This window comes from Parasteatoda tepidariorum, chromosome 1, assembly GCF_982258835.1.
Source record: "Parasteatoda tepidariorum strain Cologne lab strain chromosome 1, Ptep-v5.0, whole genome shotgun sequence".
In the NCBI taxonomy this organism is placed as follows: domain Eukaryota; kingdom Metazoa; phylum Arthropoda; class Arachnida; order Araneae; family Theridiidae; genus Parasteatoda; species Parasteatoda tepidariorum.
In genome coordinates, this window is record NC_141755.1 from 122,183,324 (window position 1) to 122,327,502 (window position 144,179).

Consider the following 144,179-nt stretch of genomic DNA (forward strand, 5'->3'; position numbering starts at 1 on the left):
ATTAAATAGAACAGAATTATTAAATAGAATAAAAAGTTTTTCAAAAATAATAATTTTTTTAAGGTATTAAGAAACTATGCCCTAATAGCATTTTTTTATTTGCCTATTTTTTCAAACAATTTTGTTTAGAGTGAAGTTTTTAGTATAGTTTTTTATTTAATTATAAAAATTCAAAGGCATTTTTTTTAAAGAAATAAATTACTTTAAAGTATAATTTATCATATGCAATATTTCTAAAAAATATAGGTCTGATATTTGAAACAAACTTTAAAATTTATGAAGTTACAAAATGTTATACTTGGAAATGTAAATTTTAAATTTAATCATTTGATGTCAATATTAAACAATATAAAGCAAAGACTTGAATAAATGAAGGGAATAATTAGCTTAAATGAATAAAATAGTACCTTATTTAAAAATGCAACCAGGTTTAAATGTTTCAAATACAACGTAAAATGTTTGTTAATTTATCGTCTTGGTGCTTTTAATTTTAATCAAAGAATAATCAACGAAGCTTATAATAATATGGTTTAACAACATAATTTATTAACAAATAAGTATTTATTCTGTGAAAATTATTTTTCTTGAATTTTACAGGTTTTTAACTAAGAAATATTAGTCTTTTTTTAATAAAGGTTTGATATATTAATGGTGTATTGTTGTGGAGTTATATGAAAAAGGTCAACAAACATTTAATTAATAATTCTATAATTAATTTAATTTAGCAAATTAAACCTAAAAAGATTTAACCAAAAATTACATATCCTAAAATAAAATTTAATTTAGCAATTAACATAAAATTTCCATATTTATATAATATACATAGTAAATATGTACATAACATAATAAAAAGTTATATACATAATAAAAAACCGGCTCTATATAGCTAATAGGGCTGTCTATGGGCTGAGAAGATTTTTTGTTTTTCTTTCTAGAAAAACAAAATTCTTAATTTACAAAACTCTTGTCAGATTGATTTTGGCCATATGCTTCTGAAGATTGGACAATGACAAAACTGGAAGAAAATTGTATCACAATATTTGAGAAAAATATTTTGCATAGTATATTAGATGGTGTAAATATGAAAACAATAACTGGAGATTTAACTTTAAACTGTTCACGATTTACAAACAACCTGATATTATTAAATACACAAAAATAAATAGAATGAATTGGATGGCCCATGTGATTCGAATGAGTGATGACAATACAATAAATAAGATATTGCTCTTTAGACGCTCTGGGACAAGAAAGTGGGGAAGTCGCAGTTGAGATGGGCTGATTCAGTGGAGTCTGATTTTATTGCAATTAATGAAAAGAATTCGTGATCAAAGATAAATCAGAAGTCGTGAAGGAGAAATCTGCAGAGGAAGCCATTGGGCTATCTGGCCAACTATGATGATGATAACTTATATTAATGTGCAAGTCATATAATTCGCACTCAGCAGAAGCTAAATTTTTACGGTTCTCTCTATAGTAAAAATTAAAAAGAATTTTATCAAATTTGTAGTTGGAGAAAAAAAATATGTTTTTAAGAATATGAATTAAGGATAAGATTTCCTGCGCCTACAATGATTTAAGAAATTAAAGTGATTTTGATTTAAGAGAGTTTGATAATATTAAGTTCATACTAAATGCTGTCAAACTAATTTTTCTTTTTGGATGATACAATATGCAGGATATGTTTAAAAGAATTTTTCTTAAATTAAAAAAGAGAGAGAGAGAGAAAGCGCTGTTACACCTAAACGCGATTAGATGTGCATTATTTTATTACCATCAGGGAAGGGAACACCATCAAGAAGAGCTCAGTATTTTAATTATACATTTACACATACATTTTTACAATAATGAGTAACAACATAACATTGACTAAAATAGAAAGTAACTTAAAGTTTTACCCATTAAACTGATTGGGGTAAAACGGGAACCAGGGAAGGCTTGGGTTTCTCTATCTTGCGTCATCTCACTAGGTAAGAGTCAGAACAAAGACTATTGTTATTGTTTTTGCGGATAGAGAGGTAGCGCCATCTATTCTACGAATTAACTATCCGTTACACAATTGTAATTATTCATGATATGATTAGGTAGCTATCGCACCCTGCTATCTATCGCTCTACAATCCCCAAATTGCTTTCGTAGATCTTTTCAAAATTCTTCAGGCATTCCGTCAGCACTCTTATAGCTAACTTTTATCTACTTAATTATTGAAAGAAATACTAGGCACAATAGCGAATAGATAAATAACTATTTTTCAAACAACAATATATGTAGCAAAATTAAATAGTTTAAAACTGAAAATAGTTTAAAACTGAAAATAGTTTAAAACTGAAATATATTCACATTTCAAATACTTATTAAATTTCTAGTTTTGTAGATGCATAAATTGAAGAAGAAAAAAAAAAGGCTATAAAATGAGATAGCCTTTAAAATTTATTTACATGTTGTATGTGTTTGATGTGCACAAAAAGTATGCTTTTGTTTATAACACGCAAAGCTGTATTTATGGAATAAATTTCCCTCTTGAAGATACATAGATGTAAAAGTCAATGAAGGATGATCCCATATTAATAGTCATCTCAAGCAAACTTGTCACATCTCAAGCTCAACTGTTGCATTTAACGAAATAATATTATCTCTGAAGAAGTGACTCAAAACAAACTGTCATCCCCTAAGTCATGAAGGAATGCTGCCACGCAGAAGAGTGGCTGGAGAGAGTTTCGTTGCCAACCAACACTTGAAAATTTAATTACTTTTAAAAAGCAGGGGAAACATTCCCCCTAAAATTCCTAAAACTATGTGCAAACCCTAAAATTCATAAAAATCTGATAAATTTTGTTGGTGTTCCTAAAAAACTAGAGTTATAGGCTAAATATAAATAAAAAAGCAATAATCTAAAATATAAGAATTTAACTACATAAATTAAAACTGTTTTAATTTTGCCACATGGGAATTCCGATCCTGAGAGAGGTTTTTCGATAAATAAAGCAATGCTTAATGTAAGTCACCATGAGAATACTATTATGTCTCTTAGACTAATCAAAGATACCATTCGAAATTATGGAGGAGTGTTGAAGATCACTACAACACTATTGAGGGCAGTAAAAGAATCTCACAAATCATATCAAGAATATATTAGAAAAATGATCATGATTAATTTGTTTTTCTCTAACTTCTAATATAAATTGCTGATTTGAAATCTAATAATATCACACAATAGTTTTTCTTAATAAGGTAAGGTAATAATAAAGTTTTGATTAAGAAGCTAAAAATTAAATAAAAATCCAAGTTGGTGCCAATTTATTTTTTCTTTTGATTTATTCTCACTTTTGCCTGTTCCTGAATTATGCACTTAATTTCTGATAGGTAATATGTAAAGTAGAAATTTCATTTTTACACTTCAGAGATTTCATTCTTGACTTAATAAATTTCAGAGCTTTATTTTATGGCTTGCAATTATTTATGATATGTGTGGATGAATTGTAATAATCTTCTGTTATGTAATAAGCTACCGTGTGATCTGTTTTTATCCTAGCAAAATCATATATTACCCCTAAAATTTACCTAAAATTTTTTGAAAAAAGTTCCTAAAATTACCCTAAAATTTTAAAAAACTTTGCTGCTACCCCTGAAAAAGGCACGAGCAAGAAACATTTGCAGCTAAACCTAAAAGGTCTAAATATAATGTGTCAAGAAAATGACATCAAATTGTAAATTCAGATTCTGCAATTGGAAGAAAAAAAAGTTCTTAAATAGCCCATTACAATCTTTGGATGAATGCAATGCACCACTGAACATAAATGAATTAAAACCAGCCTTAGAGTGATGCAAAAACAATTCTCTTGGAGATGACGATATTCACTTTATTATGTTCAAACACCAATCTGAACCAGACCTCTGAAATAGTCCTCTGGCTTTTGCTTAAAACTCCTGACATATAATCGGCAAAATAGTGTGGTGTCCGTAAATTATTAAGGCCTGTCTAAATTATTAGAAAAAATAATAAATGCCTGACTAAACTATTTGATTGAGAGTGGTAGAGACTGTCTATTAGAGTTTTTTCTGATAGACAGTGAAAATGTCGTAAGCCACTTAGATGATATTTTATTACTAGAAACAGAAATAAAAGTGAGAGAATTAAAATTAACCAGATTTTTATCAGTTTTACCAAACACATCAATTAATGGAGAAGTTATTCGTTGATAATTTTCGATTATAACTCTAGGGCCACACATATCAGAACTATCGAAGCACAACTGTAATCAATGAAGTGCTAAAATGGGCAATTATAAACGGTTTTACGTTTTCTGATGCGTACATTTTAGCAGGAAACGAAATTTTTATCCTGATTCTGAGATATTCAGGGTCGGATCATCAAAGGGTCAACATGATATACAATAATGTGAAAAAGTGGATGAATAAAAGAAATTTGATAAAAACCCTAATAATCCATTTTGTGGCTTTTTATGATAAAAATGTCTTAGTTTAACGTTTGTTTACTTAGAACATTTTGTTAGTGTTTACCAGGGACTAATATAGGGGATCTATATATCTATGGTGTTTACTAAGGAGTGAGAGAGATCGAAAAAAAAAAAAAGACAATTCATTTCAATGTCGAATCAATTTTTGCCTGAGAGAGAAAAAAAAATCTGGTACCTAGCCCCCACCCCATGTTAAGTAATATGCATTTCATTGCAGTTATTAGTTTTTGGATAGATGCGTTAAGGTCTTTAATGCAACTTTATCACCAATGCTTTATAAAGTTATTTTACTAGAAAAATCTTAATTTCGATTTAAAAACTTTACTGATACATAGTGCGTAGCGTTTTTAAAAATTGCTTATTTTCGTTATTTAAAAGCCCTTAAAGGTGCTTTTTTCATTGAGTGTTTTTAAAAAGTACTTTTCCCTTTTCAAAAATTAGATTTTTTTTTCGTTCGTTTTTCGTCACATATTATGCAAAATCGTGCTTTTCTCATTGTTCCATTCAACGTTTTCACAATCCATTTCAGCGTACAGTCGGTCAGCTCGAGGAATATTCCTTGTTGATCAAGGCATCCCCGGCACCAGGTAAGTACTATCGTTTAAAATTAATAAAAAATAATAAGATACATTTGTGCATACAGAATATTAACATGACATGTCTAGTAAAATTAAAGACATTTGATAATGCACGTGCAGGAGCTGCGATGGCTCAGGGAATCAGTGGCGTATCTACGGGTACGGCAAGCATGGCGAATGCCATATGTGCACTATTTCAAAAAGGCGGCGGAAAATCGATCAGAATCAACCCTTTTTTTTAATTCAAGAATTTTATAATTTTTTTTTCTTAAATCCGTCGTTGAACAGCCGACCCAATTATTGGGTTTACAACTACTAATGTTCAGCTATGTAACCTTGTCATTTTGAAACGAACTCCTGGATCAATACTCCCAGAGGTATTGATTTGTTATGGGAACATGGAGGACTTCGCGAGTCGACTGATTTCACGTGCATCAGTCACCATTTACTACACGGGGAGTCTTCGACCGGCGGGGACCGAACCCACGTATTCTTGGACATGAGCCCGGCACCCCACTGACCAGGCTGTCCCGGCCTACTAAAACATAACATGAAGGGCTTGGGCGGGATTTGAACCCGGAACCTCACGCACCCTAAGCGAGAATATTATCCCTAGAACAGTGTTTCCCAAACTTATGACTTTTGTGTACCCTTTCTAAATCTTTCGTAACGCTGTGTACCATTAATGCAAAATGAATGTATTTTTTACTGCAAAAAGATTGCTCAAAAGTTAAAAAAAACTGGCTGTTGATACCCCTAATTATTAACTCTGCAAAAAATAGCCAATAGAAAAATACGTAATCTTACATTTCCCTGGCTAGCTTTGTTCTTGTCTATTTTGCATAAGAACGCGTACCCCGCTAAAATGTTCCCGTACTCCTGGGGGTACGTGTACCACACTTTGGGAAACACTGCCCTAGACCAACGAGCCACTTTTTGATGAAACTAACCCGCATTTGCGTTACATGGAGAGGAAGACCACGAGAACTACCCACGATTTGCCAAACGGAAAGGGCAATTTTTTAAACAAAATAATGCAGAATTTAAAAAAAAAAAGAGTCCAGAATGCAGAGAATCCATAAATCTCGAATAAATCCTTAATTTATTTATTTTTCCACAAGCAAAGAGACAAGATAAACAATTTGTTCCTCCTCTTCATATCAAATTGCAATTTTCCGGGGAGGAAATGGATGGAACCCCTTCAGGCACAGACAGATCTTTGGTGATGACTAGAGAACAGAGAAATGGGAAAACCATGGGGTGTTCCACACTAAGCCTAGACTAATTATTATGTGATAGTAAAATGTATGTCAGTAGTAAAAGGCTTGTAAATCTTCAATTTTTATCAGGGGTTAAAATCTCTTTGAAAAAACGTTTTCGGAACCTGTTGAATTGATTTCAAATCCTTCCATAACAGGATATATTCGCCTCCACAAAAGTCACAGAAATATGATATTTTAATGCTTTAAGTATAAGTTCCAATGATCCTTCTACTTACAATTTGAAATCAAAAAAAAAAAAAATATTAATTTTTTTTTTAATTTATTAAAAAAAATTTTGCTTAGTATTTTTAGATTACATTTATTTAATCAGGGGTAATTTTGAGTCCAACTCGAAAATCCTGAAAATTTCTCGAATAAAATCATTAATGACGCATTTCAAAAAATTAAGGTCTTTATAAATTTAAATCATTGATATTTTCACAACATGAAATTCTAAATAAATTATGTGCAGCATCATTTAAATTAATAATTATGCAGAAGTTTACTTATATCTCTGATCACATTTATTATTCTACCAGAAAAAATATTTACAAATGAAAGAGATGCCAAGTATATATTCTAGTTCTACTATTTCTAGACATAAATTTGTTCGATGATTTTTTGAAACTTCTGCAGGACCTTGGATTTCAGGATCGCGGTCAACGAATAATCCGGATTTTTTCCTTAGCACAATCATCTCTGTTTAATATTTCTCATTGACTTATGGAACACGCTTCCATAATATCTCGAGCACAAAGTTTTGTAATCTTTCTCCTATATCTTTTCTTTTATTTCTGGTTGCCATTTTCTTTCTTTTTTTCGAAAAAAAAATTCGATCAAGTGATGACTATTTTTTAAATTTTATAAATCTTTTACTATCTGTATCACTTACATTTATATCATTACATATCATATTACTTGAAAAAAAATGTTTTACTGATATATTATATTTGTTTCTTATACTCAAAGTAAAATGAAAATAAAATAATATTAAGGCTGTAATATGTAGTTTATAACCAACCATTATAACAGTTTAGTTTCTGAAAAAAAAGTAGCATCATTGAAGGAACAATAACAGTAATTTTTTATATTAAATATTTAACTTCATTTTAAAAAATATAAAGAAAAAACAATAAGCATCTTATGCATAGAAAAAATAGAGCTTATTTAAATAAGAAGCATATATATTCTTATAATGTATTTTGTTAAAAAATAAACTTGTTATGCATCTAAATTCATTAAATCAGGTTGGTCTAAATTCATAGTTCGAATACGGAGTTCGGATTCCTGCAAAATCGAATTTTAAAAAGTCGTATATTTTAAAATTTGATATCTCAGGACATTTGATTCGATCAATTTCGTTCAAATTTTGTATTTTTTACCTTGTTAAATTACCTTCTTTTATAACGATGTAAAAAATGGTATACCCCACAATTCTATTTTTTCCCCCCATTATTATATATAATAATGAATATTTACTAAAAGTTATTTTTAGACAATTTGCACAATTATAAACGATCTTTATAATTGTGCGCAAAAATTTTTCAATTCGCTTGAAAAGCTCTCGAATTATTTCTCAGATTACGACTAATCCCTATATTTTGGGGTTTAGAAATCCGAATCCGTCGGGGAAAAAAGGCATGTTCATTCAGAGAAACTACGTTTTAGTGTCTGATTTCGTAAAGTAAAATATCACTCCTGCACTTACTCATTAGCACATTTGAAGTCACCCCACCCCCACTCCTCAAGAATGAGTCCTAGAACGTGGAGATCTCTTCATTTGATCAAAAGTTATCAGGGTTGTCCGTTTTATTCTATTTAATATTTTTTGGCGCACTGAAAGTCTAAAATTTTATAATTCAAATCTCTTTAATATTCTTGCTTTATCTGTTATTTGTTCCACTTTGATGCGAAGAGGATTATTCATAATTTCTCTCTTCGTATGCCTGTTAAGGCTGAGTGGCGCCATCTATGGCCAAGAATTCGATTTCTGTCGCACCCATAAGTCATACCCGTTTATAAGGCGGACCCATTCAGTCATCCACAGATCGTAAAATAGACATGAATCAGAGAACGATTCATCTCCGATCCAGTACCCCCAGAGGTTTTGATTTGTTTTGGGAACATGGAAGACTTTGCGACTCAACAGATTTAAAGTGCATCAGTCACCAGTTTACTATACTGGGAGTTTTCGGCCGGCGGGGTTCGAACCCACGAACATGGACCCGGCGTACATTCATAATTTGATTTTATTAAATAGATCTGAATGTATTCTGATTTCTTTATTTTTCTCTGGATACTCTTAAAATAAAACGTCAACTTCATCTAATTTATTTCTCAATAAAGTTTTTTATCATCACTATTTAGTTCACGGGATGGATGTCGAACATCTCCGAGGGTCTAATGAGAGCAGAGCTTTCTTTCGTGGCATTAACTTTGGTCGTCAAGAGTTCAAACCTAGAACTAACCTTTGCAGAAATAAAGATGGAGATATTTTAAGCGATAAAACAGACATTCTCAATAGGTGGAATGAACACTTCGACAACCTACTTAATGTAGAGTGCGTTCAGACAGAGTCCTGTTCACCAAACGTTAACCAAGAGTGTATAGCACCTCTTTCAATGATTGAGGTTGAAGAAGCAGTTCAAAAACTTAAGAACAACAAGGCTCCTGGCCCAGATTTGATATCACCAGAATTCTTAAAAAACTCAGGACCAGATGGGTTAAAGGCCATACATAATATTCTAACATCAGTATGGGAAAAAGAGATACTCCCGGAAGAATGGAAACACAGCACTGTTTGTCTTATACACAAAAAAGGAGACATTCTTGAATGTTCAAACTACCGGGGTATCAGCATGCTCTGCACTGCATATAAAGTCTTTTCAAAAATTCTATTTAACAGACTTAGCCCCTATGTAGAAAACATCATTGGTGAATACCAGTGCGGCTTTAGGAGGGGCAGGTCTACAACTGACCAAATATTTTGCATAAGACAGATTCTGGAAAAGACCAGGGAATTTGGAATTGGTACCCACCACCTATTTGTGGATTTCAAAACTGCTTACGACAGTGTAAACCGGAAGCGACTCATTGAAGCTATGCGAGAATTCAATATCCCGGACAAGCTTGTACGACTCACCACACTTACACTGTGTAAGACCATGCAGAAAGTTAAAATCCAAAATGACTTCTCGGAACCAATGGAGGTAAAAAATGGTGTAAGGCAAGGCGATGCTTTGGCATGCCTACTCTTCAATTTGGCATTAGAAAAAATTATCAGAGATTCAGGAATCAATACCAGAGGACATATCTTTCATAAGTCTGTCCAAATTTTCGCTTTTGCCGATGACATTGACATCATAGCTCGAACACAATCTGACTTAAAGCAAGCCTTTCTATCCATGGAAAAAGAGGCAGAAAAAATGCATCTCACTATTAACCAGGAGAAAACCAAGTACATGCAATGCACCAAAATAACTGATTCTACAACTCACTTGCAAATTGGTGAATACAAGTTTGAAAAAGTAAACAGTTTTGTTTATCTTGGTTCTGAAGTCAACGTTAATGGCAATATCGCACCCGAAATACAAAGAAGAATCAATAGTGCAAGTAAATGTTTCTATGGATTAAAAAAATATTTAAACTCAAACCTACTAAAAAGAGATACTAAACTGTTAATTTATAAATGCTTGATCAGACCTATCCTAACATATGCCTCAGAAACTTGGACAACAACACAGAAAGATGAGAATTCCTTGGGAATCTTCGAACGTCGGATCCTAAGATCCATTTTTGGGGGCAAACAAGTTGATGGTACTTGGTACAGACGTTCAAACTCACAACTCTATCGGGCCCTTAGAGAGCCTGAAGTTGTCAAGTACGTAAAAATTCAAAGAATTAAATGGGCTGGTCACATCATTCGGATGAACAGAGAGCGTCCGACAAACATAATCTTTTCGGCTCAGCCCATCGGATCAAGGCCCAGAGGTCGACCAAAGCTGAGATGGGCCGACTGCGTGGAAAGAGACTTTTCAGTCTTAAAAGTCTCAAACTGGAAGACAACTGCCAGGCAGAGACAGGCCTGGAGGAAGTTGATTGAGAAGGCCAGGGCCCACCCGGGGCTGTCGTGCCATTGAGGAAGGAAGGAAGGAAGGATTTAGTTCACAGTTTTGTATGTAATTATGTGTATATTTTTTCTTATTATCTGTTTGTAAAACTTAATTATACTAAGAGCATCGGGTTTTTTTTTTATTGAACAGTAAATAAACTAACCAAAATATATCATTTAACTGTAACTATTCTACTTGTGATTGTCATAACTAATCGTAATTATTTACACTGCGATCTTTAAAGATTTTTATTACATCGTGATGATTTTATTGGCTTACCTGTGATTTCTTGCTGCCAAAAAATAAATAAATAAAAAGACTTATCTGAAAATATAAATTATAAATACCAAGAAATGAGACATTATAGATAACAAAACAAGGAAATTGACTAGAACCTAAAATAGCTGTAAAATCCCCCTCCCTCCAATGGTCAGACAAAAAATCGTTTCGTCCATTTTATTGATTGACAATTCCATGTCCATCATGTCGAATGCAGTTTTTTTTATTGTCATCTAGCTGTGAAAAATTCATATCCTTGCTGATACTAGGACAGAATTCAGCAAAATTTTCGCAATTGCGATGGCTCAATAGTGCCAATTAAAATCCCGTATTTTTGCAAGGATATCGCATTTTGCGATACGTAAAAATACAAGCTTTTGATAGGCTAAATTTATCCCTCGTAATTGCGAAAATTTAGCTGAATTACGCCCTAGGAAGCCATGGATTTACGAAAAATAGATTTTTTGTGTTCATATGATAGATTAATGAACGCAAGACTGACGGATTTTGCATTATACTGATATTTTGTTTAAAAAAAAGTTCATTAAAGAAGGAAACGTAAAATAAAATTTCTACTCGATTTGGTGGCCCGAGGCAACTACCCCCCCCTTATGTCCCTGCCAACGTCAGGCTCTGGATAGAGCTTCCGCCTTCCAATGAGGTGAACCGTGTTCAAATTCCGCATCCTGCTCGCACCGACCACAGTGCTGACGTAAAATATCCTCATTGGTAGACGGATCATAGGTTAGAGTTCCCCTACCCAGAGTGCGTAGCCAAATCTTTCAACAAAAAATAAGCACATTTTAAGCACTATATACGATAACGAAATGCAAAATAATTTTCAAAGACTTTACATGATCATGATAAAATAACTAGTTTCAGAAGGTGATCTTAATTATGTAAGTCACCATAAAAATATTTTTTGGTTCGACTTAATGACATAAACTATGGCTGGTGCGAAAAAATGTGAAGTTGGTAAGGTTGCACGGATGATTACTTGTATGATTAGTTTGCTCCGAGCTATGCTTATATCAGGGGATACAGCGCTCGCGTATGAGTTGATGGTAATGAGTTGACCCAGGTTCGAATCAAAGGGATGGCTAACAGTCTACTCCCAGCTCGCACTGACGCATCCTCAGTGGTAGGCAGCTCATGAGTAAGAATCCCCTTGCCGTAAGGCTAACCGTTGATGATTTCCGATTTATTCCTCTTCATATAACGCAAATGCGGCTAAAATTACGCCATGAAGGCTGATTTATCCAAATACTTGATCCAAGAGTTCTCTTGCCTTCTGCGTTGGATTCAAAATTACAATGCTAAGGAGTTAGGGCCGGGGTAGCCTGGTTGGTAGGTTCGATCCCCTCCGACCGAAGACTCCCCGTGTAGTAACTGGTGACTGATGCACGTTAAATCTGTCGAATCTCAGAGTCCTTCATGTTCCCGCAACAAATCATACCTCTGGGGGTGCTGATTCAAGAGTTTCCTTGTCTTCTGGATTGGGTTAAAAATTATAAGGCTACAGAGTTGATCATTGGTAGTCGTAAACCCAAAACTTGGGTCGGCTGTTCAACGGCCGTTATAAAATAAAATTAAAATGCAAAGGCTAAAATTAAAATTCCAATGTTCAACTACGTAGCTTTGTCATTTTGAACCCAATCCAGGAGACAATGGAACGAACTCCTGGATTAAGTATTGGGAGAAATTTGTCTTCGTAGAGGACTTTCTTATGGAACTAACCCGCATTTGCGTTACATGGAAAGGAAGACCACGAGAACCACCCACGGTTAGCCTGACGGCAAAGGGACTCTAACCCATGATCCGTCTACCACTGAGGATATTTCACGTCAGCACTGAGGTCGGTGCAAGCCGGATGCAGAACTCGTATCGACTAGACATCGCTGGGATTGGACTAATTTTAGGCCTTCTATACAATGCCGGATTTCATACTTTGCCGGTAACATATATATCATGAATCCACCATGAAGTCCTCGATTAATTGTCATCAAATTTTGCAAGTTGAATTGTAAATTTTTTCTCAGGATTACGTCAAAGAATGATTGTTTGTAGGAATGATAAGTCTTTCAGATAAACAATGAAAACAAGACATTCTTTTGAAGGGGGTGAATAGAATGTTATAAACAGCCACCACCGACGAAATGCGAAGCATTTGAGTGAAATATTGACCTCAGAAAGTCATTTGAATGTTAGATCATTGGAACAAAAATAAATATTTTATTTTATGCGTTGAACAGCCGACCCAATTTTTTTGAGCTTACGGCCACTAATAACAACCTGAAGCCCTTCCCGCCTCCGTAAGGGGGCATACGGGGGCACTCCGAAAGTTCGAAGTGAGCATAACAGTTCAATTACATAAGCAAACATATTCAAAATTTTCAAATTAGAGTTTTAACAAATAGGTAGAATATTAATTATGAAATCCAGAAAACAGTGCTACTTAGAAATAAACTAAATGCAAACAAACATTACAAAGAAAATAAACAGTAACAATCAGAAGAGATATTGATGTCACATCTTCAGTAGGGGTGCAAAGTTAATAAAAGGAAACAATTTCACATGGAAAATATAGGATGTTTGTAACTCAGAATATAATTACGGCTGACACAACAGTACTAAAAGTATCAAATTCTAGGAGTTTTTTTTAACAAAAAAGACATATATATATATATATATATATATATATATATATATATATATATATATATATATATATATATATATATATAAAACTCTAGGAACACAAGTGATTAAAATTTTCAAAATGAGGAATCACATAAGGGCAGAGATTGACAAAAGCATGAAACTAAAGCACAAAAAAACATTTTAAGAGAAAATTCAAGTAAAAATCAAATTATAACAGGTAAATTAATAGGCCGTGATTTAAAGTGTATCTTTCCTAACAAGAGGCAGCAAAAGGCCATCAGGATTCAAGGAGCTGCCTTGTTACTAAACAATTTTCTTATTATTTCCTCAATTCTCTTTTTTATTTTAGGGTTTGACCAATGCTGCTTTATAAACTCATAGGTAGTTTTTGAATGAAAAAATTTCTCTCTAATGTGCTTAAAATTTGTACACTGGATTAAAATATGTTCCCAATCCTCAACAAGCTGACAGGTACTGCACAGCTGAGCTCCCCCAAAAAACCTGGCCATGACAGCCGTGATTAGCTGGGAATTGATTTAAAAAGAAATTCCCCATGATCTTCGTCGTTTGAACTTTCGGGAGGAGCTCGAATGTGTGCCTTCCCTTTGTAAAGCTGTCACTCCATCTCTCCTGCCATTCAATCAATTTTTCGCATTCCAAAGTTTTTCTTGCAGTCCGCCTGCTAGGATCTTCAAGCTATCATATTGTTTGTGAATTCTTGTTTAATTAAGTGGATTAAATACTCTATTTTTCAAAGCTTGCAGGCTAGACAAGGAATCCGTATAAATTGAGATATTGTTTGTAATTCTTTGTTCTTTAATCCAACGAATCGACTGGAGAATGGCTCATAATTCAGCCTTAAACACGGAAACGTGATCAGAGATGCGAAAGGTTTTTCTTTCAACAGGTTCTCCCTCCAGATAGGCCACGAAAGCGCATCCTGTCTTAAATTCATTGTTAACTAAAATTTTCGATCCATCTGTGAATAATTTTAGTCCTTTATAAGTAGGTAAGTTTAGTTGATATTTTTAAGTAAAACTTCTTCAGCCGGATGATAAATATAAGGTGTAGGTATTGGTTTATAGATTATATGTTCTTCTCCATGTTGAAAAATATTATTTAACTGAGCTTCTACCTGCCATATCTAGAGGAATTGTCCCAGCAAGTACTTGGAGAGTGTCAGTAGATGCAGTCTTGTATGCCTTAGTGATAGATAGTAAAGAAGTTCTTTCAATTTTTTCCCCCAATCTATTAATGATTCTTACCTGTTGGGAAAACAAAATTTCTGCTCCATAGAAGATAAGTTTGTGAGTGCTGCTTAGGTAGATGAATTTCCGAACATCAGGGTTAATCCCCCAGTCGACTCCAGAGATTCTATTTAGTTTAGCTTGAAATTTAGTAACTTTGCTATAGATAAAGTAAAGGTGAGGCAACCAGGAAAGCTAATAATGCAATCTAAATCCGAGATAATCTATAGCTACCCTCATTGCAATGTTAGCCCCACAGAGTTTTATAGGTTACGGCCACTAATGTTCAACTCCGTAGCCTTGTTATTTTGAACCCAATCCAGAAGACAAGAGAACTCCTGGATCAAATATTGGGAGAAATTTGCCTTCGTTGAAGATTTTTTGGTGGAACTAACCCTCATTTGCGTTACATGGAGAGGAAGAGCACGAGAACCTCTCACGGTTAGCCTGAAGGCAAGGGGACTCTAACCCATGATCTACTGAGGATGTTTCACGTCAGCACTGTGGTCGGCACGAGCCTAACATTTTAGCATAAAATTTGAAATCATTTACATGGTTGCTAAATGTTTTCATATTATTAAAATTTATTATTTCTCATACTTTCTTTTCCGCCAAAGCATTTGAAAGCTTAAAGCCAAGAAAAAGAGTCGGAAACAAAGAGAGGGCGATTAAAATAAATAAAAATATCCGCACATACAATGTTTTTAATCCCTCCTTTGCTCTATTTGATCTCTAGCGAGTTCTTCGTGCTGGAAAAAGTTTCATACTTTCTCAGATATAATTTTGAGACTCGAAATATGTGTAATATTGTAACTTTTCACTCACAAATATTTAAAAATATGTTAATGGCAGTCAATACGGAACAACTTGTGTGGAATATAATATCTGATAGAGTTCTAATTCAGTTTTTATGTTCCCTTAAGCTTGTTTTGTTTCATATCACGCAATAAAAAAGTTTTCTAAATATTTTTCCTCTTTTAACTTGTTAAGTAGCTAAATGTTTGAAGCATGTTTATCAAAAGCCTGTGGGGATATAGCAGTAATCTACGATTTCAACCTTCATCTATGAAAAGGTACCCCATTACATGCCTTATATGAATTGGAATTATATTTTGTAGTGGTTGATACACTACAGTACTACCCCACCAGAATTATATTTGTGATAGAATTTGACGAACGAATACGACTAGTTGTTTCATAGCTATTTTATGAGAAGCCGGGAGAGCTGTATTAAGATCACCCTACTTTTGAGTGCTAATAGTGAAAGCTATATTAAGTTCACTGTCGTGGTTGCCATGAGCAGTCGAGTGTATACAGGACAACGCTCTGTGTGATCGAGACTGAGCAGTAACATCACAAGGAGGACAACGTCGTAATCACAAGTAGCGAGTCAATTGATCAATGTGGACTGTCTATCGAAGTAGGCGTGTTCACATCGTAGTGGACGTTTCTGCCAACGTAGGCGTGTTTCGAACACGTCCAATGAACCGAAAGTCGCCAATGAGGGGTAGAGTTATCGACAATCCCCACATCACGTCTGGATCACCAATGTGCCGCGTGGAGTTGTAATCGACAATATCAACCTTCATCTATGAAAAAGTACTCCATTACAGAATCGAGTTAACATGTCTTATATACTAGTGAATTGAAATAATATTTTTGTAGTGGTACACTACAAGCCAAAGCATATTTTATATGTTAAGAGCACTTGTGATCATGTATTTTAATCTACTTTAAAACATCCATAAGACATCCCAGGGAAAAAAATAGGAACATGTCACGCGGTCGCGACATTAAAGTTTACTTCTTTACACTAAATGTTTGTATAATTGTAACTGTATAAGATTTAATGTAACAATTATTATTGATTATTATACATATCAACTGACAAGATTTCTGATAATTATTCTTATTCAACAAACTAATTAAACAGAAATGATAGCTGATTTTAGTAATTTAAAACATATTTAAAAACAAAATATTTTATTATTACTCAAACATATGTGACAATAAACACATATAAAAAAAATAATCAATTATTCTTGTTAAGTGCTACAGTTGTAGCAGATTTGGCTGATTTTAAAAACTTTTCATCAAACACTTGTCTATAACAAGGCTGAATCATTTGGGACTTGGCAATCAAAATTGCCTGCAAAGTAGACGCATTCATGCTACCCCTAAACTCAGTCTTATATTTTCGCACTAGACTAAAAAGTCTTTCACGGGCTGCATTACTGTGAGGAAATGTTAAAATTCCTAACATCACCCGTGATAATCTCGCATATTTTGGTTTTCCTAGAGGACCTTTCTCTTTAGAGAGTTCTGCCCACTGCTTATCAGCTCTTTCATTATTTATAGTAGATTCAGGACATTTTTCAAGCTGATAGGATAAAAACTCTGACTCGAGAGTATCAACTGCATCAAAATACAATTTATAATTTTCCTTAAGTAGCATAGAGGGATATAAGTCAATAAAATATTTCACAGATGAAAATATCTTCTCAGTTTTTTTTAGACATATCAGCAACTTCAGCATGTTCTAATAATGGCAAATTATGAGGGAAATTAGCAATTATATAATCACAAGATGCACAGAAGTATTTTCTCACATGAGAAAAAAACTCTGTTCTCTCTTTGCTAGAGAGTTCTTTAATGGAGTCCTTGCATTCAGAGCCAACAACTAACTCATCATCTTTTTTTTGGTTCTCAAATATGTTATACCTAAGATCAAATACAGAGTTTGAACTGCTAATAACACTTACCTTTACAAATCTACTTAATAATTCAGTGAAAAAATTTGCAAGTTCACGTTTTGTTTTGTGAACCTGAGGTTCTTCATATTGAAACAATATGTTGAATTTTTCAAAAACGATAATGACATTTTCTAGAAAGAAAGCTAAAGAATGATGCAAATTAGAACTAAGGACAAGAAATATTCTTTCATCTCTACCTAAAAATTTCTCTTGAGAAACTTTTGCTTTTAAACCTTGCTTAAACCCATCATTTGACTTCATTTTCTGTTTAGATTTCATCTTTTTTGAACAGACTGGGACAGTATCGGAAACCTTGCACTTAGTATTTATTATTTTAGACCCCTCACCTTCTGTTTGAACATCTTCATTTGTTTGTTGCTTCTGTAATTTTGGTATTACATACGCCGAGATTTTTGGTGAGAAATCTGTAGTTACTTTGCTCTCAGAACACACTTCTTTGAAATATAAGAGAAGACTTCTCCATTGTTCAAGTAAGCGAGTGATACATTTACCAAGGGATTGTCGCACAATGTTTCAGAATTTTTTTACCACCTTCTTTGTCAAGCATTAAAATTTTTTAAATTCTAATTTTTGTTTCCCACTTCTATGAAAATAATAATAAATATCTATAAGTAGGTCCTCAAATGAAATGGGCAAAGTCTTTGCTCCTTTTTCAGCCGCCATGTTGATCAGATGACAAAGGCAGTCAAAAACTAACAAATTAGAATGATTTTCCTTGAGATATGCACCATTTGTGTTTCCCCATCATATTCCTTGCATTATCACAGGAAAACGATAAACAATTTTCCCATGGTATGCTGTGTTCAGAAAAAAAGGCACAAATTAGATTGGCAATATTTTGACCTGTACTCGAATCATTTAAAACTGGCAAAGATATAAGAGTGCAGCTCAATAACTCCAACACATCATCGAAAAATCAGGGTTGCCACTCAAATCTGGAGAAAAAGTTCCCTGTGTTTTCCCTGTACATATTATACACAATATGTTAAGAAGAAACAACAATTACTGCACTCTTGTGTGAGCTATATTGGGCTAACTATATTTATTAGTTTCAATTGCTGGAAAAACAGCGGAACATACTTAAATAATGCTATAGTAAATGAAATAGTTTATTATAGCTGAAATATCATGGTTAAATATCCCATAGATTAGCCCATTCCCAGTTTGTAAAGAAAAAATCAAAATTCCCTGCATTTTCCCTGTTATTTAAGGTGATTTTTAAATTCCCTGTATTTTCCAGGTTTTTCCCTGTTCTCCCTGAGGAGTGGCAACCCTGAAAATGTGACCACAATTTGATACATTTGATTGTCCGACGAGTCATTGCTCCCATCTGTCGCTATGTTAAACACTTTAGTCTTCAGCTTTTTTATAATTTGCTCGTAAGTGTTATTTGCGATTTCTTGAACCAAATAACTAGTTTTCGTTCTCCCGCACGAGTATTTTTTTACCTCCGGAGAATTTGGAAACATCGCACAAAACAACTGTGATGCATGGTCCGCAGCAGCTAACGGAATATTGTGTTCAAGGAGAAATCCTGTGAACAATAGTTCGCTTCCAATTGACTGTAGATCAATAGTGGACGACACAAAATCGGATATTTTTGCCAACTTTTTCATATTTGTAAACGCGGTAGCATGCTTGGCTGTTTTCCCGTGTGAAATTATATATCACACTTTCGGCCATGTGCTGTACTAATGTCTGTATTGCAAGCAATACATAACGTGTACGATATCCCCTTTCTTGATTTTTTGATGAAATCAAATTCTTCACTATAACTGTCACGAAAACACTGACTTTGGCGAGTTTTTGACATTTTTTTCAGATTACCACGTGGAAAAACATTCAAAGCTAAACTCAAATCGAAGAGATGCGTTCCGAGTAAACATTCAACACCAGTACAGTTGCAAGTAGAAGACAAAGAGTCAGGAAGCTAAAATTTCCTCTTGGTGTCTGTGAAGCGACCCATACACACGTCATCAAATATACGAATGGAGCTAGAGGCGGAGCTAAGTGATAACGCGGCTTTATAAAGTAAAAGAAAAAACTATGCTATGATGAAAAATCGGAACATTTTGACCCAAAATCGTATTATCGGAACAAGGCATAAAAATCGGAACCGCTCCGATAAAATCTGTACACTTGGCAGCTATGTTACCTCAGCTATGCAGCTATGTTACATATGTATAAGATGTTACATCTTATAATTTTTAGTAATGTTTTAGCAGTGTTTATAAACAAATAAAAAATGCATATTTGAAAGTAAAGTTGCCGGAATTCTGATATTTCTTTACAAATTAACTTCATGAGGTGGCCAAAAATGTGAGAAATCATGAAAGTTTGACTCTTTTTTCATTTCGTTATTCTATCACTCGGGAACCCAATAAATAATGTCTGGTTTTAATTTTTTCATTATTCTAAAATTGGAAAGTATTATATATTCTAATGGACATTGTATATCAAGAACTACACATTTTATAATGAAAAACAGTGAAAACATGTAATGTTTTATCGTAAAGAACATCATATTTTTAAAATTTCATCAATTTTAAAGATGGAAAACTTTCATTTTTATGCAATAATTTCTTTCTTGTATCAAATTTATAGGTAAATAATGAGTACATCTTATCTCTATTATAGTAAATAAACTGAAATAAAATATTTACCATTCTACTTAAAATGGCGTGAAAATTGGTGGGTATCAGCTTAAATTTTAAAAGCAAGTAATGTCTTAGATCCCAAGTCAAAATTCTTGATGGTCCCATGGTTTATGTTGGTTTCAGTGTGATTAATGATGGTCCAACATTTTCCATTACGTGTTCATGTTTTTTGATATGTCAACAAACTTCCTTCATTCCATGATGGAAAATGCTACTTTAATACTATGATGGTTAACCATCAAGAGAAGTTTGACTCTTATGGACCAACAATCCGTGATGGTTCCAACTATGCATTTCATGATGGTTTAAAGGAAATTCTTGTTGGCTCTCAGGAATATGCCATTAAAACAATTTGGATTTTTTTTATGTTGGACCATGAGCCCGAATTCCTACATTAGGAGGATGGTTGTTCATGATCGTTCCAGCATTGGATTTCTTAGACACTGTGATGAAATTCGTGATGGTTCAAGATTAAGAAACCATCAAAACATGTTGCTACTCATAATCACCATCATAAATCAGTCAGATCCATTCCATGATGGAAAATGGTACTATAACGGTTAACCATCAAGAGAAGTTTAACTCTCATGGACCCACTACGATCCGGGATGGTCCATGATGGTAAAAACTATGCATTTCCATGATGGTTTAATGGGAATTCTTATTGATTCACAGCAATATATCATCAAAACAATTGTTTTTTTTAAACGGTAGACCATCATAACTCAGTCCAAATTCCTACATTAGGATGGTTGTTGTTCATGATCATCTTAACATTGGAAGACACTATGAACCGAAAAATCTCTCGATCATTTTATAAAGAGTTCTTTGTCAGGAACTAGTTATTATATGATCATCTGAAGTGTTTGAAAATTATTTTGCATTTGTTAATGTATATAGTGCTTAAAAATATTTTTTAAGTGCTTAAAAAGTACTTAAGAGGAGCTTATTATTTTTTGTTGAAAGATTTGGCTACGCATCCTGTGATAGGAACTTTAAGTAAAAAAATTAGTTTTATTGCTGTTAGTAATATGAATAGAAAATATATGAGAAGTTTTTTAAAATTGCTTTCATACTTAAGAAATTCCCAAGGGATTATATGTCTCGTAATAGACAAATAACTTTTTAACAGTACATTTATTTATGATGCAATATTTTGAAAACATTGCAGAAGTGAGTAGATGGCTGAATAAATGCTAATAAAAGTAATAACTCAATGAAAAAGAACTAATAAAGCAAATTATTTGTGATTTAAAATATTGACGTGAGTTGTTGAAAAAAAATGGTGTTGTCCATGAATGTTAGAGTAAAAAGAGGACTTGCTTTCAGCGACTTGATCCGCATGCATTCATGACAGTTAGGACAATAAATGCCGAGATGTAAAATTAAATATCTCATTGTCAGGGTTGAAAAATTTTGTCGCCTGAACCAGTAAAAGAAAATTTTTAATCTAGATTATTAATGTAGATGAAAAATGTAGATTTAGAAATAATGAACTCATGATACAAGTCATGAAATTTAAAAATTAGCGATCATAAATGTTAATAGTGACAACAAAATTATTTACTAAAATTTCTAGTGAGAGACAAAATTAGAAACAAAAATTAGAATTACCAGAAAATATAACAAAATAAAATTTTTTGGCTGAGATATGCTAAATACATGCTAAACAAAGTTCCATATTACGTTAGTTATAATTTTTACTTCTATATAGTTCTATGATGGTATAAAAGTTGAGTTATTTATTTGTGTATGGGCTTAAAAAACAGTAAGATTAAAACAGTGTGGAAAAGTAAATCCGTAACTTAAAACGGCTTTTTACCATATGCGTACAAGTTTTTTCCGTAAAAGTTACAAAGTAAATCCATAGTCACAACGGTATTTACCCAAACAAAACATGTTTTCGACGTAAAAATTATGATAGAAGTCCGTACCTTCAACAGCTTTTGACCATAACAGAACAAGTTTTTCACATAAAATTTACAAAGAAAATCCGCAGTCACAAAGCTGTTTTACCAATCAGGGATAAGTTTTTCCGCAAAAGCAAACAAGAAAATCCATAGCCAATATGAAAACAAGTTTTTTTTAAAATGAACACAAGTTTTATCTGCATGTTTTGAGCTATTTATATGAATGCATTTAATCAGTGAATCAAATCACTTGAACCATTCTTTTTAACAATATCAAAACAAGTTTATTATGTATGTCTTATAGTTTTAAACTATTTGCATAAAAATATTTAATCAGTGAATTTTCCATAGTATAAATTTAATAAAGTTTTTATTTTTAAACTATGTGGAATTATGGATGTTACAATCTGTTTTTTTTTTCTTTTTTTTAAAAAAACAACAAAACACCATATGTTTGCAAAGATCAAGTTGTCATGTTTAAATTGTTTACAAAATTATATGAAATAACTGAAGTTACTAGGTATTGTTTTAAAAAAAGAAAAGATACATGTATAATACACATAATGCAAAGTAAACTGAATGATGAAACACAATTGATAAAATAAATCGTACAAGTTTTTAAGAAAACCATAAATTTACACAAATGTCAATGAAATCATTTAAAATTTATACACACTTATATTTTTACCTAAATGATTTATTTACCACTATTTTGATTCACACATTAAAAACAAATAATGGCATATATAATTAGACACAAAGCAAAGTTAACTAAATGATAATACATAATTTATAAAATAAATCATTTAAGAGTTTTTAAGAAAACCAAAAATATCAATAAAATCGCTTAAAAGTTACACATTTATATTTTTACTTAAATGGTTTGTTTACCGCTATTTCGATTCACACATTAAAGTCTAATGAACCATTAATTCATCTTATCTCAGAACAATAATTTTATTTAATTCAGAATAAAGCAATTTAAACATTATTTCAAACAAATTAGTGCCCTACTTTTTAAGTAAATGGAACTATTTTGCAGTTTTTTGATCAGTGGAGTTGTGTAATGCTAGAAGATGATATCGCGCAGCTCACTCTCTTAAATTTTAATCAATAACAGTTGAATATTTTTTTAACATTTGATAATAAATTTTGACTTTCACCTCTTCCTTTGAAGATCAGAGTGGTCTGTTCAAAATCTTTTAACAGAAACTTATTAATTATTAGGTACTTTTCAATTTAAAAAAAAAGCGGTTTATCTCACATTGATTAAAAGTAGTATATAGGGGGGGCTACAGGACACTTTTGCCCTTCCCTATATACTACTATTAATTTCCTATTTTTTATTTTAAAAAAATTTAAAATAGACCTATATTTTACATTTTTATACGAAATATCAGTATATTTAAAAATTCTTATTTTTATATTAATAATTTTTATTTTATTAATAATCCTATATTTTATATACCTTATTTAAAATATCGTTTTTTATTTTACATGTAATTCATAATCGTAATATTTATTTTTACCTTTAAAATCAAAAATATATTTTCCACTATTAATTTTTCTTATAGCTTTATCAGATAATTCACCATGACATTTCGAGAGATAAAAATCTTTCTCATCATTGTCTACTTCTAATCTAGCTATAATAGAGTCACCGTATTTTGTATTTATTTTTCTCAGTGATATTAAATTATATTTACCTATCTCGAGTTCATTTAATTTGTATGTTTCAGGAAATCGTTTGAGGTCATTAAATTCTTCCATTTATTTAAGAACATTTTACTACCTATAAATGGAAAGTATTGAAAAAGAGAGAAATAAAAAGTTGTTAGAGCAATTAAAAAATGATCTAAGATTAGATAAACTACAATCAGAAATTAGGAAAAATAATGAAATAAAATTAGAAGAAGATATAGGGATACAAAAATCATTGGCCGATTTTCACGAACCTGTACTTCATCAAATGGAAAAACTAGAAACTTCTAGACAACAAAACTTGCTAGGCATAAAAGATGCTGTTGATAATTTATCTTTCACTATGAATGAGACCTATAGATCTTTACCTCAGATAGAGAATCAGTCAGAGGAAGATTATACTGAAGATGTAGGAAGTATGTTTTTAAAAATAGATATAGACAAAAATTTAGATAAAGAATTACTAGAAGAATTAGAATTTGAATTACCTTCAATAATGTGGAATAAAACTGATGAAGATATTGAAGAAGTTATTAAAAGGGCAAAAGCAAAAAGAGATCAATTTAAAAGAGAGAAAGGAAATGAAACCAAAAATAGAAATTTAACAAACAACAAAGATGAGTATCAGAAAAGGATTGATAATGCTGATTATAAAATGAATATGATGAAAAGATATTTAGAAGCTTTATCAGCTATTAAACAAGGTAGACATTACACAGGAAAAGGTTTAGAAGATAAACTGAATATCTTAGTTGATTTGACAGATAAAATTTGTAAAGGTTCTAAAAGTAAAAAATTATATAATCAAATCGTTATTTTGTTGGATGAACTTTTAAGAGAGAAAACTTTAACGAATGAACAGGTAAAGGAATATTATACAAAATTTCTTCTTTAAATAAATGTATATTGTGAAAAAGGTACACTTGAGCGACAGTCAGATTTCTAAATTGAAATCAGCTTATAAAAATGGTGAAGAACTTAGTTTACAAATAGATAAAAGTAAAACACCCAATTTTGATTTACATTTAACAGCTACACAAATTAACCAAATTGATAAAGGTAAAAGAATTAAAATATCAAAGACTCAACTGAAAAAGAATGGAGGGTTTTTACCATTTTTAGTACCTTTACTTTCTACTTTAGCATTAGGAGCCGCTAGCGGAGCAGCTGGTTGGGGTACTAAAAAAGTATTGGACAAAATTTCTGGATCAGGTAAAAAAAAAAAACCTTGTGGAAAGGGAGTCTATCAGCCATGGGAATATCCAACAAAATGATTGAAAACAATATGAAAAATGAAAAAGGATTTAGAGGTATATTTACTATAGATATGTTACCTAAAAAGATAAGAAAATTTGAAAACGGAATTATAAATTTAGATGTATCTACAGGTCCTGGAACTCATTGGGTTTGTTATTATAATGATCCAAAATATAATTTTGTTGAATATTTTGATCCTTTTGGAGAATATAAATATAACAATATAAAAATAAAAAATGATTTTCTTCCTCAAAACATACTAAGTTATTTAAATACTTCTGGAAAAGAAATTAGATATAACGATAGTTTTTTACAAAGTCCGAGTTCTGTAAGATGTGGTTTCTATTGTATGAAATATATAACTGAAAGAAATAAAAATAAATCTCCTATTGAAGTTTTATATTCATTTACTCAAGAACCTAGTAATTTAAATGAAAAAATTGTTCTTTATAAATGAAGTATATTATATTAGATTCGAAAAACGTAGATAAATCTGAAGATTTCACCATTGAGTATTTGAGACCTTTTCATTTTACAGAGATAGCTCTTCAGTCTTTTTCAATGTATATTTCATGGAATAATATTACGGAGAAAAATAATAAATTTTCATATTTTGATGGAGTCAAATGGACAGATTTCATTATTCCTCATGGTCATTACAATATAAGAGGTTTGAATCGTTATATGGTAAAATATTTTGGAAATGATTCACCTATATTATTTGGAATAATTGAAGAAAGACAAAGGTTTAGTATTAAACTCGAGAAGAATTATAAAATTGATTTATCTAAAAGTGAATTGTACAAAATTTTAGGATTCGAACCCAAAATATATGAAGAGGAAGAGCAAGAAGGTAAATTTATTGCTGATATAGCTAATGGTAATGATAATATTTATATTCACTGTGATATAGTGGATGGTGCTTATATAAATCAGTTTCAATCTCAAGTTATTTATTCTTTTACATCATCAAATCCTCCTGGAAGTTTATATGCTAAAGAATTTGATAAACTAATATTTTTTCCGGTTAAATCTGATTCTATTAATCGAATTAGAATGAGAATTACAAATCATAGAGGTGAACTAATTGATTTAAATAAACAAGAAGTACAGTACAAATTTATTGCTAAATAAATGAATAAACATAGGTTGTACAGAAAGAGTAAAAAAATACAAGGAAGAGGCTTCTTTTCAGACTTTATAAGTCCAATTGTAGAAGAAGATCTTGTAAGAGAAAAATTGAATGAAATATTTTCTAAAAATAAAAAACATGGTACTGGATTGAAATTTTTTATTCCTAAATAAATGGATAAAATTTACGATTTGAAAGACACTAGTTATTATTATAATAACGACGTTGAAAGTTTTGAATATAGAGAATTAAAAAGTGAAAATAGAAATAATATTCATGAGAATGCTACATATAATTTCTTTATCAATGATACAAATGCTAATATTTTATATTCTGCAGGATATCTGCAACAAGAATTAAAAATTGTAAAAGGAGATGGAGGTGTAATAAGTAATGAAAATGTTACTCTAGTGAATGGAGGAGGTCTCATAAATTCAAACAGGTTGACTATAGGAAATACTGAAGTTGAATCCACTATAAATTATAAAGCCATTATGAATCAAGTATTAGGGATGATACACTTCACCCCTGATTATTCAACATCGGGAGCTACTAACATGTTCTTTTATGTAGATACAACTGATTCTGTAGATAGAAACAATTTCAAATATAATGGAAATCTGATAGATACTACCAAAATAACTGATTTTTTTAAAAACCTTAAACTAAATGAAAGTTTTAATGAAGGATTTTCAAAAAGATGTAAATTTACTAAAAATAGTCAAACAGTAAAAATATGGATTCCTTTAAAGTATATATTTGATTTCTTTAATGAATATGAAAAAGTAATGACAGGTTTCCAAGTTAAAATAGAAATTCAAAGAAATGATAGTAAAAATATGTTGTATACAGATATTCAAAATCCAGATTTTAAGGTTCTTGTTGAAGATTTATCACTTTGGTTACCTTATGTTAGATTTAAAAATTCAGCATCTGTAAAATTCAATGAATTAAAATTATCAAATACTCCTATAGAAATAAATTGGGATCATTATAACATTATCAAATCAAATGTATTTTATAAAAATTCCAGTGGATCCTATTCTATTCCTGCTACATCTGATGAAGTTTTGAGTTTATATGTCATTCCACAATATGAAGAAAGAAATGAAAATATGAATCAAAATAACATAATGTTTGATCACTTGGATATGATAGAATGTTGGTTAATGATTAATAACATTAAAGTTCCCACTGTAAGTTATATGATGGACTTTAATAAAAATGATTATAATCGATTATATTATGCTCTTTTAGAATCAAGAATGAATAATATAAATTCTGAAACAGGTTGTATGATAAACTATTCAAATTTCAGTAAGTATCCTATAATTTGTTTCAACTTGGCAAACCATGAAAATTATACGAACTTAAGTAATTTAATGATTGAATTCAATTGGAGATTGAGAAATAATACTACTAAAAATTATGTTTTTTACTTTATTTTGAAAGAAAGAAACAAATGCTCCTTGAATATGTCAACTCAAGATATAAAAATGATTAAAACTCTGAAAACATAAAGGATTTTTTCTATTTTAATAAATGGCTGCTTATTATCCACTTTACGACGATGAAATAAAAGAAGGACTGTTAGGACCACCAGGTGTAGGATTTAAATTAACGAATGATGGTAATTATGATATGGAAAGTAAACTTTTAAAAAATGTTTTACATCCTCAGGAAGATAATGATTCTTCAACTAAAAAATATGTAGATGATTTAAAAAATAAGTGTTTGATTCGTAATAACGGTTATTTTAATGCTAAAAATAAATGTATTAGAAATATAGCTACTCCTCTAGAGGACAATGATGTTTCAACTAAAAAATATGTCGATGAATTAAAAGACAAAAGTTTAATACATGATGGAAATAATTTTGATGCTAAAAATAAAATCATATCAAATGTAAAAGAACCTGAAAAAGGCGATGTTGTTACCAAAAAACATCTTGATTATTATTGTATACTGTGGGATAAAATTAATAGAAGTTATTATGCTCACAACGAAAGAATATCGAGTGTAAAATGGCCCATAAATGATACTGACGTTGTCAATAAATATTATGTTGATAATAAAACTTTTTGCGCTACCACAGATAGACTTGTTCAGTTTACAGGTGTGGGTTACAAGACTTTTGAATTCAACGAAACTACTTCAAAACTTTTAGATTCAAACTTAAAATTATCACAAAACATGTATATGAAAATTACCATCTTTTTAGCCTGTGACAAAATGAATGAAAAGCCTAAAATACGTTTAGAAAAAGTGAAAGAAGTACTTCTTGATAAATGTTAATGAAGATGCAATAACTATGTTTGCGTATGGAAAGTTAAATGAAGTTTTAACATTATCAGTGCTAACAGGAGGAGGCTGTAAATTAAAGCCTTATTTACATATTGAAAAGATAAATTTTTCTTCTTAATAAATGGCCAATGAAATTAATTGGAACGACTTTTCTAGAAAGAAACTTTCAGAAGATGTAATTATAAGTTTAGCAGATTATTTAAAATGGGAATATGTGTTTCAATTTTCTGAATTATCTGAAGTTTTAATCGAACGATATGTACAGCCAAATGATTGGTATATTATTTCTCAATATCAAAAACTCAATGAACCTTTTATTGAAAAACATGCCTCTGATGTAGATTGGGAAAAAATATGTAGATACCAAACCTTATCTATCCGTTTTATTGAGAGACATTTAGATAAAGTGACTTGGTATGAAATATCAAGATTCCAAAGATTGGATTTAAGATTTATAGAAAATTATTCTGACCGTTTAAATATGAATGTTGTATCTAGATATCAAAAATTATCAATGGACCTTATAAGAAAATTTCAAGATTATGTAAATTGGGATTATATTATACAATATCAAGATATTGATAAAGACTTTGTAATAGAATTTGTTTCTAAAATAGATTTCTGTCTTTTAATAAAAAATAAAAGTAATATATTACCAGAAGAATTTTATAATTCAAACAAAGAAACGATAGTTTGTATACTTCTTGCTGAAATTTGTCATAATACACGAGTACCGCTATATGAACCATTAAAAGAATAAATTATTTAAAAAAAATATTTTTATTTTAATAATAGTTTTTACTCGCAGTAGATTATTTTTTACTCGTAGTAGATTATTTTTTACTCGCAGTAGATTATTTTTTACTCGCAGTAGATTATTTTTTAATTAATAAATGTATTCTAAAATTGTAATTAAAGACTATAATGAACCGGATGAATTTAAAGATCCAAATCAACATCCTCTATTGCCTATACATCCCTTTAGATTAATCATAAATGGTGCTTCCAACAGTGGAAAATCGAACTTATTAATCAATTTAATTTATGACTATTTACACTTTGATAGACTTTACATGTGTGCAAAAGACATATTTGAATCTAAGTATGTAAAATTACAAGAAAAATACATTCAATTTACAGATGTAGAGTTAGAAGATATTCAAAAATGTAAAGGTTTAAAGAATAAAAAAGAAGTTTTGAAAGAATATAAAATATTTAAAAAAGATCAAGTTTTGTTTTCTTCCAAACTAGAGGATTTTATTACCGTAGATGACTTGGATCCTTCCTATATGAATTTAGTTGTATTTGATGATTGTATATGTGAAAAAGATCAACAATCTATAGAAGAATTTTTTATACGAGGAAGAAAGAAAAATACATCCCTGATCTATATAAGTCAGTACTATTATAAAATACCTATAACCATCAGAAGTAACAGCTTATTTTATATTTTTCGATATGAAACAAAAAGAAATTAAACAAATAATACGAGAAATAGATGGCCAATTAACAAAAGAAGAATTTAATAAAATGTATAAGAACTGTATCAAAAAACCATATGATTTTTTAGTTTTAGATTTAGTCAATCCTAATATGAGGTACCGAAATAAAGAATTTGTGCATATATAAATGGAAGAATATTTAGAGAAAAGAATTTTTATTCACAGAAAAAGTTATAATTACTATCAAAAGATTAGTATCGCACTATCTATGAGTAAGTTTTTATTTAGTGCGTCTGGCTTATCTGGTTTTATTTTAATCCCTTTATCAGCTTTGAGTTTAGGAGCTGGTGTGATTGAAGTGGTTGACAGATCTTTAAATATATCCGAAAGAAAAGAAGAATATAAATATACTTACAAATTTTATAAACAACTACTGAATTTGTTTAAAGCTAATACATTAACTGAAGAAGAAATTCATAAAAAAGAGGCTGAATTTATTCAAAGTTTGAAATATTTTCCTTTAGAGAAATACGTTAAAAAAACTCAATTGAATGGCTACAAATACATATAATTTTTTATTGCCCATAAATGACGTGTAAAAGTAATATATTCAAAGTTGGAAAATTAAGTAAAGACGGAAAGTTCAAGTTTTGTTGTAAAGAATGTGGTCAAAAAGGATCTGGCTTTATCAATTCAGCAATTAATAATTTACCCTTTGAAATGCATTTACCAGGACATCAATTTACAGGACCTGGAACACAATTATTACATGGAAAGAAAAGATTAAACGATGATTTAACATATAAAGAATGGAGTAAGCCCATTAACAGAGTAGATGAAATAGCATATAAACATGATGTTTGTTACCTTAAAAATAAAGATACTAAAACTAGAAATGATGTATGTGATAAAAATATGATAGAAGAGTTAAATACAATTCCAAATCCTACAATCAGGGAAAGAATAGAAAGAGGAATTGTTAAACCTATTATCAAAGCCAAAAGAACATTTGGTATGGGTATGATTTATTGTTTAAAATGTAAAAATTTTACTAATACTAAAGATGTTTATGAAGAAACTTCTAAAAATGGAAGATTGACGAGGAAAGGTATATGTGAAGTTTGTGGATCTAAAAAAAGTACTTTTTTAAAGAAAACGGGGTCATAAAAGCAGTTTATTATGATCCCGAAAAAGGTTATTGTCGTATCAATGAATTAAAAAGAAAAACAGGTTTATCTCAAAAACAAATTACAGATTTTTTACATGAACAAGATGTTTATACTAGACATAAACCAATTATTCGTAAATTTAGAAGAAGGAGATGTTACGTTTCACATATTGATGATCAATGGCAAGCCGATTTATTATTTATAAAACCATTTAGTAAATATAATAGTGGAGTTAATTATATTTTAACAGTTATTGATATGTTTAGTAAATATGCTTGGTGTGTTCCTATTAAAAGAAAAACAGGTGAGGAAGTAACAAAAGCTTTTAAACTCATTTTTAAAGAAAGAATTCCAGAGAAACTACAAACGGATAAAGGTACGGAATTTATTAATAAAGATACTCAAAAATTATTCAAAGATAATAATATTCATTGGTTTACTACTGAAAATGTTGAAATAAAATGTTCTATTGTTGAAAGATTTAATCGAACAATTAATGGAAAAATAAGAAAATATATGGCAGCAAATAATACAAATAAATACTTAGAAGTACTAGATAAATTAGTTTATAATTATAATAATTCTTATCATCGATCTATTAAAATGACACCCTCACAAGCCAGTCGAACAGAAAATGAAAGTATCGTATACAATAATTTATTTTCTAATAAAGAAATAAAGAAACCAAAGTTTAAAATAGGCGATAAAGTTAGAATTTCAAAATATAAAGAAACATTTACCAGAGGTTATCATCCTACATTTAAAGAAGAAATTTTTATAATATCTGAAATATTGAAAACAGATCCTATAACTTATAGAGTGAAAGATTTAAATGGTGAAGAAATTAAAGGAACTTATTATGAAAAAGAATTAGTAAAATATAATAAGAAAAATGAAACATATAAGATTGAAAAAATAATAAAAAGAAAAGATAATAAGTTATTCGTAAAATGGCTAGGTTACCCTGAAGAATTTAATAGTTGGATAGATGAAAAAAATATTATTCTAATTTAGGAATCAATTGAATTATATCATTTTTAAATCTCTCCATATCATAATCTTTTAATTTTAAATGATTAAATTTAGTTTCTATATAAGAAATATTTTCTTTTATTCTGTTAAAAAAATTAATAGCATTCGGATTATATTGAATTTCATGAGCTATTTTTAAATTAGGATATCTAAATTTTAAATCTCGTATAGTTTTATTATATAAACCTCTTTGACATCTAATAACATAATAATGATAATCAGAATCATTTTTATTCTTTTCTATTATTGTAAACATGTTTAATTTTCTAGGTTGAGATGTTTTAGGTGTTACGTCTTCTTTATATTTTTCATTTTTTATTTTTAAGTCATTCATTTTAATTTTTATTATATCTAATTTCTTTTGAAGTTTATCATTATCATTTTTATATTTTTCATTAAATTTATTAGCATAATAATTAATTACAACATCGTTTACTTTTTTAGAAAATTCAGGTGAAATCCAACAAGCTATATTTGTAATTAAATCCTTAGAAACATAAGTCCCATTATATTTTAATTCAGTTGCATTTCTACCTTTAATTTCATAAAATAATGAATTTTCTAGAGGGCCCGAATTCGGGCCTTCTAGGATTTTAGTTAAATATAAAATTAACTCTTTAGATTCTTTATTTTCTAACCACTTTTTAAATCTTTTACCTCCTGATTTACATAACTTAGAAGCATTGAAATATCCAGTATTTTTATCTATTATTAATTTAAAATCTCCAAACAATCCATAATAATAACTATCTTTAATTTGCTCATAACAAACATCTTTTAAAGAAGCCATTTTATTACGAAACATTTCTATAAATGCTTTTATTTCAAATCATAAAAAAATATCTTTACTTATTCAGTCGAGCAACAAATGATTCATCGAAATGACGTCGTGTCCTTCTAGAAGTTTCTACACTTTTCGATATCATTTACTTCCGTGTTCGTTCATTTGCTCATCTGATTTTGAAGGAGGCGGTTCAAATGGTTTCAGCGATAAATGATTTCAATACTACTATAAAGAATTATATAACGGAATGTATTAAGGTAGGAGAATTGGTTGAATGTTATGAAGAAGCATATTGTTTGACTGAAGAAAAAGTTATAAAGATATACAATTTACTTCAAAAAGAGAAAAAAATGGATAAAACTTCTACAGATATGAAAAAGCTTTTAGAGGATTTGAAAAAGAAATATGAAGTTTGTAGCTGGACTGGCACATTAAATTTAATATCGTCTTGGGAAGAAGCAATTGATTACGCAAAGGTAACTCTTTCTAATTTGAAATACTGTAAACAACAATCTTTGAGAGAATATTACAATTTAGGATGGATATTGAATGAATTATTTATGAAATACCAGTCTGAAAAAATTTATGAAGAAAAAAAGACATGGACCGTTAAAAGAGCATAATTTCGCATTGGGAGTTAGTGCTGAAAAAAATGTTAGAAAATTTAGTAAAGATATTGGACCTTACCGTAATTTATTATACCTAAAAATGTCCTACTCTGAATTAGGAAGGAAATTACCGATCATAAGAAAAGCTCTGGAGAAATATCCGTCAGAGAAAGAATTTTGGATTCCAAAGAAGTTTGATAACATCAGCCAGACAGAAATGGATGTGGATTCTCAAAAAGTACAATAACACCAGTCGGACAGAAATGGATTTGGAATGAAAAAAATAGATAAAAATGGAGTTGACCATCTTTAATTTAAAAAAAGAAAAAAAATCTTCTAAAGCTGCCTTTAGGTGGTCCCAAGCCCACATGCAAAAAGCTGAGGGGAAGATATTACGAAAGAGAGCCATCTAGATGGCTGTAATGATTACGCAATAAGGCCTGTGTCTGTGACGTAAGAGAGACATCTAGATGGCTGTAATGATTACGCAATAAGGCATGTGTCTGTGACGTAAGAGAGCTATCCATTTGGCTCTCATAGGAATTGAGCAATAAAAGCCATCTCGGTGGCTGTGATTGCGCAATAGAAAAGAAAGAACACGTTACACCTGAAAACACATATTTAAATATTTTTTTAAATAAATGGAAAATGTTTATACAGAGATATTTGAACAAATTAAGAATAAAAAAATAAGTTACGATTCAGAAGAAGATGTATATTTTTATGATACAAAAGACTTTGACCAATATTTAAAACAGAGATACAATTCGAGAATTAGTTTTTTTAAAAAGTTAAAAAGAAAATTTAACTTGATTTTTACAGTTGAAGCAGATGAAATGTTTTTAAAATTTTTAGATTATATGTATTTTAAAAAGAGTTTAAATTATAAATATTTTATGAAAAAGATATGTGAATATTATAATATTTCTAACAATATTAAGTTAGGTAGTCCTAAAAAACAAAACATTTATGATGAAATTTGGAATTTGTTTCTTAAAGAGATTTAACTACAGAAAAGTATTTATAAAAACTCCATTTAATAAATGGAAGATAAATTTTGTTGCGATTGTAAGACTTTGAAATTAGCTGACGAATTTTACAAATTTAGAAAATATTTATTTAAAAGATGTATAGATTGTGATCTTAAAAGAAAATATACATATTATGAATGCGAATGTGGCAAAAATTATACTTATTCGCATAAACAAAGCCATTTTAGAAGTAATTTTCATATAAAGCGTATGAACTCCTTTTTATAAAAAGTATTTATAAATTTTCTTCCTTATAAATGAGTAACATGACAAAGGAGTTCAAACACTTGAGTAATGTACTCTCAACTTTCTGTATTAAAAAACTAAGAGAATTGATAACTAAACTTAAAATTCCTGCCCTGACTGATAAGAGATTAAAATCAAATATTATTGAATCAGTAGTTTCTTATATCAAAAGTACAGGAAATTATAAATCTGTTTTATCAGATTATTTAGGATTAGATACTTCTTATTATATGAAACTATTTAATAAATATCCTAAGCAAAGAAATGAATTAAAAAAAGTTTTTGATTCTTATAATTTAAAATATAAAGATGGTCAATTTATACCAAAAGTAGAAAAAAATATTTTAACTGAAACTAATTTAAATGCTTTGTATAGGCCTCAAAAAATAAAAGATAAGGTAAAAGTAGAGGTTAATCTTAAAAATTTCTTTAAACCAGATTATAAAATTATTGAATTCAGAGGTCAATATATTGAAAAATATAAAGTTTATAGAAAACAATATAGAGTGGTAGGATCTAAAATTTTACCTGAACAATACTATAATATTTTAAGAAATATATTTAAAAGGGCTATTGGAAATATTATAGGAAAAGTAGATGTAATTATACATAATCCTAAATTAAATGTACCTTTTCATGATAAAATGATGTCAACTAAAACTGCTTTTAATGAATACATTGATAAATTATCCAACCAAATTGAATATAAAGAACTCGATATAACAGAGTGTATATTTGATTTTAATGTCATCGAATTACCTCATGGTGGTAGACACAAGGCTTTAAAAATGTATTCTGAAACAGATCCAGCAAAAAAGAAAAGTATTTGTCAAATAAAAAATGATGATAATATATGATCAATTGTAACAGATTTAGCTATCCAAAATCCTGAACTGTTAAGTGATAAATTATGTACTGAAAAATTATCAAGTAATGAAATAATTTATATTAAAAAAGGTCGTGTTTTACAAAAAACATTAACTATAAAATTACATGATATATGTAAAATTCCTTTAGAAGTGTGTAGTTTAGAAGAAGTTAAAATATTTGAAAAATTTTTAGACATTCAGATCAATATAGTTTGTAGAGAAAATGGTAATGAAATTATATATAATGGTGATTATAAATCAACATGTATTTTTATATATAAGAATAGAAATCATTTCGATGTCATTACATCAATGACAGGATTTTTAGGTAAGAATAATTATTGTAATTATTGTAAAGTGGGTTATAAACGTTCAAATCGACATAAATGCCCTTTAAAATGTGATAGGTGTTTTGTTAAAGAATCTAATTGTGAAGGAGAGGAAATATTTTGTAAAAAATGTAACCGTAAATTTAAAGGAAAAGGTTGTTATAATAATCATAACAAATTTTCAAAGAAAAAACCTAGTGTTTGTAAAGTTTTATGGAAATGTTTAAAATGTAAAAGAAATATTAATAGAGAGGACAGAGACCCTGATGAACATATATGTGGTGAATATCGTTGTAATAATTGTTGGAAATGGGTTATAAAAGGTCATGAGTGTTTCATGAAAAATGAAAAAAGTAAAGGAGGTGTATGTGAAGATAATTGTGTAAAAAATGAATGTAATAAAAAAAAATGGTGTGTAAAATGTAAAGATGATTATACAGAAAAATACTTATTTTTTGATGTTGAAACCCAACAAGATACAGGAATTCATGAAGTGAATCTAGTTATATGTCATGATTTTCATGGAAACGAAACAGAATTTAAAAATGAAAACGATTTTTGTGAGTGGTTATTTGATGGATATACAGTTATAAACGTTGGATATACAGTTATAGCTCATTATGGAAAAGGATTTGATTTTCAATTTTTAGCTAAGTATTGTTTTAAAAAACATATAAAAATATTCACAATTTATCAAGGAAATAAGTTAATATATATGAAAGCTGATGAGTATAATATAAGGTTTATTGATTCTATCAATTTTACAATGTGTCCACTTAAAAAATTTCCTAAAACATTTGGTTTAAATGAACTGGCCAAGGGTTATTTTCCTCATTTATTCAACAAACAAAAGAATCAAAATTATATTGGTAAATATCCAGATAAATATTACTATGGATATAATTATATGGTTAATGAAGACAGGAAAAAATTTGATAAATGGTATGATTCCATTAAACATGAAACCTTTGATTTCCAAAAGGAATTTATAAAATACTGTAGATCTGATGTAGATATTTTAAGAAAAGGTTGTTTAGAATTAAGAAGATTATTCTTAGAAACTGTGAATGTAGATCCATTTAAATATGTAACTTTAGCTGGTTTATGTATGGCCATTTACAGAGATAAATTCTTGAAAGAAAACACAATAGCTATTGATGAAATTGTCATTCAAAAAGATCAGTACAGTAAAAAATCAATAGCTTGGTTAGATTACATATCAAAAAAGGAAAATATTAATATACGTCATGCTTTGAATGGAGGAGAGAAAAAATTACAATTAGGTGAAAAATGTTATAAGGTAGATGGATTTTATAAAAATACAGTATTTCAATTTAATGGATGTTTCTGGCATGGATGTAACAAATGTTTCACTAGAACACAAGTAAACACTGTTAATCAAATGCTCATGGAAGATTTATATAAACGAACTAAGAAGATCAATAAAAATATAATTGAAGCAGGTTATGAATTGATAAATATCTGGGAGTGTGATTTTGATAATAATAAGGATATGAAAAATTACATGAAAAAAGAATGGAAGAGAGATTTTATAGAACCTTTAAATCCTAGAGATGCTTTTTATGGTGGAAGATGTGAACCTACCAAATTAAAATATGAAATGAAAAGTAATGAAAAAGGCAGATATATTGACGTATGTTCTTTATATCCTACTGTAAATTATTTTGATAACTATCCAGAAGGTCATCCAATCAAAATATTTAATCCTAAAAAATACGATGAAAATTGGTATGGATTAATAAAATGTAAAGTACTTCCACATAGAAAATTATATCATCCAGTATTACCTTATAAAGCAGAAAAATTTATATTTTCATTATGTAGAACTTGTTCTGAAACAATAAAATGTAATCATTTCAAAACCACTTTAGAAAAAAAGAAATGTGAAATTTGTCACGAGATAAGAAATTCAGAATGTAAACACGATGATAGCGATAGATGTATAATCGGAACTTGGACTACTGAAGAGATCAGATTAGCTATTAAAAAAGGATATAAAATATTGAATATTTATGAAGTGTGGCATTTCGAAAATAAAACGAATGAACTGTTTAAAGAATACGTCAAGACGTTTTTAAAAATAAAATTAGAAACATGTGACAAGTGGAAAAATAATTTCAAAAATGAAGAGTATAGAAAAGTAGTTATGGAAAAATTAAATATTAAATTAGATAAAATTGAAGAAAATCCAGGTTTGAGATTCATAGCTAAAATATGTTTAAATTCTTTATGGGGTAAGTTTGGTCAAAGAAATAATATGAAACAAACTGAATATGTGATGGAAATTGAAGATTTTTATAGAATTATTCTAAATGATACTATTAAAGATTTGAATATGAATTTTTTAAATGACGATTGTGTGGAAATGAGTTATAAAATGAAAGATAAATTTGAAAAAAATAACTTCAATACTAATGTATACATAGCTGCTTTTACAACTAGTTCTGCCAGAATTAGATTATATGAAATGTTAGATAAATTAGGAGATAAAGTACTTTATTATGATACAGATAGTATAGTATATATAGACGACGGAACCAATAAAATTGAAACGGGATGTATGTTAGGAGAATGGACTGATGAATTGGGAAATGATAAATATATTACATCTTGGATAGCTGGAGCCTCTAAAGATTATGGGTATAAATTAAATGATAAATCGGTACATGGAAAAGTAAAAGGATTTAAAATGTCTTATCAGAGTGAAACCATATTAGACTTTGATAATAGGACTAAAATAATAACAGGTGAAACAGATTGTTTAGATGTAGAAATCAATCAGTTTAAAATCGAAAAAGATAGAAATATTTCAAGTATTAAAACAAATAAACGTTATACCTTTGGATACGATAAACATAGACTTTTAGATAATTATGATACTGTACCTTTTGGCTTTTAAAAAAATTTTTCTTAATAAATGGATAAGATAACAGTCATCCTAAACATTCAGGGATTTATTTTTCCCAATCGTAAGATTGTAAGAGAGATAGGATGGGTTCATTTAAATTTACCAATCGGTGAATATATTGGCGTATTTACACCTAATTGTGAATTGAATGATCAAGAATTGAAGATTGTACGTAAATGTACTTCAGAAGTACACGGATTAAGATTTAATAGAAATAAGAATAGTTTATGGATAAATCATCAAGATGTAAAAAATTATATAAATAACCTATATCAACTATATGGTGGTACATTTGCTTATAAAGGAGGTATTTTAGAAAAAGAGATATTAGATGAATTGAATATACCATCTATTGACATTGATGTACCTAAATGTACTAAAATTTTAGGATCTGGATGTTCGTTATACAAGTGTATGTATTACAGAAATTATATTACAAAAATTGTTCTTAAATAAATGGAAGAATTTAATGACCTCAAACGATTTCCTGAAACATATAAATTAAATGAACTCGAGATAGGTAAATATAATTTAATATCACTGAGAAAAATAAATACAAAATACGGTGACTCTATTATAGCTAGATTAGAAGTAGACAATGATGAGAAAGATTTTTATCTCTCGAAATGTCATGGTGAATTATCTGATAAAGCTATAAGAAAAATTAATAGTGGAAAATATATTTTTGATTTTAAAGGTAAAAATAAATATTACGATTATGAATTACATGTAAAATAAAAAACGATATTTTAAATAAGGTATATAAAATACAGGATTATTAATAAAATAAAAATTATTAATATAAAAATAAGAATTTTTAAATATGCTGATATTTCGTATAAAAATGTAAAATATAGGTCTATTTTAAATTTTTTTAATATAAAAAATAGGAAATTAATAGTAGTATATAGGGAAGGGCAAAAGTGTCCTGTAGCCCCCCCTATATACTACTATTAAAGCCTCATTTGTTTCTATTTCTATGTAAAAATGATCAATAAACTTAAACTTTCTTTTTTTTTACTTCTTCCGTAAAACATAAAAGGAAGAATAGAATTAAAAGAAAAAAATGATTTCATTTCATTATTGCTTTATTTTGCTCTTACCATTTTACACTACTTAAGAAAGGTAACAATAAAAATCACTAATTTGCATGTATTTTTAAAGTAGGTACAGGAATTTATAAAATTTGTCAAATGATAAAAGTACACCCCTTTTTTTTTTACTGATTTCATTACATAAATTATTCCTTTTTCCCCCGGTTTGTTGTAATTTTATGCAGCTTTATACTAACAATCAATTTACAAATGCTACCAATCATTTTAGCAAAACTATAAACGCTTATAACTTTTAAACCCTTTTACTGATTCCAGTATAACTGATACTTTTGAAATTAGTATTAAAAATAGAATTACGAGGAAATAAGAAAAGATAAAGAAGATTAAAATAAAAATACAAATAAATACAGTATAAAATCACGATTAACACCATTTAAAGTCCATTAGCTTTTTTAACAACTATAAAACTTATGGATATACGGTTCTTTTTTTTCGTTTTTACGTTCTTTACTATCCATTAAAGCCTTCGATCCTTTATCGGGGTTCACCTTTAGGAAACACCTGCACATTAAATGAATATTCATTTTGTTAATTAAGTTCAGATTAAAAATTATTAATAAAAAAGTCAAGAACTTTTATTATTTGCTTGGTAGTATGCTTTTTGGAATTTTTTTATCCCTACAAAATTTAGCAATTTCAGTCTTTAGACAAACTAAAATAATTTTTATTTTAATTTCCTTCAGTATATAATGTTTCATCCACTACTACTATGCTTTCAATAAATAAAAAAGTTACTCAAAGTAAATATAATAATTTAAAAAGATTTACATTGAGGAAAATATACCTGTGTATTTCTACGAATAACACTATCCTTTATAAAAACAGAAAAATGAATATATTTTATTTTTTACCTTTGAATAAACTCCAGGGTTCCACAAGCCATCTCAGCATACTCAATGCTTAAAATGTAGTATGCAGCAAACATTTTTGCCACTTTGAATTTCCTCATTTATGACATTATTGTCGACTGCAACCATGTAGGAGTTCGCAAAAAAATCATCGCCTGAAAGTTGAGCAGAAATTAATAATGCAATTATATTATCAAAAATGACTATTTTAAAGCTAAAAATGAAATATATATTTTAGAAAATAATTGTAATAAACTCGTATAATAATACATAGTTCAATTATTTATTGCTGAGTGACGGCGAAAAAATTGCATTTATATTAAGCATTCTGCTTTTAATTTGAACCAATTGCTTAACCTATATATAAAATTTTTTAATTAATGCCGTAACTAACTTACCGTTTTTAATTAATTCCGTAAAACTGTTACAACTACAAGGTGCATCCAGAAAGTAAGTTTCCTGAATTTTTTAAAAAAAAATAGCTCAGACTTTCAAGAACATATTCATTGGCAACAAGTACAGCAATGTTTCAGCTATTTTTCAACATAGACGCCAATACAATTGAGACACTTGTCGTATCGTGGGATCAACTTTTGTATCCCTCTGTCGCAGCATTCTGCCACCTGTGAATGGAACCAGCGTGTGACAGACGTCTACCGTTACTGTGAAACACTCCGGAAATTGTGACGTGCCGTTCAAAACAAGAGTCGTGGAATGCCTACTGCAGGTGTTGCACTCCTCCATGACAATGCTTGCCCACATACGACACGAGACTCAGCAGCTGTTTTGACGGAATTTGGCTGGGAGTTGTTTGATCATCCATCCTACAGCTCTGATATTGCTTCCAGCGATTTTCACGTTTTCTTACACCTCAAGAAATTCCTGTCCTCCTGTGAGCATTTCGGCAACGACGAAAAGCTGAAGACGCCTGTCACACGCTGGTTCCATTCACAGGCAGCAGAGTTCTGCGACAGAGAGATACAAAAGTTGATCCCACGATACGGCAGACGTCTCGATTCTTGTGATGGATATGTTGAAAAATAGCTGAAACATTGCTTTACTTTTTGCCAATAAATATGTTCCTGAAAATGTGAGTTCTTTTTTTTATAAATTAGGGAAACTTACTTTCTGGATGTGCCTTGTATATTATTTGCAATAAAATTATGTTGGCATTGTGTTTCTGTGAAAACTAATGAGCCTCTAACATAGATGCAAGATATATCCTTTTATATTAGTAAGAAATACCTTCACTATAAGTAGAGGTAAGCAGAATAAGCCTGACAATTACAATAATCCTGATGCTTTGATTTTAGCTGCCTTTTCTGCATTATTTAGAAGTTATATGTAATTAAGACTTTACTTGCATACTCTTTCTGATAATACTATCAAGCTATATGTCAATGTGGTGTCGACCATTGAAACTTTATTGGTGCTATTATATGGTACCCTAATATATCTTAATAGTTTAAGCTAGTCTTATTAATCATTGATTTAAAAAAATAAGCAGTTCAATAAGAATAATTAAGAACCTCCAATCATGAAATTTAACCAACATATTTTCTTGACAAACTACATAAATTTTGCTTTCGTTAAGAAACAGCTAGGTTGTTATGAATTTTATGAAGCTCTTTCATTTTAAAACTAAGGAAAATGCAGATCAGATAACTTTAACTGATTTATATAATTATTTCATCACAGTTAAACACACTTATCAACAAGCATGTTATAATATTTGAGATATAATTAAAAATTCAGTTTCATTTAGAATAAGATAGTTCAAATTTTAAATGATTAACTTAATTTTTCGAAACTTATTTCAGTATATATATTTTTTAAATTAAACGTACTACACGTTAAAATTTTATTATACTTACTAGAAGAAATTGGACATGGAGTACTAGGCATTATGCCTAGATTTTTGACCTTTATGGCAGGTAAGGAGCTCTTAAAATAACAAATGGCTATATTTTAATTGAAGAATTTTGATAACAGTATGGATTTGATGAAATTTTAAATTTTCAGAAAATGTAGAATTCTTAGAACCCAGACTTAAAAGTATAATAATTAAAAGATTAATTTAACAAAAAATGTCATTATCTTGCAAGGAAGTTAAATTTAATTAAACATAGAATTTCATAATTTTGGTTATGTTTCATAAATTTTATTTATTCTCTAGTTTATAAATTCTATATTTAACCTACAATCAGTGTTAAAAAAATCAAATTTATAAGATATTAAAAAGCTGAAAGTGTAATTTCTGGAAGTCACATGTAGATGCAGTCTGAAACCATTTTTTAAAATAGGTAAGTGTTTTAAAACGACCAAAAGTATCTTTATGGGAAAGTGATAAATCAGTTATAAATAGTACTACTTAGAACCTTCATACTACCTCTAATCACTTACTGCTGTGAACAATTTATGACGGCAACAATTTGACAAACCATAAATCTATTACAGCTACTGTTGAAGAAAAAGCATTGCTTTTACATGAGAAGCTGATTAGAATGGGTGATCCTTATTGGATGAATTACACAAATTGCATCAGAAATTTGAAAATTCAGCTTTTTTTCAATTTGTTCAAATTATCCGTAAAGAATATGAGTTATCTGATGATATTCAGGAAATAACAAAGCCAGTAAATCCTCTGAAGATTGTAGAGATTGAATCAAGTTTATATCTTAGAGACACTTTGCACAAGAAAAATACTTCTCCAGCTGTGCTGAGATGTTATGCCCTTGAAACAATTTACATGACACATCCGGATTCTCAGATTTACACAAAAATAATTAAAAAATTACATTTACACAATATGAATTACAAAATTACATACACACAATATGAATTACAAAATTACATACACACAAAATAAACTACAAAATTACATACACACAATATGAATTACAAAATTACATACACACAAAATAAACTACAAAATTACATTCAAACAAAAGAGTTACAAAAATACACTCAAACAAAATAAATTACAAAATTACATTCATACAAAATTAGTTATAAAGTTACATGCACACAAAATGTATTACAATTAAAAATAAATTATTGATAGTAACACAAAATTACAAAGTTACATTCAAAAAATTAGTTACAAAATTACGTTCACACAATATGTGTTACAAAGTTGCATCAGCAAAAAATGAGTAAAAGTTACATTCACACAAAATGAATTACAAAATTACATACACACAAAATGAGTTATAAAACTATATTCACACAAAATGAGTAACTAAATTACATTGACGCAAAATAAGTTACAGAATTATATTCACGAAAAATGAATCACAAAATTACATTCAAATGAATTACAAAATTACGTTCTAACAAAAGGAATTACAAAATTACATTCTCACAAAATTAATTACAAAATTACAGTCACACAAAAGTTGCTGTGTACAGCACATTTATTGAATTTCGAGTGACTATGAATATAAAACATCCCTTACATCCCAAATCAAGAAATTCTCTTTAATTCACAACTCAAGAAGTATTTATGGGATTTCTCTGGTCCCATATCTCAAAACTAAACTCATCCACTTAATGCAAAGTTAAAAGTGAAAAAAAAAATAAAAGAATTCTAAAGTAAATTATCAAACAGCAGTCGTCTCCATGGCACCGCATGCAATGACGACGCATGCGCAGTGTTTACTATTGCTCTTGAACACAGTTGAAAAGTGTGATGACGTGCAAATAAGGTCCTCAATCCCAAAACACCCATTTTGCTAATGGGTAATAAAACATTTTAAAATTTAGTGGCAAATAGTAAATAGCATAGGATGGCTGAAATGTAAAAAAAAAAACAACAAAGGAACAGAAAGAAAGCACAAAAAAAAGCTCAGTAAAAACTCATTTAAAGAATCAGTTAATAAAAGTTACTAAGTAAAAATGCAGCCTCGTTAAAAGTAAAAAGCAGTAGTAGGAGCAGGAATTTACAATAACATTTAAAAATAAAAAGGGGATACCTGCAAGTGACGTTGTGTGCTTGGTTGTTGAATCGTGCCATTTGTTTACGTTAGCAACTGTCTCATTTTATTTCGAGTAAGCAAAGTCATATTCTAAATGACTATAGTCATATGACTATAGTCATATGACATATTCTAAATGTTATCACAAAGATTCTGGCCCAAATATTCCAATTCTTTCACTATATATTTACACAGAGACAAAACACGACATCTGCGACATAAACAAATTAATTATACATCATAGTTGCCAGGTACATAAAACAAAAATATATTACGGTTGCAATAAAATACATAAACAAGTAATAAATCTAAGTTAAGTAAAAGAAGTAGACGAGAAAGAATGATTTTTCAATGAATTCGATGTGCGATACTGCTCTATATTTAATTAACATTCTAACTCATGTAGAGAAACTTAGCTTGACTTTCATATGCCATTTTGATGATAAAGATTAGCTGGCGATGAGGTCATGTGCGACTTCTTGAAGTACAAATACCCACTTAAAGATTAAAAGAAAAAGGTAAAACGAACGAATTTATGAATGTGATCATATTTAGGTCCACATAAGAATAAGATTGAGTTCTGCTCATTTTTCAATGTCAGCTTCAAAACTATGTCGAACTCAAAAACTAATGGGAAATCGAGAACACAGCTTGAGTTCCTAAGTATTTAAGAAATATCCATGAGGACATTGAAAAAATATAAAAACGTTGACCATAAATCAAAAATAAATATGACACAGATGCATACACACAGAAACAGGTACGTATAAATTAGAAACACAACACCGATATGTATGCGACACCGTAAACTAATTCACCGTAATACATATGACAGCAATACACATGAATTGTCAATACTTTTCTGCTATAGGATTTATGAATCCAAAATCACCATCTCGTAGAAATAACGCTTGTTTCTGTTTCTCACTGATTACTCGAAATATACACAGGTGCATCAACTACAATAATATCGCGATCATTAATGATAATGATACACATTGAATACAAAAGTGTTTCGAACATAATTTATAAAAATCATGTATCCAAATCCTAGTGTTCAATCGTAGTCTAGATTAAGCTTTCTGTTACTTTAATAGGGGGATACGTTAAACCTTATTGGTGTTGTTATAGTTTATTTATGGGCTATTGGCGACGGTCTGGGAAACATCTCTGAGAATGATCAGCAAGACATGCCTTCACAATTTTGATTCTCTGCAGAGGGGATGGTACCTTCGCTTCGTTAACCCGACGGCCTAAGCCCGAAGTCGAGCAATTTACAGTAGAACAGTTTAACGAGGAATGATATCGCTCATCCTCGGTCTCTAAGCAGGCTGATGAGTGTTCTACTCGGAACTGTGTCTGTCCAACCAGTCCACTGCGGGACACCTTATGGTCGGTAAGTATCAACTTTGCATGCATGATGTTCCAATTCTCGAGAAGATAATTTTCATCATTGGAAAAGGTATTATGTGGTATTATTGGAAAGGTATTATGTCATTGGAAAGGTAATATGTTTAAATAAAAGATCTTACCTTTTTTTCTTGGATGAGTGTTTTCTTTCCAATATCAGGGATTGTGCTATTTTCTTAGAGAATTTTTATAAATCACAAGCACCTAAATCTCTCATAAGAAACTTTATTCGATTTTATAAATTAAAAAAGATATTTTTATTAATAACATTGAAATGCGAAGCACATAGACGAACAAAATTATAAGAAAACAAACAGAGCAAACCTCTCACATCGTTGTAAAGCTAGCTGAAATCGCTCACGAGTAAAAGTGTTCTTTTAAGTTACTATTTATTCTCGGTTTTCCGACACATGATATTAAGGTTGGACTAGAACTTTGAGAGCCTCTGAATCTTCAAATCGGCTTCAAATGATTTTCTAATTTAATAGTGGACGCCACTTCAGATCGATCCACTTTACAACCCCCGAGATTGCTTGTCTCTAATGACTTTATTACCATTAAAAGTCGATATTTTTCATAAAAAACAACAATCATTTTGCTTTATAAAATATGCAAGTTTTATACTTCTAGAGAGGAACTTTTAGTTAATATGTTAATAGTAGCAAAATGAAAGATTAACATAGGATGCTTGAAGGATAGGATTTATATGTTTGAGGATAAATCAGCAATACTTGAAATATTTAAACTTATAAATACAAGACATTTAATTCAATAAGAAGAAATAATATATGAGATAAGACTTGTTAATGATAAAAAACAATAGATCAATGTAACGGATACTTTTTTTATTTCATTACTAGGCAGACTTATTAATTCACTGTCGCCTCTAATCGAAAACAAAAATCTATTTATAACTTTTTAGTCTAAATTTCCAACGGCTAAATGTTTCGGTTGCATGGTTGTAATAATTCTCATAAATTTGTTGGCGACTCGTGATCGCCAAGGTATTCTTTTAAACCCATATTGATATGCTGGTTGGCTTTGTTTTGGCTATGATATATTATGATAAATCGCCAAATTATGGATCTCCTATCCATACTTTCTATGTCCGTTGAGAATAATTATATTCACTTGGAATTCAAAATTTGTGGTGACTAGGAGTCCCCTTTGGGGCGCTCATGTCTCAGTCATCCTAACGGTTTAAAAAGATATGCAATCGTAGTGAAATGCTAACAAACAAAAACTTCTTGATGTGGAAGTTATATTTACTTGATCCCTTCAAGGGATTTATTTTTGATAATTGGTAATTATTATGATGATTTGTATTGATGGCCATTCTCTATAATCTTCAATAAATATTGTTTAATAAACTGGATCTTCATATTCACGATTCATATTAATTTCCTGGAGACTTTCATTTTGTTTCATCCATTTACTTTTGTTAACGGCCAATACGAACAATAATGAATTAAGATGAATTTCACTATACGAATATTGGCGGCTAATGGCGGAGGACCAAACCTCCCCCACAACATTGAACGTTGCGCTTGATCGAAACTGAGTAGCAACAGCACGACGAGGTGGTTAATGTCGCAGTCACAAATAGCAAGTAAACTGTTCAGTGTGAGCCATCCATCGAAGTAGGCATGTTCAAATCGTAGTGGGCGTTTCTGCCAAGGTAGGCGTGTTCACATCGCATCGGAAGGTCACAAATGCGAGGAGAGTTGTTACCGACCATGTCAACCGTCATCTATGAAAAGGTCCCCCAACATAGAATCAAGTTAACATGTCTTATATACTAGCGAATTGGAATTATATTTTTGTAGTGGTAAATACATTACAAGGACATTGAAAAGATATAAAAACGTTGATCATAAATTAAAAATAAATATGACACAGATGCAAGCACACAAAAACAGGTAGAAATTACAGGTAGAAAACACAAATTAGAAACACAACACCGATATTTATGTAACACTGTAAAATAATTCATCGCAATACATATGACACCGTGAGTTACATATATGGGGCAAAGGACGCCTAAAAATTTACCGGTAATTCAAAGAACCTTTTAATGACGAACAGAATTAGAAAAAATGAAGGTTTTACAGCGTTCTATTCAGCGCAAAAGAAAATAAACCACATAAAATTTGAAGCAAAATTCGTCAATCTATGTGTAGGAATTTATTTTTTCTAAGCCACCATCATTTCTATGCAACGGGGCCATCATTTCTACGCAACAACGACGCAGCTAAGTCCGCGAGATCAAAATTAACACTACGAAACAAACATCACATGCAGCAAAAATACGGGGAAGTTTGAGAAAAAAAATTAACACAACGCTTGTACAAATATTTTATTTAGAATTTTCTGATATACAACAGAAAACATTGTTCTTAAGTTTTTTTTTTGCTAGCTTAGCTGTTTATTGATGAACTCTCTAACAAATTTCAAAATTTAATATAAAAATATTTTTTTGTTTCCCTAAGCAGAACATAGCAGCCTTAAATTCATATCTCTTTTTATGTTCCTATAACTGGTCTTTCAAATCAGTTAGGAGAGCCATCTGTTGACGAACTTTGTAAAGAAATTTTAAATTTGATGAAAAATACTAATTCGAAATAATTCTCTATTCGCACAACTGAATTAGCATTAAATTTTACTCAAAATTGTTTCAGTATTTATACATCTTCGAGTCGCAAACGAGAAATATCCTACGGGATTCAATCTTAGAGACATTTTTAAGTAAAAATATTAGACAGTTTATTTAATTGATCTAAAGTTCGGAAGCTGTTACCATGCATAGCAAATTGGCAAATTTTTTATGTTGATCCGTTTGAATACGTAATCAAGTGCTCTTCGCATGGATAACAGGACAGATTAAAAGTTGTAATATTGTTAAGTTCAAAACTGTGTTTCTATCAATTTTTTATTTGTTTTTACTTCAGATATTAAAAAAATAATATTAAGCTAGTCCCTTTAAATATAATATTTTAAAACTTATAAATTCTTTGCATTATATTTTTCTAAATTATGATTGATTCATGTGTTGGACAGTAGAATTTGGTACTGATTCAATGGTTCGAATTAGTGATTCATATCACCAATTTGCAATTGATTTGAATCAACAGTTGTTTCTATCAAAATAAATTAAAATTATAATGGATAATTGTTTTCAAATTTCAGTTTGTTTTGTTTCACTATGATATGCCATAAGTTAAACATTTCTTGTAAAACCTAACGCATTCATTACTAAGGAAGTAAGATTATCCAATTGATGAAAACATTTCTTTTGGAGTTTCTTAAAATTTACCATAGTTTAAAGTATCTACAGCAATTAAAAATGTATGCAATGTAATTATACGAAAGCTATAATAAGTTTAATTATTTACTTATTATAACTTTCGTATAGTTCATTAATGAGAAAGAATAATAAATTTTTCTCCATCCCATTCATAAGATAAAAGAAAAATAGTGGTAGTTAAGCAAACTTTTTGTTCGAATTTTTTGAAATTTCAAATTCATTTGATGCATTTGATTCGAGTCACATGATTTGCAATTAAGTCGTTTAAGTCATGGTATTAAGATCGATGATCCAAATTACTAGATTTGCATAATTTGAATCATTGATCCGTTGATCTGAATCTCTCGATTCGAATAGTTTATCTGAATAACATGATTCGAATGAGTAATTTGATTCGAGTAACTGATTATAATCAAGACGGGATTCAGAATGAAGATTCAAATTAACCCCTTACTTGCCGTGTAAAATTTACGTGATTCTCTCCCCAGTGCCACCGTTTTTCGCTCAAGTGCGCTTTGTTACGTGGTGTTTTGGTAGGTAAAAAAGATGCACGCTTTGCAATTTAAAAACAGTTTACTTTCACAAGAGAAGAAAAAAAGAGAATTTATAAAACTATGATGCGTCAAAATGTCCCCACTTTTATCCGAAGCATTTCATTGCAGTTACTACGAATCAAGAAGAAAAGTTTGTAAAATAAAGATGACCAGTGTGGATGGATGTTTATTTGTTGCCTTGAGGGATTCTTTGATCTGACCAAGAGACGAGTAAAATAATGGATACAGTATGTCTGAAAGAGAGAGATGGATGAAGAAACTTGTATCTCAAAGACATTCTCTGCTTCATCTACTCAGAAGCGTATCCTTTAAGAACGAAAATCATACTAATGGAGCTTTAGTTAAAACATGTGTCTAATACACATCTAAACATTTCATAGCTTGTTCAATTGTAGCCTAGATTAAATTTAATGTTGCTTTAATAGGGGAAATTTTATTGGTGTTGTTGTAGTTAATTTATGGGCTATTGGCGACGGATCTGGGAAACATCTCTGAGAATGATCAGCAAGACATGCCTGCAGAGGGGATGGCACCTCCCCTTCGGTAACCAGACGACCTGCACCCAAAGTAGAGCACTTTACGGTAGAACAGCTTAACGAAGACTGATACTGCGCATCCTTGGTCTCTAAGCAGGCTGATCAAGGTGGTCACCCTACCCGCAGCCAGTGATGCTTGACTTCGGTGTTCTACTCGGAACAGTGTCTGTAAAACCAGTCCACTGTGGGACACCTTATTGTCGGAAAGCATCAACTTTGAATGCATGATGTTCCAACTTCACGAGAAGGTAATTTTCACCATTAGAAAAGGTAAATAAAAGACCTTACCTTTATTTGGATGAGTGTCTTCTTTCCGATATCAGGGATTAGGCTGTGTTCTTATAGAGAATTTCTATAAATCACAAGCACCTAAATCTTTCATAAGAAACTCTACTCGATTTTATAAATGAAAAAAGATATTTTAATTAATAACATTTAAATGTAAAACACATAGACGAACAAAACTATAAGAAAACAAACAGAGCAATTCAAAATAACGTCCTTGCTTTCACATCGTTGTAAAGCTAGCTGAAATCATTTATGAGTAACACTGTTCTTTTAAGTTACTTTTTATTCTCGGTTTTCTGACGCATGATATTAAGGTTCAACTTGAACGGTGAGAGTCTCAACCTTTAAAATTGGCTTCATATGATTTTCTAATGTAATAGTGGACACCACTTCAGATCGATCCGCTCTACAACCCCCGAGATCGCTTGTCTCTAATGATTTTTTTTAATATTAAAAGTCTATTTTTTTCATAAAAAACTACAATCATTTTGTTCATAAAATGTGCAAGTTTTATATTTCTAGAGAGGAACATTTTGTTAATATGTTAATCGTTGCAAAATAAAAGATTAACATAGGATTTATATGTTTGAAGGATAGGGCTTATATGCCCTTATATGTCTGAGGATAAAATTTAAACTTAGAAATACAAAACATGTTGATTCAATAAGAAATAATATATGAAAAGACATTTTACTTGTTAATGATGAAAAACGATAATCCTACATCACTCTAACAGCTCAAATTGGAAGCTGTTTTATTATCCAGGGTTTTATTTTTCTACAGGCAGCATTATTAGAGTTTCGATGTATATGTTAGCATTTATAACTAGTAACATCTAATCTTATTTATTCATTTTTTTCTTCATATTTACATTTCTTCATATTTACATTTATTCATATTCACTTTAGACATGAAGTAAAGCACGAGTTTATAAAATGAAAATCGCACAAGAGATGAATTAAGTTTTCTACAACTATAGATAAGCAATCATTATTTGAAGCAAGAAAGGTGAAAAATCGCGATTAAAGTGATTAGAATTGCTACAACTTGCTACAAATGAATTGGACAAAACAAGAAGAATAAAATTCGGGATTATTAAAGACTGCTTTCCTTTCCACGTGATTTTTAAAAACTTATTTATCGTAATTCGTTTAAAAATTTCTTTATTGTTTTCGTTAATATTTATTATTTACAATGTGTTATGATTTTAAAAAACAAGAAGAATAAAATTCGGGATATTTAAATAGCTTTCTTTTACATGCTATTATTTTTAAATATTTCTTTAATGTAATTAAAATATCAATATTGTAGATTTATTTCGTAATATTTTAAATCCCTTTTGCTCTCAGCACTTTATAAACATAAAGTAAATTAAATATAGAATTCCTTTAGAAATTTTTTTAGTGTGCGTCGACGTTCAGGTATATATGAACTCGCTCAATAAACAGAAATAGCGGACTGTATAATTATGCACAATATTTATTTATTATTATTTGGAAGAGAGCTTTTTTGTAGCTCGTTACAACTCTCCTTCCACACACACACTCTCTCTCTCTAAGTGTTACAAGTTATACTAGGTGGCGCTACAAATCCGTGCGGATACAGTGTGTTTAGTATTAAAATTTATTTATTGATTATTTGCAGCCAAATTAGTAAATTAGTGTGATTTAATGCAGCCTGCAGCCACATGCTAGAAACTGACAAAGACGAAGAACAGCATTCTTTTTGTCACTCATTTTTTAATATTAATTTATTAGCAATTTAATTGCAAATTGGTTGTTTCATAATTGCGAGATCTACAATTTTTTTTTTTTTTTTTTTTTTTTTGAATTCTTGACAATGTAGAGAAACTACACATAGGTAGTCTTAAAGTACCATTTTAAAAAACAAACTTGTTAAAAATTGACGCAAACCTTTAATTACAGTAAATGTAGCATAAAAATATTTAAAAGCAAACTTTTTAATACATTTTAAAAGTGTTCGCTTTTCGTTCCATACCATTTTTCACTTGCAATAATAAAATTGTATATTAATTATAACAATAAATTTATTAACTCAAAAGACACTTATTTTTTGTAAGAATTGCATAAAATTTCGTAAGCTTAGCTCACATATAATGAAAATACGGAAAATCGTGTAATAAAAACTTTTGTTACACGATTTTTTTCCTAAAACATCAAACATATTCAATAAAATAAAAGTTTTAGGAGCAATTTTTCATTAACAACAAGCACGTTAAAAATAGACAACAACAAAAATCCATTAAACTTGAAGAAAACATACGTTTTTAAAGTAGTTCTTTCCAGTGCCGTAACTTCACCCTTCGGGGCCCTGGGGCTCAAATTTTTGCCGGGGCCTTTTCTAAAACTCTTTGTACTCCATCTCTAATCGTCATTTTAGCTATTTATGTATCATGTTGATTAATATATTTATGAAAATAAGCCACTTGTTCACATAGATATGGGATTACAAAATATTGTAGGTTGTAAAATTAACACTAGAATGTAAAATGTTATATTTAAAAAAATTAATTTTTAATTACAAAAGACAAATAAGTGTTTAAGACTTCAAGACACCAAAAAATAATTACAAAACACATACTAAATACAGATTTTAAATGTATTTAATGGTTCTAATTTGGTAGATAGATTTATACACTTAAGTTTGCTGAGAATGATTATAATACATCAGTTTGCATTAAAATAAATGTCTAGAAAAAAGATTTAATATTTAAAATTTTAGATTAGTTTCAGTTTTTGAAAAATATTTAAAGTAAATTGTAAAATAGATTTCATAGTAATAAAATTTTTTAAAAAAGGTGAAAAGAAAAAAAAATTAATATAAAATAAAAAAAAAAGTCATAAAATTAATATTTATAATTATTAGTACAAAATATAAATCCATCCATAATTTGAAACACAGTCCACTAAATTTGCTAATCTATTTTTAATTAATAAAAATTAAATAATAAATTATAACAATTTTAAAATTGCTGAACATAAATCTCTCTAAAATCAGAAATAAAAAATTTCAAAACTTAAAATTAATTTCTCCTGGCCTCTGTTGCCGTAAATTCATCAATTATATCGCTGAAATCAATGTTTCGTGCTCTTTCGTTTTCAATAGACAGTAGAGCAAGTCCATTCAATCGATCCTGTCTCATCGAACTTCTCAAATATATTTTTATAAGTTTCAATTTTGAGAAAGTATAACAACAAGTATAATCTCTACACACTGTCACACATACATCCTTAATCCATTATAGTGATTTTTGTTAGTAACTGACAATTTTTAATGTTTTTTCTTTTCTTATTTCAAATTTTATTGTAGTAATCTAAATGTAAATACTCGAAGTCATTAACTTCTCTGTTAATTTCTTAATTCAATGAGATTTTCATACAAATATTTCTTTCAATTTTAGTTCAAATGGGCGAACAATTAATTATCTCATACACATTTTATAGCTAAGCAATTGCATTTAAAAGAGATGTTTAACAACTACTTATATTTTAGACTTTCCTTTCCTCCTAAACCAGTCGTTTATCATCATATAGGTCAGTCATTTTAGATATAAAATAAAGTTTCAGAATTTCCAAGTGTAAAAGTCATTTTTTTTTCATGTGTTACATTAGAATACTAGGAATAAGCATAACAAGAAATTTTTATGATATAGTATAGTATAGTTACGTTAGAATTTTCTTTCAAATGTTAAAGGGTAGGATATATTAATTTTAAGACATTATTGATGTTTGTGGTCACTCTAATCGATAGCTCAAAATGTCTTTTTCGTAAATAACAACACTGGTTTGGACTGTAGGACACTTTATTTTAAATACTCACGGACTACGTCCGCCATTTATGAAGTTCTCAAGGTATATAAAAAAAGTCTCTCACAAAGGGGTGGCGCGGCAGTCGCACATGCGCGAACATGCAATGTTTCAACATTCAATTAATATGTAATTTAACAAAGCACAATTTGCATTATTTAAAAAATCTTTACAAAGCATTTAGATGATAATTAGTAACACTGATACAAATAAGAAAAAACAAATTAATGATACTTTACACTGCAACCGATCTTATCATACAACAAATATTCAATTCAAAATAAAATTAAACATGAGAATATTTTTATGATACAGGTAACAAGCATATTTTAGAAATAGACCTCTTAAGGGTCCCGTGCTGGGTTTTCACTTCTACAACTCTGATTTTCTTATCAGTGCCGTAAACCACTTTAATTATTCTCCCCATTAACCATTTATTAGCTGGTAAATTATCCTCAATAATTAAGACTAGACTACAGATTTTGACATTGTCCTTTTCGAATCTCCATTTACCACGTTGCTGCAGTTCACTTAGGTAGCTTCGTTGCCACTTTCTCCAAATTAATTGTACTAATTTGGTTATTCTTTGCCACCTGGATAACCTATTTTCCTTTAAATTTGTCAAGTCCGGTTCAATTATGGCGTTCATTGTTCTCCCTATCAGGAAATGCGCAGGAGTTAAAACTTCTAAGTCGGTTTCATCCGCGGATAGTGGAGTTATCGGTCTACTATTAAAAATGCTTTCAATTTGAGTGCTATAGTATGCAATTCTTCGTAAGTTAAAGAGGCATTACCTACAGCTCTTTTAAAATGGTATTTAAACGACTTAATTGCTGCCTCCCAGAGACCACCAAAGTTGGGGGCTCTAGGCGGGATAAAGCTCCACTCTATTCCTTCAGCGGATAGATAGTTAGCCAATTTTTCATCAGGATTTTTGAATAAATTTAAACATTTTTTTAACTCCTTGTTAGCGCCAACGAAATTCGTTGCGTTGTCTGAAAACAGTTTCGCACATTTGCCTCTACGCGCGATGAATCTCTTCAACGTGGCAATTAGACTCGGATGTCAAATCAGAAACTATCTCTATATGCACTGCTTTAGATACAAAACATATGAATAAGCAAATATACACCTTTAGAGAAATTGCTTTTCTTTGATGTTTACATTTAATGGAAAACGGACCAGTTAGGTCAACACCAGAGCAATTGAATGCGAAATCTGGCACAACTTTTTCTCTAGGTAGATTCCCCATTATTTGCGTAGCAGCAATGGGTTTATTTTTAACACAAACAACACAATTATGAGTAATTCTTCTACATAGAGAACGGCCACATAAGGGCCAAAATTTTTCTCTTACACAGTTTAATAAACCATTTGGACCAATATGCAAATATTTAAGATGATATGTCGAAATAATAACAGAAGTTAAAGGACTATTTTTAGGGAGTATTGCAGGATGTTTTTTAAGAAAATTCAATTCAGTGTTACCTAATCGTCCTCCAACTCTTAAAACTCCATTTGAATCTAAAAGAGGGTTCAAATTTCTTATCTTACTCGTAGGAGACACCTTCCCGTGCAGTTTGAGACTCCGAATTTCTGATCCAAATTCCTCGTTCTGTATTACTCTCAACAGGAACTGCTCGGAGGCGTTGATCTCCTCATTGCTCAGAGGTCCTGAAGCTCCTTCAGTAGGATTTCTGCAATTCTTGGAAAACCTAAAAATATAACTTAATACACGCACTATAGTAAAATAATTATTACTCAAGCCAATTAGTTCATGCAAAAAATTGTTGGACGTTAATGTAAAGGCTTTTAAGGGACCTTCAATGTCTAAGCTTGAAAGCTTTTTAAGTTCACTTTGGAAGACACTCAGTTCTTGCGACACAGGAAAGTTTTGGTTAGGATACTCGTTGTCATAAAGGAAATTAGGGCCTTTCCACCATAATTTTGTCTCTAAAAGTTTCACAGGGTCCAATCCTCGGGATATCAAGTCCGCGGGATTCATCTCGGATGGCACATGATTCCATTGGGACTTAAGCGTCAGTTCTTGTATGAGTGCAATTCTATTTTTCACGAATGTCTTAAGACTCGTTGGCTCCTTTTGAATCCATGCTAGTACAATCATGGAATCAGACCAAAGGTAAACTTTGTCTGTTTGCAATTTTAATGCGGAAAGTATCTTTTTCATTAACTTGGACAACAAGACTGCAGCACAAAGTTCCAGTCTGGGGATACTTAGGGCTTTAAGTGGGGCAACTCTAGATTTGCTAGCAACTAATTTCACATTTATGTCACCTGCAGAGTTGAAAGACTTGCAATAAACAACCGCTCCATAGCAACTCTCCGATGCATCAGCAAATCCATGAAATTCGATTGTTTTAGACTGTTCTATTGTAATGCACCTATCAACTTTAATGTTGTTCACACCTTTCAACGTGGAAATAAATTCGCTCCACTCCTGAAATTCTGCAGCAGGAAGTGGATCACCCCAGTCAATGTTCGATTTCCACAATTTCTGCATAAATATTTTGGCCTTAGCTATGACAGGGCCGGCTATCCCTAGGGGTTCAAAAAGTTTTGCAATGGTGGACAGAACTGACCGCTTGGTAAAGGTGTTGTTCTCATCCACTGATATTTTGAAGGTATAGCAGTCCTCTGATGGTCGCCAAATGACTCCTAAAGTTTTTGTTTCATCGGCGCTCGAAAAGTCATAATCGTTTTTACTTGGCGAAAGCTCCGGATGGCTAGCAGACCATTTATGTAGACTCAAACCGGCTTTATCGAGAATTGAAATCAGTTGCCGCCGTGTCTCCTTCGCTTCATCCAGAGAGGGTGCTGAATACAACACATCATCCATATAGAAGTTGTCACGTAGAAGAGGAGCTGCCAAAGGAAAATTTATCCCCTCGTCAAGAGATAGCTGATTCAAACACCTTGTTGCTAAAAAACTAGCACTCACTGTGTCGTACGTGATAGTTCTCAATTCATAAGCTTTTGTTGGGCCATTCGCATGATCCTTCCAAAGGATTCTTTGAAGACAATGCTGCTTAGGGTTCACCAAAATCATTCTGTACATCATCTTTATATCCGCTTGAAACGCGTATGTGTGCCTTCGAAAGCTAGTCATTATGCTAAATAAGTGTTCCTGAATCACCCCACCATTATATTGGATAGCGTTAAATGAGGTAGCATTATGCGTCAAGCTAGAAGCGTTGAATACTACGCGAAGCTTCGTAGTACTCTTCTCAGGACGATACACGCCATGGTGCGGCATATAATAGGAACTTTCCGGTTCTCCTTCATCTTTAACTTCACTCATGTGACCAAGCCTCTCGTATTCAGCAAGAAAGTTTTTGTAAAGTCTCAAATGTGCTTGGTCCTTTGATAACCGATACCACAGAGAATTCAGCCGTTTAAGAGCAATATCCCTTGACTCGCCTAAACACGAGGGTTCTTCCTTAAGGGGTATAGTTACTACGTATCTACCTTCTTTATTACGGAAATGTGTTTGCTCAAAATGTTCCTCGCAAGAGGTCGTTTCTTTACTTTTCGTTAACCCTACGTCTAAATTTTCAACTTCCCAAAAACTCTTTAATGTCTTGTTTAAATCATCCTCTAAAATTAATCCGCAATGCATGTTGGTTGTACGCGAATCAATTAAACTACCACTCGCTATGTATCCGAAAACGGTATTTTATAGAATTAATTTTGATTCATGTAAACATATTTGTCCCGACCGTAATAATTCATAGAATATCTCCGCGCCTAACAATACGTCAATTTTATCAGGAATGAAAAAGGTTTCGTCAGCTAATCTAACATTAACAGGAACCTTAACTGCTGCATTAAGAAATTTCGACGGCGTAAAATCAATTATTTTTTCAACTACTAAAAAGGTTCATTCCTTTTCAAAACTCTTATCTTTATTTGAAATCGAAGTCCTAACACACCTATTTATATTCATCGTTGAATCATTCAAACAAGAAATTTGTGTGTTCATTTTTTCGTAAGGCAAATTAAGATTTTGTAAACAATTGCGATTAATCAAACATGATTGGGAGCCTGAATCTAGCAAGCACCTAACTTCCTGCCATAAGGAATTTTCATCCTTAATAAAACACTCAGCCGTACTCAAAAGAACAGTTTTTGTGTTCAATTTATTTTTTTCATAACTGGTGGCGACTACAGACATATTTCCATTGGCCCCGTCTTGGGAGGGAGAGGGAGGGGGGATGGAATATTCAAAACTCAACTGTGATTCTTGGTTAACAATAGCGGGTGATTTATTATTTCTGTTTACTCTTGGAAAGTAGATCATTTTATTATGAGGTTTACCGCAAAAGAAATCCTTAAATTTACACGTTTGAAAGGAACATTTGGCGGATAAGCATTTAAAACATAATTTATTACTCTTGACTACTTCTAATTTTTCATTAATGGACATATTTTAAAATTTCGAACACATATACAAGGCATGCTCATTAGATTTACAAATGACACATTTAGGATAATTTATTTCGGATAAAAACACATTAGAAATATTTTTATTAGAACGGAAGTCTCGATTCCTTTGGGAATGATAATTTATATCTTGTTTTGATTTAACCTTGGAAGAAAGATAAATACCGCACTCTCTTCCTAGCTCTTGTGGTTTGAAAAATGATTCTCCCTGCCTTACTGCAATATGAGTCATTAATTCTCGGTCAAGTAGACCAAACATCTTATCCGAAATAATTAACTCACATAATGTTTTAAAATCGCTAACCTTGCTTAATTGGCAATAGTATTCGAATGCTGCACTCAATCGTGAAGCAAACTGAAGATAACTTTCATGAGGCATTTTTTGCATTTTATTAAAATTGTTAATACAGTAGAGAACCGATTATCCGGAACGATCGGGACTATCGCTATTCCGGATAACTGATTTTTCCGGTTTTCTGAATCGCTACAAAAAGCCGTTTTTTTTAGTGTTAAACCCAACTAAAAAAAAATATTTGGAAATACTCTTAAAAATAAGAAAAAACGATGAGGTAATACACTAATGATTATTTCTGAAATGATGGTAAGGTAAACATCTTTCAAAAAAGAAAGAAAAATCCTAAAATCTTATGAGGAAAAAAAAATTTTTTTTTTAATTGCGAGAAAATTCACCGAATTTCGTTCCGGTTTTTTGGTTTTCCGGTTTTCTGAATTCCGGATAACGGGTTCTGTACTGTACATTCTCGAGGTGTTGGTTGAAATTCCTTCAACACGATTTCTTTAAGTTTATCGTAATCTGCTAATTCTTGTTCACTTATATAAATCATTAAATTTTTCGCTTTTTCATCTAACAAATTTAGCAGCATTTCGGATTTTAATTCTTCGGGCACATTCTTCGAGACGGTGCAGCGGCTCTAGCTCGCTAATAGTTTCCGATTTCGAAGAATTGTGCGATTCTTTTCGCGCATTAGATAATTCAATTTCTTTCTATAACTGAGCGAGTTTAATTTTTTCTAACTCTAGTTTTGTTTGGTTCTCTTTCTCTAACTGAGCTAATTTAGTTCTTTCTAACTCATAATTGTTTTTCTTTTCCTCAAGAATATTATCAATCAAACTCTGAACGAAATCACTATCGTTTTTATAAATCTCACTATTTCCAATTAGCTTCTTTATATCAATAACTCTTGCCCCTTCTTCAACTTTTAAACTTAACTCGTCTGCGACGACTTTTAATTCGTCTTTTTTTAGTTTATTAAGGGACATTTTTTAAACACACTTAAAATAACTCAATGTAAATAGACAAGCTGAATAACTCAAAGTAAATTTTGCACAATGAATGAAACAAGTGAAATTGCTCTTACCTCAGAATTTCGGCTTATTTTTTATTGGACTGTAGGACACTTTATTTTAAATACTCACGGACTACGTCCGCCATTTATGAAGTTCTCAAGGTATATAAAAAAGGTCTCTCACAAAGGGGTGGCGCGGCAGTCGCACATGCGCGAACAATTGAAATGAGGAAAAGAAAGAAGAAACAAAATATCTCGATTTGACTAAGATTTCTTACATTTTGAGAAACGAACAAACAAACAGTGCTTTTAGAAAAAGATTCTAAGTTTGAATTTTAACGTTTTGTCTGCATATTAAGACATTTTTACGTATTTTCGCTTTTTACATATTCTTGTCATCTAATTTATTGTAACCAAGATTTTAAAAATACGATCACTAGGAAATAAAATTTTCATAATTTATTTTTGGTTATTTCAATAACGTATCATGACTTTCTATCATCTTTAATTAATAAGTTAAAATATTTCTTCATTACATAATTTAAGTTCACATGCATTCCTTCATACATAACAAGCTAGTTAGTTTTAAATGGCTTTTAAATCACTTTTCCTTTTGACGATTATTTATTGATATATGTATGCAAAATTGCTTGATAACATTTGTTTTATCGAATTAAAAAATAAACTTTTGTGATGCAATGCAAATTAATTTACATTTAAAATGTTTCAAGAAAAGCTTGTAGATATTTCTAGAATTAAGCAGTAGATCACGTAAGGAAAAATTCGATCAAAGTTTTAATACATAATTAAATTAGATGTTATTCAAGCTGATAGGATAAATAGTTTTGAAGTTATTATGGTCTTCTTCATAATGAGTGCATTTCAAAGACAGTACTTTTTGTACACACACATGAAAAAAAAGAAACATTTCAACTTTTCAAATATAAGCACTGTTGTTTCGTATTTTGTCTTATTTGGTTCAGTGATTTAAAATACAGACGAAATACTACCTCATTTGTCTGTATAGCATAGCAATGTAAGATAAATAAGTTCTAGTACAAAATGGTATTTGTTGTACAGGGTCCTAAAAATATAGTAATATTTTGAGAAGAATTCATTCATGAATATTTTGCCTATCGAAACTTCTGAACAGACAAAATAACAAATAAATATATGTATTTATGATGTCATGTTATTATATATGATAAAAAATTATGACAAGAAACTAATATTTAATATTCCAAAAAGGTTTTTTCTTATTTTTCCAAATCGAAAAATAAGAAGAAAACCTTTTTAATGGTTTGTCATGGCAATGATTTTTATCTGATTTGGATTTCTATATTGAAAAATACAATAGCTTTGAACAAAATATTTTAATGAATATCTTAAATACATGGTTGCAGAGAAAATCATATTCACAATGGAAATAAAAATAATAAGTCACAAAACTAGAAAGAAAAAAAAGTAGAAACTTGATTTAATTTAATCTTAAGTGTAATGTTTTACACATCTTGTTTCAATATTGAAAACGGAAAATAAAGTAATTCAATTGATAAACAGAAATGTTCACACATTTTGAAGAAATGATTAAATGTAATTCTGATGGTCGGATAAATTCCTTTCCTACATCAGCAATATTTATAGTTTCAGTATTAAAATTTTCAAAAATGTATACTTTAAACTGAGAAAAATAATGCCCGAAAAAAGTTCTCAGAAAGTTATTATCACAAGATAATTACTTTGATGATCCTATAACAATTTTATTAAAAAAAAAAAAAAAAAAAAAAAAAAACACTATATTAAGTGCGCTCAACACTACCTCCTTCCTCAAATGTTATGGAAACAAATTGTGTCATTTTTGAAAATATATTTTTTTCTAATTAAAGCTGTTTTTAATAATAATATTTTAGTTAAACGTTTGTATCAAATATATTTCTTCGTTATTTTAATATTTGAAGTATAAGTTAAGGTTAATTTTTTGTATTAGAATAAAGATTACTTTTGTTTATATAAATTAGTGTTGCAAAAACAACAGAGAGAGTCAAATAAATAAGACAGAATAAATGTGCAACGGGTTTGATGTCTTAGCTCCGCTCAATATAATGTGGTTATCATATAAGATAAGAATGAAATAGTAAATTTAAAAGAAGATTAATTGCATTCTCAACCCAATCGTGATATTTTCTTGCTTTTTGAATTAACATATTTTCTTTTTTTTCTCTCTTAAGTATATAAAACTACAACATGTACCATTTTTGTCAGTGAAACCAAGGAATTTGAAATTAGTTTAATTTTAATGCAATGTAGATAATGCTGATCTTAAAGAATCTACTTAAGTCTCTCATAAAAGTAGAAAGAATTATCAAAACAACCTAATAAAATATTTTCTTCGAAGAACTTTTTTTTATTGGTTGAAAAACAATGGTTTATTTAAACCAAAATACTTTAAATGATGACATATTTTCAGTTATTTTCAACGAAACAATGTTTATAGTGTTTTATTAAATTAAATGCGATTTTTTAATTAAATTAAATATGATTTTTTAAAACAAAATCAAAGTTTGCTTTTTAATTTTGAATGAAAGGAAAATTGTTAAAAAGCATAAAAAATCGAATTTCCAATTTTAAAAATTTAATGGTCTTAATTTTAAAAATATAAAATAAGAACAAAATGTATTACATAAAAGCAATTTGATATAGGAATATAAAAAAAGCAATTCCAACAGTACATTAATACACAGTTTTGAATGTAATAAATAATTTAATGTAAACAATTGCTTACCTCCTTAGAAATCAATTTCCTTTTCGTTTTGTTGTAATCCAAAGTAATGACATTTTTATTTTAAAAAAAAGTTGCAAATGATTTTAATTAGTATCAATTAAAGTTACATTTTAATTTGAAAGATTGAACAAAATAAAAGTTAACAAAAAATCTATATTTTAATTAAAAATAGTTCATTTAAATTAAGCAGTTAAAGGAGCTAAAAATTGAAGTTTAACAGAGAGTGATTCCCGCGTTTCTTTCAGAAAAAATATGTCAAAAAAAGTAATCCCCTTCGATCCCTTATAAGCTTGCTTCTGTTTTCCTAGAACATCTAGATAATTGCTTGTTTAAGACAACTGTGACTAACCGAAAAATGCATGGTTCTGGAAATATATGATATTTTATAAAAGGACAAAAAGCCTAGGGTCGTAAAGCCCAGGGCAATTTAAAGAAGTCAAAGGAAGGACATTTTCCCATGGTGTAAAAGGCAGGGCTTAATCCAGGTTTTCAATCCTAGTACCTATTTTTGTGAAAGAAAAATGATTTTTGTGGAAAAAAAAAAAAATTTTGTGAAAATTTAGTATTGCTAAAAAAAACATAAAAACTACATATGTATACAAAAAGTACAATACTATAAAAAACATTCACATATTGCTCAAGAAATTGCTTATAAGACAGCTTGCAGATTAATTACATGTATTAATTCGATGTAAATTATACAGCCAGCCAGCATAGAAATTATGGAATTTACTATACAGATTAATATTATGGTTAAAAATTAGATTTATATAAAGTTCAAAAATTTTTTTCAACTTACTAATAAAATTTATTGAACTTATTATGATTAAGAAATTATTATTTTGATATTGTGCTAACTTTTACTTTTGAATTAGTGGTTGAAAAAATAATAAAAATACAGAATACATAGATAAAATTATAATAATCGCTCGGAAAACTATTCAGCACTTAAATTCCTTCAAACTTTTTTTTTTTATTTTCGTGAAGATGCGTTTTTTTTGCTTCAAAGTTTGTTGAAATACTGATTTTTATTTTATTTTGTGAAGGTACCGATTCTTTTTTTAAAATTTTGTGAAGCTACCGAAAAACGGTACCAAAATCGACCTAGATTAAGCCCTGGTAAAAGGAGATGCCTATATTTTGAGGGTCAGATAACTGTCTCGGTTGGTGATCTGCAGGTGTTGAGAGTCAAGGAATGCTTTAAAATGTATGTCAGTGAAGGATGCATTTTATTACACCAGGGAAGGGTAAAAGAGATTCAACTATTTTAGTTTCCTAAGCGCTTGTTTTATTTTTTCATGCTGAGCCCTTCTTTTGGTTAAATTCTAATTTTAAAATTTTTTCTTAATAAATTAGAAATTGTCATATGTGGAAGAAAATTCAAACAAAACAGACGTATTTGTCTCGGTTGGAGGGGGGAGTTTTATTTTATATTTTTATTTGAAAAATAGCTTCAAAAGGTGAAAAAAATAGTAGTTTCTTTTTCTGAAATTGCTAATTCTATTTTATAAACAAAAATTACTTTATTTTAGTGAATGTCAATGTTTCAGAAGGAATGACGCTCATCAATTAAATTTACGAGGAAAATAAAGTTTGCTACTTGAAAAATAGCTTAAAAGTAGAAAAAAATGAGTTAAATAGTAATTTTACTTTATTTTCGTGAATGTCAGAATTACAGAAGAAGCAAAGTACTTTCTTAGCTCCCTCGTTTTTATTTAAGAGGAAAATAAAATTTTCTACTTGGACAATATCTTTAAATTTGCTTTTCCTTAAAAATAAAATTTAAGCAGATTTCTTTTTTTTATTTGGAGGAAAATTAAGTTTTTCTATTTGAAAAATAACTTAAATGTTGAAAAAAATAGCTTTTTTCTCTTTCTGAATGTACTAATTCTACTAGAACTTACTTTTGAGAATGTCTAAATTTCAGAAGGGGTGAAGCACTTCTTTACAATTTTGAAACAAAATAAAGTTTTCTACCCTCAAAAAATAGAGTGAAAATAAAGATATTTTTTCACTTTACTTTCCCAAATTTCAAAAGGCACCTTATTTGCCCATTCAAGTTAATTTCAGAACAACGTAAAGTTTCTTATTAGGGGTATAGCTTCAAAAATTCCTTTCCGTTCCTCTTTTCTGTGAAGCGTTTTTGCTCCTTTAAAGAAGGGAAATAATTCTCGGAAAGAGTCTTTCACCCTATGTTAAAGTCGATTGTAACTACAAAAAAGAAGATTTTAGCAAATCTTCACACAATCTCTTTCATATATATATATATATATAAACTATTTTGAAAAAATGTCGCGTGGTCCCTTCATATGGGGCCCCCTCGACCGTCGGGGCCCCGACTTCCCCGGCGTAATTACGGCCCTGGTTCTTTCCCACCTGCGCTGACACAGAGCTCATTCTAGGCAGGGTAAACAGGGTGCAGCACCCTGTTGCCCTTTTAGTCAAAAGAATTCACCCTATTGCCCCCGAAGTAAATTAGTGCCCTGATGTAATAGACTCATACCCTTTTTGCCCTTTCTTTCCTCAACCCTTCTTTACTTTTTCCCCAAACTCTACAATGGATTTCTTAAACTGTTATTTTTAACACTTTTTATTTAGTTTGTCATTGCTGTCAATACATAGATTTATATGGGAAAGGAAAAATAGCCATCACAACCCATTGTTGCACTTGCCTTTGAAAGTTTGCAGTTACTTCCACTATCATTAAATCATAATTATTATTAATCATTTTAATTATTTAATCATAACTACAGACACTTATTAATATATGCATGCATTTTAAATAAATTACTAAGCTAATTAGCTCATTAACTCGAAATATATGTTAATTTAATAATGAAAATAAGTAATTAATGATTGCTTAGCTACTTTTAGTTAAGTAAAAAATAAAAAAAATCTTTTACTAATTGACAATGTTTTTTAATAGAACGTGTAAAGAATTCGTGTTTTTAAAGGAAAGCGAAATTATTGCCTTTTTAGAATAATAATGCGCGTTTTTTAAAATTTTTAATCTATTCTCGCTCAATTTTTAACGATTTTTTTTGTTCCATTTTAAAATCATTATCTTGTAATTAATTTAAAATTGCTTTGAAACTTTTATTCAATTTTATTCAATATTTTTAAGCTATAGCAAAAAGCAGTTACAAAATAATCCTCAAATTGGGACAGTGTATGTTCTACATTTACGTAACTGTAAGATTATGTAAATGTTGAATAGTGAAAAATTCTTTTGATTGAGGTATCTTTTAGATGATGTTTACAGGAATGTAACGGTAATTAAAAAAAAAGTTATGATATATTTTACAAAAGCAGAAATTAATACTTTAGTTTCTTTTAATGATACTGAATCTAATTTTATCGAAAAATCATTACTTTAAAAACAACAACAAAAAGTTTATCTTATGTTACTCAAACTATTAGTACAGTAACATATTTGCAAGGATCTCCAAAGTATTATATTAAGTTTTAATAAATTCTGCCGCATAGTTCCTTCCTTATTATTTTCATTAACGTTAGAGCTGAGTATAAACCACCTCCACCACCAAAGTTACAGCATTGCAAGTTTACAAGCCGAGCATTAACTCCGGGAGCTACCAGCACTGTAACTTACACGCATTGCTTCAACCGCAGCGAGGCTAAGTAACATTGGAGTCGAGCATAGGGAAAGAGTGAACTAATAGTAGGAATTGAAAAATGTGTTATTTCCAGCTGTTAAAGATTCAAAGTGGTTGAGCAGTTTGTCAAATATTGATATTCTAAAAGATTTAGGATGTGCGATTTCAGCTTTAATCCATTAAATTTTATTTTGATAAGGTCAATCAACTATACAAGTTACTAGCTATTTTATTATGCTTAAGTGAAATTAAAAAAAATTTTGTTAAGGAAATTTTGTTTAAATTACATTAAATAGCTGCCCCGTACGTTGCAGGAAAGATGAGATTTTTCTTATAAGCAATTACATCAATTTTTAAATTTGGGGGGAAAAAGTTGCTTAAATTCAAGGAATTGAACGAATTTCTTGAATTTATGCAACTTTTTCAAAAAAGAAAACACTGAAAATCGGTAGATTTGCCAAGTTTAATAAATATGTGATAAAATAAAATTCATTTAACTACTAAATTAAATGCAAAATATAGATTATGAATATCTGAGAAGTTATAAGAAGTAGTTACAATAGCTGCTCAGTTAGTAGTATACTAAGAAGTTAGGGTGCATTTTTTGGGTAAATTTAAAGACTTTGAAAAAAAAAAAAAAACTTCATACAAGGGACTTTAATTCATAAATACTCAATGTATTTTAGGTCCTTTTCAAAAGATATATCACAAACAGAAAGAAAAGGGCTAAAAGAATCAACAAAATAAAACTGTTTTTAAAATTTTCAGAAATTTGAAAAATTTAAATGTTTGATATCAGGATATGAAACGAATGAATAAATCTAAAAGAGAGGTGTGACAGAAAGATAATGTATAAAAAGAAAGTTCACGACACAGCCAAAAAAAGTTGATTCACAAACCTTCTGATCCGATTGCATATGTAGTTTGGGATACAATATACCACACAAAACAAAATCATCACTCAGAAAAATATTTTTGGAATAAGTCTATGCTAAATGTGATAAATTGCAAAATATTTTTTTTAATTTAGAAATAAGTTAAAAATTAAATTGAAAGAGGAAGTGTATAAAGACAGTATTACATTTTACCGAAATAAAACGATGCATTATATAGTAGGAATTCAAGAAAATTGAACACCCATATGCTATAAAATAACCTATCTCGATCAAATAAAAAATACTGAAACCTTGAATGATTGACCAGAGAGATATTTATTATGGTCGATTTCAATGTATTAAGGAAAAATAATATGCATAAAAAGCCCAGAAATTATGGTACATATGGAATTTATGAACGTCGAATTCACTGCATGAAATACAGCAATTTGTAGAAACAATTTCCGCATTCTTAGTTGTCAATAACTACGATAAATTTAGGAAAATTTTTTAACAGTAACTCTCATCGAAACATTTTTTTACTTTTTCATCTTAAGTAAATCTTTAATACAGGTTAAAATTGAGTTATATGCTGCTTCGGTGTGTACTGTTACGTGCGGAACATTGGGCAATCTTGGCAGAACACTTAGCAAACTACTGTCGACTGAAAAAAAATAAATGCAATACAAAGAAGAATTCGAACACATTTAAAATGATTACGAAGCAATAAGAGGAGTACACTTTCTATGAAAAGAATATAAACTTTAAATAATTTCCCTGAATTAGCTAAATTTGTTGATCAAGAATTATATTTACGTAATTTCAGCTCTCTTTATTTGTTAATCTATTTTATTTTTTTTAAATCTGTAGTTTTCTGAACATGCAATTGATAAAAACGTGACATTTATTGTTTCTTTCCATTACATATTTTTTATTTCTGCTCCTTGAAATTACATGAATAACATACCCTTTCCTTGCATGAATAAAAATATGGCCAAAAGCTTACCATAAATGTATGGTGTACATTTCCATAAGCAGGGCACCCACTAAGCATTCGCCAAATGCGATAAAATCATAAATTTGGCAAAAGTATTAGAGAATGATTTTTTCCACTGGAATGAAAAATTTATATTTAACTCGATCCTCACAATTACCTCAAAATGAGCTTTGCTAAACAAATACGTAAAATTGAGCAACATTGCGTAACTCAAAGTTATTTTTAAAACAGAGACAACTTACTACTTATTAACCATCTAAATAAAGAATATGTAATAACAATTTTACAATGACCTCTTACTTTTACTTGAAATATTAGACTCAAATTTCAGTTTTTATTTACCCAATTTCAATTATCACCTTCAATTATCAATAATTGCCAGCCACAAAAATTAAGTACTATAGCGATATTTTAGGGCACAAGACCTTATATATCCTACATCCTATTACTATTACTGAATCCTCCATATTTAGAATTTCATACAATAGCATTTCTATTTAGTTTATGAATTTTTTTCTTCGTTATTGATACTACGATCGTTCAACAAAAATTAATTCCATTGAGTGTTATAACATCTGTCTATAAAATTAACATTTTTGCTACGGCAGCCACGAAAGTGACATTGCATCGTATCGCGATGTGTGCAGATTAAAAGACGGTAAGCTGATGATCAGATTTTCTTGTTTAAGTAATTCATTAAGATTTTGCAAGCATTGTAACAAAAAATGCAATCGACTAGCAAAAGAGTAAGCACATTCCAATGTACTTTTGTACTCTAAATGTACTGCAATAGGTTTTTATTCAGGAGATTTCTCATATACTTCAAATTTGTATTTATTTTTAACATATTAAATTTAAATGTTAACCAATTGATACACAAAAGTAAACAAATGTAAACCGAGTAAAAACAAAACAGCTGTATAGTATCACCAGATAATTATATTTTTACAAAGAATCTTATAGGGCATCTAATAATATGGCCAGGGCATGTTTGCTTAAGCTTCTGCCTCTACTTCCCTCATCCAAATTTTTATTATCTACTAGCTGAATACCCGTTCTTGGTTCAGGATGATTAAAAAAAAAAAAAAAGAATCAATAAATCAGTACCGAGAAACACTACGAAATCCAGTTCAAAACTGAAAATCTAATACCGACATAATTAAAGAAATTAGCTGAAAAACCGGGTATGAAAGTATTAGGGCTATTAATGACTCAGAAAAAATAACAAAAAGTGGTTGCATCAATATGAGTTTGTTTAATGTAACTGTTTTTGCCATCAGTTTAATCTTAGCATAATTAACCCACATTAATTTTAAGTATACTTGATATATCAAATTAGTCAGCGGTAAATAAAATGAGGCAAAGAATTATTAGTCCGCCTTCTAATAAATTGGTAAGAAAATAGTTCAGATACACCTTTTTTTTTCGTTCTAAAAAAGTCACTTACCTGATTCTTCCACTATATTTTTCAATTAATATGGCTAAAAATAATTTAATTTTTTTACTTAATATTTGTTGCCCTTTTCGGTGGCTTTAAGTTTTTTTTTAGTTCTTCCCATTCGAATAACTATAAAATGTTTTTAGCATCACTTGGCATGATACTATTGCTCAACTCATAATAGTTAAAATTTAACAATAGCAAGTAATATTCTCAGGCACATATCCCTTTCGAGGGGCTGTAAAACACTTATTTTAAAAGTACCGCTATTAAAATTGCTTAGTATTGGCGCTGTTTTAATAATAACTATATATCTATCAATATAATATTTTATACTTATATTAGTATATCAGATACTTCTTACATAATCCTTCAACATTTGAATTTAGTGAAAAATACAATTGTCAGTGGCAACCAACTAAATCCGAATTTTTTTTTTTTTTTTAAATAGAACTGTTGTTAAAACTTGAAAAAGATTTTGGAGCATGGCCATTTCTATATCAGCCCTTTTATTTACTATTAAAATATAAGTTGTTGCGGAAAAGTTCTTTTATTGCTAATTCATTAAAATACTAATGCACTGTCTTTGCTACCACTGGAAAAAATATTTTCTGAAACTATGGAAATTCTTCTCAAAACTGCACCAATTACCAAGTAGTCTGTAGTACACAATAATTAAGCTTAGAATGGTGATATTCTACGGTTCTCCTAAATGAATTTCCAGTTTACCTTTTCTCCTTTAACTTTGCTTTTTAGCAATAATATCAATATAGCATTAGTGTCAATAATACGGTAACTTTCTATGACTTCCCAAAATAACTATCTCTAATCCATTAATTTCGCTGTTTAGTACATAAGATTTTTTTATATTAATTAAAATTTTACCAACATTATTTAAGCATCGTTGTAATCAATGATAGTGTGATGATTTATGAGGTTTCTTTAAAAGAAAAAAAAAATTCCATTACTTTTGCTTTCTAGTACATGGCTTATTTCTTTTACTTCAATTATATCAGTAATAAGGTGTCAAAAATATGGTGACTTTTTATGTTTCTACTGAACGAATTAGTACCACAGTGCCACATTCCCATTAATTTTGCCTTTAAATACCTAAGTATTTTTTCTATTAACGCTGATTTTAAATAAACAAATTTTTTAGAAACATGTTTCAAAAGAAATTTAATAAATAGAAAAGAACAAGTCAACAAGTACCAGAAAACTTTAAAACTATAAATTTGGCAACATAGCCCACGCGTGATACCACGTAATGTCGAACATTGAATCCATCTGACATAGTGAATTTAAAAGCGAGTATTTAAATACGTGTAATTAACTATTATTTTTTGATCAAATAGAACTATAAGATAGAAATAATAACGAACGTTCTCTTTAAAATATGTGATGAATTGAATCGTCTACAGCTATATTTAAGACAATGACTAACGCTTAACCAATCAGAAAATTCCATTTCGTTTTCTGCTCATCCCGCTAGAACGATTAGTCGTCGAATGTTATAATGTCAATAGTGACCTTCCTAGTGCTTTGAACTGTGTGCCAAGTTTCATAGTTTTCGGTCAGATGGCTTTAAAGTCTATAAAGGACACACACACAGAAACATTCATTTATATATAGATAAGTAATATAAATATTTAGATCTGTTGGTGAACAAAAGTAATTTTTCTAAGCAATCATTTCTTTTAAAACATTATATTGTTCAAACAAATATGAGTTCACAGCCCTAATTTTATATTTTCGCTCACCAAACGGGCAGAAATATTAAATGCTATTTTTGCTTGCTTCTCATTGTGAATGCCGTTCATCGTTTTTCTAAATCATTTAGCAGGTCTAGCTGTAATTTATAACAGTATATTATGTTATTTGTACAAAAATAATGATTGTAAAATGGTTAATAAGATTAGACCACCTTTCTAAATAACTATCTTAAAATGTAGAGCAGAATTATATTTTAATAATAATTTAAAAAAAAAAAAAATTTATTAGTTTTAAACTCTTTAATTAAAATTGTATTATGAGCAGTACAGGAAAAATAACTTTAAATTTGGGTTACAAAAATATTTATAGAAAAACATTATCTTTATGACTTTTATAAATTTTAGGCAGTCTGAAAACCAAAATAACATGGAAATAAATAAGAAAAAACTGGATCCGGCCACGCAATTTTCTGACCAATAAAAATGCACGGACAGCAAAGGAAAACTTCAACACAGTTAATAGATTTTTATGTATAGTAAGAAATATGGTTTTCAGACAAAATATTACATACAACAGTATCTAGCGAGTTTCATCTTATTTAATTGTTTTATAACCAGTGTTAAACAGTCTGTCCTTTTTTAGGGCTTTCAGCCATCAATGTTAAGCCCTACTGCCTTTTAATTTTGAATTCAGCCCAGAGATTAAAGGAACGCTTTGATCTAACAATGGAGTAAAGTATAGTCTTCCTAGAGGATTATTTCAAAGAAACTAAATCGCATCATATCAAGAGGAAAATCATGACAGCCTATGACGGCTAGTCAAACAGCATGAGGATCCTAACTTGTGATCCATTTTGTCACAGCAGAAATTCTTTGTCACCACTGTTTTTGCAAGCAGAATTTGTATAGACTAACCATCGCTGGGATTTTAATCTGGGTTGTTTCTTTTAAAGGTGAGTGCTCTGTTCCCTAAGTATGAATTTAATTTATTTAAATTTTATTTATTTTAAATATATAACTTAGTTAAATTCTCAATAGAAGTTAAAAGATTTTTTGAATATTAATAATAATAAAATTAAGCTGCATTCTTCAACCCTGATCAACCGAATTTTTCTATCATAGATCCGCAATTTTGCGTAGAGCAAAGCATCTGGAATTGTAATAAATAGCTTTAATGAAATAGAGTCTACGTCAATTGTAAATGCTTGTTTTGATTTTGTGGTCCAAGTTAAAAAGATATTCCACTACGTTAGAGCTTTTAACTTAAGGATTTTTAAAAACTCTTATTTTCACTTACGTAAGTTTGACATCTTTTCACGGGCGCATGCGCATTTCGCCAGAACTGACGCATAATATTTGATGCCACACGCTTTTCAACCATTCAGAGGATATAGCCCTAATAAGGAAGGACATCTCTCGCAAACTAATGCTGCCTACCCCACTAATCATACTCGCCTGCTCTATAATCATAACCATAATCAACCGCATGGACTATAATTTTTCCTTCAAAAACACTTTAGTCTCTTCCAATGTTTGCGCAATCAAATTACTCAACAATTGAGGGAAAGACTGAAAATTATTAAATTTGCACCCAGGAAGAGGGATTTTCTTCACCCTCGGTACAACCCCCTTTCGTTTTGGTTTGGAAATAGTATATTCTAAAATTCCAATTGAGCTATCCTACCCAAAAGGCCTCGCATGTCAAACGCAATTAATGTGCAATGGCATAAGTAGGATGACAATTCAATAAGTTCAGCTCATTTTTAAAGTCATGGTGAAACCAAGGATGGGCGGGGTATATAATAGAGGGATCGTTGATTAAATATCTTGCACGTCGAGGGGTCAGCATTGAAAAATAAATCTTTATAATACTTTGTTATAAAAAGAACATTATCAAATATTTCATTTTCGTTTCACTAATTCCTGAACAAAAATTAGAACTTAATGGTAACGCCAACGGACATTTAAGAGGTTTTTTCAGAAATTTAGGCCAGGTAGAGGCATAATCCCCACCCCCACAGCCAGGTAGAGGCATAATCCCCACCCCCCACAGCCAGGTAGAGGCATAATCCCCACCCCCCACAGCCAGGTAGAGGCACAATCCCCACCCCCCACAGCCAGGTAGAGGCATAATCCCCACCCCCCACAGCCAGGTAGAGGCATAATCCCCACCCCCCACAGCCAGGTAGAGGCACAATCCCCACCCCCACAGCCAGTTAGAGGCATAATCCCCACCCCCCCACAGCCAGGTAGAGGCACAATCCCCACCCGCCACAGCCAGTTAGAGGCATAATCCCCACCCCCACAGCCAGTTAGAGGCATAATCCCCACCCCCCACAGCCAGTTAGAGGCATAATCCCCACCCCCCACAGCCAGGTAGAGGCACAATCCCCACCCCCACAGCCAGTTAGAGGCATAATCCCCACCCCCCACAGCCAGGTAGAGGCACAATCCCCACCCGCCACAGCCAGGTAGAGGCACAATCCCCACCCCCACAGCCAGTTAGAGGCATAATCCCCACCCCCCACAGCCAGTTAGAGGCATAATCCCCACCCGCCACAGCCAGGTAGAGGCCCAATCCCGTACCGACACAGACTGGGTAGAGGCCCGGCCCCGGCACGGTTGAGCCCCGGTTCCAGCTGGGGAGGGTAGAGAGCTTCAGTTCCAGCTGGGGAGGGTAGAGAGCTTCAGTTCAAGCTGGGGAGGGTAGAGAGCTTCAGTTCAAGCTGGGGAGGGTAGAGAGCTTCAGTTCAAGCTGGGGAGGGTAGAGAGCTTCAGTTCAAGCTGGGGAGGGTAGAGAGCTTCAGTTCAAGCTGGGGAGGGTAGAGAGCTTCAGTTCAAGCTGGGGAGGGTAGAGAGCTTCAGTTCAAGCTGGGGAGGGTAGAGAGCTTCAGTTCAAGCTGGGGAGGGTAGAGAGCTTCAGTTCAAGCTGGGGAGGGTAGAGAGCTTCAGTTCCAGCTGGGGAGGGTAGAGAGCTTCAGTTCCAGCTCGGGAGGGTAGAGTCCCAATCCCAGATCTCAGTTAAAGAAAGCCTTAACTAACCTGAATTTGAGAAAGCCCAATCCCGATCCTACACAGCCATGTAGAGGCCCAACCCCGAACCTGCACAACCGGGTAGTGACCCAGTCCCGTACCGACACAAACTGGGTAGAGCCCAAGTTCCAGCTCAGGTGGGTTGAGCCCCAGTCCGAGAGCTCATTTGAAGAAAGCCGTAACTAAGCTGAATTTGATAGAGCCCTAACAGAACTCAAGTACGTGTGTATTAAAAGAGAGAGTTAGAGCCTTAAGAGGCCTCTATAATTCCCCTCTCCATGACCACAGCTAAGGCTTTTTATGGAAAAGTTTTTTGCCCGTTTGCATTTTAATATATTTTCAAAACATTAAAAACTTATTTTCTTTGACAAGGGTTTCTCTAATACCTTGTTAAATCACATGTTTATTTACTGAAAATTTAAATTATCAATAGAGGGGAGATATCTGAAATCTTGGACCAATTAGAAACCAGTTTTTTATCAAAATTCAGTCCGCAGTTTCACATTTTTGAGAACACATAATGGAGCAATATATTTCAAACTTCCGAAAGGAGTATTTCAAAATTCTTGTCTCCTATTTTGAAATGTGTTATTAGCGGAGAAATTTAACAGAGAAATACACGAAAGTAGTTTATTGCACATTCTTTAAGATTTGATAATTTTTTATTCGTTATAGCTAATAAGCTAAATGATAAATACCAGAGCCGTGGCAGCTCAGAAGATAGAGCACTCACCCTCAAATGAGGAGCCCCGAGTTCAAATTCCAACGATGGTTGGTCGATACGAATTCTTGCAACGTCCACTGTGTTCAATTAAAATATCCTCAATGATAGGCGGATCATATGTTCGAGTCCTCTCTCCTTCAGGCTAACAGTAGGAGGTTTTCAAATTTTTCCTTTCCATTAAACGCAAATTTGGGTTAATTTCAGGGTTCGTGATTTTTTTTATTTTTAAAATCAGATTTTTTTGATTTTTATTCAAACACATTGTAAGAACTTTCATTTATGATTAAAAAATACTTTATAAATGTTTAATCAAAATTAAATTAATATTAAAACAATATTATAACAATATTTTAGAAGCTCTAACTTACTAATATAATTTTTCATTATAGTAATATATAGTTTTGAATGCATAGCAACCATTTTGAAACAAATGCATAGTTGAAATTTGAAGACTAAATTAAATAGAGAATTTAATAAAAGGGGTCTATCTAGGTTTTTCTGAGAGGTACTTATTTTGTGAAAATTTAGACATAATTTGTGTCTAGACATAATAAATTAAAAATTAATTAATTAGACATAATAAATTAAAAATAATATTCAATGGTAGACACAAAAATATAGATTTATTCCTTTCTTTAGAAACACAAAAATAGAATTTTTAAAAAAACTATTTTTTGAAACTATTGTTTTTCCTAAAGTTGAATTTGTGAAGGTATCCTAGCAAATTTGGCTTGGACAGACTCTTTAACCATTAAACTAAAGTTTCAATTAGCAAACCATAATTTTAATTTAAAATTGTGATTTTTCTCTCTTGATTTTTAATATGACAAAATAAATGTAACAGATTGTGTTTATAAATGTAGTCATTCACCAAAAAATAAATAAATATTTAATCTATACATTTTTATATCAAAATATTCATTTTTAATTCTATATCAAAATAGATCAGCTTAAAAAAATTTTTAAAAAATCTACGCACTCATTTGAATTTTCTTTCACAAAATTTCCTTATAGAAAATCTGATGATGTCAAAGATACTGTAAACATATTATGAGAAAAAAAATACCAGTTACCAGTTAATAACTCTACTGCCTCAAATAAACTTTGAAAGGGAAGAATGACACTATATCAGGAAAAAAATATCTGAATACATTATCCTTTATTTTTCTTTCTATTTCTGGCATATTAGGGTAATTTCCTTTTAATATAACCTCAAGCTTTAGAAATATACATTTTCCACAAATAAAATATAATGTAGATTTTAATTCCAAGCTATCTCAATCAAAAGGTAGAATTTTAATTAAGATTATTTGCATTTTTTTTCCTTCGAAATTCATGTATATTAATAACTTTCTACAGCTATGCAAGTCTATATTAAGACAGCATTAAATGTGTACTTTAATCTGTACTTTCATTCTCAAGAATCGAAAGATTTTTAATGTAATTTCACATGTGCTGGAATTTAACACACACCAAGAAAGAAAGTAATTTTTAACTAAAATTAATAAACGCAGCAATTAATTTAAAATAAATTTTAAAACTAAGAAAAGAAAATAATAAAAGTATCAATAATTTAAACCACTGTTTTTTAACTTTTAAAATAAATATAATATATATATCTATACATTTACACAAATCAGTTGATTTAAATCAATGATTTTTTTTTAAAAAAATCATTTGATTTAAATTGTGATTTAAATCAGCGAACCCTGGTTAATTTCATTAAAAAACCACTTATGAAGGCAAATTTTTTCCAATTCTTAGTCCAAAAGTTCCCTTGTCTTCTGGATTGGGTCCAAAATGACAAGACTTCAGTGTTTAACATTGATATTCGTAAACTCAAAGTTCAGTTGGCTGTTCAACAATAGCTATAACAAAAAAATTGAACGCGGTAGTATAAGCTGAGTATGTTAATGAAAGTTTTATTTATATAGCTATCCACTGATTATTGACTGATATTTAATTACAGCTACGTTTTATTATTACGAATTTATTATAAAACTAAATAATTTAAAATCTAACGGTAAAGGAAATAAAAAAATATGTATTAAAAACCAAAATTAATGGAGAAATATTAATTCTTTTAATAGAATTGTAAGAAATTGAAATTTAATTATTGACGCCAATAATACTCTATTACTTTTGGTGATATGAAATATTTGAAATAAAAAGTTATCTATGTACTAAAGGGCAAAATTAATGGAAAAATGGTACTAATTAGTTCAGGAGATACGTAAAAAATCACCATGTAGTTGCAGACACCAATGATGCTTGGTTAATTTTGGTAATAGGAGATAATTGGAAAATATTTAAAAATTTATAATGGGAAATACTAATGGAGAAATAAAACCAATTCATAAAGGAGAGAAGTAAAATTGCAATACCATTTCTTATGTCACTGATGCTAATAGGTACTATTAATAGCTTCTAATTGAAATTAAAAATATAATCTTGTACAAAAAAACCCAAAAGAAATGCCACAAATTCATTTAAGAGAAGGTAAAAAAATCGTCAAACTATTATTGATCTTTATTTTATCAATAGGTATTTATTCAAACAAAACATAAGTTATGTGCTAAAATACAAAAGAAATGGAAAAATGGTACCAATTTGTCTAAAAGAGATGGGGGGAAAAAACGCCACACTGACGACAATGATGTTTAACTATTTTTGTGAATATACACTACTTTTATTACGGTCATTTGTGCAGTTTTGGTACCGATATAGAAACTAAGTATCTTATGAGTAAATTAGGTACCTATTAAAACTGCATAAATGTTGTGAATTTTTCAAATCGATATTGTGACATTTTTTCCTAAAAGCAAGGTAAGCGAAAAAATGACAGTTGAATCTGGGTTGTTTACGTGAAAAAGCTACTTTTGTAAAGGTCAAAGTTCAAAAAATTAGCCCTCTCCCTTGCCACTCTGAACTTTATATCTACTTCCTACCTTGACCACTAAACATATTTTTTGATTACTAAAAGTTATTTTTATTGAAATCCTCTTCACATTTCCTTTTTGGAACGCTAAAAGCAAGAGAACCTTGCCTTCCTGTTATTAAACAAAATCATAGTTCCTCAGACATTAAACGCATTTTTGTTCTGCGAATACCAAAAATGCATGGTTTTTCAAACTACATTTTTTGTAAGGATATCTAAAACCTCTACATTCCCTGGCTCTATTATTAGACGCACTATAAGATTCTATGCAAAAATATAATTATCAGGTGATACTATACAGCTGTATAGGTTTTACTCTGATGAAACCGGTTTACGACCTTGTATCATTTGGTCAACATTGTAATGCAATATGTTTAAAATAAATACAAATAGGAAGTACATAAGCAGTGTTTTCACAACAGCGCATTACATTAAAAAATTATTAACGCGAGATGATCGCGCACTCTATTATTCAAAATGAGTGAATTTTGAAAAAAAAAATTAGTCTTCTGCCATTTTGAATCAAATCCATTTAACTTTTCTTCCTTGATCTTTCATTATTTTCAACATGGATCCCTGTTATCTAGCTTTCCTATTTACCAGTATTGTTCAGAACCGGCCCGAACAGAAAACACCTTAATTTTAATTTAAAATTGTGATCTCTTTTTTTTTCCTCATGATTTATAAAATGGCAAAATAAATGCAACAGATTGTGTTCATAAATGTTGTCATTCATCAAAAAATAAATATTCAATCCATATATTTTTATGTGAAAATATTCATTTTTAATCCTATATCAAAATACATAAGTTAAGCCAAAAAAAATTTTTAAAAGATCTATGTACTCATTTGAATTTTTTTTCACGAAAGAAAATCTGATAATTTCACAGATACCGTAAACATATTATGAGAAAAAAAAATACCAGTTAATAACCCTACTGCTTCAATTAGACTTTGAAAGGGAAGAATGACACTATATCAGGAAAAAAATATCTGAACTCAGCTTTTTTCTTTCTTTCTATTTTTGGCATATTAAGGTAATTTCTTTTTAATATAACCTCAAGCTTTAGAAATATAGAAATTTCCATCAATAAACTATAACGTAGATTTGAATTCCATGCTTTTTTAATCAAAAGGTAGAATTTTAATTAACATTTTCTTTTTTTCTTTTTGAAAAAATATTATGTTTATTTACTTTCTACAGCTATGCAAGTCTATATTAAGACAGCATTAAATATTTACTTTAATCTGTACTTTCAATGTTAAGAATCAAAATATTTTTAAACATGTAATTTCAAATGTGTTTAACACTCACCAAGAAAAAAAGTAATTTCGTTAACTAAAATTAATTAATGCAGCAATTTATTTAAAATAAATTTTAAAACTAAGTAAGCACTGCTAAGCTAAGTAAGCAATAATTTAAAGCACTGTTTTTTAACTTTTAAAATCAATATAATATATATATCTATACATATATATAAATCAGTTGATTTAAATCAATGATTTTTTAAAAAAAAAATCAATTGATTTTAATCATGATTTAAATCAAGCTGATTTAAATCAACGAACCCTGCTATAAACTCATGTAAATCATGTCATTATTAAAAAACTACAGCTCGTCTAATAATTTGATCTAACTATTATAATATACTAATATAATGCTTAATACAATAAACATTCTATATTTATATTATATATCGTCTAATTTATCCTATAGTCAAATTTATATTATATATCGCCTAATTTAACCCATTGATACACTAACGTAAACAAGTGCAAACCGGTTTCAGTCACATAAAAACAATATAGTTAAAAGTATCACCTGATAATTAAGACTTTACATAGAATCTTATAGTACGTCTAATAATTTGGCCAGGGACTGCATTTATAGTTATCAACATAAAACATACTATAGAGATAATAGCTTAGAGTAATCAATCAATTGAAATAATTCGCTGAAATTATAACTATTCAGATCATTTGAATTTTTCAATCATTATAACAAGTAGTAGAGAAGCCAATCCATATTCGTCTGATGGAAGGCTAACCACAATGTAACAAGTTCCGAAAAGAGGTACAATGATTAAAAAAGATGGCTCATAACATTTTGAAATCGATTTCTGCTTGAAAACGAGGTCAACAGTGGCACGATAAATTTTTTTTCAAATATTGCTTTTAAATTTTTATTTCAGAAAAATATATAGAAATTTCTCCTTACTGTTACATTTTTATCAGAGTAATTAGTCTGAAATTATAGAACAATTCTTCAATTTGTAGGATTAGTTAATATTCTTGACAAACTTATAGTTTATATCTTATCATTTGACATTTTACAATGTTTGAATGACTTTCGAAACTTAGTTCCAAAAAGTTCTAAGAGGTAACTAGCTAAACTTTTATTTGTCTTCTTTGATGCTTCTTCTTTTGAAAAAACCTGCCCCATTTTGCCCGTATTGCAAAGGTGGACTAAATATACCGAAAAACAAAAATGTTATTTTTCTTCCTGTTTTCGAGTTATTTTGAAATTAATTCGCCTTATTTTGTAATACCGCTAATTATGTTTTTTTTCTTCCTGTTTTCGAGTTATTTTGAAATTAATTTGCTTTATTTTTACATTACTTCGAAAATATAATTTGCAATTCATTTTTAATATAAAATTACGAAAATTATTATATTTGTATTGCTATATTTAATTATTTAAACGTACTATACTATTATTTTTATTTTTGCTCGCCATATTTCAGCCGCCATTTTGTTCTTACGGGTATTTTTAGTGTATTTCAAAATTTCAACTATGAATTCAATTTACCTGCACATAAAAACCCCCAAATTTTGAAACAAATTTTATCGAAATACTTATTTTGGCCACGAAACCTTAGATGCTGGCCCACTGTGTCACGTAAAGTAAACTTTGACGAAGAACAGTTTTGTTCTGCCGGGGTCCTCGACATACTCGAGAATTTTATTTTATATTATTGGTTGTGTGTTTCGTGGACTGTATTAGATTAGCAGAGCGAATGGCTGTCATCGAAACAATAAGTTAGCAAAAAATGTGAACTAAAACAAGTAGTAGGAAAAGAAATTAAAACAAATAAAAAATAAAATACTCCTTCAAAAATGTAAGTAGATGTTTTTTTTTGGGCCTATTTTAGACAGAAAAAAAAGACGTCAGCACCGATCATAAAATATCCTCAGTGAAAGACGAATTGTGGCTTAAAGTCGCGTTGCTGTTAGGCTAACCATGGGAGGTTTTCCTCTACATGTAACTACTTATACTACTTGTATACTTCTTATTGCAGGAGTTTTCTTGTCTTTTAGGATCGGTTCAAGATAACAAGGCTACGGAATCGAACATTTGTAGTCGTAAACCCAGAAAACTGGGTCTGCTGTTCAACGACGATTATAAAATAAAATACATAGTCCGGAGCAATGGTGGCAAAGTTTCATTCATCTTCGTTGCCTTTCGTATATAAATGAAAGATACGATTAGAACAGTCATTGAGATTAAGGTTTCAATTCACGAGCAATTCATTTTTTATCAACCACAGTAATTTGAGGTATTTCATCAAATATTGTACATTAGAGCAGCCAAATAACATGGATTTCAAAAATTATGAAACATTAATTAAAAATCCTTTTTTTTTTTTAAATGAAGAAAATATTCTGCTGTGAATGGTAAACTGAAACAATTGTTAAACGGTCTTAAATGACTGATCGAGGCGCACTTCAAAGTTATTAATAAAATTTCAGATTTTAGTCAGACATTTTATTAGCAACTATTACAGATTAAACATTCGAAATAAAAAGTTCTATACCAGATCAAGGAAATGGAGACCACCGATCCCTTTTTATAAAGTACAACCTACTATTTCAAAAGTAGTTAACACAGAAAATTCAAATTACAAGCCGAAGATATGATTCTGACAATGACAGGGTTCGCCAAGTGGGCCCACTTTGAAAAAACCCGCCCGTGTTTTATTGGGCAGGCCCACCTTGAAAAAACCCACTTGGTGGGTTTTTTCACAAATTGTTTTTTTTTAAATTTGGTTGAAAAATAATTATCTCCTAATACTGTCATTGGACACATCATGGAAGTTAACAAATATTTTAGAAATATGCATCTAACACATGGATGGGCCAATGAAAAAAAAACTCCTTGATGCCCCATTTACCAAATGATACTAGGTGGAGTTCATATTTTGACAGCGTAAAAACTTTTGCCAATAATTATCATAAATATCAAGAGATTGCTCTTGAACATCAAAATGAATCTAATAATTATATGTCAAAAATACTAAATAATATTAGGCTTTACCAATACACTATCAATTTGGAAAAACAGATATCAATTGTTTCTGAAGCTTTAAAAAAGCTTCAATTAGAAAACCTTTCAATTTCAGAAGCTGTTATGAATTAACTATCGTGTGATGAATTGGAACCCCATAAACATTTTGTATAAAGATTCCATCAGGCTGTTCAGCCACCTCATTTATTAGCATACTCATTTATTTGCACTCAGTACCAGCATCCTCTGTCTCTATCGAAATACACTTCTCAACTTTCGGTTTGGTGCAGAGTAAACTTTGAAATAGATTTGGAATAGATAAATCAACAGAACTCGTAAAAGTGTATCACCATTTAAGAGAGAGATGTAAACACTTTGAATCTGTTGTATGATAATAATAATAAAGGAAAAAATGGAAATTTTTTAAGTTAACTCTTAACATCTGCTGACAATTTGTAACTATTTTAAGAAAGTTTATCAGAATTAAAAAACAGTTAAAAATTAATAAGACATTTTAAATATTATTTTAAGATTTCATTTGAATACAATTTATTTTATTTCTTTTAATCGTGTTTAAAAATATTGAAAGTAAACAAAAAAAATTTCTATTAAGTGATACATTAAACAACAATAAACAAATTTAAAGTTTTATTTTCTGATTTTAAAAAAATAAGCTATAACTTTTTATATATGCTTTTTTATAATTTTAAGATTAATTTGTTTTTTGAAACTATAAAGTTAAAATGTATCTAAAAATGCATATATTTATCTAAATATTTGAAAAAAGGGACAAGAAACTGATACCCTTTATAATTATACATAATTTTAATTTCATTTTCTATTAATCGTATTATAAAAACATGGAAGACCACTAAATATTTATTCCAGTTTAATTTTATTACAGGTAAAAGTCAGATGAAATTTATGATGAATCCCCACAGAAGAGGATTTGTATTCTTTTAATGCCATAGAAATAACAAAAACTATTCAAGCACACCATGAAATATGATTCTATAGAGGATACGACACCAACCAGTCAGATGAAATTTTAGTGTTTACTGATACAACTCCATTTAATAAATAAAAATATTTTCACAGTAAAATTTATGAGCACTAAATGAGAAAACCTAATTTTCCCCGGGTTTTTTCAAATAAAACCCATATTTCACCCGGGTTTTTTCAAACCCTGACTTATACAGTTCTAAACTTCAATAATTACTTATTATATAGTACATACAAATACTTTCTCTTACTTGATATTTCCTCAAAAATTGTATTAAGTTGAAATATCTTTTTGTTAATATTTTTAACTCAAAGGATTGAGCCCCTAAGAGAATGCTAATAATTGATTAACTATTTCTAACAGTGATATATTATATAATTGCATGTATTTACAACTGAAAGTTCCGTTCATACAATTTCAAATTGAATATTGTAGCAGAATATTGTTGTTTTAAATATCTAATTATGATCGATTCATTATAACTACTGATTTAAACCGAATTGAACATTGTTTTTTTTTCTAAATAAAAATGATCTTATTAAAGAATTTAAAAGTAATTGATAAACATTCCAAAAAATTTCAATTATTTTAAACAGAGGTTTACAAACTAAAGCTTGGTTTAAGAGGTTACCAATTTTTATTTAGTAGGAAGATATAAAAAATGCTTTGTTTATTTACAAATTACTTTATTTGGATGTTTGTTTGAAAAAATGTTATTCCAAAAACGTTATTGTAAATAGAATTCGAAGTATTTACAAAAAGTGGAATTGTGAATTCAATTGAATAAAATTAATATGATTATTTGTAATCGAATGGTTTTATTAACAATATCAGTTAATAAATAGCTTTGAAGAGTGTGACTCAAGATAGTGGTCCTCGTAAACTCGATAACAGTTTTTTGCAGTTCATCATTTGTGAAGACAATATTTTTGAAAGCTAGCTCTGTTCACAAAAGATAAACTGCGGAATTTTTTGCAGTTTATCATTTGTGAACCGAATTAGCTTTCAAAAATATTACCTTGAATTTTCTGGCATAAAATATTACATTGGTAAAAAAGTAATTCGGGGAAAATTTTAATTTATTGTTTTCTTTCACAAATCTTCTATCGCAAAGTGCCCTTTCACAAAAAATGGTGCCAGGCCAAAGTAATTCAGACCGAATTATTAAACCGAATAATTGAACAGAAAGTTAAAAAAACAAAAAGATTACAATTTAAAAAATTCGAATGTTGGATTGAATATTATTCAAACTTAAAATATATTAGCACGATTGATAGCAGAATAGTAGATAAACATTAGGAAACAAATTTTCTAGACGGCTTGCCGTTTTTCCGCTAAATACTGCTTTTGCAAATACCATGGTAAGGAAAAAGATCTTTTAAGATAAGTAAAGAATTTACAGCCAAAGACCTACTATAGAAAAACATGTGCTAAAAATAACTAAAGCGAAAACAATAAAGTTAACCAGAGCTCATTCTAGGCAGAAAAAAGGGCAGGGTGCAAAAGTTTAAAAAAAGGGCATTATTATTCTAAAAAGGCAATAATTTCACGTTCTATTAAAAACACGAATTCTTTACACATTCTATTAGAAAACATTGTCAATTAGTAACAGTTTTTTTTTCTTAACTAAAAGTAGCAAAGCCATTATTAATTACTTATTTTCATTAATAAATCAACATATATATTCAGTTAATGAGCTAATTAGCTTAGTAATTTATTTAAAATGCATGCATATATTAATTAAATAATAAATGTACGTTTTTAAGTGTCTGTAGTTATGAATAAATAATTAAAATGATTAATAATAATTATGATTTAATGATAGTGGAAGTAACTGCAAACTTTCAAAGACAAGTGCAACGAGGGGTTGTGATGGCTATTATTCTTTTCCCATATAAATCTATGCATTGACAGCAATGACAAACTAAATAAAAAGAGTTAAAAATATCAGTTTAAGAAATCCATTGTAGAGTTTGGGGAAAAAGTAAAGAAGGGTTGACGAAAGAAAGGGCAAAAAGGGTATGGAGTCTATTACATCAGGGCACTAATTTACTTCAGGGGCAACAGGGTGAATTCGTTTGACTAAAAGGGCAGCAGGGTGCTGCGTCCAGTTTACCCTGTCTAGAATGAGCTCTGAGTTAACATACTGATCAATTTTTAATACAAAATTTTTTCATATGAGTAGTTTTAGTCTCCAACTTAACACTCGCAAAAGTAAAAATTATATTTTATTACAGGAATATTTTGAAAAATATAAATCTTATCGTAACATAAACAGTTACAAATTAATACTACAATTGACCACAGACTTCAATTGTCCTAGAGATGTTACATATCTACATTAACCAGACAAAAGACAAAACATTATACCCAGATAGCTAAATAATGCTTTTTCGAACTCAGCAAAAATCTTTAATAACTTTTCACCAAAATCAGTGGGATTTTATGTTTCATGTTAAAGGCTTTAAAAAAATACATGCCACCATATACCTCAATGTATTCACAATACTTGTCAGGTTGGATAAATACAATTCCTACAATAGATATTACAACAAATACATAAAGCTTGGAGCAGAAGCTACCTGACACGTGCGTGCTAAAATGGGTGGCATGAGTCTCTGAAATGTATGAACTAGGGTCAAATAACGCAACGACATCGAGTACTTTACAATAAATGAACTAGAGCTCATCAACAGTAAGCGAAAGAAAAACAAAAAGAGACAAAAATGCCACTCACCCGATATGCCAGCCCCACACATCATGAGAGCAGTTCATGGATGTCTGTTTATTCAGCAGCTGTGCTCTACTACGCAGATCAAGATATATACTGACGTCAATCTGAATCAGGTCCCGGGTGAAATAGCTAAAAAAGAATTAATAATACTTGACAATAAATGATTTTAGCAATCATAAACAAATGTCAAACCGCAGTAAAAACAAGTTAAAAACCTGAAGTGTCAAAGGACAAATATTCAGGATAAATCCTGAAAGAAAAAAAGTATTAATGAAATGCGACATTCATAAATAGCCATGGTCATTAATCTACACAAATTTCTAATTCTATTAAGAATAGTTTAAAAATCGAAAAATTACTAATTAACTTAAAACTATGTGTATGCATAGCATTCAGTAAAATATTAAAACACTTTCGAAATCATTTCTTTCACTTCTACGATTAGGGAAAGCTATAATCTTAAAAAAAGTACAATTATGCTGGGCGTTTCCTTATTTTCTTCTTATCTTCCAAAAAAATTTAAAATTAAAATTAAGAAATCTTCCTGAGAAAAAGAATTTGAAGTTCTGAGGGCAAACTATCCCTCGGGTTAAGCAAAGATTTACACGATTCAGATTTAAATAAAAATAATATTTAACTGGCCGCTTTTAAAAAAACAATTGAAAAAATTTGTTATTTATAATTTAAATTCAAATGATAAAAGCAAGAAAACCAAATGCTAACCTTAATAATACAACAGAGACCGTCTTATTACCAGCACGACAGTGAAGGTAAATATAAACAGCTGGCGGGAAAATAATTTTTCGAAGTGATCGCTGTGGAATTGAGAAGAGTTGAGTTGTATTCGGGATGAAAAGGATCTGAACCATTCGCTTTAAACCTTTGGGCCGCAGTGGAAATGATGACCGTAAAGCAAACTTTCACTTTAACCAATCAGATGAAATATCGATACTTGTGGCCTTCACGTTACGCTCTTTCATGCAAATGCGCGAGCACTTCCTCTTACATGTAGTTTCTAAACATTCTCACGCGAGAATGACACCTGTACAATTGCGATAACTGATGGAGAAGCAATATTTAGAATAAATGAAATAAAATTTCATCGCAAATGTGGGATAACCAAAGGAAAAGATGTTTATTGATTAATGATAAATCCAAGTGGATGATAAGTCCTGATCCAAGTGGTCACCCATCCGCATACTGACCGCAGCCAGTGATGCTTGACTTCGGTGATCTGCTAGGAACCGTGTCTTAACAAACAGTCCACTGCGGGACTCTCTATTTTAAGGATATTATATATATATATATATATATATATATATATATATATATATATATATATATATATATATATATATATATATATATATATATATATATATATATATATATATATATATATATATATATATATATATATATATATATATATATATATATATATATATACCAAAATTGATACCTTCCATCAGGGATCTCTTCCCCAACAACGAACCATTTATTTTTCAGCAGGATTCAGCTCCATGCCACACAGCAAAAGTATGCAAAGCATGTTTTCAAAATAAAGGCATAGATATATTACCATGGCCAGGAAACAGCCCTGATCTCAATCCAATTGGTCCCACAGTGGACTGATCGTTAAGACACGGTTCCCAGCAGATCACCGAAGTCAAGCATCACTGGCTACGGTCAGTGTGCGGGTGGGTGACCACTTGGATCAGTCTGCGTAGGGACCGAGGGTGTGCGGTATTGGTTCTCGTTAAACTGTACTACCGTAAAGTGCTCGACTTCGAGCGCAGGTCGTCGGGCTGCCGAAGCGGGGGTGCCATCCCCTCCACAGAGGATCAAAATTGTGATGGCATGTCTTCGGATCATCCTCCGGGATGTTTCCCAGACCGTCGCCAATAGCCCATTGTGCAGCTCTAGTGCGACGTAAAGTAACAACAGCAGCAGTAACAACAACAACTCAATCCAATTGAAAATTTTTAGCGACGATGAAAAGACGCTGTGAAGCTGTCTTAAAAATTAGGGGTTATCCTAGTAAATATTGATTGTTCTAAGATAGATCTTACTATTAATTGTATAACTTTTTTTGTAATACAGATATTGTAATACTGTATTTATTATTAAATTTTACATTAAATTACCTTCAATTTGATTATAAACGTTTGTATTTAAGTAAAAATTAATATATTCTACAAGCACACAAAGTTGAAAAACATGAAACTTTCAAAAAGTGTCCACACTTTTGGCCACCACTATATATATATATATATATATATATATATATATATATATATATATATATATATATACATACATACATTGTAGCCTATAGGACGACATTGTGGGCCCCTTATTAAGCTCGCAATTATTTCCTCTGGTAGGGTATACTTTGAATTTCTTCATTTTAACGCTTTTCAACACACTATTATATATAGAATATTATAAATTTATTTATAACATTCAGTCATGCTTTATTCTATATCCATTATTTATAATACTTACTCATTACATCACCTAGCCTCATCACCTACTAAAGTACCTTTCTTAGTTTTACGCGGATCCGCCCTGGATACGCAATCCAGGGGCCCCCATCAGGGGAGAAGGTGTGCGCACGATGCTTCCACTTAAAGCTTGGGGGGGGGGGAATTTTACACTAAATAAAACGAATAGTTTGGGGGGGGATTTAGAATTTGTCCAAGAATGCGCCCAAGAGCTTGGGGGGGGATGGGGGCCACTGACACAATCTCACCATTCCATCGAACGATGTGTAGTGTAATGGTAACGGACTCGAATCCCATTGTAACCTGGATGATTTCAACACACTATTATGCGTATACATACGTTGTAACCTTCAGGGCATTGCTGGCTCCCTATTTGGCCTGTAATTATTTTCCCTGGATCAATACACTAGTACCCGTTAATATAATATGTGGTGCAATTTGAATATTATGGGTCAATATTAGGAGAAGATATATTGTTATGGTTTTTACACAGAATATTGACATCGAATTTCCTTTGTTTAATGCTATTATGTATATACTTATATAGTAACCTATAGGGCCACATTGTGGGTCCCCTATTATGCCTATAATTTATTTCATTTGCAGGGTACATAAGTAATTAGTAATATAATACCTGGCCCAATTTCAATATTATGGGTTAATTTTAAGGGGAAATATAGGGCCATCTTGTAAAACAGATTATAATTATATCCTTATAAGTAGGGTATGGGTACACTAATACCCGGTAATATAATACTTGGTTTAATTTGAATATTATGGTTCACTATTAAGGGGTAATATGAGGCCATGTTGTAATACAGAATATTGAGTTCGAATTTTCTCATTTTAATGATTATATGGTTTAATTTTTTGCTTACGACTTCTAATATTCAACTACATGGCCTGGCAATTTTGAACCCATTCCAGAAGACGAGAAAACTCCTGGAACAAGTATCGGGAGATATTTACCTTACTTTTTAATCGAACTAACCCGCATTTTCCTTGTATGGAGAGGAAGACCCCGAGAACCTCCCACGGTTAGCCTGACAGCAAGTGGACTCGAGGCCATGATCCGTCTAACACTAAGGATATTTTATGTCATCTCTGTGGTCGGTGCAAGCCGGATGCGGAATTCGTATCGACCAGCCATCACTGCGATTCGAACCTGGTCACCTTATTTTAAGGAGAACTCTCTATCCCCTGAGCCATCACGGCTCGCTTCCTATTACTTAACCATACTGGTCAAACTTCACTGTTCGACTAATTCAAGCTTTTTACGTAATTTCCTATGACTTAGCAATGTTAGAACCACGCTTGTCTAAAAAATAGTTTCTTTTGGTATGATATCTTATAATCTAATACCTTACTGAGTTTCAATATGATTGGAATATATATATATATATATATATATATATATATATATATATATATATATATATATATATATATATATATATATATATATATATATATATATATATATATATATATATATATATATATATATATATATATATATATATATATATATATACGGTTTTCTAAACGGTGATCGGAGGAGTGGCAGCCACTTTCAGTGAGAATGCTCCTTTAGTTACAAGTGGAGCAAGAATGATGATGAAAAAACAGTTACACAGAAGCATACGATTTCTATATTCCATATCAACATCCGGATCCATGGTTCTTCTTATTAAATTTGTAGAATGTTCCGATGGGAAATCAACATATATCGAACAAAGTGGAGTCAAATCCCTGGACAAACATCTGCATGTTTTTTGTTTCGTTGTTTAAATTGCTAGTTTCAAATCTATTTGTCACCTTGTCAATTGCAGTTGACGCGAAAGATCATGATACAGAAATACCCACCTCTTGCTTTTATTGAAAAGGCTTTTCCTTTCATTCAAATCCAGTAAAGCAAATTTTAAGCATTGATATTTTTAATTAAATTTATATTGGGAAGAAAAGCGTAGGATCTGATAGTGGGGTTAGACCCGGTAGCTCGATTGTGTTGAAATTAGTTCCATTTTCTAATGAACAAACTCTGAGTAACACTTTACTAGTCAAGAAGAACAACTACCATTTTTTTGTATTGTTGTTGATTAATTCAAGTCGTCTTGGTAACTAAGTTTGTTTTATTTTGAACTTACATTATTAGAAACTATTGAAAAAATTTATTTAGTCAATTATATTTTCTGGTTTTTTATTCCTCAAAATTATTTTTAATTTTGGAGTGTATTAAGTCATGCACCGTAAATTATAAATAAACATCTTTCAGAGGCATAAGTAAGCAATTGCTTTTTCATCGGTTGCTACAAGGGAAAAATAGAAATTTAAACTTTCACCAGTTAAAATAGTTTCCTCAAAAAGATAAAGGAAGAATCGGCCATGACTAAGGATTTCATAATTAATGTTATGAAAATACTATAATTTTCTTCTTAGCTTAATCAATAGCTTCCTTTTTATAATATTAATTTAATTTTTTGCATCAGAAATGGTGATAAATCAAATTAGCTAGGAAGTGAAGGTTCTATCAATTGTTGCTTAAGAAAAAAGTTACATGTTTTTTTTTTCACTTTATTTTTGTTTGCTATATTGAGTAGTTCTGATAATAGTATGATAATAGTATGATAATAATAAAGAGCAATTATGATGCTACAGAAACAGAAATTCAAAAATAGAAACTGATTTTATTTTATGTCAAAAAGTTTTATTAAATGTTACTATGTTATTCGTATGCTGATCTATATTCGTATGCTGCAATTAAATTCGCAAAGACGTGATTCAACCCAGGTAAACCAGGAAAAACATCGAGAAACAAAATTATATGCAGGGATGGGGGGGGGGGAGTGTATGTGGATATCATCAGATTGTTCAATTTTTACTTTATTTAAGTCGATAGTCCACTTGTTATTTTGAGCTAGTTTCAAATTTATTATAAGTGCTTTCTTTTATTTTGAAGCTTTGTTTGGAGAAAAATTACCAAATTTTGTAGGATATTATAAATGGTGTAATCCAACGAGTAAGTGTAAACCTATATGGTTTGGTAAGTATATATTATGTTGTTCTGCAACGAAGTAAACAAGAAATTTTCTCATTAGTAAAAGATAACAAAACTGAAGTAATTCATTTGCTAGTTTGAAACAGTGCTTAACATTCAAGGAACCAGTTTATTTGTTTATTTATTTTCTTGATAAATTTGTGTTTTGTGTAATACTTAGCTTTGTTAATCTGAAATGTTCTAATGTTTTTAAACATTATTATTTCTCAGAATTCCAAATGCTATTTTTAATTGAAATATTTTCTTTGTTTTTTAACTTTTATAATAAGATACTAAGTTTGCAGTATTCATTCTAAAAAAGGAAGGGTAGTAGGACACTAGAAAGAGCCCCTAAAGGGCACCCAACGCAGAAGAGAGCATTATTTACAGATATTTGCTTGGCTTTTACGACACTCAAAATATAAAATTTTTTTAATTTTATCACTTAAATTTTTTTTGAGAAAATTAGTTTAAATTCGAAAATAATTCCTCAGTTAAATTGGTATGTTCTTTAAATTAGTTTTAAAATTATCATAATTATCAAATTTTGAAGCAAATGACGAAATATCTATATGGTTCGAGAGTTGGTGGGAAATTTAAATTTTTATAAAATCCTCAGATTGTTTTTCTTTTCATGTTGATAACTATGCTTATTTATGCAATTAATTTTAAATATTTTTCCTTTCTTATCTAGAAGATGAAAATGATCCTTGATATCTTTTTGGAAGCTGAAGATTGCAAACATGTATTGATGGTGTCAATTGATGTCATTTATCATTGGTAGTCTAAAGCAAGAAGCTATCAGCTGATCTAATTGTTAGTTAGTAATTAAGCTACCCTTCTATTTTAGTGGAGTATGTTTGATTCATGCTCTTGCCATTCAGGTCAAATAAAATATACATTAATTTTTTTATTACTTTTCCTAACTAAAATATATTGTATCTAATATACTATAGCTAATATTATATTTAATTTTTGTTTTCAATCTAATTTTCTTGTGAGGGATTTGGATTAACTAGTGTCAGGGTTTGAAAAAATGCAGGGAAAATTGGGTTTTTTCATTTAATACTCATAAACTTTAAAGTTTTACTGTGTAAATATTTTTATTTATTAAATAGTTCTGTATAAGCTTAAAAAGTGAAATAAATCCAAACAGTTAATGTAAAATACATATAATAAAGTTAAAATAAGTTTTAATAACACACTATCACTAATACATATTTGAATCTTTATTGTTAATTATATAACGTTTCAAAATTTTTAACTCAAACATTATAAAATATAAATGCAACAGTAATATGAAAGGAACAAGTTTATTATTCTTTTTGTTTTCACATTCATATATTTACTATTTTATTAAATATATATATATACTAGGAGGCTTCGCCCCCTGCTCGCTAACGCTCACCAACCCCCGGAACTGCTTTCACAGTTCATTTCGGATTGCTTCGCAATCCAATGCTCGCTTTGCTCGCTCATTGGATACGTTCCTAACTGCTAGCTTTTGTATACTTTTTTGAATACTGAAGTTCCGAGAACTTTTCACTGTAGAAAATTCTAAACCTGTACATTTCAATGTTAATTTGAAATTGCAAACAGTTCACATATTTTTCTTAATCACACTATTCTAAATTTCAGTTGTTGAGAAAAGTAACTGTTGTAAATATTGTTTCAAAGTCTTTCCCACCAGAGGGCTAAAGCCATGTGTTGTAAAGCAATATAAAATAGTAGTCTGCCACTGAACGCCGGATGTAAAGCATCGGCTTAGATGAAGATAATTTTGCATTTTTAATTCTCTGATGTCGCCACCCTAATAATATAGAATTTGTAAAATAAATGTATATATTTTTGATTGTTGATGAAACCCATCATTTTGCGTTTTCATCAGTGTTCAGAAGCAGAACAACTATAAGTTTTTTATTTTATCACAAAAACATAAAATGTATAAAAAACAAAGAAAATAGTAAGAAAATGAGTATAGTCATAGAAGAAGTTAAAATTATAATATAGTATTTGTCAGTTAAAATAAAACTTTTTGTTTAATTAAGTCATTTCTAACAATTCAAATTTCTCCGAGGCAATTCTAAAGTATAAATTAAGGTAGTATTGTTAAGTTGAAACACAATATTTTTAGTTTTGGTGTCAACAATACAAAACAATTTAAAGTCCTCAAATTTAGCATGAAGTTGTAAAATGTAATGAAAGAGGGTCATAGCAATAATGAAAGTAGAAGTAAAGTTAGTACTGTAAAATTAAAACAATATTTTTAATCAATGAGCCAAGTTCTTCAAGAAGCAGTTGTAGAAGTAGGTTGTTTATTTAAAACTTTTTATAGAATTTCTTTAAAAACACAATTGTCAATTTGGGCATTTGGCGATACAACACTTATAGAATTGAAGGATTTGTTACGTCAAGCGCTCAGGTATCCTAATTTTGATCTAGTTGCGCTTCTATGTCATTTTGATTTCTAAGTTAACTTTCGAAAAATTCTATGGCTGGCAACAGCATTTTTATTTTTTAAGGTGTTTATATTTTATTTCTTTTAGAATTCGTTTTTTTTTTAGAGAAATGTTTTTTAACCTAACAGAATTCTTTGCCGACTGTTTTCTCTATGAATGAAGAAAATAAAGTAAATATTTAACTGTTGTGAAAAGAATCTTATTTAGTTGTACAAAGTACTTCAGCCAAAATTTGGGAGCCACGTAAGAGAATTATATATATTAGATCAGAAACACATCATTAAAAGGCAGAATGCTTTGATATTTTCAAAAAGTAAACAAAACAAAGCAAACGTTGCCACCGGCGGAAAAGAAATACAGCCAAAATTTGGGAGCCACGTAAGAGAATTATATATAATAGATATTATAAATTTATAATCAGTAAAAACTTATATTTTATTTGACTTTTATCTTTAATAAAATTAAACTGAACTAAATATTTAATGGTCTTCCATATTTATATAATAAGATTATTAGAGAGTGAAATTAAAATTATGTATAATTTTAAAGAGTATCAGTTACTTATCCTATTTTTCAAAGATTTAACCTTAGAAAAAAAGACTTCATTTTCAGATAAATAATTTTAACTTAATATTTTTAATTTCAAAAAACTAATTAATCTATAAAATTATAAAAAAAGCATAGATAAATAGTTTTGGCTTGTCTTTTTAAAACCAGAGAATGAAACTTTAAATTTGTTTATGTATCACTTAGTAGGCATCTTAAAAATAATATTTTATTCTTTTGCTATTTTTTAATGGGGATAAGCTTTCTCCAAATAGTTAAAAATTGTTAGCAAATGTTAAGAGTTAACTTAAAGATTAATTTTCAGAGAGCAACAAACAGATTAATTTTTTAATGCTTAATTTTTTATTTACTATTATTGTCATACACCAGATTCAAAGTGTCCATATTTCTCTCTTAGCTGGCAATGTTATCTAAGTAGTACTATCTATCTTTGTAGCTCTATATATTCCAAATTTATTTCGTAGTTTACTCCACACCAAACTGAAAGTTGAAAAGTGTTTTTCGTAAGGGGCAGAGGATGCTGGTGCTCAGTTTAAACAGGGATGAGATTCTTCTGCGGATTCGCGGATTTCCGCTTTTCCTCAGATTTTTCCATTTTTACCGCTAATTTCCGGCGAAATTTTTTTTTTGCACAAGTTAAAATATTTTATGAGGAATTTAATTTTCCGCGGAGCGAAATTATTGAAGTCCTCATTCCTTCCTCTGAAGTTTCTCTAAAAATCATTTCCTAGGGATAAAACTGGTTGACCTTTATACAGGGATGAGATTTTTTTCGCTTTTTTCTCTCGAATTTCAGCCTTTTTATCAAAAACTCAGATTCTCTAAAAGTTTTTTTTTTTTATATTTATTTATTTATAAATATCCCGTTTTTTTTTTTTTTAAAAATTCAGTCGTTGAAGTCAAATTATTATATTTATTTACGATTTTTAAAGAAAAACAGAAAATTCAAACTACGTCCTAGCTGCTAATCCTTCCGCATGTTTACTTACATTAGCTATTTTCTCCGGTTTCACGCATAGAAAATAAGATTTTCCGTATTTTTTATCCGTCGGCCGGATAGCTCGTATTTTCGTAATTTAGACGTCGCTGCTTCTTGTATTCTGGAGAGAAAGCAAACAAAAAAAAGCGAAAAAAAATAGAGGTGGATTTGTGGTGAAAATATTTATTTGCTCATTCAATTAATCTTGTAAATTTATATTTATTGTGTAAACAAAAAACGATTCAAACAATCCTTTTAGAAATCCCAAGTCCCGACTCTGCAAATATCTCGACTTTTATTCACGCGATTTTAATATCAATCATCGATTTTCGTATTTACCTGATTTAAAAGTTGCGCATTGCAATTCTTATTTACGCTTTTTAAATATCGTACATTATGACTCGTATTTACGAGATTTAAAAATCTAATATCGTGTTTTGTATTTTTGCATTTTTAAAATCGCGATTTTATTATCAAACATCGATTTTCGTATTTACCTGATTTAAAAGTTGAACGTTGCGATTCTTATTCAGGCCATTTAAATATTGAACATAGCGATTCTAATTTACGAGATTTAAAAAGCCAATTTCACGATTTGTATTTACGAGCTTTTAAAACCCTATGTAGCTACCCGAGCTTAAAATCCAATGTCGTGATTCGTTTTTTGCGGTTGTAATATCGCGCGATTTTAAAATTATGCATCTTGATCTAAAAATTACGCATCATGATTTGTATTTTCACATTTTTTAAATTCGATGTAGAGTTTTATATGCACGTGATTTAAAAGCCTCATATCGGGATTTATAATCACATGGATTACAAGTTTAAACAAAAATTAGACAAAAAAAAGTGCGATTTATTTATATATATATATATATATTCTTGGATTTCCTCTTTTTTACTTTCTGACTACTCTCATCCCTGTTTAAAGCAAAAAAGAATTGTCAGAAATTTTGTGTAAGCTTAAAAGCTTTTTCCTTTTGGTAGCTTTTCCTTTTTTTTTTTTTTTTTGCCATAATTTTTACTATTTTTGTGATGAAAACTGGTGAATTACTGTGTTAAGCGTCATTGATTTTAGAAAGTATTCATATCGAAAGTTTTGAATTTCATAACACCAGGCAGAAATTCTGAATGATGCTTAGAAAGCTAGTTTTCTGCTAATTACTCTTGTTCATCATTTGTAAGTTGTTCTCTATTTTTGACATTTGTGATGTATGCTAATAAATGAGATGGCTGAACTGCCTAATGGAATCTTTTTGCGAAAAATTTATTATGATGTTCTGATTCATCAGCTCTGAAATTGAAGTATTTTCTGATTGAAGCTTATTTAAAGCTTCAGAAACAATTGATAACTGTTTTTCCAAATTAATAGCTCCTTGATAAACCTCAAAATTATTCAATATTTTTGACATATTTTTATTGAATTTATTTTGATGTTCAAGAGCAATTCTCATGATTTTTATGGTAATTATTGGCAAAAGGTTTTACAAAGTCACATTATCAACTCTCCCTTGTATATTATTTGATAATTAAAGCAGTTTTTTTTTCTTCATTTGCCCATCCATCTACTTGATGAACTTCCATGATGTGTTCAATGACACTATTAGAAGATACTTCTTTTTCAACTAAATTTAAGAAACCCACTGTAGTGTTCCAAGTAGGTTTTTTCAATTGAGCCCCATCCAATAAAACACAGGCAGGTTTTCTCAAAGTGGGCCCACTTGGCAAACCCTGACTTGTATGAATAGAAACTACTAAAATTCTAAAAAATTTATGTTCGTCATTCTTGCTCAAATTTATTACCTTATTAAAGGAGAAGATGGTAAGTTAGTTTACTATGGATGTTCATTAAGTGTTTTATTAATCTCATTGTAAAATTTTTAATGCTCATAAATTAGAGTATTTAAAGATAATTATAGTGCTATTCTTAACCATTAAAAAATTTTTTCCTTTAAACTTTTAAGATTGTTTGGCGCAAAAAGTTATGCCGTTTAACCTCACTTTTTTCTTTTGTCACTTTCTTTTTATGCTGTTCTATCAGAAAATACTTATGAGGATGTTTTCATTCCAACTTGCTTTAGTGTGTAAAGATGCCAACCATTAAGATTTATCTTTAATCATTAATTTATTATCTATAATCTTATATTCCAGTAATGAAAGTTATTGTTTTTAGAAAAAGTAATCTGCTTAAAATGTCATTTTTTTCTTAAATATTAAGAGATAAGAAATTTTAGTGTAAAAATATATATTCTATGATAAATTACCCCTGCCTCTTGAAACTGTTGCTAAAAGCAAGAAATTGTAAAAAGATATCTAGAAACAAGAAAACAAAAAGTAATAAAAGCAAAAAAACAGGAAATCTAATCACCCTTTCACCATTTTTTTTTTTTTGACTCATCAAAGTAAAAAATAAAAGTGCTTCAGGTATCACATGAGACATGTTATTAGTTATTTTCATTTTGTATTCTAAGCTAAAACTTTCTGTGATATATATTTTTTGATTTGAAACCTATACAAAAGTGATATTTTTACATTTAATCGTAAATAACAATTTCATAATTCATGTACCCTTTATATACTTTTATAAACTTTAGTCTTAAAATTGTATTAATTTTTAATTTCTATAAACTTTAATTGTATGGTTCAGTGCTTTTGAATACTGATAGCCAGTGTATAAATAATAACTAGTGTACCTCTGCAAGTATATAAATAATTGTTTTAAGTAAAATTACATTGATTCAATAGGAGCCTGAAACAAAAGTTGAATCTTTTGGTTAAAAGAAATTTCTACTCATCATTATGAGCAACAACAAGAAGATATGACATGAGCTTTGGAAAAAGGCAGACATATCAAGTAAAACCAATCTGCTTGCATGCAAGATGAATCTACCAGGTAGGCTACCATGTCTGACTACAATTCTGTCTTCACTGTTTCATCTGGTAAGTAAAATTTATGCTGGTAATTAATGTTATATTTTTGACATATTGTATTAATCTGTACAATTTTATCTATGTAATATATACAAATAATTTGTTTTAAAAAAAGTTAATCATGCAAATCTGTTTCGGAATATGAATAATCCAAAATACCTTATTTGATTCATATTCTGTTGTGATACCTTTCTGAATAATAAATGTCTGTGATTCTAAAAGTTTTTGAGTTTGTACATCTTTATTACTAATAAATTAAAAGAAATGCAGCTTAATATTTGTATGTTTCTCAAAGGGATATAAAATATGTGCTATATGTTTAAATATTTCTGTATACGAAGTTTAAAAGAGATCATGAAGTTTCTATCCCCAATGATAAAAAAAAACTACTCTGGGGCAAAAACTTTCTCCCCTGTTAAAATTGTATGTTTAGCCTATTGAGTAACTCTAAGCAAGGATTCATATATTTTACTCTGTAAATAGCATAATAAATAGTTTTTTGTGTTTAATTTTATCATTTTATTCCTAATCTTTAAGTGAGAGAGAAAATTTAATAATTCTGATAGGAATGAAGAATGTGTGTGTAATTTTTATTTATTTAAATACATTTCATTTATTGCTTTTCACTTGAAATTTCTTTTTAAGTCATAGGTTAAATTCTATAAACTTAAGTGTAATTAGGACATAAAAGTGAAATGGTATATAACAAAAGCATTGAAATCAATAATAATTAACTGCAATTAATTTTATTTGCATTAATATCTTTTACTCTTTTGTTTAGAATGAAGTATAAGTATAGAATAATAATTAATAGATTTAGCTTAATGAAGTTTATCTTCTTTAATTTTTTGTTTTATGGAAATATTAGATGAATAAAATTTTATTTATTAAATAAAAATATAAATAATTAAGGTGCATGTTTGCCTTTTCTTCTTATACTAAAACTTATGAAATAAATCATATTACCAATTACAAGATGTATTTTTAATACAAAACACAAGATATTTTAATTTAACGAAATATTTAATTAAAATTTAATATTCATTGCTGCTAACTTTATTGGATTTACCGGTACATTTCTGGATCTTGTCGATTCCTCCTGCTCTATTGGTTTAATAAAAATTCTCCTTTTTGAATATAATGAAAATTCTCTAAAATTGAGTAAATTTCCGTAAAAAAATCCTGATGGAAATAGAATTTTTACACAATTTATCACTTGCTTAAATATTTAAATAAGTATTACAAACACATAATGAAGGGAATCTCATTTAAAGTATTTCAATTATATTCATTCAGAACTCTCCTTTTAAATTAATTAAAAAATCTTTCAACTATTAATAATAAATTACTTGTCTATTACTATTTGAAATTCCACTAAAAATCATTTCAAGTTCATTTAATATTAATCATAACTGGAAAATATTGTAGACCATTTATAGCTATAAGTATAATAAAGTTTTTGTATTTTGATGTCAAAAAATTCCTAAAATTCTTTGAATGTAAAATATTTAGTATCTTATGGAACGGTTATCATAAAATTTAAATTTTGTGAAATGTACTGGATTTTTTTTCCGATCAATGTTGGCAGTTATAAATATTAAATTGAAAATAGTAAATGAGATTATAAAAGATATACTAGCTGAATACCCGTTCTTCACATAGGGTGAATAAAAAAAAGAAAAGAATCAATAAATCAGTACTGAGAACTCAACGCAATCATGCTGAAAATTAAAAGGCATATACGACACAATTAAAGAACTTAATGGAAGAACCAGGTGAATGAAAATTTTATGGGAATTAATAAATTAGAAAATATAAAAAAATATTTGTGTCAATATGGGTATGTTTAATGTTACAGAACTGTTTTTGCTTTTATCTTAACTAATACATATTAGTTTTTAATATGCTTGCATGATTTTTATTTCAAATACTTGGCAGTGGCAAATAAAATGAAGCAAAGAATTATTTGTCCCATATTCTAATAAATTAGCAATGAAATAATTTGGATGCAATTTCTTTTTTCCTTCTAAAAATGTGACTTACCTTTTTCTTCCACTAGTTTTTCAATTAATATAGCTAAAATAATTACAATTTTTTAAAAATTTAATATTATATGTTGTAATCACTGGTGGCATTATGTTAAAGTAAGCAACGCTCCTTGTTAGTAATTCATACCATTGAAATAAAAATGAAATGTATTTAGCATCACTTGGCATACACTATCTTAGCTACCAGTGAAAAAAATATTTTCTGAAACTACGGAAAACCAGCTGTAGAATTTTTATCAAAACCAATTCACCATAATAGCAGCAGTACATATTACTGTCAGTGATAAATATGAATTAAGCCTCAGTTGTGAAAGGATATTTTTTAGGATTTTCTTAAACTAATTTCCCTTTAATCTTCCCTCCATGAGCTTGGCTTTTTAGCACATAGCTTATTTTATTTTATTTTAATTAATACACATTATTATTAATTGAGCACATAGCTTATTTTATTATAATTAATACACATCAATATTAATTGAGCATTGGTGTCAATAATAGCATGCTGATTTTTTACGGTTGCTCAAAACATGAATAAATATGTTTTCTCTTCATTTTTGATTTTTTTATTTTAGTTAAAACAAATTACCAACATTAATTAAGCAATTATTGTAATCAATGATTGTATGACGATTTCTTACGTTTCTTCTGGAAAAGTAAAGGCTTTTACTCCATTATTTTTGCTTTCTAGTACAGTAGAGAACCAATTATCCGGGATGCTCGGGACCATCGCTATCCCGGATATCTGAATTTCCCGGTTTTCTGGATCGACCAAAAAGTGTCGTTAATCAATGTTTTATTGAACCCGAAGTACAAGGAAAAAGTGTAATGCATAAAGTAAGAGAAAGAAGAAAGGTACTCCTAACTTTAAAAAGAAAAAAAAATGGTAGAAATATAACATTTAAAAGAACAAAAAAATTTGCAAGTTTAGACAAGAAAATCAAGTTTAAAAAATACAAAATTCTCATATTTATTTTTTAAAAATAATTACAATTCCTAAATTAAATAATATAAACAAAATCAATGATTAAGTAACGCAATATATTTCATACCTAATTATACGGGGGAAACGATAAAATAAAAGGAAAACTTATTAATCTAAATAAAAACACTTGAAAATTATCGAACCGAAACGATAGTTAAAAAAGGCACTAGCATAAATATTAAAACCCGAAACAAGGCAAGATCAACGGAATTCAAAAAAAAAAAAAAAAACCTAATGATAAAATTTATGAATAAAAAGAATTAATTTATTGAATGCGAAATTTATCGCGAAAAGAAAAAAAATCAAACGTAGTGGAATCAGAAAAACAAAACTGCAATCTGCTTCATAAAATAATCCTATGTTTAAAATAATAAACAATTCTCCTTTTATTTTACTTTTTTGTTGATAAAAACAAGATTTTTAATTACAGCAGATGTGATTCCACACCAAGAAAAACTTGTAATTGATACCGCACTTCCAAAGAATAAGAATTTATTCAAAAGAAAAAGATTTTATTTTTATTAGTCGATGTCAAATAAATATATTTTTCTCTTTTCTTTTTCTGTTCACTGATATGCATGCAATGCATTTTCCCCACCCCCCTCGTAAATCAAGCAGAAAACGAAATCAGCATGCCACACCCTTGAGTTTGATTGACGGCCTAAAGGAAAAAATAAAATTCCTCCCTTCCCTGCCTTCAAGGTCACGGAGGAAATGACGTTTCTCTGGGTAAGCGGGGGAAAAAATCTTCCCCTTCCTTACATTTTCCTCTACTCAACTTCAAGGATGAGTCCAATTTCCGCTTTTTTCGTTCTAGTTTAAAATCGTTCTAGTTTAAAATGGCGGGAAATTCGAGCAAAATTTTTCCCGGTTTTCTGGTTTCCCGGTTATCTGGATACCGGATAAATGGTTCTCTACTGTACAAGGCTTATATCTTATTTCAATATGCATATATTACCTTAACTAATTTAGCATCATTGGCGTCAATTTTTAACATTTCTCCTAAATGAACTAGTACCACTTTCCCATTAATTTTGCTTTTGAATACATAAATGTATTTTTTTCTATTTTATTACTGTTGGTTTTAAATAAGTAATTTTTAGAAACATGTTTAAAATAATTAAAATAAACAAAATGATACTGGATGATATCAGACAAAGTATACATTTGGCGACATAAACCAAGCATGCTACCACACAGTGTTAATTGAATTTATCTGACATAGTGAATATAAAATAATTAAATATTTAAATATGTGCACTAAACTATTTTTTTGATTAAATAGAGCTATAAGCTAACACTTATCATTAATGTTATCTTTAAAATCTGTGAAAAATTGAGTTGTTAAATTTATAACAATGGTTATTGTTTAACCAATCACAAAATTCTATTTCATTTTTCGCTCATCATATTAGAACAATTTGCCGTAAAATGTTTAAATGTTTCAATGATAACATTTCTCATTTTCTCTCATGATTACGACTGCAGGTCTGTTGCGGCGCAAATTGGGGCGAAATTGTTCTCTTTTTTCCCGCAAATTTCGCAATATGTTTTGATTTTTAAGTAATTGCTTTAAATTAGAATTTTTGTTTTCATTTTTTAATTTATTTATTCTTATTTAACGGATTTTTTAACTTTCCTAAAGCCTCAAAATTACCAGAAAGAGTAAAGAAAAAAGAATTAAGTGTAACAAAAATGCTCTTGAAAATTGCCGCGATATAATAAAAACGACTATACGAAAGAATTTTTCTTAAAAAGAAAAAAAAAGAGAGATAGAAACGAAAACAAAAAACATTCTTAATTTCTTTTAATGAAAATTTTATGCTGAAAATCTCAGTTTAAATGTTTCATATTGCTATATTTTTTGAAGAAAAAAATCGCTGTAAAATAGTTAATTAGTAATGCTCATTAAAAAAATGCTTGTAAAAGGAAAAGTTAATTAAAAAGAAAAACAGAAAAAATATATTTTTCTTACTTCCTAAAACAAAACTTTTAATACTGAAAATCACAGTTCTATGTTACTGGTTATTCATATTTTAGTACAGGGAGAAAGTGATAATAAATTAATAGTATGAGACATTCTGTTAAAATGTTGTGTTATAATGAAACCAGCAAAAATGAAAAAAAAAATCCTTCTAAATTCTTAGAATTAAAAGAATCGAAAAAATGACGAAATTTACTTATCTGAATACATATATATACATTTTAACAAAAAGCCAAAACTTGTGGTTCAATGTAAACTAATCTAATTTCAATTCTTCAAATTTAGTTTTTCCATTTGCCTTCTATATGATAAATTTGCTAGCTATGTGCAGAAACATGGATTTTAAAATTTAAGAAATTTGTGTAAAAACTATATCTCATAATAAACAATACTATATAGTTAAAAATACGATTTTATATTATTCCTTATCATATCTATACAAATTCAAAAAAAAAATACTTTTCTAAAAAATATTCTGCTGAATATTTGGCTGATCCTTCGACCAACTGAATTTTTGACGAAAGGGCCAAATACTCGTTACATCCCTAATATAAATGCAATGTTTTTGGAACCTGATAAATTCATAAAGAGGCGAAAAACATGAATTTTTAAACTGCTCACTGTTTGTAGTTTTGATTTTAATTTTTTGTTAGTCAAGTGATCTTTCTCAATTAAAAAAAGAAAACATTTACTATATAAAAAAAATCGAATAATCAATAAAAATAAATAATAAAGTACATTACCAAATAAGAATTGGATTTTATTTTGAACAATAACAGTTTTGCTTTTATTTTAGGCTTTTGTTCAAAACTTATGAATTTTGTTCAATTAAAGTATTTAATTTGAATTTGGTGAATTCCATGCCAACTGTAGTGAATTTTTAAAGTTTGAGCAATATCCTTGTATTTGGTATCATTTTAAAGGACATTCGTTGTAATTTATAAATTTAAATGTTATTCTTTGGAGTTATGCATTAGTATAGTAAAATTTATCATGAATAGCAAGGCTTTATGATTTTGACTTATTTTACCAAAAAACTGTCTCTTTTAAAGAAGAATTGGTTAATAAAAATATTACGATTTTACATATAGTTTGATTTATATTGTAAAATAAATTGTTCCTGAGTCTAATTATGCAGTGATTACCGTTAAAATTTTTTTTTCTTATTGTTTAAGTCAAAAATTATCTCAAATATATGTTTGTCCCCTCTGTTACAATTATTCTCCTAAGTTTATTTTATCATTACACAAAAAACCTTTTTACTTAATATTTGGTTTTTACAATGAAGTCCATTAGTACAATCATGTTATGTTATATTTTTAGAGAAAAAAAAATTAAAAATTTTAAAGTTTCTCCTATAACAGAGAGGTCAAAACTAATTATCCCCTCAGTTACACAAAATTGATAAGTTGACCATTAAGGAACTGTCATCCTGATTCAATAGTTTCAATTAGTTCCTCCACTATTAGAGCACACTTTTTATATAAAGCTGTGCAATTTTTATTTAACATTGTGCTTAGTTTATAGTTAAAAGTTTTTTAAGCGAGTAATCAGTATGGGGAAAACAGCAGCTGAAAGAATGAGAGAATATAGAACTAGAATGTTCTATATCCTCTCAGATAATTAAAGATATTTGTGAGAAGAAAGATAAAGAATATGAAACAAAAATTTATGATAACAGAAGTATTTTGAAAAAAAAAAAACTTAACAGAAAAATAGATAAATTGAAAAAAAAAATGAAGATATAGGAAAAATGCACTGATACAAGCAGTAGAAATTGAGGTAGAATATTTTCTTTATAGTATTCTTTAGGCATTGGGGAAATGTATTAAAAAAGCCAACCATCAGAGATGAAAATACCAGTTAGCAAAAAAAGCTGAATTCTACATTAACGCAATCAAACATTATGAAATTAATAAATGTATGGAGCTTAAAAAGCTTTGAAAAAGTTGAATTCAGAGTAAAAGCTGAACCATGCATTATATGTATCTCTAAGAAAACATTATGCTGCATACTCTGTAACCTTACTACCAAAACAAAAGCTTAGTAATTGAGTTTCTGATGAAACAAAAAAGGCTTGTAATAAATTTCTACTCATCTAATAAACTTTTTTACCAGACTTCTGGTAGAGCTGAGTGTATGATTGTCAAAGAAAATGGATAGAAAGTCCACGAAGCCAAATGTGCATCTTGATGGAATTTAATCAAGTAACAAAGCAGATGCATCCAAACATAAAAATTGGCAAATCTAAGTTTGCTGCACTATGACCCATCCATATTTTATGTGTAGATAAAACACCATATAAAATGTGTATGTGCTATTCACGAAAATGTGAATTTACTATTAAAATCATACTTGTTAGCCTAATAACTACATAGAATTACTAAATATAGCGACTTGCGACAATGGCTCAATTGACTTTTTATTTCATAAATGCCGTGTAATAGATAGTTTTGTAACAGTAAAAAGCTCAAGGAAAAAATTTAGTAGCTAATTTTGTTGCCGAAATAACTGAAATTGGGAAAGAAACAAACAATACACCAGTTTTTTTTAAACACGGTCTGGTAAAATAAAATTTTTCAAATATAACTACAAAGATGTAGCATGGTTTTCAATCATAGCAGTGCTGCCAACTCCAACTTTAAATAACCGAAGAGTAACTTATAATAGTGATATTTCATTTGAACTATTTGTCAAATTTGTAAGATCTCCCCTTTGTTACATTCCATGTACTCTCTGTTATAATGCATTATTTTGACTTAAAAAAATGTGTTTGCAATTTTAAAAATCTTATAATAATTTATTTTACCTTGAAATGTGATAATTTTAAAAAAAGTTACAGGGTCTAAATTTAGGATGCTCTTAATCACAGAATTTAGCATAAATAACACTGTATGTCAAAAATAGGGGATTTCATTTGTCTCCTCTGTTACAAGTACTTTTAATTAACTTGCAATTTAACTATGAGGCTCTTTTATTATTTTATGTCAATTAATTAAACATTAAACCCTAAAGTATCATATTCTAGTAGAATTTTTGTTTTCAAAAATATTTAATATATTTTTTAGAATAAAATACTTGTGTGATTTCCCCTCTGTTACGTTTGGAATTCAACATTTATATTACTTAATTATGTACCAAATTTTTTCCTACTTTCATTCTATGAGCATTGCAGTTTTTTTTAATTAGAATTTATTTTTAAAATGAATTTCTGTATTGCAAAATATGATAAAAAAAGCACTTATTTTCTCCACTGTTTATTTATTTATTTTGATGAATCTATTTTTGATATGATAAAAATGGCAATTTTTTTTTGCCTTAAATTATTAGTTTTTTTATCTTTTAATGAATTTTAATAATTGAACACCTTTAATTTTCTACAAATATATTACTAAGTTTATTGATAAAAAAAAAAATAGAACACTAATGTTTAAATAAATATTAATACATTTGCTGTTAACATATCCAAATACATGTGCGGCCCTTCGTTAGTCAACCTGCTGTGCAAGTGGCCCTTTATTCTAAAAGGTTGTGCACCCCAACCATAAGGGATAAGTTGCTAAAAAGAATTTTCTTGTTCATGCTTAATACTTGTTTGTTAGTAACATTGAATGCTTGTGGTTTATTCTTAAAAGTGTTGATGTAGTTATCATATTGTTAATATATATATTTTTTGAATGACTAACAATAGGTGCAATGAACCTTAGTAACTTCTGCTCTTGTTGCCTCTTAACTCACCTTAACTAACTTTTTGTTGCAATCATTAGATTTGCAATAACTAAGTGCCAATAGTAATGGTTCAAAAAGGTGATTGCAAATTTGCTAATTAATAATTGCCAACTATTAATCAAGTTTCTAAAAATACGCTAAAATGTATTTTGTCTTAATTAACAGACATATATTTTTAATAGTTCAGAATTTTTTACTATCAAAGAACAAAAATTAGGGAATTCCTTTATTCAAGTAAAATTTCATGTGAAACATAGTTTATCATAATTTTTTATTATATCATTTAATAAATTTCGCAAAAAGTTTAAAATTGCAAGGTTAACTTTTTAAATCAGTTGAATAGTTTCGGTTATGAAACCTGAATAAAAGCTATATTTTAAAAAAGTTTTTTCTCAAAAACAATTTTATCAATGTCGTTCAAACTTTGTTTTTTATCATTTAAAATTACATAGTTTAATATGATATAAGAAAATTATTACTTAAAATTAGCAAAAACAATTTCCACCCGTATTAAAAAAATAATAAAAATGTCAAAAAGCTGTTAAAATTCTTTTTTTTTTATGCAGCATTCGTTCGAATATACTAAATTTATAATTGTAGTAAAAAAATTTTCTATTTAATTCAAAAATTTATAAGTTTCAGTGAAATATGTATAAAATTGAAAATAACATAAACTACAACAGCTTTCGACCACTCTCCCACTTTCTCCTCTTTGATAATTTAATATTATGTAAATTTTTTTACCATATAATTGAAAGAAATTTTCGACACGCAATTAATAAAATAAAAAAAAGACTATTAATTTTTTTTTTTAAACATGGGATTCATTTGGATAAAGTAAATTTAAATTGATGTTCCAAAAATTTTCTATTATTTTTAAGAAGTCCATGAGCTTATTTAACACAAATATGTATTTGTGTAAAATACACTTTTTCGAACGCTTCTCTGACTAAACTATCAGGACCATATTTTTGGAATTGTAGCTACTACCATATTTTGATAGTAAAAAGTCCAAATAGAAAAAAAAATCGCATAAAAAGGAGAGTGAATACTTAATATATTATTGTGTTAAATTTATAATTTTATTATAATTACTGTGTTTAATTTATATTTTTCCTGCTTCGCAAATGATTTATCTTCTCTGCATTTGTTAGAAATTCTAATATGAAATAAAACTTTTTACAGAGGCTAGAATCATCTGACTTGCCACGCGGAACAGTTTCTCTTTTTTCATCAAACTGTCTCAAGGTCAAAAGGATGGTGCACGTCCAGTGTCTTCTAGATTTATATGCCCACCAAAAACCAAGACTCTGTTTTGGTCTGTTGGTACTCTGTTTTTATAATTTATTTTAAGTTTTGAGTTTAATTAAAAAATAATGGCTTCTATAATTTGTTTTGTAATTAGTTTGTAGTAATTAAATCATATTAAACTGTTTTTAATGGTATTAAGAATTTTTATTGCAGTATTGTTAAGTAATATTAAATATTATTTGTACATTTTAGAGTTCAGATCCTTCAACGTGAAAAGAATTTTAAAATAAAAAATCTTATTGAAATAAAATTTATAATATGTAATATATATCTTTTAAAAAAAAATATGATTTTTATGCACCCTGATAAAATTCTCTGATGTTTTGTTCAGGTTTGCTACAACCCTAAACACGAAATTACCTGGTATGGTTTTTAGTATAGCAAGTTAATTATTTGTTTACTAAAATTGCTTCGGCAAACAGACCTTAACTAATAAATTTGTTAATTAAAAATTAAAGTTTTTTTTATATAGAATTTATATATCATACTTGATAAGTCAAGTTAATTTTGGTTTATTAGTTTGCATTAATTAAATAATATTAAACTTTTTATTGTTACTGGTATTAAGAATTTCAGTACAGTTTTATTGTTAAATGGTATTGAGTATTTATACATCTAAGTAGAATTTTAATCATTAAACACGAAAAGAATTTAAAAAAAATTCTGATTGGAATAAAAAATTACACTCTTAAATCTGTTTTTTTTTTTTTTTTTTTTTTTTTTTTTTTTGTAATTATTTTTTGCTAAAATTATTAATGCAGAAAAATCTTAAATACTAATCTTGTTAATTTGCATTACAGAACAGGAAAACTTAACAGATAGCTTATGTTTTCTCAGAATTAGGAAAAAACTTTGAAAACCCATTTTTTTTTTCAAAATAGATTCACATAAATTTAATATTCGCCTCATCGATTTAGATTTATTTTGATGCTCGTAAGAAAATATTTTTGTTTGTTGTTTATTTGATTTGATTTGCCTGATCAAACAAAATATTTTTAGACATTAAAATTTAATTTTTGAATGATCAAAATGTAAAAATAAAAATTTAAAATGCAAAATGTCAAAGTGAAGTGTACATTGATGTACACTTCAAAAATGCAATGACCAAATTAGACTGAATATTTTTGTTTAAATTCGTAAAAGAGGGTTTTTACGGTGCAAAAGTGACTTTAAAAATTTCTCTTTTATAACATATTTTATATTCATTATTTCAAAAGAGGTGCCAATAAGTTAAAAATTATACATTTTTGCCTATTTTGATATTACCTTTTGCTCTGTATATTTTCAATTAACCAGTATTAGGCTTAAACAAATACAGCATGTCTTCATGGAACTAGTGTAGAAAATGGTGGTATGGGTAGTGTGGACAATGACTCTGTTCAACTTCCAATGGAATAAATGATCAATTGATGCTATGCATTTTCTAAATCAAAATGATTTTGCAGAATAATATACCTTTACAATTAATGATTTCAATATTTAGCACAAAACCTTTAGATTAATTCATCCCTTGAAAGTTTTAAGAAAATTTAAAGGTGATGTTTCATCAAGTTTGATAAAAGAATACCATTCAATATAGATAAATGAAAGAATTTTTGCCATACATTAAATTAAAACAGCAAATGGTTCTCTTTTGACAGTTGTTTTCATTGAGGGAGATATTACTAAACCATGCGCTCCTCATTTGAACCATTTCATCATCAAGTTAAAACTATGCTTATTGCAACTGATTCAATTTTAAATTGATTCATGCTATCAAATAAAATTGAATTGAATACTAATTTTTAATGTATTGATTTTGTTTAAAATGTCATTTTTAGTTAAGTGAAATGCCCTCCATAAGGCTTAGATTGTATTTGATTTAATTTTATCTTTAGATATACCTTTCTGAGTTATGATAAATGACTACTTAACAAATTATCAAATTTGTCACTAGCACCTTAGTTTGCCCACATTAGTCATGTGTAGTAGAGCTACTGAGGATAAAAACAGCCTTTTTATATCTATAAAAAATATTACGGAATAACTAAACAACTTTGTAATTCTAGATATAAACCAGAATACAGGTAATCATTCAGATTATTAGTGAAAAAAATTCTTGACTAGTTAGAAAAATATATTTAATAAGATTTTTTGACAAATTTGAAAGAAATGTAGCCCTCTCCAAAATGAACCTCCAGAAGAGAACTAGTCTATGTTACTTCATATGACTGAACCCTCAGCTTTACCCTCCTTTATAATATTTCACCTTAAAAAGTTCTTTAATAATGTTTGAATAGTAAACTAAAAATTTTTTATGTTTTCAGCACAATTTGGACACTCCTCTGAGAATTGAGAACATTGATATTTCTTCTGGCGTTCTCTTTATGATCATGATACTAAAATGGTATATGCTGCTGGAAAGGTCAAATATTTGTTTGTTTTTCTTTCTTTTAGAGTCTCAAACAAAATAATGCTTTTTATTGATTAATATGCTATTTTTATAACTATTAAGAATTTGGAACATCACAGGGTTCTTAGTTATCCTGATATTCTTGATATTTCTGATCATATTTAGTCCCAATTTTTATCTTTTTTGTCATGATTTGTGTGCGTTCAGAACATTCCATTTTCTACAAATAAAAATCATGTTTATAATTTCTGCCATAAGTTTGAATTTTCCATTATTTTGGGAATGGTCAAATTAATTTTGAAAAATTTGTATTTTCTACCCAGCATCGTTTTATTTTATGTAATTGTGCTTTTAAAATTCACAATATTTGATGATTCAAATTTATGGACTGCTCATTTAGATGCACAATTAAGTCATACAACCTTACCTGCAGGATACTTTGTTTCAAATTATTTAGGAATGCAGTCACTTTACGAAAAAGATACTCAATAAATCTTATGTAATATAAAATTTTTATGGTGAAGAATTCAAGGTTCATACACTTATTTATGCAAATGCAATAGCAAACATTGAACACTTAAAAGTCATATTGATTTATCTCTTTCATCTGATTTTAAAAATATTCGATTCTAATCATGTCATAACAATTTCGAATGGGAAATTGAGGTATTATCCACTAAATTAATTTTGTACAAAAGTGTTAAGAAACACAATTACTCTGCTTTTGTTTCAAGATTATTGAAACCCTACTTTATACTTATTTGATAAACACATTGACTGCCGCGTCACCCATATTCAGGTAACAGCATAGTTTCTGATCAGGCCACGTCACCCGTATTGGGGTGATGCTTATTTGAGATGACTCCTTGCGAAGGACATTCGTATGTATTTTAAAAGATATTTCACAGGACGTAACAAAACTATTGAATTTTTATAAAAGTAATACAAAAATTATTTATTGAGGAAATTATTGTGAGCCTTATAAAAGCTTTCTTGTTCACTTCTATCTGACTCACTAAAAAGTAAGTTTTCCATTTCTTTTCTTTCTTTTTTTTTGAAATTTCATCTAATTGGAGTAAAAACTTTAAGTTATATTCCTCTTTACTCAGCAAAGATTCAAACTGATCGTGTGAAGTTGCGAGATGAGAAGCAACAGACTCAAATAAACAGGCATGATACCGTGGAAACAAATGGACCGAGATATTGTTCTTGTGACCGCCAGGGACTCATGTTATTAAAATATCGTTGGGACTTAGCAGAATACACTTCGTACAGCGGTACTCTTGGCCTGAAGGAGATTTCACTGCAAATGCATGCGGCAGTCAATGTGTTAAGGAAGTCTTGAACTCGATTACAAAATTTAATTAAATATTGGTATGAGGAAATGTTAACTGATTGATACTGATTATTTTTTTTATTTCAATGTAACAGCACTGTAAAATTTTATATGTATTGATTTAAAATTTTATATGTATTGATCTCTCTATATGTATTATGAATTGTTTAGTACTCCATTAATAGAACTATACTGGATACCGTTAAACTATCTGACTAAACAAAGATTTGAAACTAAAAATATTATATTTTGTAATTCTTTAGCGATAAAATTCACTTTTAATGTACTTAAGTGAAGCAAATTATTATTTTTTCTAAATTTGTCTTTTTTTAAAAAATAAAAATAGATTGGTATATAAATACTTCGCAAAAGAAATGTTCTGAATTTTTTCTTTGGCTATCACTAAAACAGAACAACTGTTAGTTCACGATTTGAGTATTCTTAGCCTGCATTCTTTATGCTAATTATGAAAATGTCAATGCGAAGAAGAGTCTCAGTTAATAGAAATAAAAAGCATTTGTAATCTAATTTTTTAATATTTGAAAAATTACTATATTATTTAAGTTTGCAGAACTTTGCAAAAATAAAGAATTATTCTTTGATTTCTTATAATTTTCTTGTAGGTGGAAAAATCTGGTCAAATTAAAAACTTTGGACTGATTTCCTGACCAAACTTTTATGACCATATTTCTCAGATAGCGAGAAATATTCCCCTTCATTTTGGGATCAGTAATTCGAATTCGTAGAAAAAAGGTTGTGTTTGTTCAGAGAAAGTAAGTTTTTGTGTCTGATTTCTTGATTTAAAATATCATCTGCACAAATTAATTAACATATTTGTGTCACCCACTCAAACCATTGAGTCCTAGAATGTGAGGATCCGATCATTAGATCAAAAGTTATTTAGGGTGTTATGCGCATTCTACATTTGGTAATTTTCTATGGATTTTTAAATTTCATGGTGTTTGAAATTATAACTTTCATGTTTGAGGACCCCAAGCTATGGCTTTTTTTTTTATTTTCCTTCGTAAAAGAGTTCCCAAAAACACTCTTAATCTTGCAGGGCAAAAGTTTTTTATTGGTAGACCAATAATTGTCTGAAAAACGTTTTTTTAAAAAAATATTTTGGAAATCATTCCTTGCTCAGAAGGGTCTTTTTCAGTTAAGAAATAAAAAATCAGACAAACATGTATGAACTTTTAAGGAAGCAATTATTGAAAAGATCGCTGGGGACATGCCAGGAAAAGGGTTATTGAAACTTAGTATACATTTTTAATCACATATAATTTTTTGAATCATTCATTCTCAAACGTTAAGTAACATGTAAATTTTTAAACATATAAAATCATTTTAAAATGTTAACAATAATGGTATTAATTCAACGTTTAATAAAATGTATCATTTATTGTTTGATATTAGAGATCTATGGCACTAAATTGTCGCATTTGGTTATAATCATTCACAAGGAATGTTTCAAAATTTTGTAGAAAATTTAACCCTTGAAACATAGCCAACACATCAAAGAGGGAGATGAAAAAAATCTTCAATATATTCATCCATATTTTCCTCCTTTTTATTTTGCTGTCCTCACTCAAAGTTATTAACATTATGAAATTGCCCTCCCCCTATTATCTTATTACACTTTTTGGAAAAGAAAATTCATTAATCTAAAAATAGATTTATACTACAAAATCTGCATATGATGTCTAATTTACTGCATATTATAAAATAACTGAAATTTCGAATGTTTCTTGGTCTTAATTTCACTATAAATTATGTTTGGGGTTACTGAGGCGTTATTTTAGGGTAGCTTAGGCAGAGTAACTTTGATTGGGGGCTTAGCACTTTGCCAAAACAAATTTCCTTATCTACTTAGTGGGGATAACAGTGGAAAGAAACGAAGGTTACCCACAAGATAGCCATATCTGAAACAGATGGAGATTTATCGCTTTCGATTAATGTCAAGTGAAGAAAGTGAAAAGCTTGAGGTTCAACAAGCAGTAGTGCTTAGAAGGTAGAAGTGCTGAAATACCTTTAGTAAAATATCACATTAACTACTAAGGATGCTTTTGTTTCTTAAAAGAAAACATTTAATGGTTTTAAGAATTGCTACCAAAAAGTTTTTTAATACAGTCGAACCTCATTCACGCAAAATTGGCGGGAGTATCATAATTATTTATGTTAACCAGGTTTTATCTTATCCGATGCATTAAGAAAGCAATTTATTACATACGATTAATACATATCATGTACTACTTTTATATACCTAACAAATTAAAATAAGCTTAAAAATTTTAATAACTTTATTTAACTATTTTCTTTATTTACCCATCTGCTACTCCTAACAAACGTGGATAATAGAAATAGCATTCTTCAAAATGATTAATTGGCACATTATGCACATGCTTCTTATCTGTGTTGTGACCTTTCATGTAAAGCGATAATCAGCTTGAAATTTTCTTGCTAAATATGTAAAATACAGTAATAATTGATTGCTGACTCACGGGACAAAACATATATTTCATGTAAAGCTATATTTCACTCTAAGTGATTTCACATTAATGAGGTTTTGACCGTATTTCCTTTTTTTTTTCATATGGAAAAAACTTTGATATTTTTACTTTTTTTGTACATGTGGGAAATGATAAACACAAAGAAATAAAAGATATTGTAATCAACATATTTGCAACTAACTTCATAACTACCCTTGGAAATTCTCTTGAGTTCTATTTTAGAACAGAGAATTCCTTTTTTGATTCTAGTTATTGTTTTACGTTCTGCCTGGCAATTTATTAGTGTCACGATATCTTATAGTAACTGTTGCTTGTCTTGATGGTATTTCTTGATTTTATTCATTAAGTATTATCAAAAATATATTGTAACTGGTTTTATATATTTACTTATATATTATTTTCAAAACTTATTTTTAATTAGTCTGAACAATTTCAAGAAGATTTGTTCCTGACACTGTTGCACCTACTCCATCACTTACAGCTAAAGAATGGCTGAATGGAAAAAAATGGAAATCTTCTATGAAGGTAAAGTAATAGTCATTGTATGTTTTGTAATAACTCTAGATTTAAAAGAAAAATGCATTGCTGCCAGCTTTCACGAGAAAAATTGGTGGATTCCTAACATTTGGGGAAATCTTCTACACTCATAGAAAATATTCAAGTTTGACAAATTTTTGAATTTTTTTTTTTTAACAATATTAAGCACTTTTACATTTTTGCAATTTTTTTTAAACATTACTGCAAATACTATGTTACATTTTCATTCAGTTGAGTTTTAGTAAACGTTTTAACTGTGATTTTTATTTAATCAAGCATTCAGATAAATTTTTGAAATAACAGATTTAAAATGCCACTTCATTAGACTAAATGAATTTTTTGTTTCTTCTAAGAGAAAATTATCTGTCTGTATGTGGTGTATATAAAATCTTAGTGCTGTTATAATTTTAATATTGTCAGAATATTAAAGTCATTTTTGGTTTACTTTGAAATAACAAGGAAAAGCTCCTAGCTACTCCAAAATGTTTCCTTTAATGTCATTTATTGTGTGCCGTCTAAAAAAGTTTTGATTTTGTTAAAAAAAAAAATTCTGGTCGGCTGGTCAATACAAATTCTGCATCCGACTTACACCGACCACAGTACTGACGTAAAATATCCTCTGTGACCTTGTTTTTCTCTCCATGTAACGCAAGTGCGGATTCCACCAGAAAGTAAAGGCATATTTCTATCAATGCTTGATCCAGGAGTTCCCTTGTAATGGGTTCAAAACTACAAGGGTTCAGAGATGAACATTAGTAAAACCCGGAAAATTGGGTCAGCTGTTCAATGCAGGGTTATAAATCATCTAAATCACTGTAGTCACTAAATCAAATTATTCCTTGCATAAATAGATTTTATTTTCAGACACATTAATAGAAGTGCCTATGCTAAATGGTAATTTATAATGATATTTAAATTTTAAAAAAAATTTAAATTAATATTATTTATTCTTCTTGAGTTTATTTATTTTTTTATCTTTAGGCAATAAGTTTGGTCTGGAATGGTTTACTCCAACCTGTGAAGTTAACTTTTGTGGTCATGCAACTCTGGCATCTTCTGCCGTTTTATTCTTTGCTTTAAGTATATCAATTTTATTCCTATTTTTTTTACTTGAAAGTTTAAATATTTTTTTTCTTCTAATTAGCAATAAATGTATTTTTTAAAAGAGTATTTATTTATTATATCATGTGTAAATTTTTATGTATATATGGTTTTTTTGAAATGCACGCTTTCTTATAGAAATATCAGAGTTTGTACGTACTGAGAATATCGGGAAAACCGATTTGAAAAACGTAATTTTACCCTAAATCTGGGAATTCTCAGGGAATTTAACACTCTATCAAATTACAGGATTTCACTCTTCTGTTTTCAATTGTAATTGGAGGATTTGAAAAAAATAATCAGATTTTTTCTGGACCCATCTTCATTAGGTGTGTGCTTGAGATTCTATTATTCTTAAATAAATAATATATAAAGAAAATAATATGTAACAAAATATAAAGAAATAAGAGCTGAATATTGTTTTTGCATAAGCATACTTTATTATTAAGAAGTGAAGAGTATTATTTATTGTTAAGAAGAGACCTGAAGCAGATGGCAGCTTTCTCTTTTTTGTGGTGATACTTTTCCCCAAAGTTTTTTCCTTCGCAATTAATAAATTAGTTCTATTTATTCATGAATTTTAAGATTAAGAATTGATCTCATCATATCTTGCTTTGTCCCAGGTTTTAATATTTAGGTAAGCGCTTCTTTTAACAAACAATTCTGTTTGGTAATTTATAAGTGTCGTTTTTATTTAATTTGATATATAAATTTATCTTTTATTTTATTATTTTCCTTTCTTTATTATAGTCATTAATTTTGTTTTATTAATAAATCTTATATTAATTTGATGATATTAATAAATCTTTCTTTTATTATAATTTGGTTTTATTTAGCTTGTTATAATTTTTGCTCAATATCGATTAATTTATATATTTTTATTTATTTATTTGTTATTTTTTTAAAATTTTTTTATGAATTTCACAATTTTATCATCTTAATTAATACTTTTGTATTTATCCATCTTGTTTATGATTATTTTTCTTTCTTTTTTTTATAAATAAAAGATCTTTACATATTGCATTTTCATTGTTTTTTCCTCCTTCTATTTTTAAAAATGTTTGTTGATTGAATACGTTTTAATTTCAATTAAATACAGATTATTTGTTCAATAATTTTAGCAATTTAATATTTTTTATAATTTTTTTTGATGACTTAGTTGAAAAGTTGTTCTTTTATTTTATTGATTCTTCAGTTCATCCTTCATTTTTTGCTTTTTTCCATAGTCATATTTTTCTTTTTTCCATATGTAAGCATGATAATTTATTTATTTTATAGCTAAGGATTAAAAGTATTAGGTTATTATTTTGTATTTATTCATTTACTTATTTATAAATCTATTTATCCATTACTGATTGTTATTTTTTATTTTACTTTATTTTATTTATATATTACACTATTGAGTGAGAAAGCATAATCGGGAATCAAAGTTATAATTATGATAATACATAAAGTCAATCTATAAAGGGGAATGAGTTCCCATTGGTGCAGTCTTACCCTATTTTTTATTATTTATTTAGTTTTATTCCCATAGATAACAAATCAGAAATTTTAGAATTTGAAACTCTTCGTGGTACTTAGAAAGCTAAACGCCTAAATGATAACAAGATACGAATTGATTTGCCTACCTATAATTTTACATCAGTAAGTTATTCTTTCTAAACTAGTCTACTGACTAGTTTACAAAGAATAACATTTATTTTCATCTCATAGGTCTCTACTTTTCCTCTTTTTTTAGAGGTTTTTATTTTTATTTCAAGTGCCCTTTTAGTGTGTGTCATGCATACCTTTCTATTTTTAGCAAAATTTTGAAAATATCTATAAAAAAAATTGAACAAAAAATTTTTTAAGGGAAGAGCATGTATAATAAATATTTTGTGTATGTTTTATGTATAAATGTCCAAGCTATAAATCAATGAAGTTTAATTTATTTTTTTAATTTGTAAAAATATATTAATTTTATTAAATTTAAAATTTAAATATGTTTTGTGTAACTTTTCCATTTCCTAAAGTGCTTGATAAGGAAATTTTTGTGTTTAAAAATAAAACATTGAAAAGTTTTTTTCCCTCTTTTCTTTAAAGTTTAAATAACTATAAGAATTGAAATATATTTCTATTAAAGTTAATAGGGAAAATATCTTTCATATAAGTACAAAGTTGAAAGTCATACAAGTAAAACTTTTTTTTTAAATGTCATCAATTTTTAATGCTAAAAACGAATTGTAAAAAATACTTACTCAATGTTAAAAAATTGCTTATATGTAATTTTTTTTCTTGTAATGTAATTATTGATGTAACCAGGAGGCTCTGCTCTCCCATCTCCGTGATTGTCAATTTATTCAAGTTGATATTCAAAAATTTTTCAAAGATCGAAGATAGCAAAGAGAAAAATGTATAGTTATTATAATTTTTTGCAGGCACATTTCAATAATTTGTTAATTTAATAATTTGTTGTTGTTAGCAAAATGAATGATAGTCTGGATTTGAAAGTAATAAATTATACTTGAAAAAAGGAAACTTAGAAAAAGTATGCTACAAAAAAAATAAAAATAAAATGAAGTATTTTTATTTCATTGCAATATGTAATGTTTACCTTATATAACAGTTTAAATTTGAAAGAATTTTTATGATTTTTTAAGTAAGGTTTTTATATTTTTAAAAATTTTAATATAAATGTTAAGTTATTATATTTAGCAACATCTTGTTCTCTCTCTTTTTACTTTCAACACCAACTCAAGTGTGAACATATAAAATGAAGGTCTAGAGAGAGAGCAATAACAACATGGATAAACAAGTATTATTTAAAGCAAAAAGAATGAAAAAAAAATTCTTTAGGAAAACATTTAAAATTGCTGTAATTTTTTGAACAAATTGGAATTATGGAAAAAAAAATACAACTTAAGTTCGTAAATAAATTGCCTCTTTCAGCACATCAAAATTCAATTCTTTAGTTTCTTATCTGAGGGTTGCTAAGTGACTCGAAGGTTATCTTTTTACCTCAAGTATAACAGTTACTGATTTTCAAACTAATTATCAAATGTAAAATTCCTTGTTGACCTTGTACATTTTTACACACCTCTGAAAATTCAATTTTCTAAATCTTATAGATTTTGTGCAGGAAAACAAAATGTAAGTCAAACACCCTAAACACCTGTGGCTGGGTGTCTTACAATTTTTTAATTAAAAGAATATCTTTTTATTTCGTAATATTGACTGCTATAAATTGTAAATTTATTTTTCTCAAAATAGAAGATAAAATTAAATTAAAAACCATGTTTCAGACTCTGAAATAATGCTAATTTAAATGCAAAGTTTTACTTACATTTTCTGCAAGACAAATAAAATCTTTGAGTCTTGAAGGCATTAATAAAATGCTAAAAGTCAAAAATTCTGTTTTTGGCTCCTTGTTGAGTCGTGAGAATCAAGCATGTGATTCTTCTGCTAATTCATAGAATTCTATGAATTAATAATTTATATTTTGGCAAAAAAAATTTGTAGTTCTGCAAATCTAAAATTTACATTTCCTTACTTACACGTACCTGCCAAGTTGGTTTTTTAGCAAAGTGTCCTGTATTTTACGACTATCTCCTGTTTACCTGTGTATTCTCAAATGTTTCCATATTCGTTGAAAAAATTGAAAAATAAAATTTTGGTGATAAAATATTCGCTAATGGCAAAAATACTTTTCTTATTCCTGAACAAATAATGCTATTGCCTGCTCTGCAGTATGTTGAGTATTTATAGTTTAAGTTATTATTAATGGTTTAAAAAAAAATCTTCCTTAGATTAAGATTCATATACATTTTTTTTTATTTAGATAAAAGTAAGTGCTTATACTATTTCCAATTTTGAATTTCTTTTTTTGACTTACATGATTATGTATGATGTATCAAAAATTTATACATATATTTATTTCAAAATATTTTCTTGAAATGGTTTTGACATTAATGTTATATCTAATGTTTGAATTTAATGTTATAAATTTTTATTATTGTTTATTTTAGGTGAAAGGGAAGTTTGATAAATTAGTTAATGTAATTCAAACATTTATTTAATTGCTCATAATTGTCTATGAATTGTATCCTATTATTTATATTAATATTATTTCATTTCCAGGCTGTTGTCGGCTCATTACAAGTTGAAGATGTTGTTTTATCGGAATCTAAAAAAACTATCGATTAGAATGTGTAATGAAGTTAATAAGTATTGTTTAATTACTGCTCCATTATGTTATTAATTATATTTATTTTAATGTATTGCTGTTATTTTTTTAATTGGTTTTATAAACAGTTTATTTTGCTTGTACTGTTTTATATTTAATGAGGCAAGTGATTTTTCCGTTAAATCGCGGACTTCTGCAAATCAGTAATTTATGTTCTGTCTAAAATTTATCGGAATTCAGCTAATCTAAAATTTAAATTTTTTTCCTACACTGAATTTCGTAATGAGGATTGAATTCAGTCCCCCATTTAATATATATTTTCATGTTATTCTTTCTTGAATTAAAGTTTTCAAAAAAAAATTTTTTTTTTCAAACGAAAATTATAAAACTATTTTCAGTTAAAATATATTTTAAAAAATTACTTTTTTTTTTTGAAAAATATTATTATTATATTGAAGGTTATTGATTGAACTTGTGTAAGTAAAATTTGCATTGTTGAATCAGGATCTGCTTGAGTTTAAATTGTTTTTCTCGATATTTTGAGATGCTTAGTTAAATTAAAATTATTTTTTAATAAATTATTTAGGAGCAAACATTAATGATGCAGTGAAAAATAGAGGTATGAATGGCTCCAGGAAAGAGTCAGAAATTTAGCAATTGTTGTAAAGAGATATAAAAAGTGTAGCTGTTATTTTTGATATGTTTGCTTTAAAAATTAAATCAATAAAATAGAGAATGAAAAGAAAATTAGGAAAAATAATCAACTCAATGATATAATAAATCGACTACTCTCATGATAAGTGAGGGCTTTTTTAAATATTTTGTTTAATAACAGACTGTGTTAATTGGTCAAAAAATAAGTTCAGTCTTGAAAGTTTTTCAGAGTGGCACCCATGAGTATTATTTATTACAATACTTGAATCACACAACATACATTTAATTAACCCCTTCTTAAAGGGAATCGGTTCATGTGATTTTGTAGTAAATACAAATGGCTATGTCATCAATCTCAGTTATTTCCTTAAATTTCACGGCCTTTAAAATCCTTTTTTTTTCTTCTCTCTTTCTTTTAATGCCGTGACGACTCATAAAATATGAAAAAGAAGTAATTATATAATTTTTTCAATATCTATATTCTTTTCTGTGTTGATCAGAAAAAAATATTGTATAAAAAATTTTGTATCTCTTTAAATTTTGTAAATGTTACTTTTGTGCATTAAAATTACCATCTTTTAAATATCTTCTATGTACATTGCGCAAAAAAAGATATCGTGCTAAATAACTTTCGTTCTCATGATCAAATTTTTATTTTTTAAGTATCTATCTAAATAATTTCTGGGGGTGACCTCAAATATGCTAATTATTAAGTGCTAATCATTAATTAAGTTACAAAATTAAGCATAAAAATGTATTTTCTCTGCATTAACATATATGTTTTTTCGCATCTTTTCATTCTTAACCTTCCAAATATAGGGGGTAGCCGCAATCTGGCAGGGTTGCCACTCCACGGTAAGAACAGGGAAAACCTGGAAAATACAGGAAATTTAAAAATCACTTAAAATAACAGGGAATTTTTATTTTTTCTTTACAAACTGGGAAAATACAGGGAATTTTGTTTCTTATCTTTTAAAAAATAGTGACCACTCAAAGCGCAATGTATGGGATATTTAACCATGATATTTCAGCTATACTAAACTATTTCATTTACTATAGCATTATTTAAGTATGTTCAGCTGTTTTACCACCAATTAAAACTAATAAATGTAGTTTGCCTAATATAGCTCATCCAAGAGCACAGTAATTGTGTTTCCTCTTAATAAATTGCGTATATGTACAGGGAAAATACAGGAAGATTTTTTTTCCTGATTTGAGTGGCAACCATGTCTGGAAAATATGGTCCCCATAATTTGATCAGGAGAGCGTTCCAAAGTTTCGACTCCTTCATGTTAATTTCACTTTTTGGGTTTTTAATCATATTTTCAAATATACTTAGAAAATTTAAAAAAAAAAAATTCACCCACTCATAAAATCTGTTTACTCAAACATAATTCCATGAAAAAAAAAAGATTTGTAATCTATTATTTTTTCTTATTTAATTGTAGATGAAAAAATTTTTAATTATGTGGTATGAATTTTTTTATACCCTATTAATCTATTTTATCAAGAAAAATAAAATAGAGATCAAATTCTTAAAGTGAAGATTTTGATATCAATATTTTTAAATAGTTCTATTTAAGCAATTTTCATAGAATCTTACGAAAAATTATAATTTACTAATGTTCTAGAAATTCAGAAAAAACATTCTAAAAATACTTATTTTGATATTCTCTGTAAGTTTTTATGACTCTGTTACAATTTACTGTTGTACTTAAATTTTCAGGCAAGAGTTTGAATCATTAAAAAACAATGAAAATGAATTATTATCTACATCTTCAGAGGTAGTTGGCGTGATATTGACTAGCAAGAGACAAATTCGATTGCAAAGATGATGCTGGAAATCAGTGTGACTTTATATCCCGTTACTTTGCACCCTAATTGGGAGTAGCCGAGGACCCAGTTACTGTTATTTATCTTATCTTAATTATTTGATGTTAAATTTATAATAATGCAAAATGAAATAAAAAGTTGAGATTTTGAAATTTTTGCTTTTTTGATGCTATATATAGCCAGGCCTCAGTTGATCTATTTTTCTTTTAAAATAAATAATCTCAAGAGACAGTAGCTAAAAAATATATTTAATAATGAAGAACAAAAAATTTATTACCTTTAAATATGAAGTAAGACAAATTTAAATCGTTTTAGTACTTTTGTTACCAGCCTTTAGATAAATCCGATAAAGTCCCATCTCTGTTTTGTCTCTTGTGACCGAAATTTTTTTTTCTTTCACTTTTATTTTTGAATTTCTTTTTTGGACACTTAGCATTTATTCCTTTTAAAAAAATATTTTGATTTCCTCATTTAGTCTGGTGGGTCTTGAGAATGGGTGGTTGTGTTTTGAGTGCTCAAAACATGTCACTTTTAATACTTTAGCAATTTTTAATTGTGTTATGAGTTAGTCACAACACACTGAATTAAATGAGAGAGTAAGAGAGTAGATGAGAGGCCAACATATAAGATTGTTTTTTTTTGTTTTTTGTAATAGTGTAAATTATAAAATTTTCTGCTAATTTTTGCTGTTGAGAGCCATTGTTTTCATTTCTGGTCATTATTGTTATTTTTAGTTGTGTAATATATATTATTGCTTCTATTACGACTTGGATTTATTATAAAATGAGTAGTCACAGAAGCTATTAAAGTTTTTTCATTTCCTTTTTTATGTCCTTTGTTTCGTTTTTGTATGAGTATGCAATGCTGTTTAAGCTTAACCCAGTGTAGTTGATTTTTTCAAATTCCTTTTTTGAAATAATATAAGTGGTAATGTTAAAAATATGCAGATGACAAGTATCGGTTGCATTTACTGTATTTTATATTTACTATCTGTAAATTTATTTGCAACCACAAACCAACAAAGGGGACTGTTTTGTTTAATGTTGGTTGTCATAAAGATGGAAGCATAGGAATTTTATCTAGGGAAATATATGATACGATGTTTGGTAATTTTTCGAACAGTTTGTGTGCTGAGAGATTAAAAAGAATCCTCTTGAAGTGAAGGATCTGAGGTCTGGTTATTTAAAGGATAATAATTTTTAATATTTTATTTATTTGCTTGATCTTTTATAAGAGAATTTATCTTTTCATCATAAATTTAAGAGTAATATTTTTTTTCCTGAAATTTTTGTTATAACCCTTGTTGAACAGCCTTTCCAATTTTGGGTTTATGACTACTAATGTTCAACTCCGTAGCTTTGTAATTTTGAACCCAACCCAGAAGACAAGAGAATTCCTGAATCAAATATTGCGACAAATGTGCCTTTCTGGAAGACTTTTTGATGGGACTAACCCGTATATGCGTTGCATGGAGAGTAAAACCTCCCACGTTTAACCTGACGGCAAGGGGACTCTATCCCATGATCCATCTACCACTCAGTATATTTTGCATCAGAATTGTGGTCGGTGCAAGCGGAATGCGAAATTCGAATCGACCAGCCATTGCCAGGGTTTGATCCGGGTTTACTTCATTGGAAGGCGAACGCTCCATCCCCTGAGCCATCTCAGCTTGCTAAAAATTTATTGAGATATTTTTTTGTTAAATATGTATACATACTTCTTTTCTGCTGCATCTTTGGTATGTTTTATTACTAAAGAATGAAAATGGTGTTGATGGAAAAATAATATTAGCTGAAAGGCAAATAATAATTAGTTTTCTTTTAATAAAAGATGCATGACTTTAGTTTCGTTAATTATTTTTTTTTTAACCCTGAAGCTTTATTTTCTTTTAGAATAATAATTTTTACTTTTATTCACTTTATAATTGAAAAATCCATTGTTCTAGAGTTGGCTCTAGTTCCAACTTGTTCTGATTGATACTTTATTGTAATCATGGTTAGAAATTAAGAAAATATAATCACTGGTACAATAAACAAGTAACTAAAATATATTACTACCTAATTCATACACAGTTTCAATGGTCTATTTGCTTGTCTGTATTTGAATTTTCATTTTAAGTTAATAGAGTGAATGTTAAATGAAATATAAGTACAGAAAATGTAAAAGCATAGAATATGGAGAATAGATTATGGAAAATTTGGATAATGATATAATGTAGAATATGGGCAATAATGGAATATGAAATTGTCAGATGAAACTTCATTCCTAATTATGAAGAAATTTTGTGCTATATGCTGTTTTTTATTATTTAGAATCATATAACTAAAACAGCTTACCATTCGTTAACAATGATTGCTGGTCAAGGAGGCCATGGATTATTTATTTTATGATGGTCTGATTAAAAATTTAGCAATCACGGGCACTCATTAGTTTTGAGCCCTGGTTGTAGTTTTTTCAATTAAAGATATCTTTTTTTTAATCTTAAATTGTTGACAATAACTTTGAATGTTAAAAATTTTTACCTTTTTTCATTGTATAATTGGAAACTCTGTTGTTTATATGTTGTCTCCAGTTCAAGTTCAGATTAATTTAAATTCTGTAGTAGTACTTGTTTTAGTTATAAGTTAAAAAAAATTTAATCATATTTTCATGTTTTTATCAAATGTTTTGGCCTTTTATTAAAATTAAATTACTTCTCAGGTTCTGCTCATTCAGTGCTTGCTCCATATTGGTCTAAAACTCTACAGCAGAACTCTTTTCGTGGTATGTAAAATGTGTATTTGTAGAATTCTTCTTCTTTAGTCTAATTATTGGGGTGCACCACCTGTGGTTCGCTGACTGTTGATGTGCGGCCCACAGGAGCTTCTGATTGCAATAAAAAAATTTCTTTTGATTTGGTTTTTGCTTAAACATTATGAATTTTCATTAATTAAAATATTTAATTAAAATTTATATTACTCTATAAAATGAATATATTTTTTGATCTATCATTCTTTAAGCTTCTGTTTGGTTAGAATTTATATTTCCCCTTCCAATATTTATGTATGCATATATATTTAAAAATTAATTTTTGTGAAAAATGGAAAAAGTTTTTTAAAAAAAGTATTAGTTAAAGTTTTAAATAAATTAAAATAGTTAAAAGTATTTAATTTTCTGCAAATATGATATTAAGTTTACTGATAAAACTATTTAGTGCTTCATAATGTTTAGATTAAAATCATTATATTTGCAACTAACATGACTAAATATGTGTGCAACCCTGTGTTAATCTATGTGCCATGCAAATGGCCCTTCACTTAAAAAGCTTGGGCACCCCTACAATGAGTTATTTTTCATATGGTTTTTCAATTTATATTCAATTCAATTCAATTTATATTATTTGAATATTCAATTCAATGCATGCCCTGATATTTTAGGAGAATGAGGAATTTTTCAAATTTTACTGAAAATTATTTTTTGTTTTTTTCATGAATTGTTATATTTTTTTTTGTATTTTATCTCTCATGATTGAAGGAGACCTTTTTGTACTATTTGAAATTTCTCAAAGAGAGAAAGCTACACTTTGGTTGCAGTAAAAAGATATAATTACCGAGATGATTGTGAATTTTGAAAAATTCTGGATTTTTCGCTAACCGCATTCCGGAAATTCAAGGTCAAGAAGTTTCAATAAATCATCGATCAAATTTATGTATAAAAATTCTTGTACATTTTATTTACAAATATTAGAACTAGAATTTATACTTTGCATCTCTTTCATTTGTAAATATATTTTTTCTGGCAGAATGATTAATGTGATCAGAGATAAAAGTAAACTTATACATAATTATTCATTTAAATTATGCTGCATATAATTTATTTAAAATTTCATGTTTAGAAAATATCAATATAAATTTATAAAGACATAAATTTTTTGAAATGCGTCATTTGTGATTTTACTCAAGAAATTTTCAGGATTTTTGAGTTGGGCTCACAATCACCCCTGTCTAGGACTGGGCTATAAATCGATATATCGCGACATATCGATTTAACGCCTATATCGGCAAACCGATACAGCAACTTTCATTCCAAGCGATGCATCAGAAATCTGATTTAAGCCGTCGAGTGAAGAAGACGATATAGCGATACACGCAAGGACTTTCTCTTACGTTCCGATGCCAACTCGCGCTGTGGAAGACGATATTGTTTCGTTATGTTGAGACGGCCTTGACTGATGAGCGGTAGAATCAGAATCACTTTTGAGACCTTATATCGTTATATCACATGTTCGTTTTCGCACCTTCGCGATTTGAAATCGTTTCTTGTAGATTATTTTCAATGGGATTAACTTCGTGATCGCCGTCGTAACCTTGTTCTGAACGCAATCTATTATTGAAAAGAATTTATAAAGAAAAGTTTCTTCATTAATTAGGTAAGTTTTTTATTTATTTTCTGACAAAACTTTTTTTATATTTTTAAATGTGAAAATTATCGGAAATCTAATTTAAGGCACCCATAAGGAATTAAATTAGAAAGTAAATAAATTTGTTAGGTTATTTTTTTACTTTCTTTTAATTTATTAAAAACCTTTCGGATAAAACTTCTAATAATTTAATGGGCTTCTATTACTGATTTTAAATTTATAAATCTTGAGTTGTTTTTATTTTTAGAAATAAAGTTAAAACAAAACTTATTTTTTGGACATAAGTCAATAAACTTTATTTGTTCAAAAGAATTTGAAAAGCTTGCGAATTTTATTGATTTCTTTTTTTTTTTTTTATCAATTACTACTTCGTTTTATTAGAGAGTAAAATCATTATTTTTTTTAAATTTTCGTTTTATATTATTAGTTAATTAGCTAAATATATTACCGAATATCACAATTCTTTTGTTTTTATTTTTAAGAATTTAATTAAGAAACTTTGCCTTACTTTGTTTTTCGTTCGTTCATTATTTAAATTTAATTTAATTATTTATATGAAATAATAATAAAAATAGTGTTTAAGAAGCATTTTTTTTCTAAAATTTATTTAGCTCTTTGTTTTAAGCATACAAATAATTTTTTAACGAACTTATTTTTTAAATTTTGTTCCTATGCTGTTAGGTAAATATATTGATAAATTTCACTTTTATTTATTTTTTTATTTTTAAACTAAGAAATCTTTTGTTATTTGCGTGATCATTTTTAGAAAATATAACAAAACTTGTGTTTATTTCTTCATTAAGAATTTGAACATTACGATCGAACTTAATAATTCTGTAATTATTTACGCATAATAGTACAAGCAAATATTGATTTGTTAAAAAAAGTTTCTTTTTTTTAAAAAAAAAAATATTTTTAACACTTTGTTTTAAGTGTATAATGAATTTCTTAACAAACCTTTTTTTTAATTTTTTAAATTTTCTTTCAATAATTTCAGCTAGATATCTTTATAAAATTCCCTTTTTATTTTTAAACTGAGAAATCTTTCAGAGAACGAAAATTTTAAGAAATTATTACAATTCTTATGTTTACTTTTTAGTTTAAAATTTGAACATTTTTAATTTTAAACTTCGGCTTTTAGTCAATCTAACTTTTATTTTAATTAAAATATATTTTGAAATTTTAAAATCAGCTTTTGTTTAATAACAATATTTTTTTTCATTAAGGGTGTTTTAGGGGTTAACTTAAATTAAGACTGCTTATACCTTATAAACGATAAAGAAGTGCAAATATTTCATTCTGTATCTACACACATTTTTTCAATAAATATTTTAAGTAAGATTTGTACATCTTAGTCAATTTATTTAATATCTTTCTTTAGCAAAACATATATATTTTCAAATTTATAAATTGATTTAAATCAATATGCGTATGAAATCTTGATAGAAATCTGACTTTCTGTGCCTTAAAGTAAATGAAATTCAAAAATACTATATCGCGATGCATCGCTATATCGCGATGCAAAACTGACGATATATCACGATATATAATTTCTAATATCGCCCAGTCCTACCCCTGTCATTATTAAATAGCTCTTTATTTGCTACAAGACTTTTCCTAAATTAATGCATTTTTATCACCTAAATCACAACAAAATTCTAGCATGAGTGTCACAATTGTCAATTTTTAAGAGAAACACAAATTACATTAATTACATTCGAGAATTATTCATAATAATTCCCTAAATTCGCTCAATTTTTTTTTTCTTTTAGAATAAATTATTCTGAGGTAATGTTTCTTTACTTGTCTATGCATGACATTTTTATTATGAGAATGGCTTTTTTTTTTCTGTAATTCAAAACTGTCACATATACTAAATCAGGGTTTCCTCTCTTCAGGGGAAACCTTGAAATCACCTAAAACCAATGGGAAAAATGCAGAGAGTTTTTTGTCACAAATGCAAGGAATTATATTTCTTATTTAAGTCTTTTAAACAAGTGGTGACCACTCAATGCGCAATCTATGGGATGATATTTCATCTACACTAACTTATTTTTATTTACATTATATGTTTGAAGTATGTTAAGCTCTTCCTTATTTCTTTAAGTTTTTTGAGAATTTAAAACTAGTATAATTTAGGTCACTCAAGAGCAAAATAATTGTGTGATTTCTCTTAATCTATTGTGTATAATATATTCAATGAAAGTACAGGAATAGAAGTACAGAAATGTTGATGTTTTACACAGGGTGCGTTGCGTTTTTAAAGAGTGCTTATTTTTGATTTGCATTTTTTATAAGGCCTTAAAGGTGCTTTTTTATTCGTGGTTTGTAAAAAGTGCTTAATTTTCTATCTTTTGAACAGAGATTTTTTTATTTGCCGTGTCGATTGTCGTTCTAAATTATAAAAAATTCATGATTTTCACAATTTTCTTTGCAACATGTATCAGAAACTAATTCTTTTATCAGGATTATGTACAATTTTTGAAAATGTTTTGAATTTTATTGATTTTATGTTTATAAATTTAGAACTTTAAATGGCAGAAAAAAAACATTTTATGAAAGTGATTAAAATATTTTCGTGAGTGCTTAAAAGATGCTTATTTTTTGTTGACAAATCTGGCTACACACTCTGACACACATACCTTCACTAGATTCTTCATATCAGAGAAATTCCAATTTATACTCTTAATCTTCAGTTCTTTTTTTTTAATATTTTATTTATTTTACTGTTATATCTGTAATTTTTTAGTAATAGTAATTTGACTATTACTATAGTAAAATTACTATTACTATAAAATTACTGATTAGTACTGTTAGTAATTTTATATTTTATTTATCTTATTGTTATACTATTATTCAGTCTAATTATTCTAATTGTTTTTATTTTAAACTATATTATTGATTTAGATGAGTAAACCACTGTTATTTGTTTGATTTCGACTATTAGTATGTGTTTTGCTAGTATTACAATATTTCTAATTTTATGGCAGCGTTTTCATCATAGAAAAAAAATGGGTGAGAATTTCTCACCCTTTCTCAAAAGCAGGGTGAGATTTCAAAAAGTTAAGTGAGATTTCTAAAAACTAAAAAAACACTAAAACTCTTTAAAAAAAATTTATTTCTTTGATTATAATAAATTTTTAACGTCTTCTATTTTTTAAAGCATTGAATATTTTTGGTGCATCATCATAGAAGATTTTGCCTTTACAAGGTATTTGTCCATCTTACATAAGTGCATAAAAAATTTGAACGTCTTACATGAAGAAACCTTACCTACGGTGAACATGTGATTGTAGAGAAATGTGCTCTGAAAGGGGTTCCGTGGTTGTGTTCTGTTGTTCGAAAAGGTTCTAAATAATACTGGTAAATAGGGAAGCTAGATAATGAGGCAGATGATGAAAATAATGAAAGATCTAGGAAGAAAAGTGAAACGGATTGTTTTCTAAATGGCGTAATTCGAAGCTTTTTCCAAAATGCAAGAAATTCGCGAATTTTGAAATTGATTTATAGAATGCGCGAATTTCTCGCGGTAATCATTTTTTAATGCGAGCAAAGAAAAAAATATGCGAGATTCTCGCGTTCTCGCGCTGTAGTGAAAACACTGTATGGTATAAAAAAAAGTTCCTAGATTTGACATATTTATCTATTATGTTAATCTATTCTATTGATTTGATTATTGTTCAATTTGTTTATGTATTTGCTGTGGTCATTAATCTTTCATTTTGTTTCCTTAATCTAGTCACTGCTTAAATTTAAAATGTGTAAGTTAAAATTAAGTTTTCTGCTAAATAAGATCGGAATACTTGCTGTTTTTATTATTTTAAGAATATTCTAGGTACAAAAAAAAATTATTTTATATATTTTAAACTGTTTTATGTATTTAAAACTAAAACTATTTTCTATATTATAAAACTATTTTATAAATTTTAAAACAAATTGTGTTTAAAGATTGTTGTTTACACAAAGAGATCATTCTCCTGTGTTTAAAGCTGTAATTGAATTTGTATAAAACTAATGTTGAGAAGGAATAGTAAATTAATGTGTTAAATAAATAACAAATTCAATAAACATCTTAATAGACTAGTTTTAGAAAAATCATCTTTTTTCGATGATCTGTGTTAAATGTCCCTTTTTCACTCTGTAATTCAAGATGATTCAAACTACTGTATGCAATCTTTTAATAGATTCACAATTTGAAGAGAGTTGTGCTTTTAACTATATACTTAACCATTGGTTGAAATCTTGACAAGGTATCTTAATTGCAATAGTAATTTGAAACAACTTGTTCTCTTCTAGCTTTTGCCTGGATCATATATGGAGTTTTCTGCAATAAAAGTAGTTTGTTTTTAATCTAAAAATGTAATTAGTATTCCCAATGTTGTTTTGTTCTACTTGTCCCGGGGAACAGTCTCACAGCATTGTCTGCTAAAAGCTTTTCTGTGAGATATGTTTACCAGGACTGATGTATCTACAATGGTTTATGCAGATTCTTTATTAATTCATTACTTTGAAGAATATCTCTGTGCCTTAACTAGATAACATTTCAGTCATTGATTTTGCAATATATATTAAATATAATTGTATACTTTTTAAATTCGTAAAAATAATTAAGCTCTTTTTTTTCTGGCACAGTTCTCAGTTATTATTATAATTGAAGTCTTAGATTGGATTCTGACCCACTGCAGAATTTTAAGGTAACATGATTTTTATTTTTCTATCAAGAAAAATGTTTCTATTTTAATGATAGAGTAAGCTACTATTTTATAGTATTATATATCCAAGGTACTCAATTCACTTAATATACAAGCTATTACTACTATATCACTACAACCATTTTAGTTTAAATGAATCTCAAGTTAGAATTTAATGCTAATATATTTAATTAAAAACTTCATAAAATTTAGAAAATGCGTCCAATAGTAGGCTAGTAGAAGCTATTTGACTAAAATACTGATGAGTATTGAACTAAAGCTTGCTTTTGACTTGAGGAAAAACCAGAGTTTCGAAAAACGAAAGTTTACTAATTTTTTAATGAACTAATTTTGACAACTGTAATTCAGCATCTTTTTATTTTCAACTAGCTGAATATCCACTCTTCGAACAGGATTAATAAAAAAAAACAAACAATAGCTCGGTACTGATCAATGCAATGAAATCGTGAACAAAACTGAGCAGTATATATTGACAAAATTAATAAACAAAATCATAGCAAAACCCTTTTTTTTGCAGTTCATCCCATTCAAATGAAAATTAACTGTATTCAGCATCACTAGACATAATATTGAAATTTACCATTAACTTGAAATTTTTGTAAATAAGTAAATTTTTTAATTCATATAATAGATAATACCCATATTAATTAAGCATCGTTGGTGACAATAAAAGCATGGCGCTTGTTTACGATTAATCTAAAGGAATAAGTACCTGAACTCCATAAATGTTATTTTTTAGTTTTCAATATGCATCTGTTACATTACTTAAATGAATTTTGCATCAGCGTTAGCCCTATGACACAGAATTTTCATTAAACATATTTTTTTTTCATTATTTCTTTGTATTTATTTATATTAGAATAAGTGAAAAATATTATATTTAGAATTTTAATAATATATGGAAATGAAATATAACGTGAAACACCATGTCTTTTTCTGCATAAAAGGTAAAATCTTTCAGAGGCAGATCACTTCCAAACTATTTTACAAATATGCAGTTATTTAAATCTTAGCGAAACAGTTTAGAATTGAAGCTTCTTTAATTTTCAAAATTAATTATTAATACATTTTTGAATATAAATCAAAAAAAAAATTTCCAAACTAATTACTTTATATTTCAGTAAAAATATATAATTCCGTAATCTAACAAATCTTTTTTATCAACTATTTGACTGTTTTTTATTTTTAAAGAATACCAAAAAAAATTATATTCTTACTAGAAATTAAAAAGCCATAGAAAAAAAAGGGGGACAGCGGTTGATAATAGTATGGTAATTTTCTACGTTTCTACTCAGCAAATCAGTACCACTTTCCCATTAATTTTGCCTTTCAATGCATAAGTATTTTTTTATTTCAATTAATGCTGTTTTAAAATTACTTACTTATACTGAAACACATTTTACGAGAATACTTTAAACAAATTAAATGCTTGATTTCAGATTACTTTAGAGGTAATTTGGTGACATAGTGCTACCTTGTAAATTTTGTTCATTATGTCGCACAGCTGCTCAATGCTTGGCAACGATCTACGAATGATCCGAAGACATGTCATCACAATTTTGAACTCTGCAGAGGTGATGGCTCCCTTCACTTCGATAGACCGACGACATGCGCGAAATCAAGTACTCCCGTAGAACATTTTAACGAGGACCAATACCGCACACCCTCGGTCCCTTCACAGATTGATCCAAGCAGCCTTTCACCCGCACGCTGACAGTGATGCTCGACTTCGGTGATCTGCTGGGAATCGTGTCAACGATCAGTCAATTGCAGAACTGTTGTTGATTGAATTTATGACATAGCGGGAAAAAATCCCAAATAAACTCTTTCTTTTTATTAAATAGAGCTATCAAATATTAATGATGTTATCTTTCAGATTTTTGACTAACGATTAACCAGTCTTCCCCGCTTAGTAGCGCAAAGTCATAACAACTAGGCCGCGCCATACACACTGTTTGTGCGGATATTCAGCTAAAAGAACCCTCTACCGGTCAGACCTATATGAAAGTTTTTGGCCAACTGTGGGCCCCCTAATTTCTCCATAAAAATTTCCTTTGGCAAGGGCCCATGGAGCCCTACTTTCGGTTTGAACATTATAGCTATATATTAAGGGGTCTTAAAGTTTTCGCCCGGACCTGGTTCATTTGGGACCCTTTTTCTACCATTATATACATTATTCGCATCTTTAGCAAAGAAAGATACTTGTTTTCATATGTAGAACGCATTTTATTCACGCTCCAATATCGGAAGTATTAAAAGAGAAGTTAAAACAAAATAAATTATCCCGTTTTTTTCCTTTTTTATACATTATTCGCTCTTTCCCGAAGGAAATTTTTTTTTTTATATATTGAACCCTTTGAAATATCGGAAAACCCATTAAAAAATAATATCAACTAAAATAAACAAAACAAAAAAATAATAAAATAGATATTAAAGCTAAATATCCGCACGAACACCGTGTGTGGCGCGGTCTTATTGGTAGGGCATTGCGGTAGTGACTGCCGCAAAGCGGGGTGGCGGGGGTTCGAATCTTGGCGATGGTCAATTAAAAGAAAAAAAAATTTGTTCATTTTAATTGATATTATTTTTTTAATGGGTTTTCCGATATTTCAAAGGGTTCAATATATATAAAAAAAAATTTCCTTCGGGAAATAGCGAATAATGTATAAAAAAGGAAAAAACGGGATAATTTATTTATTTTATTTTGTTTTAACTTCGCTTTTAATACTTCCGATATTGGAGCGTGAATAAAATGCGTTCTACATAACAACAATAGTATACATTAAATGTAGGTTACACTGAATGTTTTTGATCCACCTTATATAATATTTCCATTATTATCCTTTGTTGCGACAACTGCGCTAATCACGTAGAGTGACATAGACTAAGTAAAAAGATTTTAAAATTGTTCTAAAAGTACTTTTTAGTATATGTATATGTTTTTAGAAATTTTGACACGTGTCCTTTGGCTTGGCATTAAGAACAAAGTTCTCATTTGAACCAAAAAATTATTAAAATGTCCGCCGAATGACCCTCTCAAATGCAGCGCCGGTCAGGACAATATATATTAAAAGACGGAACAGCAAACAAATATGTTCAGATTTTTGGTTCCTTTTGCCGACTTTTTAAAACACTAAAAAAGGAATAACTGCAACGAAATCGAGTATACCACATAAGCTTTTGAATGGTTTAGAAACGGTGGTGAGTAAAAACCCAATAAATCGAATTTATTAATCTAAGAATTCATTGAAAGACTGCCATTCGAAAATATTTATCCGCTCTCCGGAGCAAGTTGGTATCGCTGCCATCACGTGATGTTTTAAACAAAGGGTTATGCCTTGCCTGAAACAATCAAAGAAACAAATAGAACGTAACAGAATAACTTTATTACAAATATATGATGTAATGACTAATATGTGTTGTTCTCATCCCCATGACCAGCAGAGCTAGATCAGGTCCATGAACTCGTTCACTCTAACAAAGTCTAGCACCAGCAGGGGAGCTTGAACCAGGTCCTGCCTGGTAAGTCCCAGACAAGATAAAATGTGGTATGGGGAGGCCTGGGCAGCAGAACACTTAGTGCAGATATGTACATTATAGTATTTCTACTATATCACGCAGGATGTTAAAAAATTTACAAAACTGATTCACTGAATAGAAATTTAACATTTCATTCTTCTGCATGGATCTTCATTGGGAAAAGTGTTTCAGAATTTATTCTTCTTCAAACAAAGAGGTGGTACTATAGTAGAGGCGAAATTCAGGCAACTACATGAAAATTTATATGATGGACTGTGTATGTTGTTCTATAGAAAAGGATATACGTTACTCATATATTATGCGGCTCCTTGCTATAAGTCACTGAAATAATTTTGGATTCTATAAAATAAGTGGAACTATAATATGCAGCCCACACTGCAGGCAATGTTGCCTTTATTAAAGTGGACACATAAAGCCTGTCTAAAATTTAGCATTATGTAATATGCAGTTGTAGTTATTGCCTCAATATTAAGTGGCCATAAATAAAAGATATTTTCAGCAATACTTACCTATAATTTTGAAGTTTAACCACATTTATTGAAAAAACGTTTTTATACACCATGCAATTTTTTTTTATAATAGACTTTCGAAGGTGAGTAAGAGGCATAATTATAATGTAAATAAATCCTTTAAATTTAGTTTTGATTCAATTCTTGCGTCCTAATCCATGGATGTCGCCAAAATGGAATATAATTTTTTCCCTCATAAATTTTAATGACCAAACCTCATTTAAGGCAATATACAATGGTCACATATAATAAAACATGGTAAATGTATTGCCATAAATTTCAAAATTATTGAGAATTTAGAGGGGGGCGGCAGCTAAAAAACATAATTGAAATCTCTCGATTTTTTCAGTTCTTAGTGGTAAGAGTTTGAGTAGCATAGTGACTAGGCGTTTGCATTTAAATTTTTAATTTTTATTAATAAAGAAAAATGATTAGAAAAAGCATTTTATTCTAAACTACATGTATATTTTCTTGCAATGAAATTGATTAAATTTACGTTTATGTAATAAAAATACATATATAGTTTTATCCTTCTAGGAAAGTGAATCAACAAATCTTATAAATATCAATGTACAATAACCTGCGTTGGACTTACTGGACATTTTTTAGAGTGTTTCAAAACTCTCCTAAAGTTCCAAAGTTTTATACATAAAATCTTATTATTGAAATTAATTGAAACTTTTTTAAATTTATGTTTCTCAGTCAAGATTGTTATCTATTTTGGTAAAATAAAATTTCTTCTCAAATGTCGGAATGAAAAGAAGTTTAGAACTACTTTTGAGACTTCAGCATACTCACTGTTAGTGAACTGTCTGGAGACAATATTTAGTAACAGTACCTTTGTAAAAATACCTTTACTAAAAAAATGTATGAATGCTTCAAGTCCTTTACTTTTTCCACAAAATTTCATTTAATATAAAACTGCTGAAGGATCAAGTGTAAATTTTATTTATATACAATATGCATTACGCTTTTAAGTAATTTAGATTCTTAATTACAACAGAAAAGATATCAAATTATTGTATATTTTATTCATAACATTCATAGCAGTGCAAACCATGTCTTGAACAAAATTTTCTCTTACCAAATACGTTTAAGTAATTTAGATTCTTAATTACAGCAGAAAAGATATCAAATTATTGTATATTTTATTCATAATATTCATAGCAGTGCAAACCATGGCTTGAACAAAATTTTCTCTTACCATATACTTTTAAGTAATTTAGATTCTTAATTACAACAGGAAAGATATAAAATTATTGTATATTTTATTCATAACATTCATAGCAATGCAAACCGTGTCTTGAACAAAATTTTCTGTTACCAAATACTTTTTGGAAAATTAACTTAATACATTCTTTTTATCAAAATAATTCTCAATTTTTTTTTAATATTTACATTAAAAAAAAAGTTTCCACCACCGACATTCTGAAAATGCCATCAACATGGCTTTGGATTTTCATACCTCAAAAACTATTTCATGAACATTAAAAAATTTTGCATGTTTTTGCAGTAACGTTTGGAGAACATTCTGATATCAGAATTTAATTGCTGCGGTATTTTACTCTAGAGATTTGTTCTTTCCGACGCGTAATTCAGTTTCGGGAAAACTATTAACAGAAGAAATGTAGTTGTTGTTGTTTGATTCGGCCATTAAGGCAGAAGGGATGCTGCCGTTTTTGTTTTCTATTGTGCTATCTATGTCCAAGAATTTGACCAAATCCGTTTATAGGGTGGACCCATTCATGCATCCATTCATTCAACCACAGATCGTAATTTTGATCTGATCAGTCTCCAATTCAATACCCCCAGAGGTATAATTTGTTATGGGAACATGGAGGACATTAGAACTTGACAGATTTAACGTGCACAAGTCACCATTTACTACACGGGGAGTCTTCGGTAGTGAAGCGTGAGTCCAGCGTCCCGCCAACCAGGCTATCCCGGCCTCAATATGAGAATTGTGGTTATTTTCTTGAAATCAAGTACTCTTTTATCTACAAATGTGTAGCTCGTCTCACTTTAAATTTCGAAACACGTTTGGAATAATAAAATAGTTTATATTTACGGTTTTTTAGATTTTTCGATGTAAAATAAAAACTAATCTTTGTAAACTGATAATCTTTTGCAGCCACGTACTCTGAATACATATCTTTTTTTAAAAAAAGCTTTTAATCTTTTTCTCTTTTAATTCTTTAATCTTTCTAGAGGTTACTCAATTGTAAAAAGATTTAAATAAACTCGAAATGTTAAAAAGAAAATTTGCAAATGTTTTGTATTTTTGGTAAAACCAAATATTTTCTGCCCATTAAAGAAAAGTATCTTAATTAGTTGTTGGATGTTAAACTCTACATATAACAACCAAGAGATTTCTTCATTTCATTTTTTTCCTTCCACTATCGAGCATTCTTTTTCCCATCTCGCTCATATAATTTGATTTCAAACTATCATTTTCTCTTTTTTTCCGATGTTATTATTTATTTATTAAATGCAGAGATTTAATTTAAATCTCTAGATTTTGAATTTGTAAACATACATATGTTACTTAAAATTAAATATCTGGATAAACTCGAAATGTCAAAAAAAAACCCAATATTTCCGTGTTTTTGATAAGAGCAAAACACTAAATATCCCATGCTCATTAAAAAAAGAAACATTTTAATAGGTTGTTGGATGTTAATCCTTACATAAACCAATATATTTAATTCTTCATTTCATTCTCTGTCTTCTACAATCGCACATACGTTTCCTGTCTCGCTCTTATAATTTGATTTCAAATTCTCATTTTTTCTCCCTTTTTTTGATGTTATTATTTATTCGCTAAATGTAGAGATACAATTTAAATCTCTACGCTTCGTATTTGTAAACATACACGTTACTTAAAATGAAATTTTATTTCAGGTTGAATTCGATAATTTTAACTTTTTCTTACCAGATAAAAGATTAAAAAGAAAATTTATCTGTTAATTCTTTTCGAATTTAGTTTCCATGCTTTCCGATTAATTTTTACTTTTCATTCTGCACTTTTAATGTTTTTAATTTTCTTTTCTTTCACGTATCTTTTAAAAATCTTCACTTTATTAGTGCCTAAGAGAAAGTAAAAGAGTAAATAAATGAATAAGAAATGGAAATATTTAGGTGAATTTCTAATTAGGTGAATTTCAATTTTTAGTTTCTTGCATCTAATAATTTTATTTTAAATTACTTAACAAAAACTACGCAAGCATTTGATTAGTGACAGCGAGTAGGGAACGTAACATTCATTATACTTTAAATAAGAGATCAATTAGTTTCTGACTTATTTTATGCCATAACTGATTTTTTTTAAATTTTTGATTAATATTTTTTTTGAACCGTGTATTTTAGTTTAGTGGAAACAATAGGTAATAGAAATAGACTATTTCGCAGCCACGGAGACTTACGTTCGAACATTAACTTAATTTAGATTTTCAACAACTTCAGGAGCAGACAAATTGTAAAGTCACACAATTTTATGAACTATTCAATCCAGTATCTTAACTTTTGACCTCTTTATCGGTAGAAGTTAATTGTTTGGCTGAGTAGCTGTAGTTGAATCATCATCATCGAATGTCCCAGGTGGACTAAGACCTTCTGTTGAAGTTTCCTAAAGAAAACCTATTTTTTTACTTGGACTGACAGTCAAATCCAATTCACTTTTAAATCTGATTCACAGCATCGAGTTATCGCTGTCTTGTTTTGTTTTTTTCGATTAGTGAAGAGTTCCGATATAAAACTTTTTTGATTGATATTAGAAATTTACAATAAACATAAATAAACAAATGTAAAAATATAAAAAATTCCCAATAGCTCAAGATTCAATACCTTAAATGAATACCAGAGATGCCAACTTTCTATCAGAATTAGGATTACTCAGTAAAATATGCATTTATAGAAGAAAATTAGCGCAATTTTAATGCTCATATATAATAAAATTATACAAAAATTTACTATTAAAAAAGATGTAACATTTAGATAAAAGTACTAAATTACAAATTATACAAGTCTGAAACTTTATACTTCATTTTTAAATGATACAGTTAAATAGATAACTTGGAATATTCAAAGCTCAGCCCCGTCCCGCCCCCTAGCGGGGGCATCCGGGGTGAAAATTTATTGATCGACAAAAGGATACAAAACAATTTCCAGTTTGAAAACAACTTGAAGATATCAAAGATAACTTGGAATATATAATGTTCTAGTCTTAGTTAAACTTAGAACTAGTCCTTATTGCCTTTATTTTGTTATCCTACATTTCACTTGTTTCGTTTGCAGCATTTCAGATTAAAGTTTACATTCTTTTTCTGTAAGGAAAAAGGACTAAGTTCGGAATGGCTTGTTTGTAGAAAATTAAGATTTAAAAAAAAATAATAATAATAACTTTTCGTTTTCCGCAAGTCCAAGGAAGGACTTGCGGGAAACGAAAGTGACATGGACAAAATAAAAAAAATAATTAAATGTTTTATAGATATTTCCTAGGATAACTATATGTTTTTAGAAATTTTGACACTTATCCTTTGACTTGGCATGAATATCAAAGCTCTCACTTGATTAGAAAAAATTAAAAAAATTATTAAAGTGTCCGCTTAATGACCCACTCAAATGCAGTTATTAATAATAATTAACAAGTAAACGAGAGAAATGCCTATAACCAAATTAGACATTAATATACTTTAAATGTAGGTTACAAAGAATCTTTCTAACCCGTCTTTTACAATATTTGCATTATAACGTAGCGATTTCGGCACTAATAATGTAGAGTGACATGGACAAAATAAAAAAAATAATTAAATGTTTTATAGATATTTCTTAGCATAACTATATGTTTTTAGAAATTTTGACACTTATCCTTTGACTTGGCATGAATATCAAAGTTTTCACTTGATTAGAAAAATTAAAAAAAATTATTAAAGTGTTCGCTTAATGACCCACTCAAATGCAGTTATTAATAATAATTACAAAGTAAACGAGAAAAATGCCTATAATAAGAGTGGACATTAATATACTTTAAATGTAGGTTACAAAGAAACTTTCTAACCCGTCTTTTACAATATTTGCATTATAACGTAGCGATTTCGGCACTAATAATGTAGAGTGACATGGACAAAATAAAAAAAATAATTAAATGTTTTATAGATATTTCTTAGCATAACTATATGTTTTTAGAAATTTTGACACTTATCCTTTGACTTGGCATGAATATCAAAGTTCTCACTTGATTAGAAAAATTAAAAAAAATTATTAAAGTGTCCGCTTAATGACCCACTCAAATGCAGTTATTAATAATAATTACAAAGTAAACGAGAAAAATGCCTATAATAAGAGTGGACATTAATATACTTTAAATGTAGGTTACAAAGAAACTTTCTAACCCGTCTTTTACAATATTTGCATTTTAACGTAGCGATTTCGGCACTAATAATGTAGAGTGACATGGACAAAATAAAAAAAATAATTAAATGTTTTATAGATATTTCTTAGCATAACTATATGTTTTTAGAAATTTTGACACTTATCCTTTGACTTGGCATGAATATCAAAGTTTTCACTTGATTAGAAAAATTAAAAAAAATTATTAAAGTGTCCGCTTAATGACCCACTCAAATGCAGTTATTAATAATAATTACAAAGTAAACGAGAAAAATGCCTATAATAAGAGTGGACATTAATATACTTTAAATGTAGGTTACAAAGAAACTTTCTAACCCGTCTTTTACAATATTTGCATTATAACGTAGCGATTTCGGCACTAATAATGTAGAGTGACATGGACAAAATAAAAAAAATAATTAAATGTTTTATAGATATTTCTTAGCATAACTATATGTTTTTAGAAATTTTGACACTTATCCTTTGACTTGGCATGAATATCAAAGTTCTCACTTGATTAGAAAAATTAAAAAAAATTATTAAAGTGTCCGCTTAATGACCCACTCAAATGCAGTTATTAATAATAATTACAAAGTAAACGAGAAAAATGCCTATAATAAGAGTGGACATTAATATACTTTAAATGTAGGTTACAAAGAAACTTTCTAACCCGTCTTTTACAATATTTGCATTATAACGTAGCGATTTCGGCACTAATAATGTAGAGTGACATGGACAAAATAAAAAAAATAATTAAATGTTTTATAGATATTTCTTAGCATAACTATATGTTTTTAGAAATTTTGACACTTATCCTTTGACTTGGCATGAATATCAAAGTTTTCACTTGATTAGAAAAATTAAAAAAAATTATTAAAGTGTCCGCTTAATGACCCACTCAAATGCAGTTATTAATAATAATTACAAAGTAAACGAGAAAAATGCCTATAATAAGAGTGGACATTAATATACTTTAAATGTAGGTTACAAAGAAACTTTCTAACCCGTCTTTTACAATATTTGCATTATAACGTAGCGATTTCGGCACTAATAATGTAGAGTGACATGGACAAAATAAAAAAAATAATTAAATGTTTTATAGATATTTCTTAGCATAACTATATGTTTTTAGAAATTTTGACACTTATCCTTTGACTTGGCATGAATATCAAAGTTCTCACTTGATTAGAAAAATTAAAAAAAATTATTAAAGTGTCCGCTTAATGACCCACTCAAATGCAGTTATTAATAATAATTACAAAGTAAACGAGAAAAATGCCTATAATAAGAGTGGACATTAATATACTTTAAATGTAGGTTACAAAGAAACTTTCTAACCCGTCTTTTACAATATTTGCATTATAACGTAGCGATTTCGGCACTAATAATGTAGAGTGACATGGACAAAATAAAAAAAATAATTAAATGTTTTATAGATATTTCTTAGCATAACTATATGTTTTTAGAAATTTTGACACTTATCCTTTGACTTGGCATGAATATCAAAATTCTCACTTGATTAGAAAAATTAAAAAAAATTATTAAAGTGTCCGCTTAATGACCCACTCAAATGCAGTTATTAATAATAATTACAAAGTAAACGAGAAAAATGCCTATAATAAGAGTGGACATTAATATACTTTAAATGTAGGTTACAAAGAAACTTTCTAACCCGTCTTTTACAATATTTGCATTATAACGTAGCGATTTCGGCACTAATAATGTAGAGTGACATGGACAAAATAAAAAAAATAATTAAATGTTTTATAGATATTTCTTAGCATAACTATATGTTTTTAGAAATTTTGACACTTATCCTTTGACTTGGCATGAATATCAAAGTTCTCACTTGATTAGAAAAATTAAAAAAAATTATTAAAGTGTCCGCTTAATGACCCACTCAAATGCAGTTATTAATAATAATTACAAAGTAAACGAGAAAAATGCCTATAATAAGAGTGGACATTAATATACTTTAAATGTAGGTTACAAAGAAACTTTCTAACCCGTCTTTTACAA

At 29.0% G+C, this 144,179-nt stretch overlaps 1 protein-coding gene and 3 long non-coding RNA genes across 8 annotated transcripts in view; 1 reads left to right on the forward strand and 3 right to left on the reverse strand.

The window, feature by feature from the left end:
- Positions 1 to 3,296: 3,296 nt before the first annotated feature.
- Positions 3,297 to 61,643, reverse strand: LOC107456015 (uncharacterized). Of its 3 annotated transcripts, XM_071188465.2 has the most exons (4): positions 46,264 to 61,643; positions 44,729 to 44,942; positions 40,758 to 40,909; positions 40,039 to 40,407 (listed from the first exon to the last, which is right to left on the reverse strand). In XM_071188465.2, the coding sequence occupies exon 1, from the start codon at positions 58,285 to 58,287 to the stop codon at positions 55,672 to 55,674; it is 2,616 nt and encodes an 871-aa protein (XP_071044566.2). In that variant the 5' UTR covers positions 58,288 to 61,643; the 3' UTR covers positions 40,039 to 40,407; positions 40,758 to 40,909; positions 44,729 to 44,942; positions 46,264 to 55,671. The 3 variants fall into 3 exon arrangements, with proteins under 3 accessions (XP_087016445.1, XP_071044566.2, XP_071044565.2); XM_087160319.1 differs by lacking the exon at positions 40,039 to 40,407 and adding an exon at positions 3,297 to 6,285 and having other exon boundaries at positions 44,729 to 61,643; XM_071188464.2 differs by having other exon boundaries at positions 44,729 to 61,643.
- A 980-nt stretch (positions 61,644 to 62,623) lies between these two features.
- Positions 62,624 to 87,437, reverse strand: LOC147816849 (uncharacterized). 2 transcript variants are annotated; one of them, XR_015432993.1, is made up of 3 exons: positions 87,277 to 87,420; positions 86,557 to 86,682; positions 62,624 to 63,219 (listed from the first exon to the last, which is right to left on the reverse strand). It is a non-coding gene; the product is annotated as an uncharacterized LOC147816849 (long non-coding RNA). The 2 variants fall into 2 exon arrangements; XR_015432975.1 differs by lacking the exon at positions 62,624 to 63,219 and adding an exon at positions 68,537 to 86,437 and having other exon boundaries at positions 87,277 to 87,437.
- A 3,237-nt stretch (positions 87,438 to 90,674) lies between these two features.
- LOC147816850 (uncharacterized) lies at positions 90,675 to 125,387 on the forward strand. Its single transcript, XR_015433001.1, has 9 exons — positions 90,675 to 91,177; positions 92,792 to 92,913; positions 98,848 to 99,042; positions 111,394 to 111,491; positions 113,439 to 113,588; positions 115,747 to 115,850; positions 116,844 to 116,942; positions 121,080 to 121,150; positions 123,506 to 125,387. It is a non-coding gene; the product is annotated as an uncharacterized LOC147816850 (long non-coding RNA).
- Positions 125,388 to 131,919: 6,532 nt separating this feature from the next.
- Positions 131,920 to 144,179, reverse strand: part of LOC147816851 (uncharacterized) — a 36,757-nt gene continuing 24,497 nt past the window's right edge. Inside the window, exon 3 of one of the 2 annotated variants that reach the window (XR_015429254.1) lies at positions 131,920 to 132,335. This is a non-coding gene — a long non-coding RNA (uncharacterized LOC147816851). Of the gene's footprint in view, positions 132,336 to 140,139; positions 141,095 to 144,179 lie in introns of those variants that run through there. The other variant, XR_015429253.1, reaches the window with a different exon arrangement.

What these genes read in the sequence shown, in the direction of transcription:
- LOC107456015 (XM_087160319.1), bottom strand. Translation starts at nt 58,287, where the DNA reads ATGCATTGCGGATTAATTTTAGAGGATGATTTAAACAAGACATTAAAG.